Here is a 112,500-nt window from a genome sequence, read left to right as displayed (position 1 = left end):
CAATATCAGCGTTTTATTAGTGTATTTTTTTATTTTTTATTTTTTTATTTTATTTTCATTTTTTTTAAACTTTTTTATTATATTTTATTTTTACTTTTTTTTTTCAGATTGTGTCCCCCATAAGGTGATAAGAGACCTTTGGGGACATCTGATCACTTTTTTTTTTTGTACTGGAGGCTGATTTCTCCTATAACTGGGGCTGATACATTTAGCCTCAGTTGCAGGAGATATACAGCCTCCTGCACGCTGTATACACAGTATACAGAGCTGATCTGGGTCCGGTAGGACTCAGCAGGTCTTGTGAGACACTGCTCCCGGCGGATCACGTGACCGCCGGGGTCAGAGGGCGGCCGCATCATGGCGGCACCCATAACCGTGTATACAGTGCTCATTGAGTGCTGTATACACAGCGATCAAGATGGCAGGGAAGGGAATAAACCTTCCCTGCCATCTCTCTGGGAGCTCCGGCTAAAGTTACAGATCTCCGTGCAGCTACTGTGTTTTGACTGGACGTATCGGTACGTCCTGTCAGAACTAGGCAACCACTATCCGGACGTATATAGTCTATGGGCGGTCCGGAAGTGGTTAAAGGGGCTCTGTCAGCTAAATGGTGCTGTATGAGCCCCACATATGCCTGAATAGCCTATAAAGGGATTCTACCATTAAAACTTTTTTTTTTTTTGTGGATAAGACGTCGGAATAGCCTTTAGAAAGGATCTCTTACCTGTAGACGTGGTCTCCGCCACACCGTTCCTTAGAAATACCGGTTTTTACCGGTATGCAAATGAGTTCTCTCGCAGCGATGAGGGCGTCCCCACCGCTGCCAGAGAAGCGTCTCCAAGTGCCGCCTCCTTCTTCGTCCGCCACGTCATGTCCAATGTCTTCCGGCGCAGGCTCGTAACTTCTAGCAGAGCAGACTGCGCAGGTGCACAGGTCACGGGAAAATGGGCTATTGCACAGTATTGTTAGCAGCCATTTTCCCGTGGCCTGTGCGCCTGCGCAGTCTGCTCTGCTCTGCTCTGTTACGAGCCTGCGCTGGAAGAAGACATTGAACATGAGGCGGCGGACGAAGAAGGAGGCGGTGCTTGGAGACACTTCTCTGGGAGTAGTGGGCCCGCCCCCATCGCTGCCAGAGAACTCATTTGCATGCCGGTAAAAAACGGTATTTCTAAGGAACAGCACGGCAGAGACCACGTCTAAAGGTAAGAGACGAATATCCTTTCTAAAGTCTACTCCGACGTCTTGTCCATAAAAAAACAAAACAAAAAAAAAAAACGTTTTAATGGTAGAATCCCTTTAAATAGGCCATTCGGGCATGGCTAATGTTATATTTAACTACCCCCCCCCCCCCATTTTAAAATAATACCCTAGAAAAGGATATGATAATCGTACCGTATCGTGCATGCTGGGCGGGCATGCACAGTCCGACGTCATGCCACGCCGGTGCGGGATTGAAGACGAGGAAGATGGGACCTGAGGAGTAGCAGGGGAGCAGTAGCAGGGAACTGAGCATGCTCAGTATGCTCAGTTCCCCTGCTACTGCGCCGGTGCAGGATTACAAGCAATGACGCCAGAAGAAGAAGACGGGACCCAAGGACATCGCTGCAAGAAGAAAGAAGATGTAGGCGTGGCTAAACATGACATCAGACCGTGCATGCCCGCCCAGCGTGCACGATATGGTATGATTATCATATTCTTTTTTAGGGTATTATTTTAAAACGGTAGTTTAATATAACATGAGCAATGCCTGAATGGCCTTGAATTTTTTTTTTTCTTCCAGCTGGGTCAAAGTGAAACGCATGCGCAAGTCGTCTCTGCCTGCGGGGCGCGAGCACAGTCGACTTCACATACGGGCGGCCATGTTTTATGTGGCCGGCCGCATATGTGAGCATGTGCAGTACACTCTGTACTCCATAGGACCGTATTAGACATGCTGACATATGCGGCTGGCTACCAAAAACATGGCCGCCTGCATGTGAAGTCGACTCTGCTCAAGCCCCGCAGGCAGAGCCGACCTACGCACGCGTTTCACCTTGACCCAGCCGGAAGAAGACGACGTAGCTGATAAAGAGGCAGCGCTGGAACGAGTTCTCTTGCAGCATTGGGGACGCCCCCAGTGCTGCAAAAGAACTCATTTGCATACCGAGAAGAACCGGGATTGTAGGTGAACGGTGGCACTTAGAAGAAAAGAAAGGGTAGGAGACGAATAGCCTTTCTTAAGGCTATCCGACGTGGTACTTAGAAAATATATCGTCTGAATGATAGGATCCCTTTAAGGTAATTTTTATATAAGTGACACATAGTGTTGTGTCGGTGGCTGCAGAGTTAGAACCTGTGATGGGGGTGTGGTACTGCTGTTTCTTTCTTGACACTGTTTTTTTTAAAAAAAATTTATTTATTTTACATTATCTCCCCCACCCACCCATCCACCCATAAGGTCATAATAGACCTTTGCGGGTTCTTTTTGCTGATTTTACCTGCAACTGGGGCTTATTCATGCACCTGACCTCCAGAGCTGATCTTGGTCCTCTAAGACCCAACAGCTCACAATTAAGTTTTTATTTATTTTTTCATTAATCCACAATTTTTTTCATAAATCTATAGTGCGGGTGAAGGGAACAAACTTTACAATACACTTCAGTAAAATAAAGTGCCTGTGTCTTTAAGTAGTTCTCGTGTCCTTATCTGAGTCATGGGTCTGTACATAAATGCTTTCAGATTACATTGGGCAGGGAGAAAAAAAACAAAGAAGATATGAGGCATTTATAACATTAACCCATTATGGCCCAGCTATTTTATTTTTTTGCATTTTTGTTTTTCCCTATTCCAAGAGCCATAACTTTTCCATTTTTCAGTTCACAGAGTCACATGATGGCTTATTGTTTACGAAACAAATTGTACTTTCTAATGGTGCCATTCATTATGCTGTGCAATGTACTGGGAAGCTGGAAAAAATATCAGAATGAGGCGCAACTGGAGAAAAAATGCATTTGTGCCAATTTCATATGGGTTTAATTTTTACAGCGTTCACTATGTGGTAAATATGACACGTTATCTGTATTCCGTGTGTCAATACGTTGATACCAAATTTATTTAGTATTTGTAATGTTTTGATACCTTTTAAAAAATGAAAAACTTTGCAAAATAGAAAAAAAAATGGTGGTGCCGTATTGTGACACCTGTAACTTATTCATATTTACATGTATGGAGCTGGTCTTTGTATGCGGGACAAGATGACGTTTTTACTGATACCATTTGGGAAAGATCTGATGGTTTGATCACTTTTTTTTTTTTTTTTTTTTTTTTTTTTATAGAAGGCAAAGTGTTGGAAAAATCACTATTTGGCTATTTTTATTTTTTCGCCATTCACCGTATGGGAGAAGTATTTTAACAGTTTGGGCAATTTTGAGCGCTGGAGACCTAAAGTGTTTATGTCTATTATTGTTTATTTACTTTTATATCTGATCTAAGAAAAAGGCGATTGGAACTTTTATATATTTTTTAAATTTTTTTATACTCCCTGAGCCGGTACAGACTGAGCGCCCACAACCTAGAGATAGAGACGAGGCGATACAGGCAGACGTACAAGCCACGGGAGAACAGACTGTGCCAGCACTGTGACCAGGGGGCCCTAGAAGACGAGACCCACTTCCTGCTACACTGCACCAAATACTCAGCTGTGAGGGCCGTCTACTACCAAAGACTCTCTGCCCACATCCCAGACTTCATATCTGCAGACGAGAAGAGGAAACTCTACATCCTACTGGGAGAAGAAGAGGCCACTGTGGAGATCGCTGCCCAATACGTGTCCAGCTGTCACCAAACAAGAGGAAGATGAGACTCCACGGACTGTTATATTTATCCCAATACAGCCACCCCACCCCCACCTCCCCATATATCGGTCACCAACGAAGAGGAAGATGAGACTCCACGGACTGTTATACCCCAAACCACCCCCCCACCCCCCCATACCCACCCACCCGAATTCAACTCCCCCCCCTACTTTACCAGCTTTGGCAATGCCAAATATCTATTCAGACGTGCCAATAAAGCTTTTTTGATTTGATTTGATACTCTTAAAAACTTTTTTTCTTTTATGGCAAGACCTCCAAGGTACCCTGAAACTTAGGCGAACCTAGCCTCTCTGTTGCCTGAGGCAGATGATAGATACTTGCACCCCCCCCCCCCCAAATCACTGCTGTTAGTGGTGGGTCATGGTGGTATTATGGCTAGTTCCCACGATGTAGCGCGGCACTCATTCAAAACAGAATCCCATTGACTTCAATGGGTTCCGTTCAATGCCTGTAACACATTGAAATCAATGGGTTAAAAAGCCTGCCTTTGATTTAATTGTGTAGCGCGCGTAAGACGGAACCCATTGAAGTCAATGGGATTCTGTTTTGAAGCGCCGACTCCGTGTGCATGGGCCCTTACATAGCAGGCATCCACCCTGTATGGAGAAATCTCAGCTCCTGTGCGTTTTCCATATGTCCCCAAGTGACCAATGACGTCCAAATACGTCATTGGTCGTTAAGGGGTTTGACCCAAATATCCCAAACACGAAACCAAACAATTGGGGATTTGCATGAGATGAACTAAAATGTCCCCCGTGACATACATTGCAGTAAATAATTATACTGTAGAGCTGTGGTGGCACTCGGAGCCCTCTCTGCTGGCACGTGCACCGTTGCAACCATCCAGGTTCCCTGCAAGATTGCGTTTGCGAGCGCTTCTTTCAGCTGTATGTACAAATGAATATATTGCTGGAAACTATCAGTGTAGGCCGGAGGGTCCGAGACAGGATCCTGAAATAGTTTGAGGACTTAATTTGGTGTTTGAATACATTTGGAAGTTCCAGTCTAGGTCAGTAAAGAATCTCCGTTGAAGCATCTGGGTTTTACTAGTTGTAAGATGGCGTCACTGATCGTTAAGCAGATCCGATTATAGGTCGAATTCTGACTGTTACTATTAACTGTCAAGGTCAATAAAGAAATAAACAGCAAGTCGGTGGCGTGGCAGCAGTGGGAGGTCGGGAGACAAACATGCCCAGGGTAGATCACCCCCTGCACAGGAGCCTACCTGCCCGGAAAGCAGTGGTGTCGGGGTACATGGTAGTGGTAGCAGTCAGTTAGTGCAGAGTGTTGGGGGGTAAAATCACCTACTCAGCGATGTGGCAGGATACGTTAAGCCGTGGGGGGAGTTGAACATGCCCATATGTGGAATCTGTGGGCAGAAGGTGAAGTATGGCCAGGGTGCCAATGTTAGCACCACAGCCCTTTGCCAACTATGGAGCGTCACCATAAAGTGGCCTGGGAGAACCATGGCTCCAATATGGTGATCCAGTCTGCCACAGGAAGCGTTGCATCACCCAGTGACACGCACTCCATTTCAGGCTGTCAAGGCTCCACCAGTTCAGCCGAAGGAAACTGTGCGTCCCTCCCATTATCTGCTGGTCCTGATGCTCCTCCTCCTCTTAGTTGGCCATTGCGTCAGCAATCGATCACTGAAGTGATTTCAAAGAGACAACAGTATGCGTGCACTCCAATGGTGCAAAAGCTGAACGTGCTCCTGTCCAAGTTGCTGGTGTTGCAGTCCTTCCCTTTCCAAGTGGTCGACTCTGCACCTTTCACAGAACTGATGGCTTGTGCTGAGTTGAGGTGGAGAATCCCAAACCATAATTTCTTTGACAAAAAGGCAGTACCAGCCCTGCACATATGTGTAGAACAGAAAGTGGGCCAGTCCTTGAGCCTGTCGATGTCTGCCAAAGTGCATGGCAGCGCCGACGTGTGGAGCTGTAACTACGATCAAGGACAATATATGTCTTTTATGGCCCACTGGGTAAATGTGGTTCCTGCCAAGACACATCAGCAACTTGGTCACGTGCCGCTGCTTCTGCCTCCACGTGTGGGGTTATTGTTCTGATGGATCAGAAGGAGGGCAAAATATTCAGTGACGTAAACACAAACTTACCACTGACCCCCTCTGCACCTTGTCAGGGGGCTCTACTTGTATACAGGTTCTGTAGACAGCTACGTGGAATCAGCAGACGACGGTGTAAAAGGAGGGCGCTCTTTAACGCTACGGTAGGATCCTGGGCCTCTGCACGATTCTTTATGCCTGGCACTAACAGTCTCTTCTCCTAACATTTAGACATAGCTCCCAAATTTCCATGCCCCTAACCCTGTTCATGTCTGTCCCCTCCAGTTTCTTTGTACCCAAGCAACACACAGTGACGATGCCTCTTTCGTTCCCCACTCAGCAGTAGTATGTGCCCCCACATACTATAATGCTCCCTTTTTGTCCCCACACAGTATAATGCCTTCTCACTGGCCCATATGTCGGTATAATGCTCCTTCAGAGCCCTGAAATAGTATGATTCCCCCGTAGGGCTGCATACAAGTATAATACCCCACACACATCTGTTTAGTTTCCCCACAATGTATAATGCTCCCTTTAGTGTCCAACCACACAGTACAACCCCCCTTAGTGGTCCCACAAAGAATGATGCCCCCTCACAAGCAGGATGCTCCTTTAATGGTCCCCACATATTATAATAGTGCTCCCATACAGTACAAGGTCGCTTAGTGTCCCGTGCACATTATAATGCCCCCTTTGTGTCCCTCACATAGTATAAGGCCTGAAAACCAAAATAGAGGAGGCAGGCAGACCTCCATATGCACAATGCAAGAGTCAAGATCAGTCAGCTGTGCCAAATTAACAGGGTGCAAGTGCACGCTGACATAATACAAGTGCACTAAGACCATTGCTATGCCTGCTAGAAATTTATTTGTAAAAATTAGGTTTTTGGTACACATTTTGATCCAAATGTAAGAGCTTCTAAACACTTCCCATTCACTTCAATGGGAGCGCTCGTAAAGCCGGCACTGTTTGCCCTATGGTTAAAGCAGCCATGGATACTCCACAGGATCTCAGAAGGCAGAAACTTAACAAGGCTGACTGGCAGGACTGAACTCCACTATCACAAACCAGGCCGGTTAGTCCCTGCAGCTTCAGTCACGTAGCCTTCTCACATGCAACTGATATTTACTGTTCTCCAAACAATGAAGTAGATGGAAAATACACACAAAATACACAAAGCATACCCACACTGTATGATATTTTATATGATATTTTAGACCGCGCTCTCAATAGAGCTCATACTACACTTCACCATAAAGCAGTGTAAATCATGCGGCCATCTATACAAGTATACAGATAACTTAGGTTACAATGAACTTTTACAGTGTCAAGGAAAAGTAATCGCAGCACAAGACAGTGAAAAGCAAAGCAAACCATAACATGTTATCACCAGTCCCAGCTGTCTTACTGGAACAATTGTACTCTAGTATACTGTAGTTATGTACAGTTCCGACACAGATAAGGTAAGTAGATGCAGTTCATGGTTGCGGGCAGTTTATCCCATCCACTCCAATTCTGATTTAGCACGCAGTGGCTCGCGCTGGAGTCCTGTATTTGAATCCTGCCAAGGACATTTGCAAGGAACTTGTATGTTCTTCCCGTGTTTGGATGGGCTTCCTCCCACACTTCCGCGACCTACTCATAGGGAATGTAGATTGTGAGCCCTATATGGGACAGTGGCATATTTTTCAAAATTTCCACCAAATTTCCTATTTTTTCATAACTAAACACAAAACATATCAACCAAAATTTACCACTAACATGAAGTACAATGTTTTACGAAAAAACAATCTCAAAATCACTTTGGTAAGTTAAAGCGTTCCAAAGTTATTGCCACATAAAGTGACACATGTCAGTTTTGAAAAATCGAGCTTGGTCAGGAAGTCAAAAAGTGCAGGAAGGGGTTAATGATAGAGGAAGTAAGGGAGGTGAGAGCCAGTGTCATAAAAATAAGTCCAAACAAGAGGAAATATAAAGGAGAAAAGATCTGATAATAAAGAAGGGCTTATTATTAAAGATGGGTGAACCCATCTGGATTTGATTAGTTTCAGCACACCTAGGAACCTATCTATAAAACATAGTGTATGACACTGTCAGGGCTCCTAGGAACCTATCTATAAAACATAGTGTATAACACTGTCAGGACTCCTAGGAACCTATCTATAAAACATAGTGTATGACGCTGTCAGGGCTCCTAGGAACCTATCTATAAAACATAGTGTATGACACTGTCAGGGCTCCTAGGAACCTATCTATAAAACATAGTGTATGACACTCTTAGGGCTCCTAGGAACCTACCTATAAAACATAGTGTAGAATACTCTTAGGGCTCCTAGGAACCTATCTATAAAACATAGTGTAGAATACTCTTAGGACTCCTAGGAACCTATCTATAAAACATAGTGTAGAACACTCTTAGGGCTCCTAGGAACGTATCTATAAAACATAGTTTATAATACTCTTAGGACTCCTAGGAACCTATCTATAAAACATAGTGTAGAACACTCTTAGGACTCCTAGGAACGTATCTATAAAACATAGTTTATAATACTCTTAGGGCTCCTAGGGACCTATCTATAAAACATAGTGTAGAATACTCTTAGGACTCCTAGGGACCTATCTATAATACATAGTGTAGAATACTCTTAGGACTCCTAGGAACCTATCTATAAAACATAGTGTAGAACACTGGCAGGACTCCTAGGAACCTATCTATAAAACATAGTGTAGAACACTCTTAGGACTCCTAGGAACGTATCTATAAAACATAGTTTATAATACTCTTAGGGCTCCTAGGGACCTATCTATAAAACATAGTGTAGAATACTCTTAGGACTCCTAGGGACCTATCTATAAAACATAGTGTAGAATACTCTTAGGACTCCTAGGAACCTATCTATAAAACATAGTGTAGAATACTCTTAGGACTCCTAGGGACCTATCTATAATACATAGTGTAGAATACTCTTAGGACTCCTAGGAACCTATCTATAAAACATAGTGTAGAATACTCTTAGGACTCCTAGGAACCTATCTATAAAACATAGTGTAGAACACTGGCAGGACTCCTAGGAACCTATCTATAAAACATAGTGTAGAACACTCTTAGGACTTGTAGGAACCTATCTATAAAACATAGCGTATAACACTCTTAGGGCTCCTAGAAACCTATCTATAAAACATAGTGTAGAATACTCTTAGGACTCCTAGGAACCTATCTATAAAACATGGTGTAGAATACTCTTAGGGCTCCTAGGAACCTATCTATAATACATAGTGCAAAATATTCTCAGTGCTCCAAAAAACCTACAGTGGCTTGAAAAAGTATTCACACCCTTTGTACTTTCTCACATTTTGTCACCTTACAACCACAAACTTAGATGTATTTTATTGAGATTTTAAGAGAGCAACGTAGAGATCAAATGACTCAAAAGTCCTTCACCGCTCAGGACCCAGACTGAGGCATTATTAGTAAAGTTTAAAAAAAACACATACACAAAAAAAATTTCTGAAATAAAATACCCCACACAATCCTCGTTGACCATTTTATTGAAAATAAAATAATAAGCTTATATACGGCATAGTCCACCGAATCCACAAAATCAATCTGCCCCCCAAAAAACAAAACACATTAGTTGCATATCAAAAAAATAACACAGTTATTATACTCACCTCTCTCCAGGGTCCAGTGATGCTGCGTCACACTCAGGCAGTAAATCAGCCAATGACAGCTCACTGGCTGGTTTGCTGTATGTCAGCTGCCTGGGATTGCTAAATATAAAGACTGAATCTGCATTAGTTGATACCATTTTAATGGATGACAGAGTGCAAGTTTTCGAGACTACTAGGTGTCTTCATCAGGCATGGTATGCCACAATTTCTGAAGAGAAGCAATTCAGGCATTCCTCCAGAGCTGAAGGTATGCCTGCACAATAAAGGGTTAATCACAGTTAGAACTTGAGTGCAATTAACCCCTTCCCTGTACTCCAGGGGTCATGACTTGACCATGCATACCTCCCAACCATCCCAATTTCCGCAGGACATTCACGATTTTGGTGACGTGTCCCGCGGTCCCGGTTGGGGGGAGATATGTCCCGATTTCAACTCAGATCTGTGTCTGGAGGATGCAAATCTGAGTTGAATACATACGCGACTAAAGCATGTATCTGTCACAGCTCAGCTCCTTACTTTGCCACTGCACTCCGGCTAGTAGCTGTGTAGACGCGATGTGATGAAGTCATATCGCACCTACAACTGTGTTAGCGAGACTGCGGAGAGAGCAGCGGGGGGAGCGAGGAAAAGGGTGAGTGTAAGTGGTTTTTGTGCGTAGACATTGAGGTGGAACATGAAACTGGGGCAGATGAAGGAGAGGACGGCATGACACTGGGGGGACGTGATTCTGGGGGCAGAGATGGAGGGAGACATGAATCTGGGGACAGAGATGGAGGGACATGAATCTGGGGCAGAGATGGAGGGACATGAATCTGGGGCAGAGATGGAGGGACATGAATCTGGGGGCAGAGATGGGGGGCATGACACTGGGGGCAGAGATGGAGAGACATGAATCTGGAGGCAGAGATGGGGGACATGAATCTGGGGACAGAGATGGAGGGGGGACATGAATCTGGGGATAGAGATGGAGGGGGGACATGAATCTGGGGGCAGAGATGGGGGACATGAATCTGGGGACAGGAGATGGAGGGGGGACATGAATCTGGGGATAGAGATGGAGGGGGGACATGAATCTGGGGCAGAGATGGGGGGGACATGAATCTGGGGGGCAGAGATGAGGGGACATGAATCTGGGGGAAGAGATGGGGGGGACATGAATCTGGGGACAGAGATGGGGGGACATGAATCTGGGGGCAGAGATGGGGGGACATGAATCTGGGGGCAGAGATGGGGGACATGAAACTGGGGGCAGAGATGGGGGGACATGAATCTGGGGACAGAGATGGGGGACATGAATCTGGGGGCAGAGATGGGGACATGAATATGGGGGCAGAGATGGGGACATGAATATGGGGGAAGAGATGGGGACATGAATATGGGGGCAGAGATGGGGACATGAATATGGGGGCAGAGATGGGGACATGAATATGGGGGCAGAGATGGGGGACATGAATATGGGGGCAGAGATGGGGACATGAATATGGGGGCAGAGATGGGGGACATGAATATGGGGGCAGAGATGGGGACATGAATATGGGGGGCAGAGATGGGGACATGAATATGGGGGCAGAGATGGGGGACATGAATCTGGGGACAGAGATGGAGGGGGGACATGAATCTGGAGATAGAGATGGAGGGGGGACATGAATCTGGGGGCAGAGATGATGGGACATGAATCTGGGGGCAGAGATGGGGGACATGAATCTGGGGGGCAGAGATGGGGGACATGAATCTGGGGAAGAGATGGGGAACATGAATCTGGGGGCAGAGATGGGGGACATGAATCTGGGGACAGAGATGGGGGGACATGAATCTGGGGCAGAGATGGGGGACATGAAACTGGGGGCAGAGATGGGGGACATGAATATGGGACAGAGATGGGGGACATGAATATGGGGAAGAGATGGGGACATGAATATGGGGGCAGAGATGGGGGACATGAATATGGGGGCAGAGATGGGGACATGAATATGGGGGCAGAGATGGAGGACATGAATATGGGGGCAGAGAGATGGGGACATGAATATGGGGGCAGAGATGGGGGACATGAATATGGGGGCAGAGATGGGGGACATGAATCTGGGGCAGAGATGGGGACATGAATCTGGAGACAGAGATGGGGGGACATGAATATGGGGGCAGAGATGGGAGGGACATGAATCTGGGGGCAGAGATGGAGGGGACATGAATCTGGGGGCAGAGATGGGGGACATGAATCTGGGGGCAGAGATGTGGGGACATGAATCTGGGGGCAGAGATGGGGACATGAATCTGGGGGCAGAGATGGGGGGACATGAATCTGGGGGAAGAGATGGGGGACATGAATCTGGGGCAGAGATGGGGGACATGAATCTGGGGGCAGAGATGGGGGACATGAATCTGGGGGCAGAGATGGGGGGACATGAATCTGGGGGAAGAGATGGGGGACATGAATATGGGGCAGAGATGGGGGACATGAATCTGGGGGCAGAGATGGGGGGCATGACACTGGGGGCAGAGATGGGGACATGAATATGGGGGCAGAGATGGGGGACATGAATCTGGGGCAGAGATGGGGAAATGAATCTGGAGACAGAGATGGGGGGACATGAATATGGGGGCAGAGATGGGAGGGACATGAATCTGGGGGCAGAGATGGAGGGGACATGAATCTGGGGGCAGAGATGGGGGACATGAATCTGGGGGCAGAGATGGAGGGACATGAATCTGGGGGCGGAGATGTGGGGACATGAATCTGGGGGCGGAGATGTGGGGACATGAATCTGGGGGCAGAGATGGAGGGGGGACATGAATCTGGGGGCAGAGATGGAGGGACATGAATCTGGGGGCAGAGATGTGGGGACATGAATCTGGGGGCAGAGATGGGGGGACATGAATCTGGGGGCAGAGATGGGGGGACATGAATCTGGGGGAAGAGATGGGGGACATGAATCTGGGGCAGAGATGGGGGACATGAATCTGGGGGCAGAGATGGAGGGGGAACATGAATCTGGGGACAATCAATCAATGGGAGCCGGAAAGCGAGCTGCCCTTTCTTCAGGTGGATTCTGCGGCTGCGACACCTCCCTCCCGACTAGGTCCATTCATTTGGGCCTAATCTAGAGCGGAAAGCTGCGACGAAATATGCACATGCAGAACCACATGTGAACTAGCCCTAAATCCATTGGTCAGGTCCCCATGTGCCCCATATTTTGTAACAAAAACAACCCCTGTCTGTTATACCTGCCATTCATTTACATTGGTGACATTTTGGAGTACATGAGACTTATTGCAAAACTTTTATTCACTTTTGGAGCAGAGGCTGAAGGAAAATTTCATTTATTTTGTTTTTTTTTTTCTTCTTCTTATCTTCTCTTTCTTGTACTAGTCAGTTTGCAGTGATACCATATAAGTGTATTTTTAGGTTTTTTACACACTTTTATATTGTCTATATACATCCAGGCATTTCACTCTTAACCTTGCAAGGACATACCCATACTTTGTAACTACAGCTGGAGCTCTTATAGAGCATTGGTCCCCAATGATTGGGTTGCGGACCAGTACCAGGCCGTGGATCACTTGGTGCCGGGCCTGTCCAGTCATCGGGGACCTCTGTAGGCTACTAAGTGTTGGCTGATGCAAACTTCCGGAGTGATAAACCAAGATCCCTCACATCAAGGCTTCTGATTAGACATTGGCAAACCACTTTGGCATGAGCCGGGTCCAATTTGTGAATTTGTGTGGTTTTTACTGAAACCAAACAATTGTGGATTCGTCTCGGAGGAACTAAAACGGCCATTGTGACATGCATTGGGGTAATTTATTATACTATAATGTATTCCCTCACCTTTTTTAGGCCTTTGTGGTATCTAGTGCTGTCAAGTAGCCTGGGGTCACTACTGGGGCCTGTCATTGAGAAACAGTATTGACATGGGCACCTGTTATGATGTCTTGACACTCAGCATGCGCATGTCCAATGACAGGACTCACCAGTGACCGTGGGTGCGCTATATCAACAAAAAGGCCAAGAGAGGATGCCAGAGGCCACACTAGAGTATAATACTTTTAATTCCAGTTCTATCTGAATGTGAAAACAAAAAATGGAGAGAGACACCGAGCGCCAATATCGCGTAGTGTATTGTTGAAACCGTGAATAATTATTCACTAAGATTGGCCTCTTACCTCCTGTTGTTGTGAAATAGTCACAACACCCCAGTAGTCTTAGATAGACGGTATATGGCGGCAGATTAATCCCCGTTCTCTAATGATAGCGCTGAACAGCCAAAAAGGGATCTCCTCAGGATATAACCGAGCAGAAATGGAGGAATATGGGGTAGGCGCGCGCAACCGAACACTTCTTTTACAGTTTATTACGCACAACGCGTTTCGGGCAGAGCCCTTTCTCAATTGCAATACAAACGGCTCCTCTGCTGTGCTCCACGCTGTCACTCGGGAAAGTATTCCCGTTCTCCACTACATCACTCCTTGAGAAAGAGCTCTGCCTGAAACGCGTTGTGCGTAATAAACTTTTGGAGAATTGTCCAGAAGTGTTCGGTTGTGCGCGCCTACCCCATATCCCTCAATTCCCTGAGATCCCTGTTTGGCTATCGGAAAGTGAATCGGGGACCCGAGCCACCTGAAACAAAATGAATCTTTGGCGGTTTGTCCATCTCTAATTCTGTCCCTCTGAATTTGTAACAAGTGGCAATAACCGGCATGTCAGTGAGCAGGAGACGTCGCACATCTTGATCCAGTTTGTGAGGTTTCATGTGGCTGAAAAGCTTTGCTCCAATCTGGATAGGTCCCTGGATTCCCAGATTTTGCATACTCAGCACATTTTATCTATAGGATATCAATACTCTGTTACCAACACAACATTTTTATAATAAAAGAGAAAAAAAAAATCACACAATTTACAAATTTTCCAATTCCAAAAGAAATAAAAAAAAAATCATATCTGTTCATATTATTGCAAAAGTGATTGGCACAATGTCGTGGATCATTACGGAGGACGGTCGTAGAAATGTCTATTGTCTTCTAGAAAAAAATGTTGGAAATAATTTTTGCCAGGGGTGTAACTATAGGAGTTGCAGTCAAATCCAGACCCTGGTACCTAAGTAGGCCCAAAAGTCCCTCTGCCACACAAGAAGATGCCAGTATTGTGAATGGCGTCTGGTAGGTGGGAACTGTTCTAGATTTTGCATTGGGGCCTAGGATCTTGAAGTGACGCCTCTGAAACACAGGTTTGGCCCATGAGGTCGTGTTTGTGTCCATGGAGGTAGAGGGTCCCGTGTCATGGGCAGTGTAAACTTGCACAGGACTCCAACTCAGGTGTGACAATGTTGGCAAAAAGATGACCCTACAATGAAGGTTGCGCCACCTAAACAGAGATGGCAAGTCCAGGCCAGGATGGGCTCATGAGCTGAACTGACCCAGGACAATATCGGGCCTCTTATCCTCTATGGCCTTATATACATATATATACAAATCGAGATATTACAGTGTTACACAGTTTTAGATATCCGGATCCCATATGATGAGAGGAATGTTCATGTGTAGGACAATAGTTCACCAGAAGGACTCAGACGATGAAACCTTCCCGAGACTGTGCCGGCACCATCACCGGTATCCCTCCTACCCTCTGGATATTGTATGGGTTATATTTAGCATTTTGCCCTGGAACAACATAGACTGGCTCCGGTGTGGATGCGGGACTTTCCAGTTTGGGTTTGTAGACATCACTGCTGATCAAGGATGGAGGTGAAGGTTCTTCTCTTGGTGCTTCATTGTAGACCCTTCGAAGAGAGTAGCTGATGTTGTGTGGTCGGTAGCCAGCGGCGGTCCGGATACTGCTGGCGCGGCTATTGGGGTTACTTGGAGGAGGAGCCGCCACATCCTCTCTGTGAACAAAAATGAGGATAATGAGGTCAGAATATTAGTTAATGAACTAAAGATGAGAAAACTCCTCAGTACAGATAATACATTATATTCCCAATCCACCCATTATGTAACTTCTTAACATATTAGCTGGACTATACCATTATATTTGTTGGTATATCACATATATAAACATCCGCTGTCAGTGAAGTCATATGAGCCTAGGCTTAGCACGCTACCGTGTGAGTCAATATATTTAGCAGTATCAAGGCACCATCTTGTGGTCAATAGTCAGAATATCACCTGATGTCATTTTCTATCTCTTTCTCGTAGCGTCTCTTGTTGCGGCAGCAAATCAGGCACCATATAAGGAGGAGGAGGAGAAGCAGGAGTAACAACGCACCAAAAATGGCTCCAATAATTATTCCGGTACGGTTAGCTGATCAAGGTAAGATGAGACATGGTTACATATAACTTACAGAGGTATCCACAATCTTTAATAAGCAATTTTCTAAATAAAAAACAATACTTTACTATAAAATACCAATGTTATAGACACAAATATACAAGAATAGAACTACTATAATACTGCCCCTATGTATAAGAATATAACTACTATAATACTACTCCTATGTACAAGAATATAACTACTATAATACTACTCCTATGTACAAGAATATAACTACTATAATACTACTCCTATGTACAAGAATATAACTACTATAATACTACCTCCTATGTACAAGAATATAACTACTATAATACTGCCTCCTATGTACAAGAATATAACTACTATAATACTGCTCCTATGTACAAGAATATAACTACTATAATACTACTCCTATGTACAAGAATATAACTACTATAATACTCCCTCCTATGTACAAGAATATAACTACTATAATACTGCTCCTATATACAAGAATATAACTACTATAATACTACCCCTTATGTACAAGAATATAACTACTATAATACTGCTCCTATGTACAAGAATATAACTACTATAATACTACTCCTATGTACAAGAATATAACTACTATAATACTACTCCTATGTACAAGAATATAACTATTATACTACTCCTATATACAAGAATATAACTACTATAATACTGCTCCTATGTACAAGAATATAACTACTATAATACTACTCCTATGTACAAGAATATAACTACTATAATACTGCTCCCTATGTACAAGAATATAACTACTATAATACTACTCCTATGTACAAGAATATAACTACTATTATAATACTCCTATATACAAGAATATAACTACTATAATACTGCTCCTATGTACAAGAATATAACTACTATAATACTGCTCCTATGTACAAGAATATAACTACTATAATACTGCTCCTATGCACAAGAATATAACTACTATAATACTACCTCCTATGTACAAGAATATAACTACTATAATACTACTCCTATGTACAAGAATATAACTACTATAATACTACTCCTATGTACAAGAATATAACTACTATAATACTGCTCCCTATGTACAAGAATATAACTACTATAATACTGCTCCTATGTACAGGAATATAACTACTATAATACTATTCCTATGTACAAGAATATAACTACTATAATACTGCTCCTATGTACAAGAATATAACTACTATAATACTACCCCCTATGTACAAGAATATAACTACTATAATACTGCTCCCTATGTACAAGAATATAACTACTATAATACTGCTCCTATGTACAAGAATATAGCTACTATAATACTGCCCCCTATGTACAAGAATATAACTACTATAATACTGCTCCTATGTACAAGAAGATACCTACTATAATACTGCTCCTATGTACAAGAATATAACTACTATAATACTACCTCCTATGTACAAGAATATAACTACTATAATACTACCTGCTATGTACAAGAATATAACTACTATAATACTGCTCCTATGTACAAGAATATAACTACTATAATACTGCTCCTATGTACAAGAATATAACTACTATAATACTGCTCCTATGTACAAGAATATAACTACTATAATACTACTCCTATGTACAAGAATATAACTACTATAATACTGCTCCCTATGTACAAGAATATAACTACTATAATACTACTCCTATGTACAAGAATATAACTACTATTATAATACTCCTATATACAAGAATATAACTACTATAATACTGCTCCTATGTACAAGAATATAACTACTATAATACTGCTCCTATGTACAAGAATATAACTACTATAATACTGCTCCTATGTACAAGAATATAACTACTATAATACTACCTCCTATGTACAAGAATATAACTACTATAATACTGCTCCTATATACAAGAATATAACTACTATAATACTACTCCTATGTACAAGAATATAACTACTATAATACTGCTCCCTATGTACAAGAATATAACTACTATAATACTGCTCCTATGTACAGGAATATAACTACTATAATACTATTCCTATGTACAAGAATATAACTACTATAATACTGCTCCTATGTACAAGAATATAACTACTATAATACTGCTCCTATGTACAAGAATATAACTACTATAATACTACCCCCTATGTACAAGAATATAACTACTATAATACTGCTCCTATGTACAAGAATATAGCTACTATAATACTGCCCCCTATGTACAAGAATATAACTACTATAATACTGCTCCTATGTACAAGAAGATGCCTACTATAATACTGCTCCTATGTACAAGAATATAACTACTATAATACTACCTCCTATGTACAAGAATATAACTACTATAATACTACCTGCTATGTACAAGAATATAACTACTATAATACTGCTCCTATGTACAAGAATATAACTACTATAATACTGCTCCTATGTACAAGAATATAACTACTATAACACTACTCCTATGTACAAGAATATAACTACTATAATACTGCTCCTATGTACAAGAATATAACTACTATAATACTACTCCTATGTACAAGAATATAACTATTATAATACTGCTCATATGTACAAGAATATAACTACTATAATACTACCCCCTATGTACAAGAATATAACTACTATAATACTACCCCCTATGTACAAGAATATAACTACTATAATACTGCTCCTATGTACAAGAATATAACTACTATAATACTGCTCCCTATGTACAAGAATATAACTACTATAATACTGCTCCCTATGTACAAGAATATAACTACTATAATACTACTCCTATGTACAAGAATATAACTACTATTATACTACTCCTATGTACAAGAATATAACTACTATAATACTGCTCCTATGTACAAGAATATAACTACTATAATACTACTCCTATGTACAAGAATATAACTACTATAATACTGCTCCCTATGTACAAGAATATAACTACTATAATACTACTCCTATGTACAAGAATATAACTACTATTATACTACTCCTATATACAAGAATATAACTACTATAATACTGCTCCTATGTACAAGAATATAACTACTATAATACTGCTCCTATGTACAAGAATATAACTATTATAATACTACCCCCTATGTACAAGAATATAACTACTATAATACTGCTCCCTATGTACAAGAATATAACTACTATAATACTACTCCTATGTACAAGAATATAACTACTATAATACTGCTCCTATGTACAGGAATATAACTACTATAATACTATTCCTATGTACAAGAATATAACTACTATAATACTGCTCCTATGTACAAGAAGATATCTACTATAATACTGCTCCTATGTACAAGAATATAACTACTATAATACTACCTCCTATGTACAAGAATATAACTACTATAATACTGCTCCTATGTACAAGAATATAACTACTATAATACTACCTCCTATGTACAAGAATATAACTACTATAATACTACTCCTATGTACAAGAATATAACTACTATAATACTGCTCATATGTACAAGAATATAACTATTATAATACTACCCCTATGTACAAGAATATAACTACTATAATACTACCTCCTATGTACAAGAATATAACTACTATAATACTACCCCCTATGTACAAGAATATAACTACTATAATACTACCTCCTATGTACAAGAATATAACTACTATAATACTACTCCTATGTACAAGAATATAACTACTATAATACTACTCCTATGTACAAGAATATAACTACTATAATACTACTCCTATGTACAAGAATATAACTACTATAATACTGCTCCTATGTACAAGAATATAACTACTATAATACTACTCCTATGTACAAGAATATAACTACTATAATACTACTCCTATGTACAAGAATATAACTACTATAATACTACTCCTATGTACAAGAATATAACTACTATAATACTACCCCTATGTACAAGAATATAACTACTATAATACTGCTCCTATGTACAAGAATATAACTACTATAATACTACTCCTATGTACAAGAATATAACTACTATAATACTGCTCCCTATGTACAAGAATATAACTACTATAATACTACTCCTATGTACAAGAATATAACTACTATAATACTGCTCCTATGTACAAGAATATAACTACTATAATACTGCTCCTATGTACAAGAATATAACTACTATAATACTACCCCCTATGTACAAGAATATAACTACTATAATACTACCTCCTATGTACAAGAATATAACTACTATAATACTACCTCCTATGTACAAGAATATAACTACTATAATACTACCTCCTATGTACAAGAATATAACTACTATAATACTACTCCTATGTACAAGAATATAACTACTATAACACTACTCCTATGTACAAGAATATAACTACTATAATACTACTCCTATGTACAAGAATATAACTACTATAATACTGCTCCTATGTACAAGAATATAACTACTATAATACTACTCCTATGTACAAGAATATAACTACTATAATACTACTCCTATGTACAAGAATATAACTACTATAATACTACTCCTATGTACAAGAATATAACTACTATAACACTACTCCTATGTACAAGAAGATACCTACTGTAATACTGCTCCTATGTACAAGAATATAACTACTATAATACTACCTCCTATGTACAAGAATATAACTACTATAATACTACCTCCTATGTACAAGAATATAACTACTATAATACTACTCCTATGTACAAGAATATAACTACTATAATACTACTCCTATGTACAAGAATATAACTACTATAATACTGCTCCTATGTACAAGAATATAACTACTATAATACTACTCCTATGTACAAGAATATAACTACTATAATACTACTCCTATGTACAAGAATATAACTACTATAATACTGCTCCCTATGTACAAGAATATAACTACTATAATACTACTCCTATGTACAAGAATATAACTACTATAATACTGCTCCTATGTACAGGAATATAACTACTATAATACTACCTCCTATGTACAAGAATATAACTACTATAATACTGCTCCTATGTACAAGAATATAACTACTATAATACTGCTCCTATGTACAAGAATATAACTACTATAATACTACCCCCTATGTACAAGAATATAACTACTATAATACTGCTCCCTATGTACAAGAATATAACTACTATAATACTACTCCTATGTACAAGAATATAACTACTATAATACTGCTCCTATGTACAGGAATATAACTACTATAATACTATTCCTATGTACAAGAATATAACTACTATAATACTACTCCTATGTACAAGAAGATACCTACTATAATACTGCTCCTATGTACAAGAATATAACTACTATAATACTGCTCCTATGTACAAGAATATAACTACTATAATACTACTCCTATGTACAAGAATATAACTACTATAATACTACCTCCTATGTACAAGAATATAACTACTATAATACTACCTCCTATGTACAAGAATATAACTACTATAATACTGCTCCTATGTACAAGAATATAACTACTATAATACTACCTCCTATGTACAAGAATATAACTACTATAATACTACTCCTATGTACAAGAATATAACTACTATAATACTGCTCATATGTACAAGAATATAACTACTATAATACTACCCCCTATGTACAAGAATATAACTACTATAATACTACCTCCTATGTACAAGAATATAACTACTATAATACTACCCCCTATGTACAAGAATATAACTACTATAATAGTACCTCCTATGTACAAGAATATAACTACTATAATACTACCTCCTGTGTACAAGAATATAACTACTATAATACTACTCCTATGTACAAGAATATAACTACTATAATACTACTCCTATGTACAAGAATATAACTACTATAATACTACTCCTATGTACAAGAATATAACTACTATAATACTGCTCCTATGTACAAGAATATAACTACTATAATACTACTCCTATGTACAAGAATATAACTACTATAATACTACTCCTATGTACAAGAATATAACTACTATAATACTGCTCCTATGTACAAGAATATAACTACTATAATACTACTCCTATGTACAAGAATATAACTACTATAATACTACTCCTATGTAGAAGAGTATAACTACTATAATACTACCCCCTATGTACAAGAATATAACTACTATAATAATGCCACCCAAAATACAAGGCTACAGCCATTATTAAACTACTATGTATTTATTAGTTTTTCTCACCTGAGGATACAGATAGATCCACCACACAAGTTCCAGTTCCCACCTTGTTCCCCACAGTACATTGGTACGCTCCAGCATATGCATCAGAGATGTTCTTGATCAGTAAATCTCCAGTCACAGGAGCTGTACGGAGACATAATTCACCTCACATTAGAAAATCCTGAATGAGTGATAATTTGGAATAATCCAACAAATATACACTACTGGCAGTTTGTGTAGTGACGCCATAACAATTGCCCAGATTTGCACTGGTGTATTTTGTATGTCGTTTGTGTGTGTTTCCGTTTGTGTCATATGGTCATGTGTATCTCAGTTTGGATATCATTGAAAACCCTGCTATCGGTTGTTATGGATACCTGGAGTAAAGCTGTGTGAATGTGAACTTGTGTTACAGTGTCATCCGCAGTGCCCTGCCCCCTTAAAGCTGACCTACAGCAGTGAAGAAAATTGGCTGGGTTGCTATGAAAACCTGGAGTGTGTGCTGAGCTGTGTATCTAATCCTCCGGTGTATGATACTGTGTGCTGATCTGTGTATCTAATCCTCTGATGCATGTATCTCAATTTGGATATCAGTGTTGTATTGTGCATGTAGAGTGACCTTGTGTTTGGCAGTTGGAATATGAGTGAAAGACTCGCAGGTTTGTATTGGCTAATGCAGGTCATTAATTTGGGGGAATACTGTATCTCTGGAATGGTACATCCAAGAGAGAGTTGAGTCTCAGTCTAAAACCTTCCCAGACACCTGATGTATCTGTGCACCAAATTTGGTGAAGATCAGTCCAGTCGTTTGGTCGCGCATAGAGAACAAACACACAGAAACTCATTTTATATATAAATAAATAAATAAAGATATATATATATATATATATATATATATATATATATATATATATATATATATATATATATATATATATATACATTGCATAGAGCTTGTCTGTCAGAGCTGTCTTTATCACTAGAGGGTATCAGGGAGTAAATTGCAATCTATACCAAATCCCTAAACAGTCTGCACTGATACAATGTAACAAATTGTTAGGACAGAAGAGATGAAGAGGAGGAAAGTTGCCGAATTGGCTTTTAGACAATATTTAAAGCGATTCTACCATTAAAAGATGTTTTTTTCTACTGACCATGTCGGAATAGCCTTAAGAAAGGCTATTCGTCTCCTACCTTTTGATATGGTCTCCGCCGTGCCGGTCATCCGAAATACCTTTTTTTCCCGGTGTGCTAATGAGTGTCCGGCAGCAATGAGGGCGGGCCCCAGCGCTAACACGCCGATGGAGGCGTCCCCATTGCTGCCGGAACTGCCAAATCCTGCGCCGCCTTCTTCGTGATCTGCGTCCTCCCCTTCTGTGTCCTCTTCTTTGGTCGTCATGGATGACGCATGCGCAGTCGGCTCTGGTTGCGAGACCCTGTTACTGCGCATGAGTCATCCATGATGTAATCCAATGATCACAGGTTCAAGCCCCTTATTACCTAGAATGCATCGAAAAATTAATAACTGAAATAAAATTATTTACCCCATACGGTAAACATCGTAGTGGGAAAAAGAAAGTCTGAATTGGTCTTTTTTATTCACCGATTTGGCTTTTAAAAAATTTGAAAATGCAAAAACATCTGTGGTAACAGGTCTTCAAATGGCATCAACGTGCCAAACGTCAGGATGGAGCGTTACCATACGGTACCATCCTGTCTGGTACTTTGCTTAAGTCCTACCACGTGCCGTCCATCAGAGCGGTAACCCATTGAGCCAGTCATATATTCTGTGCAGGTTTACCCCTCCCCCACTACCCACGATTGAGAGTTTCACCACTGTGGTGAGTAGTTGGTGGTAGGACAAGGAAGCTACATCAAATAGATTGACTCCTTCTCACGTCAGCTCACTGAACTTGTATATTTTTATTTTTTAACAAAAACAAGAAAATTGAGGTTAAAAAAAATTCAGAATTTTTGTTTTGGGGCAAAATCGCCCAGCCCTAATACATATAAATACATATATTACATTCAAACCAACCAGTGGTATAACTTACCCATGTTTAGAACCGGAGTGGCTGGATTTTGGGGCCCAGCGATCTTCTCCCATTTGTAAGTCAGAGGCGGGGTTCCTTTCGGCGATTTGCACTTCAGAATGACGTCACTTCCTTTGCTCTGGTCTCCTTCGATAAAACATTGAGGATGTGCGGGGATCTCTACATCCAGGGGGAGAGAAGTCCACATGTTATATACTGTAGGACACATTAACCCTGTCTTAACCAGGGATGCCTCTTTCCTGGCCACTTTGAGGTTAATTTAACCTAAATTTCGGCCCCCTCTATGGTCGGCCATGTTCCCTTCCTGCCCATTTCCCAGGACTTTTGCCAACTATGAAGTCATGAATCGGAGATGTACCCAGGATTTACCATATGGATGTTCGACCACCGCCCAACAGAAACTTAACCAAGATCACCCCCCTGACCACGACCACGACCACCACTCTACTGAGTAACGAAGTCCAGATACAGGAGAACGGCAGCGCTTATATGGAGAATATTAATCCTATATAGTTTTTGTGGAAGGGCCATGTCATGATCATCAGAACGTCATAAGCAGCGTACATGACCCGCTGAAAAGTGAAGGTGATGTGGAGGAGGCAGCTGTGGGCAGTAGCGGGAATCGGTAAAGAAGAGCCATTACCGGCTGAGGTTATCCTGTAGGTCATGACCTTGTCACTGTAAGGTTGGGCAATTACTGTATGGGGGGCTCGTAAAAGGGGCCTATACTGTAATGGGGCCTGTATAGCCTGTATAGTATACTGGTAGGGAGTTCAGTATAGGTGGAATAACTGTATGAGGACCTAGAAATGTGAAAATAACCCATATCAGGGTGGCAGGAAAGCTGTGTTATACCATTTGGGGACCTGGATATGGAATGTTATACCATGTGGAAGCCATGGAAATGGGAGTTATATCATGTGGAGCCAGTAAAGAAGGCATTATACTATGTGGGCCAGATAAGGGGGCTGTATACTATGTGGGCCAGATAAGGGGGCTGTATACCATGTGGGGCCCAGGAATATGGACTTTCTACCATGTGGGGGGCGAGGAAAGTGGACTTGATACTGTGTGGGGACAGGGATGGGGGGCGTTATAATGTGTGGGGACAGCAGGCACTTGATACCATGTGGGAGCCAATAAAGGGTTGATCAACAGGTCAAACTTCACTTCGGTTTTCTGCCCGGGTGGAGTGGAGAGCCGAAAAAGGAAGAGCAACCTCAAGCAGATGTCCGCCTCAATTACACTTAATTTTCCACCATCTGAACAAGCCCCTACTCATCTCATATTCCCAGATCCCCAACAATTTCTGCCATTTAGGATGGGTGACATCTTATCTTGTACACAGGACTGTGTTTTACCTTGCACCATTAATGTGACTTTTTTGGTGGCCACCCCTGGGTTCTTCTTTACTTTGCACTGGTAGATCTTCGAATCTGTAACCTCCAGGTAGCTAATTGTGATGCTGGCGTCGCCCTGGCTGGGATCGACAGCTGAGAAGGACAGGCGGTTTTTGAGGTCTGGCGGAGCTTTGGACACCACAACATTGTCCATGTAGGTGAGAATCTGTTGGGGAAATGGACACGTGTCAACAGAATGGAGACTCCGATACTTTCAAGTGACTTTCATCTACAAGTCTGGTTACTCACCACTGTATCCAGTCCTGTGCTGTCCGGGTTCATCTCAAACCACTCAATGTCTAAGGCGCCAATTTCCGTGGGGGCCAGGACATAAGTACAGCCCAGCGTCACCGTATTTCCCGTAGCAAGCACAATGGACTCGGTAGTTGGTCCTTGGATATCAACAGCGCCCAGCAGTGCTAGTCAGATAAGAAAATCAAAAACATCAGTCAAAAAACAGAGCAGGACGGTGATAAAATAATACAAAGTCCTAATAATGGTGGGAGTCAGGGTGATGCCCTATCCCCAATGTGTCACCTAATACAGAGCATTAATGCAGCAACTCTGGAGGCATCTAATATAGGAATACTTTATAGCAGTGAGTTATACCGTATAATATACACCTCAGACAATGTTTTCTATCAGCTGCCACAGTACTCCCACAACTAAGCCAGTCACAGTACTTCCACTATCAACGTCACAATGCCCCCTGCAAGGGTGACAGCCACAATGCCCTAAAAACAGTGACAACTGTACCATTGTAAGAGTGACTGCTACAGTACCCTCATAAAAGTGACAGCCACAGTGCCCCATAATAGTAATAGCCACAGTGCGACATAACTGTGACCGCCACAGTGCGACATAATAGTGACAACCACAGAGTCCCATAATACTGACAGCCAGAGTGCCCCATGATAGTAATAGCCACAGTGCCACCATAATAATGACAGCCACAGTGCCCCATAACAGTGACAGCCACAGTGCCCCATAACAGTGACAGCCACAGTGCTCCATAACAGTGACAGCCACAGTGCCCCATAATAGTGACAGCCACAGCCCCCCATAACAGTGACAGCCACAGTGCCCCATAATAGTGACAGCCACAGTGCCCCATAATAGTGACAGCCACAGTGCTCCATAACAGTGACAGCCACAGTGCTCCATAACAGTGACAGCCACAGTGCTCCATAACAGTGACAGCCACAGTGCTCCATAACAGTGAAAGCCACACTGCTCCATAACAGTGACAGCCACAGTGCCCCATAACAGTGACAGCCACAGTGCCCCATAATAGTGACAGCCACAGTGCCCCATAACAGTGACAGCCACAGTGCTCCATAACAGTGACAGCCACAGTGCCCCATAACAGTGACAGTCACAGTGCCCCATAACAGTGACAGCCACAGTGCTCCATAACAGTGACAGCCACAGTGCTCCATAACAGTGACACTCACAGTGCTCCATAACAGTGACAGTCACAGTGCCCCCATAACAGTGACAGCCACAGTGCTCCCATAATAGTGACAGCCACAGTGCTCCATAACAGTGACAGCCACAGTGCTCCATAACAGTGACAGCCACAGTGCTCCATAACAGTGACAGTCACAGTGCCCCATAACAGTGACAGTCACAGTGCCCCATAATAGTGACAGCCACAGTGCCCCATAACAGTGACAGCCACAGTGCTCCATAATAGTGACAGCCACAGTGCCCCATAATAGTGACAGCCACAGTGCCCCATAACAGTGACAGCCACAGTGCCCCATAACAGTGACAGTCACAGTGCTCCATAACAGTGACAGCCACAGTGCTCCATAACAGTGACAGCCACAGTGCCCCATAACAGTGACAGTCACAGTGCCCCATAACAGTGACAGCCACAGTGCTCCATAACAGTGACAGCCACAGTGCCCCATAACAGTGACAGCCACAGTGCCCCATAACAGTGACAGCCACAGTGCCCCATAACAGTGACAGTCACAGTGCCCCATAACAGTGACAGCCACAGTGCCCCATAACAGTGACAGCCACAGTGCCCCATAACAGTGACAGTCACAGTGCTCCATAACAGTGACAGTCACAGTGCCCCATAACAGTGACAGCCACAGTGCCCCATAACAGTGACAGCCACAGTGCTCCATAACAGTGACAGCCGCAGTGCCCCATAATAGTGACAGCCACAGTGCCCCATAACAGTGACAGCCACAGTGCCCCATAACAGTGACAGCCACAGTGCCCCATAATAGTGACAGCCACAGTGCCCCATAACAGTGACAGCCACAGTGCCCCATAATAGTGACAGCCACAGTGCCCCATAACAGTGACAGCCACAGTGCCCCATAACAGTGACAGCCACAGTGCTCCATAACAGTGACAGCCGCAGTGCCCCATAACAGTGACAGCCACAGTGCCCCATAACAGTGACAGCCACAGTGCCCCATAACAGTGACAGCCACAGTGCTCCATAACAGTGACAGCCACAGTGCCCCATAACAGTGACAGCCACAGTGCCCCATAACAGTGACATCCACAGTGCCCCCATAATAGTGACAGCCACAGTGCCCCATAACAGTGACATCCACAGTGCCCCCATAATAGTGACAGCCACAGTGCCCCATAACAGTGACATCCACAGTGCCCCCATATTAGTGACAGCCACAGTGCTCCATAATAGTGACAGTCACAGTGCCCCCATAATACTGACAGCTACAATGTCCCATTACAGTGAAATTCACAGTGCCTCATAATAGAGACAGTGCCCCATAACAGTGATACCTACAGTGCCTCTAGTGAAACATGTGGTGTCTTAGTATAATGACTGCACCAAGTTGCACTACGATAATTAGTGGTGTAACTAGCAATGGCAAGGCGAACATCTGACATGGCCCCCCCAACTGACCGATTTTCACACCCCTCTTTGGGGTCTTTTCAGACACTGTCACTTACCTCTCCTGGTCTCCGGTGCACGCCCCGCTGATGTTGGTCCATCTTCAATGATGGAAGAGACATCATTTGAGCTGAGTTTGCATTGCGACGCATAAGGACGCAAGCCCAGCCCACGTGGCGTCTGGGACGTCACCAAGTAGGCCCGAAGCCTTCAAGACCCCAGGACAGGTAAGTAACAGTGATTTTTTTTTTTTTTTGTTCCATCATCTCTCCTAGCCCTCCGATCATTATACTCGGGGGTCTGAAAATACCCCCCCCCCCAAGTATAATGATAGCAGTGATTGTGGGGTTCACAGTCCCGTCTCGAGGGGAAGCGCTGGCGGCCGTTAGCAAGAGTTAGCACTCAGTTGTTCAGTTTGGGTGCGGAGTTACCCTGGGAAAACAAGAAAATTCTTGTATCTGTTTCAAACAGCGCAAATAATTTTAGGTATATTTATGTGACATGTTCACGCGTGTGACTGATGATGACATCACAGGACAGGACAGCCCGGCCATCGTCGTCACTGCCTTGTCGGAGCTCCTAGGAGCGGTGTCCTCTGGTGTGATGAATGTGAGCCCAGGAATGTATTGTACCAAACGTGCCTTACATAGCCGGTATCTCATGTCACGCCCGTCCTGCAGGGAGGAGGACAGCACCAGGACAACACCCTCCTCTCAATACCAGTTTCTGTAAGGCGTGCTCACTGGATAAAAATAAAGTATTAGTCCCCTGAGATAATGTTACACCCCAACCCAGGAAAACGTGGTGGGTAATAACAAGTGGTGTAACTAAAGTCTTGTGGGCTCTGGTGCCAACTTTTGTCCAGGGCCCCTTACCTCCCCCCTTCCACAGCAAATTCTTGATAGGGACAGTTATGGTACTCCACAGAGTAAAATATGCTCCACAGTGCTCACCCCACACACAAACAGTATAATATGCTCCCCACAGTGGCTCCCACACAGTATAATATACGTCACACAGTGGCCCCACCCAGCATTATATGCTCCCCACAGTGGACCCCACCAGTATTATATGCTCCACAGTGGCTCCCACCCAGCATTATATGCTCCCCAGTGGACCCCACCAGTATTATATGCTCCACAGTGGCTCCCACCCAGCATTATATGCTCCCCCAGTGGACCCCACCAGTATTATATGCTCCACAGTGGCTCCCACCCAGCATTATATGCTCCCCCAGTGGACCCCACCAGTATTATATGCTCCATAGTGGCTCCCACCCAGCATTATATGCTCCCCACAGTGGACCCCACCAGTATTATATGATCTTCAGTGGCTCCCACCAGTTATATATGCTCCACAGTGGCTCCCACCCAGCATTATATGCTCCCCCAGTGGACCCCACCAGTATTATATGCTCCATAGTGGCTCCCACCCAGCATTATATGCTCCCCACAGTAGGCCCCACCCAGTATTATATGCTCCCCACAGTGGACCCCACCAGTATTATATACTCCACAGTGACCCCACCAGTATTATATGCTCCACAATGTCCCCACACAGTATTATATGCTCCCCACAGTGGACCCCACCAGTATTATATGCTCCACAGTGTCCCCACACAGTATTATATGCTCCTCAGTGGCTCCCACCCAGTATTATATGCTCCCCACAGTAGGCCCCACCCAGTATTATATGCTCCCCACAGTAGGCCCCACCCAGTATTATATGCTCCCAACAGCCCCCCCTCCACTTCGGTGCTAATATTATACCCTGGGGTCACCTCAGACATCAGAGTATAATAATGGGAAGCCAAGGGAAGGTGACTATAAATAACAAACATACTCACCTTGTCTCACCTTTCCTGGGCATCCTCGCTCTGTCTTGCTGTCTTCGGCATCTTCAGCCCTCTTCAGACGTCACTGCTGAGGCCTGTGATTGGGCCTCAGTGGTCACGTGGGGCGCACTAACGTCATTACGTCGCTGTGCCTCTAATCACAGGCCTCAGTCACATGCCGGAGAGGAAGCTGAGCCCAGAAAAGGTGAGTATATGTGCTTTTTATTTTCAGTCACCTCCCCTGGGCTGCCATCTATTGGGAAGGGGTCTGGCGATATGTCAGGGCCTTCCAATAACAGTAAGTATAATGGTTGGGGTAACCAGGCTTTTCCCGACTGCTATAGTCTCCAGCTGGCTGCAGGCCCCACACCTCGCCACGTCCGGTCGCACCCCCTGCAACCACAGTGTCCACTGCTTTCCAAGGCTCCTGAAAGGCACATTTCCCCAGTGAGGAAATGATGCAGAAATAGGAGGAGGAGAGGTGAGTATCACTACTAGGCCCTGGACCCCGAACAGCCAAAAGGTCACATAAAATATACCACTATTCTAAATGGCACATAAGCTTCAGTTACACCTCTGGATACAACACTAGCCAATGTATCGCTATAATGACAACCAAGATGGAAACCATAGCTATCACCCAACTTTCCTAGACTCCAGGATCGGATAAGCCTAGGTATGTAGTGATGCATGGCCACGGCCCGTGTACCCGGCATCAGTGCCAGGCCAGGTAATTACACTGTTCTGTCTCAGGAGATTCCCGCGGTGTCAGCAGGTCACGTTGACAGGATTGTTTACATCTCATACACACGTGTGCTGCTTTGGTAATAACTACAGTACACAGCTCCCGATGGTGACAGCTCGCTGCCTGCTATGTAAACACCGCTAATACTCGGCTTCCATCGGGCGGGCGGCTACAGAACAAAGGACGATTTGTCTTGTTTGGCAGAGAATGTCAGATAACATTGTTAAATATCATATCATATATTATAATACACTCCAATCACATCCAAAGCTGCGGTAACATCCAGAGCTAGGATGTTAGACCTGGTGATTGGTTAAATAGAACGATTACATTGTAGTCTGTTTCTAATAGCAACAGAATTGTATCTGCAGCTTTGAATGTGAATGGAGTATAATAGATGATACAATATAGGAACCAAACAAAAGAGACAAAGTATGTAAAGAGTTAATGAATATTTCCTATAGAGATAATATTGCTTAATTATAATTATAGGTCACCGCCCATCAGAACACAGCGCTGAGCGAGAATAAGCAGAGAGCAGCCGACCGCCCCTGTACAGCGTCTGGAGTTATGTTATTCCACATTAGTGATGGTAAAATGGATTGTAGTTTTCTGAAGCGATTCATGAAGATGTCACCAGGTATGGCGTGAGTTGTCTCAGTCTGCACTGTGCCCGAGGAGACAGAAAGGAGAAGTGGTACTGTGCAGTGTCAGTATATACAGGACAGGAGAAGTGGTACTGTGCAGTGTCCATATATACAGGAGAAGTGGTACTGTGCAGTATCCATATATACAGGAGAAGAGAAGTGGTACTGTGCAGTATCCATATATACAGGACAGGAGAAGTGGTACTGTGCAGTGTCCATATATACAGGACAGGAGAAGTGGTACTGTGCAGTGTCCATATATACAGGACAAGAGAAGTGGTACTGTGCAGTGTCCATATATACAGGACAGGAGAAGTGGTACTGTGCAGTGTCCATATATACAGGACAGGAGAAGTGGTACTGTGCAGTGTATATATATACAGGACAGGAGAAGTGGTACTGTGCAGTGTCCTATATACACGACAAGAGAAGTGGTACTGTGCAGTGTCCTATATACAGGACAAGAGAAGTGGTACTGTGCAGTGTCCATATATACAGGACAGGAGAAGTGGTACTGTGCAGTGTCCATATATACAGGACAGGAGAAGTGGTACTGTGCAGTGTCCATATATACAGGATAAGAGAAGTGGTACTGTGCAGTGTCCATATATACAGGACAGGAGAAGTGGTACTGTGCAGTGTCCTATATACAGGACCGGAGAAGTGGTACTGTGCAGTGTCCATATATACAGAACAGGAGAAGTGGTACTGTGCAGTGTCCATATATACAGGACAGGAGAAGTGGTACTGTGCAGTGTCCATATATACAGGACAAGAGAAGTGGTACTATGCAGTGTCCATATATACAGGACAGGATAAGTGGTACTGTGCAGTGTCCATATATACAGGACAGGAGAAGTGGTACTGTGCAGTGTCCATATATACAGGACAGGAGAAGTGGTACTGTGCAGTGTCCATATATACAGGACAAGAGAAGTGGTACTATGCAGTGTCCATATATACAGGACAGGATAAGTGGTACTGTGCAGTGTCCATATATACAGGACAGGAGAAGTGGTACTGTGCAGTGTCCATATATACAGGACAGGAGAAGTGGTACTGTGCAGTGTCCATATATACAGGAGAAGAGAAGTGGTACTGTGCAGAGTCCATATATACAGGACAGGAGAAGTGGTACTGTGCAGTGTCCATATATACAGGACAGGAGAAGTGGTACTGTGCAGTGTCCATATATACAGGACAAGAGAAGTGGTACTGTGCAGAGTCCATATATACAGGACAGGAGAAGTGGTACTGTGCAGTGTCCATATATACAGGACAGGAGAAGTGGTACTGTGCAGTGTCCATATATACAGGACAAGAGAAGTGGTACTGTGCAGTGTCCATATATACAGGACAGGAGAAGTGGTACTGTGCAGTGTCCATATATACAGGACAGGAGAAGTGGTACTGTGCAGTGTCCATATATACAGGACAGGAGAAGTGGTACTGTGCAGTGTCCATATATACAGGACAGGAGAAGTGGTACTGTGCAGTGTCCATATATACAGGACAAGAGAAGTGGTACTGTGCAGTGTCCATATATACAGGACAGGAGAAGTGGTACTGTGCAGTGTCCATATATACAGGACAGGAGAAGTGGTACTGTGCAGTGTCCATATATACAGGACAGGAGAAGTGGTACTGTGCAGTGTCCATATATACAGGACAGGAGAAGTGGTACTGTGCAGTGTCCATATATACAGGACAAGAGAAGTGGTACTGTGCAGTGTCCATATATACAGGACAGGAGAAGTGGTACTGTGCAGTGTCCATATATACAGGACAAGAGAAGTGGTACTGTGCAGTGTCCATATATACAGGACAGGAGAAGTGGTACTGTGCAGTGTATATATATACAGGACAGGAGAAGTGGTACTGTGCAGTGTCCTATATACACGACAAGAGAAGTGGTACTGTGCAGTGTCCTATATACAGGACAAGAGAAGTGGTACTGTGCAGTGTCCATATATACAGGACAGGAGAAGTGGTACTGTGCAGTGTCCATATATACAGGATAAGAGAAGTGGTACTGTGCAGTGTCCATATATACAGGACAAGAGAAGTGGTACTGTTCAGTGTCCATATATACAGGACAGGAGAAGTGGTACTGTGCAGTGTCCATATATACAGGACAAGAGAAGTGGTACTATGCAGTGTCCATATATACAGGACAGGAGAAGTGGTACTGTGCAGTGTCCATATATACAGGACAGGAGAAGTGGTACTGTGCAGTGTCCATATATACAGGACAGGAGAAGTGGTACTGTGCAGTGTCCATATATACAGGAGAAGAGAAGTGGTACTGTGCAGAGTCCATATATACAGGACAGGAGAAGTGGTACTGTGCAGTGTCCATATATACAGGACAGGAGAAGTGGTACTGTGCAGTGTCCATATATACAGGACAAGAGAAGTGGTACTGTGCAGAGTCCATATATACAGGACAGGAGAAGTGGTACTGTGCAGTGTCCATATATACAGGACAGGAGAAGTGGTACTGTGCAGTGTCCATATATACAGGACAAGAGAAGTGGTACTGTGCAGTGTCCATATATACAGGACAGGAGAAGTGGTACTGTGCAGTGTCCATATATACAGGACAGGAGAAGTGGTACTGTGCAGTGTCCATATATACAGGACAGGAGAAGTGGTACTGTGCAGTGTCCATATATACAGGACAGGAGAAGTGGTACTGTGCAGTGTCCATATATACAGGACAGGAGAAGTGGTACTGTGCAGTGTCCATATATACAGGAGAAGAGAAGTGGTACTGTGCAGTGTCCATATATACAGGACAGGAGAAGTGGTACTGTGCAGTGTCCGTATATACAAGACAGGAGAAGTGGTACTGTGCAGTATCCATATATACAGGACAGGAGAAGTGGTACTGTGCAGTGTCCATATATACAGGAGAAGAGAAGTGGTACTGTGCAGTGTCCATATATACAGGAGAAGAGAAGTGGTACTGTGCAGTGTCCATATATACAGGACAGGAGAAGTGGTACTGTGCAGTGTCCATATATACAGGACAGGAGAAGTGGTACTGTGCAGTGTCCATATATACAGGAGAAGTGGTACTGTACAGTGTCCATATATACAGGACAGGAGAAGTGGTACTGTGCAGTGTCCATATATACAGGACAGGAGAAGTGGTACTGTGCAGTGTCCATATATACAGGACAAGAGAAGTGGTACTGTGCAGTGTCCATATATACAGGACAGGAGAAGTGGTACTGTGCAGTGTCCATATATACAGGATAGGAGAAGTGGTACTGTGCAGTGTCCATATATACAGGACAAGAGAAGTGGTACTGTGCAGTGTCCATATATACAGGACAGGAGAAGTGGTACTGTGCAGTGTCCATATATACAGGACAAGAGAAGTGGTACTATGCAGTGTCCATATATACAGGACAGGAGAAGTGGTACTGTGCAGTGTCCTATATACAGGACAAGAGAAGTGGTACTGTGCAATGTCCATATATACAGGACAGGAGAAGTGGTACTGTGCAGTGTCCATATATACAGGATAGGAGAAGTGGTACTGTGCAGTGTCCATATATACAGGACAAGAGAAGTGGTACTGTGCAGTGTCCATATATACAGGACAAGAGAAGTGGTACTGAGCAGTGTCCTATATACAGGACAGGAGAAGTGGTACTGTGCAGTGTCCATATATACAGGACAGGAGAAGTGGTACTGTGCAGTGTCCATATATACAGGAGAAGAGAAGTGGTACTGTGCAGAGTCCATATATACAGGACAGGAGAAGTGGTACTGTGCAGTGTCCATATATACAGGACAGGAGAAGTGGTACTGTGCAGTGTCCATATATACAGGACAAGAGAAGTGGTACTGTGCAGTGTCCATATATACAGGACAGGAGAAGTGGTACTGTGCAGTGTCCATATATACAGGACAGGAGAAGTGGTACTGTGCAGTGTCCATATATACAGGACAGGAGAAGTGGTACTGTGCAGTGTCCATATATACAGGACAGGAGAAGTGGTACTGTGCAGTGTCCATATATACAGGACAAGAGAAGTGGTACTGTGCAGTGTCCATATATACAGGACAGGAGAAGTGGTACTGTGCAGTGTCCATATATACAGGACAAGAGAAGTGGTACTGTGCAGTGTCCATATATACAGGACAGGAGAAGTGATACTGTGCAGTGTCCATATATACAGGACAGGAGAAGTGGTACTGTGCAGTGTCCATATATACAGGACAGGAGAAGTAGTACTGTGCAGTGTCCATATATACAGGACAGGAGAAGTGGTACTGTGCAGTGTCCATATATACAGGAGAAGAGAAGTGGTACTGTGCAGTGTCCGTATATACAAGACAGGAGAAGTGGTACTGTGCAGTATCCATATATACAGGACTGGAGAAGTGGTACTGTGCAGTGTCCATATATACAGGAGAAGAGAAGTGGTACTGTGCAGTGTCCTTATATACAGGACAGGAGAAGTGGTACTGTGCAGTGTCCATATATACAGGACAGGAGAAGTGGTACTGTGCAGTGTCCATATATACAGGACAGGAGAAGTGGTACTGTGCAGTGTCCATATATACAGGACAGGAGAAGTGGTACTGTGCAGTGTCCATATATACAGGACAGGAGAAGTGATACTGTGCAGTGTCCATATATACAGGACAGGAGAAGTGGTACTGTGCAGTGTCCATATATACAGGACAGGAGAAGTGGTACTGTGCATTGTCTATATATACAGGAGAAGAGAAGTGGTACTGTACATTGTCCATATATACAGGACAGGAGAAGTGGTACTGTGCGGTGTCCATATATACAGGACAGGAGAAGTGGTACTGTGCAGTGTCCATATATACAGGACAGGAGAAGTGGTACTGTGCAGTGTCCATATATACAGGACAGGAGAAGTGGTACTCTGCAGTGTCCATATATACAGGACAGGAGAAGTGGTACTGTGCAGTGTCCATATATACAGGACAGGAGAAGTGGTACTTTGCAGTGTCCATATATACAGGACAGGAGAAGTGGTACTGTGCATTGTCCATATATACACGACAGGAGAAGTGGTACTGTGCAGTGTCCATATATACAGGACAGGAGAAGTGGTACTGTGCAGTGTCCATATATACAGGACAGGAGAAGTGGTACTGTGCAGTTTCCATATATACAGGATAAGAGAAGTAGTACTGTGCAGTGTCCATATATACAGGACAGGAGAAGTGGTACTGTGCAGTGTTCATATATACAGGACAAGAAGTGGTACTGTGCAGTGTCCATATATACAGGACAGGAGAAGTGGTACTGTGCAGTGTCCATATATACAGGACAGGAGAAGTGGTACTGTGCAGTGTCCATATATACAGGACAAGAGAAGTGGTACTGTGCAGTGTCCATATATACAGGACAGGAGAAGTGGTACTGTGCAGTGTCCATATATACAGGACAGGAGAAGTGGTACTGTGCAGTGTCCATATATACAGGACAAGAGAAGTGGTACTGTGCAGTGTCCATATATACAGGATAAGAGAAGTGGTACTGTGCAGTGTCCATATATACAGGACAAGAGAAGTGGTACTGTGCAGTGTCCGTATATACAGGACAAGAGAAGTGGTACTGTGCAGTGTCCGTATATACAGGACAGGAGAAGTGGTACTGTGCAGTGTCCATATATACAGGACAGGAGAAGTGGTACTGTGCAGTGTCCATATATACAGGACAGGAGAAGTGGTACTGTGCAGTGTCCATATATACAGAACAGGAGAAGTGGTACTGTGCAGTGTCCATATATACAGGACAGGAGAAGTGGTACTGTGCGGTGTCCATATATACAGGACAGGAGAAGTGGCACTTTGCAGTGTCCATATATACAGGACAGGAGAAGTGGTACTGTGCGGTGTCCATATATACAGGACAGGAGAAGTGGTACTGTGCAGTGTCCAGATATACAGGACAGGAGAAGTGGTACTGTGCAGTGTCCATATATACAGGACAAGAGAAGTGGTACTGTGCAGTGTCCATATATACAGGACAAGAGAAGTGGTACTGTGCAGTGTCCATATACAGGACAGGAGAAGTGGTACTGTGCGGTGTCCATATATACAGGACAGGAGAAGTGGTACTGTGCGGTGTCCATATATACAGGACAGGAGAAGTGGTACTGTGCAGTGTCCATATATACAGGACAGGAGAAGTGGTACTGTGCAGTGTCCATATATACAGGACAGGAGAAGTGGTACTGTGCAGTGTCCATACATATAATCATATGTATAGCGTCCAGTCATGATCTGTATTCTGGAGATTATTCGGGTGTCCTCTATGTTGTCCTCTGTACAGTTATTGGGGTACAGCGGTGGTCTGTTGTCATGGTAAACGCCCAGCTCGGAGATCTCTCTCGGGATAAGTGGCGCCCGCACAGACTTTCACCTTTACTCCTTCCAGCAGATAAACAGAAACTCAAAACTGGTCAAACGAGTCAGAGATATGTAAAGAATCTCATGTCCTTACGCTATGGTTGTGCTCGGTCACCACTTCTTCTGGAAATCTCATACTTCCTATTTTTTATCATATAGTAATGTATAGGGGGAGGTGCACGGTGGACACGGTTATCAGACCTTGTGCAGCAAATTTGCACAAACCATGCTGCCTCCATGACTGCTTTACCTGGACTTTGGTTCCATCCTTATGGATTCTTGCAGAATTGCTGGTGACATTTTTAGCAAGGATTCTAGTATGTGAACACATCCTTCCCATTAGGTCTCTGGTTCTCCGAAACACAAACGTGTGTCAGACTCCACCAACCCGTCTTCATGTAATGTATAGAGAATAGAGAACCTGCGGTGACTGGAGAATTCCTTTAACTGACTGGACGACATGTGTGACCTTCTGTCAATGTCTAGGTAAGGTCTCTTATAAGCCCTCAGGCTTGGACAGTATGGTAACTCACACAAGAACCATCAGTCTTCTCCAAAAATACTCATGTATCCGGCCTCATCACCTTCCGTCTACCCGTCTTATGTGCGAGAGAAATTCATATACAGGAGGGAAGACTGAAGATGAAATATATGAACATTTATGTTCCAATACATCTATAATGGTGTACCAATCATCTTGATATGGTGTATACAGCTCCTCTGCAGACCAATGGATTTCCATGGCTACAGCCTACATACAAACCCCCTGTAGACTGATCCTGTAGTGAAATGTTACACCATCCCCCTGATAACAATACAAGAGGTAGCCGACTGCAAGGTCTAGCTGAGGTCAACCATCAATATGTGGTGTGACCTTTGCCCCTTGGAGGAGAAGTCCTGAAAGTGCTGATATGGCCCTCACACATGTAGCCCCGATCTCAACATCATCCAGTCTGTCTGGCATTACATGAAGACACAGAAGGATTGGAGCAAGCCTCCATCCACAGAAGATCTGGGCTTAGTTCTCCAGGACGGCGGGAACAACCTAAAGTAGTTCTGCCAAAAATTGTCTACTGGTGTACCTAGAAGAATTGATGTAAGGTAAAAGGGCAAAGGTGACACCAAATATTGTAGGCTTGCCCCAATACTTTTGTCTCTTCTTGTAATCCATAGTCCAGATCCATGATGGCGAACCTAGGGCACGGGTGCCAGAGGTGGAACTCAGAGCCCTCTCTTTGGGCACCCATCCATGGAACAGACTATTCTGTGTGGGGGCCAACGTGGAGCACATTGTACTGTGTGGGGACCACTGTGGAGCCGATTATACTGTGTGGGGGGTCACTGTGGAGCATATTATACTGTGTGGGGAACAGTGTACAGCAGATTGTACTGTGTGGGGGTCACTGTGGAGCAGAAAGCTCTATAAAGCCCCATTCGTATGACCATATTTTGCAGGTCTGTAATTGTGTGCATTTGTGGATCCACACATTATTGAGGTTAAATTGCCGTGTTGGCACTGTGATAAATTAGTGGGTTTTGTTTTGCAGTTTGGGCACTCGGTCTCTAAAAGATTCGCCATCGCTGGTCTAGATGATGTTAACCCTTCCCTGACATTGGCCATACATATAGCGGTCGCTCAGAATTGCCTGAACTGATTGCGGGCATTAAGTTCCACAATGGCTCAGGCAAACCTGAGTTAGGTGTCATTTTTGTAGTGGCGCATGGGTACCACCATTTTGCCGCGGGTCACCAGCCCCTGGAATGAGATCCAGGGCTTGCGATCCTAGTGATGCTGGGAGCTTATGGAAGCCCCCATGGCTTGTTTGGCATTCATTTGTATTACAGGCTGCTCTATGCATCCTATAGTACAAATATCATCATCATCATCATTCATTTGTATTACAGGCTGCTCCATGCATCCTATAATACAAGTACCATCATTTTGCAATGTAATGCATTGCATTAGTGATCAGACCCCTGGGAAGGGGGGGTGAAAATTACAGTAAAAAAAAATATAGAGGTAGATAAATAAAAATAAAGTAAAACACATACACATAAGATATCCCTGTGTCTACACCCGCTCATACAGAACTGCACATACATAACAGACCTGAGCCTTTAATTGCTCAACACTGACGTCAATACTTCTGGGAGCCCAAAGGCTGGACCCACCAGAGGATCCCCTACTATCTGTACGGGCCAGTCCAAACCTGGTAAGGTATATAAACATGAAAAAAACTAAAATCGTTCCTCAAAATTGGGCAAACTCCACCCACTCCTGTGATGTCACAAACTTCAAAAAATGACAAGAAGACCATAAGACGGAAAGCAAGCAGATAGCACACAGTGCCCAGGAAGGGCAAGAATTGTGGGGTTCATGTACCATTGGTGTCCATTGGTGTCAACGGGATTGGGTAGGGCAAATGAGGAAATGATCTCTTACATTGGAAATAGCTGCTGATATCGGAGGCTCCGGCATCTGATAAGAATTTGTGCCCATAGGGTACTCCTAAAACTTGATACTAAATATGCAAACTATGGAGCTGTTGTAGCCCCAGCCAGAGGTTGGCATGACACATAACAAAGGATACAGGAAATGCAGATAATCTAAAAGTATATAACAGGAAACATATCACATTGACATACGCTTACCTGGCATGAATCCTACAAGGATCCACACGGTAGCCCACAGGTCACCCATTATAGTCCCAGAGGGGTCAGATCCTCCGCACAGTGTGTTACTTCCAAGCAGCTGTGATATCAGTGAAGATCTGTGTGTGTGTGCACTGCGACCTGTACACAGAGCTGAAGCTGCAGAACTTGTGCTGCAAGTCCTGGGCGCAGAGAGAACTAGACACACCTGTATCCGAAGGGCCGAGAGGAAAGTGTCCTCTGCCAGGTGACACCCAGAGAGGATGGCTCATGGCTCTGTCTAGTATTGTTTGGCTTTTTGATGTTACTATGCACAATACACTAGACAGCCGCTGACGTATCACTCCCTTAATATAAAGACATCATTGAACACCCGCAAACTAATCTACGTCTGATCCAGCAGCAGCCACGCCAAACAGATCCACTGCATAGTATATGGCTGACCTGGGAGGTGCCATTGTATTGTTGTACAAAGGTCTGTTGGCAGCGAAGTACACGCAATAAAACTTATAAAAAACGTGTTAAAGGGATCATTTCCCCGATTGTTATTAGCATAGATTATGGAATACAATGTAACAGTTTTGTCCCTTTAAGGCCATGTAGTGCCCATCTATTAGCCTATACAATGGCAGTCTCACAAGTAACTATTGTCGATTTAAAGGGGTTGTCCAAACTCAGCAACATAAATATCCCCAGCGTTCTATTGTCTACACCTGTTATCGTCTTCTAGGCTCACATGACCTTTGAGAACAATAAGTGGCCTCATCGGTCAATGGTGAGGAATTGGTCACATGTGGGAGTGACGTCATTGATCCCACTCCAGTGAGCGCTGAGGCCAATGATGGGAGACATACATCTACCCGGGATCCCTTGAGTTTACTCCAAATCCTGGCCAACCCATTGAGGTATATTGGGCACCGTGCCTCCATCAGTAGGAACGTCTACAATAACCGCCAACCTGGCAGGCGGACTGTGTTTATACTGTGCCGAACAAAGACGTCTCTAAACCTCTACAAGACAAAAGTGATACTGTGCAGTATAATGTAAATGAGATGGTTAACAGGTGGAGAATCAGTGGTCGGAAGAGATTAGGTAAATAAGAGGTTAATGGATTGTGTATAGAAGGCTCAATCACTACATAACGCGCTCGCACACTTCCAAATAGACTTTCTATGTTCAATGTCTCACCATGATTAAGAGTTCTCCTTCATGTCAGTGAATGAAGCCAATCTGTTTGATATTCAGAGATTAATCCTGTCCACTAAACTCAATCCGGTAGTGTAATGCTAGACTTTGGGGATTGTGCAGACCCAATTGCGGTTCCCTTTATTTTATATCAAGGGAAATCTGTGATAATGAGACTCAATAACAGGAAAAACTGCAGCCTTAAAAATAATTCTAACTTGACTCCTGGTGGTGCAACCCATGATATATAGAATATTTTAGGTAACAGGTGTGGCCAGGACTTGTTATGCAACACTAGTGTGCTCAGGGCAAAGTGTAAGAGGATTTTACTGGTAAATTCAGAAGTAAACCTTTCACCACCCGAATGCTGACAGCTCAGAAAGGAAGGAGAGAGTCGATGTCTGTGAGGTCTACTCAGTGCTAGAGAAACTAATTTAGGGGTTTGGTCTCATTGATCCATATTGATTATGATAAGGGAGGTATCCTGTCACCATTGGTACAAAAGAGCCCATTAGTTGTCTTGTTATTGTAGTAGTTGAATTCATAAGCAGAGGATGATTCTTATATCTGGGAACAGTATTATAGGAGATATATTCTTGTACATAGGAGCAGTATTATAGTAGTTATATTCTTGTACATAGGAGTAGTATTATAGTAGTTATATTCTTGTACATAGGAGCAGTATTATAGTAGTTATATTCTTGTACATAGGAGTAGTATTATAGTAGTTATATTCTTGTACATAGGAGCAGTATTATAGTAGTTATATTCTTGTACATAGGAGTAGTATTATAGTAGTTATATTCTTGTACATAGGAGCAGTATTATAGTAGTTATATTCTTGTACATAGGAGCAGTATTATAGTAGTTATATTCTTGTACACAGGAGCAGTATTATAGTAGTTATATTCTTGTACATAGGAGTAGTATTATAGTAGTTATATTCTTGTACATAGGAGCAGTATTATAGTAGTTATATTCTTGTACATAGGAGATAGTATTATAGTAGTTATATTCTTGTACATAGGAGGTAGTATTATAGTAGTTATATTCTTGTACATAGGAGCAGTATTATAGTAGTTATATTCTTGTACATAGGAGATAGTATTATAGTAGTTATATTCTTGTACATAGGAGTAGTATTATAGTAGTTATATTCTTGTACATAGGAGGTAGTATTATAGTAGTTATATTCTTGTACATAGACGTAGTATTATAGTAGTTATATTCTTGTACATAGGAGCAGTATTATAGTAGTTATATTCTTGTACATAGGAGTAGTATTATAGTAGTTATATTCTTGTACATAGGAGTAGTATTATAGTAGTTATATTCTTGTAGATAGTAGTAGTATTATAGTAGTTATATTCTTGTACATAGGAGTAGTATTCAGTGGCGTAACTACCGTGGTAGCAGCAGTAGCAGCTGCCACAGGGCCCGGGCCATTAGGGGGCCCGGTGACAGCCACTACCGCTGCGGTTTTTTTTCAATAGGCAGTTACGGGCCTATTCACTTGCCGATCCTGGCTGGGCCGGGATCGGCAAGTGACACCGCGGGCCCCACAAGGGCTATCATTATACTCGGGGGTCTTTGCAGACCCCCGAGTATAATGATCGGCGGACCGGAGAGGTAAGGGAACATAAAAAACTGTTACTTACCTCTCCGCGATCCTGCCAGGCCTCCGTCCTACTGCTGTCTGACGTCTCTGACGTCACATGAACCCGGCATGCTTCCCGGGTCATGTGACGTCCGACGTCATTAACGAAGGACGCGAGAGGAGGACAGCACAGCACAGGAGGACAGCACAGCACAGGAGCCGGGGAACAGGTAAGAAGCAACAGTGTTTTTTTTTTTTATGTTTTTATTTCCCGGGTCTCCGATTATTATACTCTGGGGTCTGAAAAGACCCCAGAGTATAATAATTGTTTATGGGTGTCCACAGAGGAACGTAATACTGTGTACAGGGGACACTATTGGGGTTAATACTGTGTGTGCAGGGGCCACTATTGGGGTTAATACTGTGTGCAAGGGACACTATTGGGGTTAATACTGTGTGCAAGGGACACTATTGGGGTTAATACTGTGTGTGCAGGGGACACTATTGGGGTTAATACTGTGTGTGCAGGGGACACTATTGGGGTTAATACTGTGTGTGCAGGGGACACTATTGGGGTTAATACTGTGTGTGCAGGGGACACTATTGGGGTTAATACTGTGTGTGCAGGGGACACTATTGGGGTTAATACTGTGTGCAGGGGCAAGTAAGGGACATAATAGAGTGCGGAGGAGGGGGTCGGTCGAGGTCTTCGGCGTCAGTTGGGATGGGGGGGGGGGCCCCATGTCAAAAGTTCGCCACGGGGCCCCGCCATTCCTAGTTACGCCACTGGTAGTATTATAGTAGTTATATTCTTGTACATAGGAGATAGTATTATAGTAGTTATATTCTTGTACATAGGAGCAGTATTATAGTAGTTATATTCTTGTACATAGGAGATAGTATTATAGTAGTTATATTCTTGTACATAGGAGGTAGTATTATAGTAGTTATATTCTTGTACATAGGAGGTAGTATTATAGTAGTTATATTCTTGTACATAGGAGGTAGTATTATAGTAGTTATATTCTTGTACATAGGAGCAGTATTATAGTAGTTATATTCTTGTATATAGGAGCAGTATTATAGTAGTTATATTCTTGTACATAGGAGTAGTATTATAGTAGTTGTATTCTTGTACATAGGAGTAGTATTATAGTAGTTATATTCTTGTACATAGGAGGTAGTATTATAGTAGTTATATTCTTGTACATAGGAGGTAGTATTATAGTAGTTATATTCTTGTACATAGGAGCAGTATTATAGTAGTTATATTCTTGTACATAGGAGTAGTATTATAGTAGTTATATTCTTGTACATAGGAGCAGTATTATAGTAGTTATATTCTTGTACATAGGAGTAGTATTATAGTAGTTGTATTCTTGTACATAGGAGTAGTATTATAGTAGTTATATTCTTGTACATAGGAGGTAGTATTATAGTAGTTATATTCTTGTACATAGGAGCAGTATTATAGTAGTTATATTCTTGTACATAGGAGGTAGTATTATAGTAGTTATATTCTTGTACATAGGAGCAGTATTATAGTAGTTATATTCTTGTACATAGGAGTAGTATTATAGTAGTTGTATTCTTGTACATAGGAGTAGTATTATAGTAGTTATATTCTTGTACATAGGAGGCAGTATTATAGTAGTTATATTCTTGTACATAGGGGTATTATTATAGCAGTTATATTTTTGTACATAGGAGCAGTATTATAGTAGTTATATTCTTGTACATAGGAGTAGTATTATAGTAGTTATATTCTTGTACATAGGAGGTAGTATTATAGTAGTTATATTCTTGTACATAGGAGGTAGTATTATAGTAGTTATATTCTTGTACATAGGAGGTAGTATTATAGTAGTTATATTCTTGTACATAGGAGCAGTATTATAGTAGTTATATTCTTGTACATAGGAGTAGTATTATAGTAGTTGTATTCTTGTACATAGGAGTAGTATTATAGTAGTTATATTCTTGTACATAGGAGGCAGTATTATAGTAGTTATATTCTTGTACATAGGGGTATTATTATAGCAGTTATATTTTTGTACATAGGAGCAGTATTATAGTAGTTATATTCTTGTACATAGGAGCAGTATTATCCATGTACTGTACTACACACCTTCTTACAGTTTACTTTCAGAATGATATCCAAGGTCACATTGGTTGACATGGGAATCTATAGTCTTAACCTGCTCTAGTATTATATATGATGGCATAGATACAGAAGTTCAGGAGGACATATGATACACAATAGGCCTAGATATATTACCTCAGCAGACAGTATCACATGTGATATACTGGATACTATCTCACATTTCTAACCATAAGCTATCTATGTCAATATAATTCCATCTGCCTCACCTCTATGACATCATGTCTTCACCTTTTATAACAGTTCACTATCAGCCATCGCACGTGTTAGCTGCACAGAATAAGGAAGAGGAAGTCTGGTGCAGTAACGTAACTCACAATGGAAGAGAAACTCTTCATCATGTTCCTCAAGGCAGTCTTGAGCAGTATCTGTGTTGTAGCAGGGCATTATACTCACGTATCACATTGGAAGCAATAGGGAAAAAAGCAGCCCATTCATTTCTATAGGGAGCGCTCGTATGCCGACTCCCATAGAAATGAATGGGAAATACTTTATACGCCGCTGATTCTGAACGTGTTTTACTTTCAGAATAAGCTGGCGTATACTCAGTGTGAATGAACCCTTACAGTAACATTCCCATAAATGCCAGTACTTAAGGTTTCTCAGCAGAATATTGCCCAGAGCACTACACTGCCTCTTGATCTTCCTCCAATATTGCACCCTGGTGCCAGCTCTTCCCATGGTAAGTGACGCCCATGTATCCAAAAACACATTCTTGAGGCAGGGTTACCATCCAAGAACAGTTGATAACCAAATCACCAGAGCCACCAGAATACCAAGATCGGAGTTATTACCAAATGGAGGATACCAGAATCTACCGGAAATTTATCTACCATGTATCCAGTCATTCACAATAAGAAAATGTGATTCATCAGATAATTGAACCTTCTCCCATCACTCCGATGCCATTTGCCCCCAGTAGTTGTTTTTGGTAGAGATCAGTGGTTAGCATGTGTATTCTGACCAGAGTTATAATAGAGTTAGTATATGATCCTCAAACTAGGAATTCTCACCTTATTGTCTGTGAGCTCCTGATACTTAAGCAATCTTCTAAAAAAAATAAAATAAAAGAAATGTATGCCGAGCTAAACAACAACAAAATCTGTATGATTGAATGACCAAACAGCAATCTATTTATAGTAATAAGTCTTATAATTTAAAAGTAGGTTTCATTCAATGGGAATGGTACCTATAGGGTGCCGCTTCCAATCAGAATTGCCATAACATATGATACATCTGTACATTAAATGTATAGAGGCATGTATAGAGAACCCTGACCAGATGAAGAGTCTTGGTTCAGATTATTTCACACTGACCAAAGGTGGACACTGTGCAGAAGAGGAGAGGGAAGACGTGTTCAAAGGATATCTGTAATCTATATGATCAACACAAGAAGTACCAAAGGACCAAAGAAGTGAAATTATGTTTATGCTCTTCACACTACCTTATCACTAGCTACATAGCCCTATAAACCACAAGCTGCAATGCCCTGTGTGTTCTCACATTTCTATGATAGCGAATAGTAATTTTCTCAACAATTTGTTTTACTGTAGCTCGTCTGTGATCTTGGGCCACATGGGCTAGCCTGGACTCTTTAGATACCCATTGCCTTGTCACTGCTCTACAGGTTTTCCTTCCATGCACCACTTTTGGTATCCAATAACATCTACATAGTAGGAATATCCCACAAGAATGATTTTCAAGGTGTACTAACCCAATGGTTGCCATTACAATGTTGCCCATGCCAAAGAAATGAGCATTTATTTCTGTTCAATATATCTCTAGCTCCTAAATATTCACAGACACCTCTATTATCACAGACTCTGGACAAAATATTCTTTGGAACGGGTTCTCCTCCTATGTGTGTGGCCTCACGTAAGCTGCGGTGTATGTCATTATACTTTCCTACAATGTCCCCTGCAGGTAACAAAGGAAATGGCAGTCTAAAGATAAACTGCAAAGACAACCAATAGAGCCGTCAGATAAATGTGTATATTGATGGCTATGGGAAGAATATGCAAATCTGTCTTCCATGATGTAATTAGGAAGTCAGAAGCTGCCTCGTTGTTGCAAACCAATAGAGGGGGCTCACTGGAATGTGCAAGCCTGTCTTATGACAGGATTCCAGTGAAATAACCCAATAATGGCTGCTCCCTTTAGCATCATGCCCGACTTTCCAAGAGGCCTTTGTTTTGCAATGACGCTGGGATTATTACCAGGAATGGTCTCTCAATAGAGGACGGCCGTTTCGATCTACTTGGATCTCTTCAGCTCGATGTAGAGAGGACTATAACCTGGTAGAGGTGAGAGGCTTAGACAGGGTTAAGGGGATATTGTCACTCCTTAGGGAGAGACCACCATATAGGTGTGTGGAGATTTATTAAGCCTTTAGCACTCCACTTCGCAAGGACTTCCTAATTACATCATGGAAGACAGGTTTGCATATTCTTCCCATGGTTCCTTGCGAAGTGGAGTGCTAAAGGCTTAAAGAGGACCTTTCACCATATCCGGGCACAGGCAGTGTTATATACTGCCGGAAAGCTGACAGTGCGCTGAATTCAGCGTACTGTGGGCTTTCCCGATCTGTGCCCGGTGTGAAGAGCTTACGGTCCGGTACCGTAGCTCTTCTATGGTCAGAAGGGCGTTTCTGAGAGTCAGCCAATCGCGCTGTGCTGTGAGAGCCGGGAGGAACTCCCCCCTCCCTCCCTGAAAATGCTCGTCTATGGACGAGTACTGCGAGCAGATGGAGGGGGGCGTTCCTCCCGGCTCTCACAGCACAGCGCGATTGGCTGTGCTGTAAAGAAGGACATCTCTGACTGAGTGTCAGAAACGCCCTTCTGACCATAGAAGAGCTACGGTACCGGACCGTAAGCTCTTCACACCGGGCACAGATCGGGAAAGCCGACAGTGTGCTGAATTCAGCGCACTGTCAGCTTTCCGGCAGTATATAGAACTGCCTGTGGGCAAAATGGTGAAAGGTCCTCTTTAATAAATCTCCACACACCTATATGGTGGTCTCTCCCTAAGGAGTGACAATATCCCCTTAATATTGATGGCTAGACAGAGATGTAATGATAAGTGACATGTGACCCAATCAAAAACAATTGGGTGTCTATGTGGCTTAGTGGATGGCGGTGAGATGAGCATCAGCTTTTCGTGCTACTATTGAGCAGTACTTTCACACAATCCTTCCTCCTTCTGATACCAGGTTCTTTCCATGGCTTTTTGGTTTTTCTTGGCCCGCAGAGCATCCTAGAGTAGAAGACGTTATACACGAAGGAGGACAAAGAGATAAAGATCACATTGCTGAAGTCTAAAGGACTGATTTATTAAGGTTATGTTCACACAGAGGAGTTTGGAGCTGATTTAGAGTCAGATTCTGCTTCAAAATCAGTTCCAAATTTCACCTTAGGTCTGTTTTCACATTGAAAAATTGCCTCAACCCAGTGGAAGAGACTGGAGGACGGGAGTAGTAGTGGCATAGGCTGTGCCACCTGCTAGGCCGAGCACACTCTACATGCACCCCAATCCCACTCCAAGCTTGATGATGGGGGTAGTAGTACACTGTCCAAAACCCAGTCTTGGTCATAGGAGGTTGTCCAGTAATCTTTAGGCTCTATAATACAGTTCTCCACTCCTCCTCCTCTCGTGCCACTCCCAATCTCGGATGATGGGGATTGTGGTTCAGGGGGACCTGACAGGGTTCCGGATACCTGGATACTGGGCTTTGTCTTGTCCCTCCTGTCAGGGTCCTCTACTGTTCCTCCTGGCACGGAAAAGATACATTCCAAGATGATAGGCAGCAGCGCTTTCCAGGGCTGTCTCTGGATAAGCTTGGGACATAAGATGATCCTTCATGGGGCTGTAAGGCTGACCGTTGGCCTCAGCTCAGCAGCTGGGGTGCAGGGATGCTCTGCACTCTCTGAACACTATCTCTGAACTGACACTGAAGACCAAGGAATTTCCTCTTCATTTTTGGGTCCCGGGCTCCCCGCAGCAGAATACCAATGAAGAACACTGGAATTGCTCCACAGCTTTCTGATGTATGGGCCTAATCTGCAGAGAATCTCAAGCCACAGAATCCGTAACTCAAGCAGATGTGGAATCCGTGGCAAGATCAAGCAAGACTTCCAAAAAAACACAATGGAAGGCAGAATCGTGGTGGAATCTGCCCCGTAATCAACAGCAAATTCCACCATGTGGACAGGGCTGAAATCTGTCTCAGTGCATTCTAATGAGAGGCGGATGCTAATTAAAAAAAGAAAAGCGTCATGTTCAATCTTCTGGATTCTGCCTGAGAATACCCACCGAATGAATGGGAGGCAGAATAATACCATCTGGCCTATGAAGAATTTGCAAATTCCGGGGTGAATTCTACAGTGGATTCTGACGCCGAATAGGTAAAGTGCAAATATTCTGAATTCCTGAAGCTAAATTTTTCTGTTTCTACATATTCAGTCATATGAACATAGTCTAAGACTGGCGGTTTCCATGTTGTTCTTGGTAACCCATGCCAGAGTTCTTGCCTAATTTACGATCTCATATGTTCGGCGGATCCTCGGGGGTCTGCACACCCAGAGAGAAATGTATGCCAGATCCTTGCTAGAGTAGACCCTGGCCAACGCCCTTTTGAGAAAAATGATGTGAGGGGAGGCAGAAATCTTAAAAAGCCTGTGGATTCTTCCAAGTTTGTTGCATTCTGGCGGCCATGAATGTTTTTTTATGTAGATTGTGAGCCCCATATAGCGATCACAATGTACACGCTTTTTCCTTATCAGTATAACTTTGTAGAATGGGAGAAAATACACGCAAACATGTGGAGAACATACAAACTCCTTGCATATGTTGTTCCTGGTGGGATTCGAACGCAGGACTTCAGCGGGGCCTTGGTTTTCTTTGTAAAATGTTACTACGTCACTTCTGGTATTGTACTTTGTCTTATTTTCATTTTTGGTTGTTATTTGATGTTTTATATTATAAAAAAAATTAATAAATTTGATCAAATCTAAAACTTAAAAAGTCACATTTCTTGCTCAATATTCCTGAGGGCGGGATCACATCTGAGCCCGGTCTCTGGTTTAGCCAACGCAGCCAGTTTCCGTCTTCTGTCCCGTGAAATTGGACAGGAAACGGAAACCCAGTGGTCAGCTGGACACAAAGTTTGTGTCCAGTTTAAAAAAAAAATGGTTTCCCCGTGGACACGCACATGGGCAGTCACCTTTGCAGACCACCAGGTTTCCTTCTCCTGTCCAGTTTCGCGGGGCAGAAGATGGAAACCGGCCAGATAGACTAAACCGGAGACCAGGCACAGATGTGAACCCGCCTTGACCTGTAACAAAAAGTGTGGCATTTTCATGGCTTGTGCGCCATGCTTTCTGGAGTACAAGCCATGATAAATCAGCCCCAATTGGTGGAGACCACCAGTCATTTCCAAATTTTTAGAGAATGCACATCCATATCGAATGCTGAGGGTGGTCAAGAGTAAATGCTACTGGTAATACAAGCCACTGAAGATGTATAGGCACCGTAAGGATTCTGAGAAATGTGTCACATGACGAATCGAGGAGTTTCACGAAGATGAGAGAACACACTATATATGTTCATGATGCAGGTATATATGAGGTGCCATTTGCCTGGCATGTTGTCCAACAGTTCCACTGAAAATAGGATTGTTTGGTTGACAGATCATCCTCAAATCATCAGCTAGGTTTATAGGACAGAAACACGATGGAGTTCCATACATATGGCAGGTATCTGCACAATGGTCCCGAGCTCTTGCCTGAAGCTCAAGTGACTTCCTCTTCTTTCGCCTTCCTAATTCCCCCCTCCCCCCCGATTATCCATTATATGTGGAGTCATCCACCAGTCTTGGCACATGTCCAGCAGTATCTGACCAAGAACAGGACACATCTAGCAAAGTTTTATGGTAGACCAATACCTTTGCCATTTGTGTGTAAAGTCGTGGGTTGCAGCGTTATGGGTCGACGTACTCTTCTGAATGTAACTATGAACAGTCACTGTGTGATTTCTACAAGACCACAATGTATTGTGGGTTCACTTGGATGAGATCAATCACAGGACATTAGGTATTAAATGGAAGCCCAAATAAGACAAAAGAACATCTTATGGTTGGGGACAGTAAGCATGCCATACACATAAATAAGTTACAAGACTTACTGCTTTCACAACGATTGAATATTGGGGCACTAAACCACTCACTTGTGGACCAGTGGTTTAGTGTCTTAGATAGCCCTATTATAATGTATATAAATCTCATTGGACTCATCTATAGTGCGCCTGGTGACTGTCTGCTTCTACGAACAAGAATATAACTACTATAATACTGTTCCTATGTACAAGAATATAACTACAATAATACTGCTCCTATGTACAAGAATATTACTACTATAATACTACCTCCTATGTACAAGAATATAACTACTATAATGCTACTCCTATGTATAAGAATATAACTACTATAATACTGCTCCTATGTACAAGAATATAACTACTATAATACTGCCCCTATGTACAAGAATATAACTACTATAATACTACTCCTATGTACAAGAATATAACTACTATAATACTACTCCTATGTACAAGAATATAACTACTATAATACTACTCCTATGTACAAGAATATAACTACTATAATACTGCTCCTATGTACAAGAATATAACTACTATAATACTACTCCTATGTACAAGAATATAACTACTATAATACTACTCCTATATACAAGAATATAACTACTATAATACTGCCTCCTATGTACAAGAATATAACTACTATAATACTACTCCTATGTACAAGAATACAACTACTATAATACTACTCCTATATACAAGAATATAACTACTATAATACTGCCTCCTATGTACAAGAATATAACTACTATAATACTACTCCTATGTACAAGAATATAACTACTATAATACTACTCCTATATACAAGAATATAACTACTATAATACTGCTCCTATATACAAGAATATAACTACTATAATACTACTCCTATGTACAAGAATATTACTACTATAATACTACCTCCTATGTACAAGAATATAACTACTATAATACTGTTCCTATGTACAAGAATATAACTACAATAATACTGCTCCTATGTACAAGAATATTACTACTATAATACTACCTCCTATGTACAAGAATATAACTAAATACAAAGAAAAAGATATAAAGTAGCTCACCCTTATCGTCCTTTATGGTATCAAGATTGGTGCACGACCCTATTCTCCTTGACTCACTGGAGTGGATTTGTACAAAATAGTTTCTTCAAAACCGCAGCTTTGATGTAAGGGTCCGCAACTCAGAACTTTTTTTAAAACAACTTCTTTATTTCATCTTCTTAAAAAATCAGTTCGCCACCTTAGGCTGAGGCACACATTCATAGACAACACATAGTGAAGACAAGATAGACACTGGACATTGTGAGTTTAAAAATCGCTATGAAACTTGTCTATGAATGTGTGCCTCAGCCTAAGGTGGCGAACTGATTTTTTAAGAAGATGAAATAAAGAAGTTGTTTTAAAAAAAGTTCTGAGTTGCGGACCCTTACATCAAAGCTGCGGTTTTGAAGAAACTATTTTGTAAGAATATAACTACTATAATACTACTCCTATGTATAAGAATATAACTACTATAATACTACTCCTATGTACAAGAATATAACTACTATAATACTACCTCCTATGTACAAGAATATAACTACTATAATACTACTCCTATGTACAAGAATATAACTACTATAATACTGCCTCCTATGTACAAGAATATAACTACTATAATACTACTCCTATGTACAAGAATACAACTACTATAATACTACTCCTATGTACAAGAATATAACTACTATAATACTACCTCCTATGTACAAGAATATAACTACAATAATACTGCCCCTATGTACAAGAATATAACTACTATAATACTACTCCTATGTACAAGAATATAACTACTATAATACTGTTCCTATGTACAAGAATATAACTACAATAATACTGCTCCTATGTACAAGAATATTACTACTATAATACTACCTCCTATGTACAAGAATATAACTACTATAATGCTACTCCTATGTATAAGAATATAACTACTATAATACTGCTCCTATGTACAAGAATATAACTACTATAATACTACTCCTATGTACAAGAATATAACTACTATAATACTACTCCTATATACAAGAATATAACTACTATAATACTGCCTCCTATTTACAAGAATATAACTACTATAATACTACTACTATGTACAAGAATACAACTACTATAATACTACTCCTATATACAAGAATATAACTACTATAATACTGCCTCCTATGTACAAGAATATAACTACTATAATACTGCTCCTATGTACAAGAATATAACTACTATAATACTGCTCCTATATACAAGAATATAACTACTATAATACTGCTCCTATGTACAAGAATATAACTACTATAATACTGCTCCTATGTACAAGAATATAACTACTATAATACTGCTCCTATATACAAGAATATAACTACTATAATACTGCTCCTATATACAAGAATATAACTACTATAATACTACTCCTATGTACAAGAATATAACTACTATAATACTGCCTCCTATGTACAAGAATATAACTACTATAATACTGTTCCTATGTACAAGAATATAACTACAATAATACTGCTCCTATGTACAAGAATATAACTACTATAATACTGCCTCCTATGTACAAGAATATAACTACTATAATACTGCTCCTATGTACAAGAATATAACTGCTATAATACTACTCCTATGTACAAGAATATAACTACTATAATACTGTTCCTATGTACAAGAATATAACTACAATAATACTGCTCCTATGTACAAGAATATAACTACTATAATACTGCTCCTATGTACAAGAATATAACTAAATACAAAGAAAAAGATATAAAGTAGCTCACCCTTATCGTTCTTTATGGTATCAAGATTGGTGCACGACCCTATTCTCCTTGACTCACTGGAGTGGATTTGTACAAAATAGTTTCTTCAAAACCGCAGCTTTGATGTAAGGGTCCGCAACTCAGAACTTTTTTTAAAACAACTTCTTTATTTCATCTTCTTAAAAAATCAGTTCGCCACCTTAGGCTGAGGCACACATTCATAGACAACACATAGTGAAGACAAGATAGACACTGGACATTGTGAGTTAAAAATCGCTATGAAACTTGTCTATGAATGTGTGCCTCAGCCTAAGGTGGCGAACTGATTTTTTAAGAAGATGAAATAAAGAAGTTGTTTTAAAAAAAGTTCTGAGTTGCGGACCCTTACATCAAAGCTGCGGTTTTGAAGAAACTATTTTGTAAGAATATAACTACTATAATACTACTCCTATGTATAAGAATATAACTACTATAATACTACTCCTATGTACAAGAATATAACTACTATAATACTGCTCCTATGTACAAGAATATAACTACTATAATACTACTCCTATGTACAAGAATATAACTACTATAATACTGACTCCTATGTACAAGAATATAACTACTATAATACTACTCCTATGTACAAGAATACAACTACTATAATACTACTCCTATGTACAAGAATATAACTACTATAATACTACCTCCTATGTACAAGAATATAACTACTATAATACTGCTCCTATGTACAAGAATATAACTACAATAATACTGCCCCTATGTACAAGAATATAACTACTATAATACTGCTCCTATGTACAAGAATATAACTACTATAATACTACTCCTATGTACAAGAATATAACTACTTTAATGAAATAGAATACCGTATATGCTCGAGTATAAGCCGACTTTTTCAGCACAGTTTTTATGCTGAAAAATCCCCCTTCAGCATATACCCGAGTCAGGGTTTCTAGCCCCAACTATTAATCCTCATTTTGATAATACAAATGCATTAGTCCAGGGTGCCCAATCGGTTCCTTAACCAATGCAATTGCTTTGGCAAAATGAGGTTCAGAGCACAAGGACCTGTATAAATTAATCAAAGGAGGAGTGTCCTTTAGTGCTACAGTAATGATATAGGACACTCCCCCTTCTCTAGCAAGAGAGATGAAAGCCCGGGAGCCCCTGCTGCTGTGCCTACATCCTGCAGAGGAGAGGAAGCTTTGTGTAACAAAGTGATAGTAAAACACACAGGTAACTGCTGGTGTTACTATTCCTAGTAATATCAGGCATTTGGAGTTATTAATTTAGTTTTAGTAACTCCATGTGCCTCACATTAATACCAGTTAACCCCATCTTGTCACTCATTTTAACCCCTTTGTGCCCCATATAAGGGTTACTAATATGTGAGACATATGGAAGTAATAATGAAGTGCCTTAACCCCTTCCCGCCGATGGCATTTTTTGATTTTCGTTTTTCATTTTTGACTCCCCTCCTTCTAAACCCCATAACTTTTTTATTTCTCCGCTCCCAGAGCCATATGAGGTCTTAATTTTTGCGGGACAAATTTTTCTTCATGATGCCACTATTAATTATTCTATATAATGTACTGGGAAGCAGGAAAAAAATTCAAAATGGGGTGGATTTGAAGAAAAAATGCATTTCTGTGACTTTCTTACGGGCTTTGGTTTTACGGCGTTCACTGTGCAGCCAAAATGACATGTCCCCTGTATTCTGTGTTTCGGTACGGTTCCAGGGATACCAAATTTATATGGTTTTATTTACATTTTGACCCCTTAAAAAAAATCCAAAACTGTGTTAAAAATTTGTTTTTCTAAAAGTCTCCATATTCCAACGGCCGTAACTTTTTTATACATAAGTGTACGGGGATGCATAGGGCGTCTTTTTTTGCGGGGCCAGGTGTACTTTTTAGTTCTACCATTTTCGGGAAATGTTATTGCTTTGATCACTTTTTATTCAAATTTTTATCAGACTCAAAACAGTGAAAAAACGGCGGTTTGGCACTTTTGACTATATTTCCCGCTACGGCGTTTACCGAACAGGAAAAATATTTTTATAGATTTGTAGAGCGGGCGATTTCGGACGCGGGGATACCTAACATGTATATGTTTCACAGTTTTTAACTACTTTTATATGTGTTCTAGGGAAAGGGGGGTGATTTGCACTTTTAATACTTTTTATATTTTTTTATATTTTTTTTTTAATTTTTTTTTTGCATTTATTAGACCCCCTAGGGGTGTTGAACCCCAGGGGGTCTGATCACTAATGCAATGCATTACAATGCTAATGCATTGCAATGCATTGCAATAAATCATCTTCTCTTTTGCAGGCTGCATAGACCAGCCTGCAAAAGAGACAATTTGCAGACAAGCCTGGGAGCCTTGTACAGGCTCCCGGCTGTCATGGCAACATGATGTCGGCCCTGGAGCATGCTCCAGGAGCCTGCGACCCCGGGCAAAATGGCGGCGCCCATGCGCCGCAGGGAAAATGGCACCTCCGGCGCCTTTGACCGCGGCGCTGGAGGGGTTAATGCCTCCGATCGGTCCGGGGACTGATCGGAGGCATTAGAGCCGGTTGTCTACTGCTTAAAGCAGTAGATACCCGGCGGCTATGGCGGACGCCCGGCTCCCGGGCGGTCGCCATAGTTACAGACCCGACATGCGCCGTACTATTACGGCGCATGTCGGGAAGGGGTTAATAGTGTTTAATGTAATAATTATTACCTCCATGTCTCTCACATATTAGTAACCCTTATGTGAGGCACACAGGGTGTTAATGTGAGGGACATGATGGGGTTAACTGTTATTAACCTGAGGCACATGGAGTTATTAAACTGTAATACACATGACCAGACTTTTTATTTCCAATGGTGGATAAAATTATGGACTATTATATTTCAATGGGCCCATACACATAGATGCCGTCGCTTTTGCGGCCGTGTGTCCGGGCCAAATTGAGGAGCTGCAACTTATGACTAGGATTATACTCGAGTCAATACATTTTCCCAGTTTATTGTGGTAAAATTAGGGGCTTTGGCGTATATTCGGGATGGATTATTCTCGAGTATATACCTATATATGTATCGAGCACTCCTTAACGTCCTGTTGGGCTGTCTGTAAAGGGTGTAAGCCACCAACATCATCCAACACAAAATATCATAGCACTCTCTGAAATACCACTGATGCATTTTCGTTTTTATTACAGGTTAATTCAGACAGCTTTTTGGCATTGGCAGAAGCGTAGATTTCACCGTGTTCCATAGTGAGATGGCAATTGGTAATACCAAACATTTCAGTAAAATCCTTGAACTTTATCAATGATGGCCTACAATGTAAAGTTAATATAAGTTAGTAAAAGGCGTCAACACTATAAATTTAACAGACGCCAAAAAATGTATGTACAAGAATATAACTACTATAATACTACTCCTATGTACAAGAATATAACTACTATAATACTGCTCCTATGTACAAGAATATAACTACTATAATACTACTCCTATGTACAAGAATATAACTACTATAATACTACTCCTATGTACAAGAATATAACTACTATAATACTACCTCCTATGTACAAGAATATAACTACTATAATACTACTCCTATGTACCAGAATATAACTACTATAATACTACTCCTATGTACAAGAATATAACTACTATAATACTACTCCTATGTACAAGAATATAACTACTATAATACTACTCCTATGTACAAGAATATAACTACTATAATACTGCCCCTATGTACAAGAATATAACTACTATAATACTGCTCCTATGTACAAGAATATAACTACTATAATACTGCCGCTATGTACAAGAATATAACTACTATAATACTGCTCCTATGTACAAGAATATAACTACTATAATACTGCCCCTATGTACAAGAATATAACTACTATAATACTGCCCCTATGTACAAGAATATAACTACTATAATACTGCTCCTATGTACAAGAATATAACTACTATAATACTGCCTCCTATGTACAAGAATATAACTACTATAATACTACTCCTATGTACAAGAATATAACTACTATAATACTGCTCCTATGTACAAGAATATAACTACTATAATACTACCTCCTATGTACAAGAATATAACTACTATAATACTGCCTCCTATGTACAAGAATATAACTACTATAATACTACTCCTATGTACAAGAATATAACTACTATAATACTACTCCTATGTACAAGAATATAACTACTATAATACTACTCCTATGTACAAGAATATAACTACTATAATACTACTCCTATGTACAAGAATATAACTACTATAATACTGCCGCTATGTACAAGAAAATAACTACTATAATACTGCCGCTATGTACAAGAATATAACTACTATAATACTGCTCCTATGTACAAGAATATAACTACTATAATACTGCCGCTATGTACAAGAATATAACTACTATAATACTGCTCCTATGTACAAGAATATAACTACTATAATACTACTCCTATGTACAAGAATATAACTACTATAATACTACCTCCTATGTACAAGAATATAACTACTATAATACTACTCCTATATACAAGAATATAACTACTATAATACTGCTCCTATGTACAAGAATATAGCTACTATAATACTGCCCCTATGTACAAGAATATAACTACTATAATACTGCCTCCTATGTACAAGAATATAACTACTATAATACTACTCCTATGTACAAGAATATAACTACTATAATACTACTCCTATGTACAAGAATATAACTACTATAATACTGCTCCTATGTACAAGAATATAACTACTATAATACTGCCGCTATGTACAAGACTATAACTACTATAATACTACCTCCTATGTACAAGAATATAACTACTATAATACTACTCTTATATACAAGAATATAACTACTATAATACTGCCGCTATGTACAAGACTATAACTACTATAATACTGCTCCTATGTACAAGACTATAACTACTATAATACTACCTCCTATGTACAAGAATATAACTACTATAATACTGCTCCTATGTACAAGAATATAACTACTATAATACTGCCGCTATGTACAAGAATATAACTACTATAATACTGCTCCTATGTACAAGAATATAACTACTATAATACTGCCGCTATGTACAAGACTATAACTACTATAATACTGCTCCTATGTACAAGAATATAACTACTATAATACTGCTCCTATGTACAAGAATATAACTACTATAATACTACCTCCTATGTACAAGAATATAACTACTATAATACTACTCTTATATACAAGAATATAACTACTATAATACTGCCGCTATGTACAAGACTATAACTACTATAATACTGCTCCTATGTACAAGACTATAACTACTATAATACTACTCCTATGTACAAGAATATAACTACTATAATACTGCTCCTATGTACAAGAATATAACTACTATAATACTACTCCTATGTACAAGAATATAACTACTATAATACTGCCGCTATGTACAAGAATATAACTACTATAATACTGCCGCTATGTACAAGAATATAACTACTATAATACTGCTCCTATGTACAAGAATATAACTACTATAATACTGCTCCCTATGTACAAGAATATAACTACTATAATACTACTCCTATGTACAAGAATATAACTACTATAATACTACTCCTATGTACAAGAATATAACTACTATAATACTGCTCCTATGTACAAGAATATAACTACTATAATACTACTCCTATGTACAAGAATATAACTACTATAATACTACTCCTATGTACAAGAATATAACTACTATAATACTGCTCCTATGTACAAGAATATAACTACTATAATACTGCTCCTATGTACAAGAATATAACTACTATAATACTGCTCCTATGTACAAGAATATAACTACTATAATACTGCTCCTATGTACAAGAATATAACTACTATAATACTACTCCTATGTACAAGAATATAACTACTATTATACTGCTCCTATGTACAAGAATATAACTACTATTATACTGCTCCTATGTACAAGAATATAACTACTATAATACTACCTCCTATGTACAAGAATATAACTACTATAATACTGCTCCTATGTACAAGAATATAACTACTATAATACTACCTCCTATGTACAAGAATATAACTACTATAATACTACTCCTATGTACAAGAATATACTGTATCTACTATAATACTGCTCCTATGTACAAGAATATAACTACTATAATACTACTCCTATGTACAAGAATATACTGTATCTACTATAATACTACTCCTATGTACAATAAGATAACTACTATAATACTATTCTATATACAGAAGAAATACAACTGTACAACCATACATATACTGTATATGTCCTATTTTTTCCTCACCTGTGCATACATGTAGGTGAACCACACAAGTTGCAGTTCCCACCTTGTTCCCCACAGTACATTGGTACGCTCCTTCATATGCCTTAGAGATGTTCCTGATCAGTAAATCTCCAGTCACAGGAGCTGTATGGAGACATAATTCATCTCACATTAGATAACCATGAATGAGTGACAGACCTTGTACAACCTTCCGCACTTTAATAAGGACATTTTTTCCATATGTTATGATACCACTTATATAACCTACTACTGTTTAGATCTGGAGTAGTTGGATTTAGGGGCCCGGATATCTTCTGCCATTTGTATTTCAGAGGCGGGGTTCCCCCTCTCGGTCTGCACTTCAGAATGACGTCTCTTCCTTTGGTATTTTTTCCTTTGATAAAACAACGAGGATGCCTGGGGCGCTCTAGATCCGGGGTAAGAAGAGTCCATATGTTAGAAATTGTCAACAACATCATCTCACCATACTTGTCATGCCACACCAATGGCCAGGTTGTGACCATTCTCAGGCCCCATGGCGAAATTTTCACATGGGCCTCCCACCCCTAGGCCCCCTAATGTCACAGGCCCTATGTCAGCCACTACCGCTGCTACCCTGGTAGTTCTGTCCATACTTAGGCTCACAAGAATGGTTGTCACATTTCTAGGGCCGGAGACTATTGTACATTGGACTGAATTTTACCTTCAACGATTAATGTAATTCTCCTGGAGGCTACTCCAGGGTTATTCTTCACGTTGCACTGGTAGGTCCCAGAATCGGTAACTTTCAGATGGGTAATTAAGATTGAGGCATCGCCTTGGCCGGGATCTGCAGCTGTGAAAGACAGACGGTTCTTGAGGCTTGGTGGAGCATATGACTTCATATAGTTACTCGCGTAGCTGAGAAGCTGGTGGGGAAATGGACAAGTGTCATCAAAACGGAGACGCAATGCTTTCTGTGGTCTTGGAAAAGAATATGCTAATACCTGTATGTTCTCCTCGTCGGAAAAAAGGAAAACTTGCACTAGTGCCACCTTCTTGAAGGTCGCGTCCTATAGCTCAATGCCTGGTGTTCCTAGGTGGAACCTAGTGGCATGATCTGATATTAAAGCCAAACTAGAATGTCCCCTTTAAAAGTAAGAGAGACCCATTCAGTGGTGTAACTAGGAGTGGCGGGGCCCCGTGGCGAACTTTTGACATGGACCCCCCCCGCCCCCCTCCGAAGACCTCGACAGACCCCCTCCTACGCATTCCTGCGCACTCTATTATGCCCTATAGTGGCCCCTACACACAGTATTATCCCCCATAGTGGCCCGTAGACACAGTATTATCCCCCATAGTGGCCCCTACACACAGTATTATCCCCATAGTGGCCCCTGCACACAGTATTATCCCCATAGTGGCCCCTAGACACAGTATTATCCCCCATAGTAGCCCCTACACACTGTATTATCCCCATAGTGGCCCCTGTACACAGTATTATGTCCCATAGTGGCCCCTACACACAGTATTATCCCCCATAGTGGCCCCTGCATACAGATTTATCCCCCATAGTGGCCCCTGCACACAGTATTATGCCCCATAGTGGCCCCTGTACACAGTATTGTGCCCCATAGTGGCTCCTGCACACAGTATTATGTCCCATAGTTGCCCCTGCACACAGTATTATGTCCCATAGTGGCCCCTGCACACAGTATTATATCCCATAGTGGCCCTTGCACACAGTATTATCCCCCATAGTGGCCCCTGTACACAGTATTATGCCCCATTGTGGCCCCTGTACACAGTATTATGTCTCATAGTGGCCCCTGCACACAGTATTATGTCCCATAGTGGCCCCTGCACACAGTATTATCCCCCATAGTGGCCCCTGCACACAGTATTATGTCCCTTAGTGGCCCCAGTACACAGTATTATGTCCCTTAGTGGCCCCAGTACACAGTATTATGTCCCACTGTGGACACCCATAAACCATTATTATACTCTGGAGTCTTTTCAGACCCCAGAGTATAATAATCGGAGACCTAGGGGGAGAAAAACAGCTATCTCCCGTCTCTTATGCTGTCGGCCTCCGAAGTAGTCGCTCTTCAATGATGTCAGACGTCACATGACCCGGGGCGCAGGCCCAGCTCATCTGACGTCGGACGACTAGGCCGAAGCCTGCCCGGATTGTGGAGAGGTAGGTAACAGTGTTTTTTATGTTTCTTACCTTTCTCGGTCCTCCGATCATTATACTCGGGGGTCCGAAAAGACCCCCCCCCTCCCCGAGTATAATGATAGCAGCGGTAGCGGCTGTCACCGGGCCCCTAATGTCCCGGGCCCTGTGGCAGCTGCCTCTGCTGCTATGGCGGTAGTTACGCCACTGGACCCATCCTTTTGGAGGAGACATCTTGGTTTGGTTTAACAGGGATTTCTCCATCTCCTTACAGCTGCCTCTTCTTCTCATTTCCTGTATTCTTTATGAAATAGTCATAGCCGCCTCCCCCCAGTTTACTGAACAGGACACCATGAAGTATCACAATACTTATCATGATTACCAGAAATCTAATGCATGTGCTTCTACAGGACTCAGTGTTATATATAGTGTACATATAGAGATAACAGACAGGGCTTTATCAGCAAACTGCAATAAGCCAGAGAGCAGTGTGGCACCATAGAAACGATGTGTAAACAATGGGAGGAATAAGTTCACATAGCAAGAAAACAAAGCAGCACTGCTAAAGCAATATATTTAGGTAAACTCTTAAATTTTCATAAGCTACCAGTATAGATAGAATCCTTGAGATGAGAATACTCCTTTAACCCCTTCTTGCGCAGTTTTTTTTTTTTTTTAACTTGGCTTTCCAAAAGCTATAACTTTTTTTTTGTCACAGAGCCATATGGTTTTTTTTTGTTTTTTTGAGGGACAAATTTTACTTCCTAATGGTACGATTTAATATTACATATGATATGCTGGGGAAAACTCAGAATGGGGTGGAATTAGAAAAAAAAAAAAAGCATCATTTTCTTACAGGTTCCGTTTCCACAGCGTTCAATGTGTGGTAACAATGACTTGCTTCAGGTCGTCATTATCACAGCAAAACAAAATGAAAATAGTTTTTGTTATGTTTTAATATCTTTAAAAAAAAAAACTCAAAAACTTAAAATTGTTAAAATATGAAATATTAAAAATTATTTTTATCGCCATAACACCAGTCACTTTTATTTTACGTTTCCAGATGTGGAACCGTGTAAGGCGTCGTTTTTGGATGCATGAGATATAGCTTTTATTTATACTATTTCGGTGAATGTCCAAAGTTTTGACCACTTTTTATTGAACTGAAAAAATTGTTTTCTTTTTTTGTGTTTACCATATGGGATAATTTTGTATAGTTTGATCATTTGATTTTTAAAAAATTATAATTTTTTTTTTAATCTTTGTTTTACCCCCATTTTTTAGGAAGCTTGAATTTACGAACATGGGCGTGTACCATAGACTGCTATAATGTGTTATTGCAGTCTTGGGGAATATCACTACATAACTATTGAAGTCCTTAGGCCTCGATGCAAAATCTATCATGGGGCCCCCATTTATCATGTGCCATCCATAATACTGGTGTCTTCTTATGTTGTAGAGAGGCCTTTCTGCCTTCTCAGTCTCCAGGGGCTGGTAGAGATGGCTGAACCCCCTATAGCTACACCCATGCTATTGAGGCCGGCCACAGGCAAGCCTCATTAGTTATTTTGAAAGAGGGATGGAATCCCTCTTTTGAAAGAGGGATGGTCCTGCTGCAAATTTAGCTTCACCCACTTCTATATTGACTTTGCCCATTCACATCCAGTTCTATTTGTGCTCCTACAAAGTATAATGCTACTACAGTCACCCTAACATTATATGCCCCCACATTATAATGTTCTCCTTCAATTGACCACACAGTATAAGGTCCTCCTCCAGCTGCATTCAATGTAATTTCCCTATTCAGCTGCCCCTCCTAGTTTAATGTTCCTCTCCATCTGTCCCCCCAGTTTAAAGTCCCTCTTCATCTGCCCCCTCCCCACTTTGTCTCTTTTCATCTGCCCCCAGATTAATATTCTTCTTCATCTGTCCCCTCTCCCCAGTTTAAATTTTTTCTTCATCTGCCCCCCTCCCGAGTTTAACCCCTTCCCGCCGATGGCACTTTTTGACTTCCTGACCAAGCTCGATTTTTCAAAACTGCCATGTGTCACTTTATGTGGCAATAACTTTGGAACGCTTTAACTTACCAGAGTGATATTGAGATTGTTTTTTCGTAACACATTGTACTTCATGTTAGTGGTAAATTTTGGATGATATGTTTTGTGTTTAATTATGAAAAAAGTGGAAATTTGGTGGAAATTTTGAAAAATATGCATTTTATAAAGTTTGAAATGATGTGCATTGTATACAGATAGTCAGACCGCCAAAATTATATCCTAAATCTCATGTCCCAGATCTCTGCTTTATGTCGGCATCAAACTTTAGTCGCCCTTTTATTTTTTACGGACATTAGAAGATTTACAAGTGAAACAACAATATTCAAAATTTTCAAGAAATTTCCAAAACCCATTTTTTAAGGGACTAATCCAGTTATGAAGGCGTTTTGAAAGACCCCTGTATTAAAGCCCCCCATAAATCACCCCATTTTCAAAACTGCACCCCTTAAATAAGCCAAAACAACATATACCTAGTATTTTAACCCTATAAGTGCTTAACAGGAATTAAGACAAAATTTAAAAGGTGAAATTTACACATTTGATTTTATTTTACTAATATTTTCGTTTAGCCCTAGAATTTGCACATTCACAAGGGGTTAAAGGAGAAAACGCATCCCACAATTTGTTATGCAACTTCTCCGGACTACCATAGTACCCCACTTGTGGGTGTAAACTAATATGTGGACGCACAGCGAGATGCAGGAGGGAAGGCGCGCCAAGGAGCTTTTCGAGGGCAGATCTGGCTGTGATCAGTTTCAGGAACCATGTCGCATTTACAAAGCCCTTGAGGAGTCAAAACAGTGGAAACCTCTAGAAAGTGACCCCATTGTGAAAACCGCACCCCTCAAAGAATTTATCAAGTGATGTAGTGAGCATTAGTAACCCCGAAGTGAATGTGTAAGCTGTGCGGAGTAAATTGGGTACACCATATCCAGAATAAAAGTGCAGAATAAAATTCAATTCAGGGAAAAAAAACAATTATTTTTGCATCGCCATCTTCTGAAAGGCATAACATTTTTATTTTTCGTTAGACAGAGCTGGATGAGGGCTTATTTTTTGTGGGATGACCTCTGCTTTTTATTGGTACCATTTTGGTTTTCATCTGACCATTTGATTACTTTTTATTGAACATTTTGTAAGGGAAAGGTGGTGAATAATCATTATTTTGTACGGTTTTCTACGTTTTTTTTTTTTTTTTTATGACGTTCACTGATCGGGTTAAATAATGTTTTAATTTTATTGTTCAGGTTATTACGGACGCGGTGATACCAGATATGTAATGTTTTTTGCTATTTTTCTTTATTTTACATAGTAAAACATTTTATATGGGAATAAGGGATTTTTGGGGCTTTATTTATTTCTAATTTATTTTAAACTTATTTAAACTTTTTTAAAACTTTTTTTTTTCTGTCCCCATGGGGGATTGAAGCAGTGATCTGCTGATCACTGCGTAACTACATGTACGCTGCAATACACGTGTACTGCAGAGCACAGGAAGCAGACGCACAGGGCTGACAGCTTCCATTCCTGGCAGGATCAACCAGGTACGTGGAAGGGGAAGTGATGGAGCAGACCCGGGGTCACTGATCAGAACCTGGCCTGCCCATTAGCAATACCGGCACCCCCCGAAACCGTTGTGGGGGGTGCCGATCTGGCCGATCGGTCCGCAAACATCCCGAACCCGCGGGTGCTACAGGGCAGTGTTAGCCGTATGTTACGGGGTAGTCCTAGGCCGTGCCATTAGGTTTCAGGAAAACCAAGCATTGATCTATAGGGAGCTACTTTACAAAAAGTGGAGCTAGAGCAAGTTCTCCTTAGGCAATAGTCTTGTACTGGTCTGGTTACCCACCACTGTATCCAGTTCTGTCGTATCTGGGTTTATCTTGTACCACATAATAAAAACATTTCCAATTTCCACGGGGTCCAGGACATAAGTACAGCCCAGCGTTGCAGCATTTCCCTTAGCAAGTACAACGGTCTCAGTACTTGGTTCTAGAATAGTCATGGAGTCCAGCAGTGCTAGTCAGAGGGGAAAAAAACAAAAATGTGTCAAAAACTGAGGAGGACTGTGATAATATAAAAGACAGATGTATAGCAGTAATAACTGAGAAACCCCCGCCGCAAACACCCTTACTGTCTGGTTTCTGGTTCTCTGACACCCATTTCTCCACCCCTGTGTCAGACTCTACCCCCTCCCGTCTACATGTACTTTATAGAGTTCCTTTATGGTAAGATGACTGATTTTTCTGACTTACTGTCAGTGTTTATGTAAGGTCCTTTAAATTGTCCCTGGTCCTCAAGCTTGGAGGAACCAACCATAGACTGTGTGGAAGTTCTCACAAGAACCATCAGTCTTCTCCAGAAATACTCATGTAACCGGCCTTATCACATTCATTGTAGCCAAGACAAGATATTCTCATATTGGAAGGAGATTCCTATACAGGAAGGAAGATGGGAGGACAAGAATATCTCCATCTGTACAAGAATGTTTTATTGTTCCAATGGTTTATAAATCTCGTTGAGTCAATATTTCCTCCCACATTATGTATTCAGCTCATAAACAAGCCGGGGACGGTTGATCCTGCGGTCATACTTTAGTGCACGCCCCCTGATAAACTGCAGAAAGTAGGTGAAGAGGTAGACGACTTCAAGACGGGGCTTATACATATACGGTCATTGGCTAAAAAAATACCGCACCCAGATAGAAATGTTCCTGCAAAGCTTGTCCTGTGGATACGTACGTGACTACGGGTGTGGTCTGATCAGACATTGGCTCTTGCCACAAGAGGGCATAAAAGTGCTTTCCGTGTTGCCCTATAAAGAAAAGACTCTCAGAGGCTACTTTTGGGTAGTGTAACCACTTGGTGAGAGATCGTTAACTACTAGACATGCCTCTATGATGCACTTAAAGGCATTTTACCCAGTTGACCGAATTTGAGAAGGAGCGCATCATTAGTCTGAGAGAAGGATGTTTGTTTTGACAAATTGTCTGCCATGTAGACAATTCTGACCTAGCTGTTAGAGAAGCGCTTACGTAAGCGAACAAATGGATGTAGCCCCCTGATGAAGCAGGGGCTACAGAGTGGAGGTCGTAGTTGGTGAGCACTCCCTCCTCCGACCTAGTCCAGAGGAGGGAGTGTCTTCAGGCCGTTTCGCCTTGCGAAATGAGCGCCTCGCTTCTTTTTCCGGGAGCCGAGAAAAAAACGGCGCCTGGAAAAAAGACCTGAGCAGCTCCCATTGATTTCAATGCGAGCCATCTTTTTGGTCAGGATTTTGAGGCGGAGGACACAGGCGGACACCGGAAGCAGCGCAGGTCGCACAGACGTCAGGAGCAGTGCCCTCCAATAGGTAAAGTGAAGTGCACTCCATGGCCTGGCCCTGAAGGGAGGGGGTGAGAATGGCATGACACTGGAGCAAATGAAGGGGGGAGGGGGGGGACAGCATGACACTGGAGCAAATGAAGAGGGGGGGGGGAGAACGGCATGACACTAGAGCAGATGAAGGGGGGGGAACAGCATGACACTGCGGCAAATGAAGACGGGGGGAGAACGGCATGACACTGGGGCAGAGACGGGGGGACATGAAACTGTGGGCAGATGAAGGGGGGAGAACGGCATGACACTGCGGCAAATGAAGAGGGGGGGAGAACGGCATGACACTGGGGCAGAGATGGGGGGACATGAAACTGTGGGCAGATGAAGGGGGGAGAACGGCATGACACTGGGGCAGAGAAGGGGGGACATGAAACTGTGGGCAGATGAAGGGGGGAGAACGGCATGACACTGGGGCAAATGAAGAGGGGGGGGAGAACGGCATGAAACTGGGCAGAGACGGGGGACATGAAACTGGGGAGATATGAAACTGGGGACAGAGATGGAGGGGGGACATGAAACTAGGGGCAGATAAAGGGTGTATATGAAACTGGGGGAGAGATGGAGGGGGGACAAAATTTAGGGGTGACTGTAAGAGGATTATATTGTGTGGGAGCACATGAAAAATGAATGAGAATGGTCGGGGTCAACATAAAAGTGGGTGGAGCCAGATTTGCCGCAGCGCGCTACACATTTTGTCCCTCTACTTTTCAAAAGTTGGGAGGTATGAAACCTGGATGGCTACAGATTAGATACGTATAGTCTATAGTGACAGATCTGGGTTCTGTTTAGGATCTCTTGATGGTTGGGTTAGGGTATGAAGGCTTTATGTTGAGCCCTTCAATCCTGTCTTTGCTGTGGAGATGATGTGGGAAGCCATCACATAGGACAGTCAGTCACCCCTAGTAGTGATATGAGGACTCTAACAGATCAGTGATATATACAGGACACCCTACCACCACATGTGTTGTCTCTCATGACAGGGCAGACAATTGCTATCAGCAGGATAAGGCTCACCTACACATACAATGTCTCCACCAGATTACAACACTTCCTGGTCCTGCACGGTCATCAGTTTTATCGCCAATCCGTCATTTATGAGACTATCTAGGACGCAGCTAAACACAATGTCTGGGCCCCAAATATGTCTTGTGGCATCGACCAACAACGCCATCATACAACAGGATGAGAAAACGAGCAAATTACAGTGCCCCCTATCTTCATGAATAACTGCTGATTTACTGACTATTAAACCTTATATGAAATAAACTACTGGGCTGTTGTAGCCACAGTCGTAAGTTGGTGTGACACGTAGCAATGGATATCTGAAATGCAGATACTGATAGTTTGACAAAAGGTAAATTTATAATCTATGACCTCAGTACAAATGTATAAAACATGGTATCAAATAGTACACTCATAGGAATTAATATATCCTTACCTGGCATGAAACCTAGAATGATCCAAGAGCTTGTCCACAGGTCACCCATTATGGTCACAGAGGAGACAGATCTTCTGCAGGGTATACTAGTGAAGAGTTGTGTGTGCAGACCTGACGAAGTCCTGGGCACAGAGACAACTAGTCACACCTGTATCAGAAGGGCCGAGAGGAAAGTGTCCTCTGCCAGGTGACACCCAGAGAGGATGGCTCAGAAGAAGCCGTATTATAGTAGTTATATTCTTGTATATAGGAGTAGTATTATAGTAGTTATATTCTTGTACATAGGAGGTAGTATTATAGTAGTTATATTCTTGTACATAGGAGGTAGTATTATAGTAGTTATATTCTTGTACATAGTAGTATTATAGTAGTTATATTCTTGTACATAGGGGGCAGTATTATAGTAGTTATATTCTTGTACATAGGGGGCAGTATTATAGTAGTTATATTCTTGTACATAGGAGGTAGTATTATAGTAGTTATATTCTTGTACATAGGAGCAGTATTATAGTAGTTATATTCTTGTACATAGGGGGCAGTATTATAGTAGTTATATTCTTGTACATAGGAGGTAGTATTATAGTAGTTATATTCTTGTACATAGGGGGCAGTATTATAGTAGTTATATTCTTGTACATAGGAGTAGTATTATAGTAGTTATATTCTTGTACATAGGAGGTAGAATTATAGTAGTTATATTCTTGTACATAGGAGGTAGAATTATAGTAGTTATATTCTTGTACATAGGAGGTAGTATTATAGTAGTTATATTCTTGTACATAGGAGGTAGTATTATAGTAGTTATATTCTTGTACATAGTAGTATTATAGTAGTTATATTCTTGTACATAGGAGGTAGTATTATAGTAGTTATATTCTTGTACATAGGAGTAGTATTATAGTAGTTATATTCTTGTACATAGGAGGTAGAATTATAGTAGTTATATTCTTGTACATAGGAGTAGTATTATAGTAGTTATATTCTTGTACATAGGAGGTAGTATTATAGTAGTTATATTCTTGCACATAGGAGCAGTATTATAGTAGTTATATTCTTGTACATAGGAGTAGTATTATAGTAGTTATATTCATACACATAGGAGACAGTATTATAGTAGTTATATTCTTGCACATAGTAGTATTATAGTAGTTATATTCTTGCACATAGGAGTAGTATTATAGTAGTTATATTCTTGTACATAGGAGTAGTATTATAGTAATTATATTCTTGTACATAGGAGTAGTATTATAGTAGTTATATTCTTGTACATAGGAGCAGTATTATAGTAGTTCTATTCTTGTACATAGGAGGTAGTATTATAGTAGTTATATTCTTGTACATAGGAGGTAGTATTAAAGTAGTTATATTCTTGTACATAGGAGTAGTATTATAGTAGTTATATTCTTGTACATAGGAGGCAGCATTATAGTAGTTATATTCTTGTACATAGGAGGAAGAATTATAGTAGTTATATTCTTGTACATAGGAGCAGTATTATAGTAGTTATATTCTTGTATATAGGAGGTAGTATTATAGTAGTTATATTCTTGCACATAGGAGCAGTATTATAGTAGTTATATTCTTGTACATAGGAGGTAGTATTATAGTAGTTATATTCTTGTACATAGGAGTAGTATTATAGTAGTTATATTCATACACATAGGAGACAGTATTATAGTAGTTATATTCTTGCACATAGGAGTAGTATTATAGTAGTTATATTCTTGCACATAGGAGTAGTATTATAGTAGTTATATTCTTGTACATAGGAGTAGTATTATAGTAATTATATTCTTGTACATAGGAGTAGTATTATAGTAGTTATATTCTTGTACATAGGAGCAGTATTATAGTAGTTCTATTCTTGTACATAGGAGGTAGTATTATAGTAGTTATATTCTTGTACATAGGAGGTAGTATTAAAGTAGTTATATTCTTGTACATAGGAGTAGTATTATAGTAGTTATATTCTTGTACATAGGAGGCAGCATTATAGTAGTTATATTCTTGTACATAGGAGGAAGAATTATAGTAGTTATATTCTTGTACATAGGAGCAGTATTATAGTAGTTATATTCTTGTACATAGGAGCAGTATTATAGTAGTTATATTCTTGTACATAGGAGCAGTATTATAGTAGTTCTATTCTTGTACATAGGAGGTAGTATTATAGTAGTTATATTCTTGTACATAGGAGGTAGTATTAAAGTAGTTATATTCTTGTACATAGGAGGTAGTATTATAGTAGTTATATTCTTGTACATAGGAGGCAGCATTATAGTAGTTATATTCTTGTACATAGGAGGCAGTATTATAGTAGTTATATTCTTGTACATAGGAGCAGTATTATAGTAGTTATATTCTTGTACATAGGAGCAGTATTATAGTAGTTATATTCTTGTACATAGGAGCAGTATTATAGTAGTTATATTCTTGTACATAGGAGTAGTATTATAGTAGTTATATTCTTGTACATAGGAGTAGTATTATAGTAGTTATATTCTTGTACATAGGAGTAGTATTATAGTAGTTATATTCATACACATAGGAGACAGTATTATAGTAGTTATATTCTTGCACATAGGAGTAGTATTATAGTAGTTATATTCTTGCACATAGGAGTAGTATTATAGTAGTTATATTCTTGTACACAGGAGTAGTATTATAGTAGTTATATTCTTGTACACAGGAGCAGTATTATAGTAGTTCTATTCTTGTACATAGGAGGTAGTATTATAGTAGTTATATTCTTGTACATAGGAGGTAGTATTAAAGTAGTTATATTCTTGTACATAGGAGCAGTATTATAGTAGTTATATTCTTGTACATAGGAGCAGTATTATAGTAGTTCTATTCTTGTACATAGGAGGTAGTATTATAGTAGTTATATTCTTGTACATAGGAGGTAGTATTAAAGTAGTTATATTCTTGTACATAGGAGTAGTATTATAGTAGTTATATTCTTGTACATAGGAGGCAGCATTATAGTAGTTATATTCTTGTACATAGGAGTAGTATTATAGTAGTTATAGTCTTGTACATAGGAGCAGTATTATAGTAGTTATAATCTTGTACATAGGAGTAGTATTATAGTAGTTATATTCTTGTACATAGGAGTAGTATTATAGTAGTTATATTCTTGTACATAGGAGGTAGTATTAAAGTAGTTATATTCTTGTACATAGGAGCAGTATTATAGTAGTTATATTCTTGTACATAGGAGCAGTATTATAGTAGTTCTATTCTTGTACATAGGAGGTAGTATTATAGTAGTTATATTCTTGTACATAGGAGGTAGTATTATAGTAGTTATATTCTTGTACATAGGAGGTAGTATTAAAGTAGTTATATTCTTGTACATAGGAGTAGTATTATAGTAGTTATATTCTTGTACATAGGAGGCAGCATTATAGTAGTTATATTCTTGTACATAGGAGTAGTATTATAGTAGTTATAGTCTTGTACATAGGAGCAGTATTATAGTAGTTATAATCTTGTACATAGGAGTAGTATTATAGTAGTTATATTCTTGTACATAGGAGTAGTATTATAGTAGTTATATTCCTGTACATAAGAGCAGTATTATAGTAGTTATATTCTTGTACACAGGAGCAGTATTATAGTAGTTATATTCTTGTACATAGGAGCAGGGTCGGACTGGGGTGTCTAGGGCCCACCAGTGGAATTGTTTCTAGGGGCCCACCACCAGGACCCTGCAGACCAGCGATGCCGAGACAGGGCAGCTAAAGGTAATACCATCTCGGGAGCCATGCTGCTCACCTGCCATACAATGGGCAACAACATACTACCTAAACCTAATGCTAAACTCTGTATGGAAAGTGATCAGCGCGGCTCCTAGAAGTGTTACCATTACCTGTAGCCACGCTGTCCTGGAAGAGCTGATCTGCAGAGGTCCTGGCTGTTGTATCATCACAGATGTAATATTGATGGCTTATCCTAAGGACAGACCATCAATATTATAAAGATGGATCAATCCTTTAAAGATTTGTCCAGGAATTGGAGCGACCCATGTGCTGGGAGGGAGGTGTAAAATAAAAAAATAAAAAGCGCCTTCACCTGTCCCCATTGCTCCATTGTCCGCCGCCAGTGTCCATTTAGTCTCGTGCTGGCGTCTCCTTGCTGAGAGTCCTGCACCTCCTGGGACCACTGAAACCAATTAGATACAGGATTTCCAGAAATAAGGCCATGAGACCGAACAGACACAGGCAGGAGGATAACGGGGGATGGGGACAAAAGATCAATGATAAACACTGCGTCTCACTGTTGTGCCTAATCCTTATAGAGGACCTTTCACCATTTGGGGCACATGCGGTTTAATACACCGCTAGAAAGCCGACAGTGCGCTGAATTCAGTGCAGCTTTCCCGTTCTGTGCCCTGGTGAAGAGCTATCGGTGCCGGTACCGCAGCTCTTCACTGTCAGAAGGGACAGTCAATCAGTAATGCCCTTCCTTGCAGTAGTGTCTATTGCGCTGTACTGTGTGAGGGGGCTTTGCTTACCGCCTAGTGATGACGTTGAGTGGTGAGGAACGCTACCTCCCCCCAGTACACGTCTATGGACGAGCATTATCAGGAGGGGAGGGGGCGTTCCTCCCCAATCTCACAGTACAGCACAATAGACGCTGCTGGGAAGAAGGACGTTCCTGACTGACTGTCAGACACGCCCATCTGACAGTGAAGAGCTACGGTACCGGGACCAATAGCTCTTCACCGGGGGCACAGAACAGCTGCACTGAATTCAGCGCACTGTTGGCTTTCTAGCGGTATATAAAACCGCATGTGCCCCAGGTGGTAAGAGCTCCTCCTTAACATCTCAATATACTATACATTATACTATAAGGATAGGACCTAACACAGCGGCCCACAGCCAAAAAGCTCTGCAGGAAAACCCCCGGCGGCAACATGTCAGTTTTCCTGCAGCGCTTTTTGCAGAAACTCCACAGAGGTTTGCTCTGAGGACTTTCTGCTTCCATTATACCTATAGGGACACTGTAGGTGTTTCCGTAGGTATAAGTGCTGCGATTTCCAAAAACTGCAACAGTTACCTACACACTCATACATATACATTCATATATACTCACACACACACACACATATATAGATAGATGGATAGATAGATATAGATATATATCTAGCATATACACATTTATATACATTCATATACCATATATACTCACATATATACATACACTCACACATTATTATAGCATGCTGTATATACACACACATACCTGTATACAAACATACAGTCCTCACACAGTATACAAGACACATGCTTTAACCCTTGAAGGGGTATTCCCATGTACATAATCATATCTATATTTGTAGATAATTAAAAGTTAAACATTTTTGCAAATATAAGTAATTAAAAATTCTGCAGAGTTTTAAAGATTTTCTCTAACCATCTTAGTGGTGACAGTCTGTTATCTTGATCAGTTACCAATGGATACGACCACTAATGCAGAAACTTTCTATAGTCTGGGACTTGTCAGGAACCCAGCCATGATTTCCTTATTGTTCCTGGGGTATCAGGCAGGGACACTACATGTATGAGAAGATATCCCGGCCACAATAAAGAAATCATGGCTGATTTTCTGACCTTAGAAAGTTTCTGCATTGGTGGTCGTATCCATTGGCAAGCGATCAAGATAACAGACTGTCACCACTAAGAAGGTTACAGAAAACCTTTAAAACTCTGCAGAATTTTTAATTACTTATATTTGTAAAAATGTTTAAATTTTAATCATCTACAAATTAAAAAATAATTATTTAGATGGGAATACCCCTTTAAGTACTATCATGGTGTCTATCATAGTGATATGTGTATGGTAGCGGTGTATGATAGACACCATGATAGTACTTAAGGGTTAAACAAATGTACACAAATACATATTAAATATTACATTTTACCAAAAAAAAGAAAAAAATATACTCACATTTGTGAAGCAGCAGCAGACTCCCCACACGGGCCGATGTAAACGATGACTCACTCTGAAGAGGAGGGGGAGGGGGGAAGTCCCGGCTTGCAGAGAGATCGCTTCCTAAGATTGCACTGGCAGGAGGCCCCTCTGTGTAAGTGTCGGGGCCCTGGGAAACTGCCGGTAGCTGTGCTTCTTTATTCATTACAGCGCTGCCTGCAGCCTGGGGCCCCGAACTTACTGATCCAGCCCCTGCCACTAGCAGCGCTCAGTTTATCAATGCAAATGCACTGGACAGGGGCCCGAACCAGCCCCTGACATCCCGATCGGGCCCCTGACCAGTGCTTCTATATAGTCGGGGCCTGGGGCCCACCAGGGGATTCCCCGGTGCTCCGGCGGGCCAGTCCGACCCTGCATAGGAGCAGTATTATAGTAGTTATATTCTTGTATATAAGAGTAGTATTATAGTAGTTATATTCTTGTACATAGGAGCAGTATTATAGTAGTTATATTCTTGTACATAGGAGTAGTATTATAGTAGTTATATTCTTGTACATAGGAGGTAGTATTATAGTAGTTATATTCTTGTACATAGGAGTAGTATTATAGTAGTTATATTCTTGTACATAGGAGGTAGTATTATAGTAGTTATATTCTTGCACATAGGAGCAGTATTATAGTAGTTATATTCTTGTACATAGGAGCAGTATTATAGTAGTTATATTCATACACATAGGAGACAGTATTATAGTAGTTATATTCTTGCACATAGGAGTAGTATTATAGTAGTTATATTCTTGTACACAGGAGTAGTATTATAGTAGTTATATTCTTGTACACAGGAGCAGTATTATAGTAGTTCTATTCTTGTACATAGGAGGTAGTATTATAGTAGTTATATTCTTGTACATAGGAGGTAGTATTAAAGTAGTTATATTCTTGTACATAGGAGTAGTATTATAGTAGTTATATTCTTGTACATAGGAGGCAGTATTATAGTAGTTATATTCTTGTACATAGGAGTAGTATTATAGTAGTTATATTCTTGTACATAGGAGGCAGCATTATAGTAGTTATATTCTTGTACATAGGAGTAGTATTATAGTAGTTATAGTCTTGTACATAGGAGCAGTATTATAGTAGTTATAATCTTGTACATAGGAGCAGTATTATAGTAGTTATATTCTTGTACATAGGAGGTAGTATTAAAGTAGTTATATTCTTGTACATAGGAGTAGTATTATAGTAGTTATATTCTTGTACATAGGAGGCAGCATTATAGTAGTTATATTCTTGTACATAGGAGGAAGAATTATAGTAGTTATATTCTTGTACATAGGAGCAGTATTATAGTAGTTATATTCTTGTACATAGGAGGTAGTATTATAGTAGTTATATTCTTGCACATAGGAGCAGTATTATAGTAGTTATATTCTTGTACATAGGAGGTAGTATTATAGTAGTTATATTCTTGTACATAGGAGTAGTATTATAGTAGTTATATTCATACACATAGGAGACAGTATTATAGTAGTTATATTCTTGCACATAGGAGTAGTATTATAGTAGTTATATTCTTGCACATAGGAGTAGTATTATAGTAGTTATATTCTTGTACATAGGAGTAGTATTATAGTAGTTATATTCTTGTACATAGGAGGTAATATTATAGTAGTTATATTCTTGTACATAGGAGTAGTATTATAGTAGTTATATTCTTGTACATAGGAGCAGTATTATAGTAGTTATATTCATACACATAGGAGACAGTATTATAGTAGTTATATTCTTGCACATAGGAGTAGTATTATAGTAGTTATATTCTTGTACATAGGAGCAGTATTATAGTAGTTCTATTCTTGTACATAGGAGGTAGTATTATAGTAGTTATATTCTTGTACATAGGAGGTAGTATTAAAGTAGTTATATTCTTGTACATAGGAGTAGTATTATAGTAGTTATATTCTTGTATATAGGAGGCAGTATTATAGTAGTTATATTCTTGTACATAGGAGTAGTATTATAGTAGTTATATTCTTGTACATAGGAGTAGTATTATAGTAGTTATATTCTTGTACATAGGAGGTAGTATTATAGTAGTTATATTCTTGTACATAGGAGTAGTATTATAGTAGTTATATTCTTGTACATAGGAGGTAGTATTATAGTAGTTATATTCTTGCACATAGGAGCAGTATTATAGTAGTTATATTCTTGTACATAGGAGCAGTATTATAGTAGTTATATTCATACACATAGGAGACAGTATTATAGTAGTTATATTCTTGCACATAGGAGTAGTATTATAGTAGTTATATTCTTGCACATAGGAGTAGTATTATAGTAGTTATATTCTTGTACATAGGAGTAGTATTATAGTAATTATATTCTTGTACATAGGAGTAGTATTATAGTAGTTATATTCTTGTACATAGGAGCAGTATTATAGTAGTTCTATTCTTGTACATAGGAGGTAGTATTATAGTAGTTATATTCTTGTACATAGGAGGTAGTATTATAGTAGTTATATTCTTGCACATAGGAGCAGTATTATAGTAGTTATATTCTTGTACATAGGAGCAGTATTATAGTAGTTATATTCATACACATAGGAGACAGTATTATAGTAGTTATATTCTTGCACATAGGAGTAGTATTATAGTAGTTATATTCTTGTACATAGGAGCAGTATTATAGTAGTTCTATTCTTGTACATAGGAGGTAGTATTATAGTAGTTATATTCTTGTACATAGGAGGTAGTATTAAAGTAGTTATATTCTTGTACATAGGAGTAGTATTATAGTAGTTATATTCTTGTACATAGGAGGCAGCATTATAGTAGTTATATTCTTGTACATAGGAGGAAGAATTATAGTAGTTATATTCTTGTACATAGGAGCAGTATTATAGTAGTTATATTCTTGTACATAGGAGGTAGTATTATAGTAGTTATATTCTTGCACATAGGAGCAGTATTATAGTAGTTATATTCTTGTACATAGGAGGTAGTATTATAGTAGTTATATTCTTGTACATAGGAGTAGTATTATAGTAGTTATATTCATACACATAGGAGACAGTATTATAGTAGTTATATTCTTGCACATAGGAGTAGTATTATAGTAGTTATATTCTTGCACATAGGAGTAGTATTATAGTAGTTATATTCTTGTACATAGGAGTAGTATTATAGTAATTATATTCTTGTACATAGGAGTAGTATTATAGTAGTTATATTCTTGTACATAGGAGCAGTATTATAGTAGTTCTATTCTTGTACATAGGAGGTAGTATTATAGTAGTTATATTCTTGTACATAGGAGGTAGTATTAAAGTAGTTATATTCTTGTACATAGGAGTAGTATTATAGTAGTTATATTCTTGTACATAGGAGGCAGCATTATAGTAGTTCTATTCTTGTACATAGGAGGTAGTATTATAGTAGTTATATTCTTGTACATAGGAGGTAGTATTATAGTAGTTATATTCTTGTACATAGGAGGTAGTATTAAAGTAGTTATATTCTTGTACATAGGAGTAGTATTATAGTAGTTATATTCTTGTACATAGGAGGCAGCATTATAGTAGTTATATTCTTGTACATAGGAGTAGTATTATAGTAGTTATAGTCTTGTACATAGGAGCAGTATTATAGTAGTTATAATCTTGTACATAGGAGTAGTATTATAGTAGTTATATTCTTGTACATAGGAGTAGTATTATAGTAGTTATATTCTTGTACATAGGAGGTAGTATTAAAGTAGTTATATTCTTGTACATAGGAGCAGTATTATAGTAGTTATATTCTTGTACATAGGAGCAGTATTATAGTAGTTCTATTCTTGTACATAGGAGGTAGTATTATAGTAGTTATATTCTTGTACATAGGAGGTAGTATTATAGTAGTTATATTCTTGTACATAGGAGGTAGTATTAAAGTAGTTATATTCTTGTACATAGGAGTAGTATTATAGTAGTTATAGTCTTGTACATAGGAGCAGTATTATAGTAGTTATAATCTTGTACATAGGAGTAGTATTATAGTAGTTATATTCCTGTACATAAGAGCAGTATTATAGTAGTTATATTCTTGTACACAGGAGCAGTATTATAGTAGTTATATTCTTGTACATAGGAGCAGGGTCGGACTGGGGTGTCTAGGGCCCACCAGTGGAATTGTTTCTAGGGGCCCACCACCAGGACCCTGCAGACCAGCGATGCCGAGACAGGGCAGCTAAAGGTAATACCATCTCGGGAGCCATGCTGCTCACCTGCCATACAATGGGCAACAACATACTACCTAAACCTAATGCTAAACTCTGTATGGAAAGTGATCAGCGCGGCTCCTAGAAGTGTTACCATTACCTGTAGCCACGCTGTCCTGGAAGAGCTGATCTGCAGAGGTCCTGGCTGTTGTATCATCACAGATGTAATATTGATGGCTTATCCTAAGGACAGACCATCAATATTATAAAGATGGATCAATCCTTTAAAGATTTGTCCAGGAATTGGAGCGACCCATGTGCTGGGAGGGAGGTGTAAAATAAAAAAATAAAAAGCGCCTTCACCTGTCCCCATTGCTCCATTGTCCGCCGCCAGTGTCCATTTAGTCTCGTGCTGGCGTCTCCTTGCTGAGAGTCCTGCACCTCCTGGGACCACTGAAACCAATTAGATACAGGATTTCCAGAAATAAGGCCATGAGACCGAACAGACACAGGCAGGAGGATAACGGGGGATGGGGACAAAAGATCAATGATAAACACTGCGTCTCACTGTTGTGCCTAATCCTTATAGAGGACCTTTCACCATTTGGGGCACATGCGGTTTAATACACCGCTAGAAAGCCGACAGTGCGCTGAATTCAGTGCAGCTTTCCCGTTCTGTGCCCTGGTGAAGAGCTATCGGTGCCGGTACCGCAGCTCTTCACTGTCAGAAGGGACAGTCAATCAGTAATGCCCTTCCTTGCAGTAGTGTCTATTGCGCTGTACTGTGTGAGGGGGCTTTGCTTACCGCCTAGTGATGACGTTGAGTGGTGAGGAACGCTACCTCCCCCCAGTACACGTCTATGGACGAGCATTATCAGGAGGGGAGGGGGCGTTCCTCCCCAATCTCACAGTACAGCACAATAGACGCTGCTGGGAAGAAGGACGTTCCTGACTGACTGTCAGACACGCCCATCTGACAGTGAAGAGCTACGGTACCGGGACCAATAGCTCTTCACCGGGGGCACAGAACAGCTGCACTGAATTCAGCGCACTGTTGGCTTTCTAGCGGTATATAAAACCGCATGTGCCCCAGGTGGTAAGAGCTCCTCCTTAACATCTCAATATACTATACATTATACTATAAGGATAGGACCTAACACAGCGGCCCACAGCCAAAAAGCTCTGCAGGAAAACCCCCGGCGGCAACATGTCAGTTTTCCTGCAGCGCTTTTTGCAGAAACTCCACAGAGGTTTGCTCTGAGGACTTTCTGCTTCCATTATACCTATAGGGACACTGTAGGTGTTTCCGTAGGTATAAGTGCTGCGATTTCCAAAAACTGCAACAGTTACCTACACACTCATACATATACATTCATATATACTCACACACACACACACATATATAGATAGATGGATAGATAGATATAGATATATATCTAGCATATACACATTTATATACATTCATATACCATATATACTCACATATATACATACACTCACACATTATTATAGCATGCTGTATATACACACACATACCTGTATACAAACATACAGTCCTCACACAGTATACAAGACACATGCTTTAACCCTTGAAGGGGTATTCCCATGTACATAATCATATCTATATTTGTAGATAATTAAAAGTTAAACATTTTTGCAAATATAAGTAATTAAAAATTCTGCAGAGTTTTAAAGATTTTCTCTAACCATCTTAGTGGTGACAGTCTGTTATCTTGATCAGTTACCAATGGATACGACCACTAATGCAGAAACTTTCTATAGTCTGGGACTTGTCAGGAACCCAGCCATGATTTCCTTATTGTTCCTGGGGTATCAGGCAGGGACACTACATGTATGAGAAGATATCCCGGCCACAATAAAGAAATCATGGCTGATTTTCTGACCTTAGAAAGTTTCTGCATTGGTGGTCGTATCCATTGGCAAGCGATCAAGATAACAGACTGTCACCACTAAGAAAGTTACAGAAAACCTTTAAAACTCTGCAGAATTTTTAATTACTTATATTTGTAAAAATGTTTAAATTTTAATCATCTACAAATTAAAAAATAATTATTTAGATGGGAATACCCCTTTAAGTACTATCATGGTGTCTATCATAGTGATATGTGTATGGTAGCGGTGTATGATAGACACCATGATAGTACTTAAGGGTTAAACAAATGTACACAAATACATATTAAATATTACATTTTACCAAAAAAAAGAAAAAAATATACTCACATTTGTGAAGCAGCAGCAGACTCCCCACACGGGCCGATGTAAACGATGACTCACTCTGAAGAGGAGGGGGAGGGGGGAAGTCCCGGCTTGCAGAGAGATCGCTTCCTAAGATTGCACTGGCAGGAGGCCCCTCTGTGTAAGTGTCGGGGCCCTGGGAAACTGCCGGTAGCTGTGCTTCTTTATTCATTACAGCGCTGCCTGCAGCCTGGGGCCCCGAACTTACTGATCCAGCCCCTGCCACTAGCAGCGCTCAGTTTATCAATGCAAATGCACTGGACAGGGGCCCGAACCAGCCCCTGACATCCCGATCGGGCCCCTGACCAGTGCTTCTATATAGTCGGGGCCTGGGGCCCACCAGGGGATTCCCCGGTGCTCCGGCGGGCCAGTCCGACCCTGCATAGGAGCAGTATTATAGTAGTTATATTCTTGTATATAAGAGTAGTATTATAGTAGTTATATTCTTGTACATAGGAGCAGTATTATAGTAGTTATATTCTTGTATATAGGAGGCAGTATTATAGTAGTTATATTCTTGTACATAGGAGTAGTATTATAGTAGTTATATTCTTGTACATAGGAGTAGTATTATAGTAGTTATATTCTTGTACATAGGAGGTAGTATTATAGTAGTTATATTCTTGTACATAGGAGTAGTATTATAGTAGTTATATTCTTGTACATAGGAGGTAGTATTATAGTAGTTATATTCTTGCACATAGGAGCAGTATTATAGTAGTTATATTCTTGTACATAGGAGCAGTATTATAGTAGTTATATTCATACACATAGGAGACAGTATTATAGTAGTTATATTCTTGCACATAGGAGTAGTATTATAGTAGTTATATTCTTGCACATAGGAGTAGTATTATAGTAGTTATATTCTTGTACATAGGAGTAGTATTATAGTAATTATATTCTTGTACATAGGAGTAGTATTATAGTAGTTATATTCTTGTACATAGGAGCAGTATTATAGTAGTTCTATTCTTGTACATAGGAGGTAGTATTATAGTAGTTATATTCTTGTACATAGGAGGTAGTATTAAAGTAGTTATATTCTTGTACATAGGAGTAGTATTATAGTAGTTATATTCTTGTACATAGGAGGCAGCATTATAGTAGTTATATTCTTGTACATAGGAGGAAGAATTATAGTAGTTATATTCTTGTACATAGGAGCAGTATTATAGTAGTTATATTCTTGTACATAGGAGGTAGTATTATAGTAGTTATATTCTTGCACATAGGAGCAGTATTATAGTAGTTATATTCTTGTACATAGGAGGTAGTATTATAGTAGTTATATTCTTGTACATAGGAGTAGTATTATAGTAGTTATATTCATACACATAGGAGACAGTATTATAGTAGTTATATTCTTGCACATAGGAGTAGTATTATAGTAGTTATATTCTTGCACATAGGAGTAGTATTATAGTAGTTATATTCTTGTACATAGGAGTAGTATTATAGTAATTATATTCTTGTACATAGGAGTAGTATTATAGTAGTTATATTCTTGTACATAGGAGCAGTATTATAGTAGTTCTATTCTTGTACATAGGAGGTAGTATTATAGTAGTTATATTCTTGTACATAGGAGGTAGTATTAAAGTAGTTATATTCTTGTACATAGGAGTAGTATTATAGTAGTTATATTCTTGTACATAGGAGGCAGCATTATAGTAGTTATATTCTTGTACATAGGAGGAAGAATTATAGTAGTTATATTCTTGTACATAGGAGCAGTATTATAGTAGTTATATTCTTGTACATAGGAGCAGTATTATAGTAGTTCTATTCTTGTACATAGGAGGTAGTATTATAGTAGTTATATTCTTGTACATAGGAGGTAGTATTAAAGTAGTTATATTCTTGTACATAGGAGGTAGTATTATAGTAGTTATATTCTTGTACATAGGAGGCAGCATTATAGTAGTTATATTCTTGTACATAGGAGGCAGTATTATAGTAGTTATATTCTTGTACATAGGAGCAGTATTATAGTAGTTATATTCTTGTACATAGGAGCAGTATTATAGTAGTTATATTCTTGTACATAGGAGCAGTATTATAGTAGTTATATTCTTGTACATAGGAGTAGTATTATAGTAGTTATATTCTTGTACATAGGAGTAGTATTATAGTAGTTATATTCTTGTACATAGGAGTAGTATTATAGTAGTTATATTCATACACATAGGAGACAGTATTATAGTAGTTATATTCTTGCACATAGGAGTAGTATTATAGTAGTTATATTCTTGCACATAGGAGTAGTATTATAGTAGTTATATTCTTGTACACAGGAGTAGTATTATAGTAGTTATATTCTTGTACACAGGAGCAGTATTATAGTAGTTCTATTCTTGTACATAGGAGGTAGTATTATAGTAGTTATATTCTTGTACATAGGAGGTAGTATTAAAGTAGTTATATTCTTGTACATAGGAGCAGTATTATAGTAGTTATATTCTTGTACATAGGAGCAGTATTATAGTAGTTCTATTCTTGTACATAGGAGGTAGTATTATAGTAGTTATATTCTTGTACATAGGAGGTAGTATTAAAGTAGTTATATTCTTGTACATAGGAGTAGTATTATAGTAGTTATATTCTTGTACATAGGAGGCAGCATTATAGTAGTTATATTCTTGTACATAGGAGTAGTATTATAGTAGTTATAGTCTTGTACATAGGAGCAGTATTATAGTAGTTATAATCTTGTACATAGGAGTAGTATTATAGTAGTTATATTCTTGTACATAGGAGTAGTATTATAGTAGTTATATTCTTGTACATAGGAGGTAGTATTAAAGTAGTTATATTCTTGTACATAGGAGCAGTATTATAGTAGTTATATTCTTGTACATAGGAGCAGTATTATAGTAGTTCTATTCTTGTACATAGGAGGTAGTATTATAGTAGTTATATTCTTGTACATAGGAGGTAGTATTATAGTAGTTATATTCTTGTACATAGGAGGTAGTATTAAAGTAGTTATATTCTTGTACATAGGAGTAGTATTATAGTAGTTATATTCTTGTACATAGGAGGCAGCATTATAGTAGTTATATTCTTGTACATAGGAGTAGTATTATAGTAGTTATAGTCTTGTACATAGGAGCAGTATTATAGTAGTTATAATCTTGTACATAGGAGTAGTATTATAGTAGTTATATTCTTGTACATAGGAGTAGTATTATAGTAGTTATATTCTTGTACATAGGAGGTAGTATTAAAGTAGTTATATTCTTGTACATAGGAGCAGTATTATAGTAGTTATATTCTTGTACATAGGAGCAGTATTATAGTAGTTCTATTCTTGTACATAGGAGGTAGTATTATAGTAGTTATATTCTTGTACATAGGAGGTAGTATTATAGTAGTTATATTCTTGTACATAGGAGGTAGTATTAAAGTAGTTATATTCTTGTACATAGGAGTAGTATTATAGTAGTTATATTCTTGTACATAGGAGGCAGCATTATAGTAGTTATATTCTTGTACATAGGAGTAGTATTATAGTAGTTATAGTCTTGTACATAGGAGCAGTATTATAGTAGTTATAATCTTGTACATAGGAGTAGTATTATAGTAGTTATATTCTTGTACATAGGAGTAGTATTATAGTAGTTATATTCCTGTACATAAGAGCAGTATTATAGTAGTTATATTCTTGTACACAGGAGCAGTATTATAGTAGTTATATTCTTGTACATAGGAGCAGGGTCGGACTGGGGTGTCTAGGGCCCACCAGTGGAATTGTTTCTAGGGGCCCACCACCAGGACCCTGCAGACCAGCGATGCCGAGACAGGGCAGCTAAAGGTAATACCATCTCGGGAGCCATGCTGCTCACCTGCCATACAATGGGCAACAACATACTACCTAAACCTAATGCTAAACTCTGTATGGAAAGTGATCAGCGCGGCTCCTAGAAGTGTTACCATTACCTGTAGCCACGCTGTCCTGGAAGAGCTGATCTGCAGAGGTCCTGGCTGTTGTATCATCACAGATGTAATATTGATGGCTTATCCTAAGGACAGACCATCAATATTATAAAGATGGATCAATCCTTTAAAGATTTGTCCAGGAATTGGAGCGACCCATGTGCTGGGAGGGAGGTGTAAAATAAAAAAATAAAAAGCGCCTTCACCTGTCCCCATTGCTCCATTGTCCGCCGCCAGTGTCCATTTAGTCTCGTGCTGGCGTCTCCTTGCTGAGAGTCCTGCACCTCCTGGGACCACTGAAACCAATTAGATACAGGATTTCCAGAAATAAGGCCATGAGACCGAACAGACACAGGCAGGAGGATAACGGGGGATGGGGACAAAAGATCAATGATAAACACTGCGTCTCACTGTTGTGCCTAATCCTTATAGAGGACCTTTCACCATTTGGGGCACATGCGGTTTAATACACCGCTAGAAAGCCGACAGTGCGCTGAATTCAGTGCAGCTTTCCCGTTCTGTGCCCTGGTGAAGAGCTATCGGTGCCGGTACCGCAGCTCTTCACTGTCAGAAGGGACAGTCAATCAGTAATGCCCTTCCTTGCAGTAGTGTCTATTGCGCTGTACTGTGTGAGGGGGCTTTGCTTACCGCCTAGTGATGACGTTGAGTGGTGAGGAACGCTACCTCCCCCCAGTACACGTCTATGGACGAGCATTATCAGGAGGGGAGGGGGCGTTCCTCCCCAATCTCACAGTACAGCACAATAGACGCTGCTGGGAAGAAGGACGTTCCTGACTGACTGTCAGACACGCCCATCTGACAGTGAAGAGCTACGGTACCGGGACCAATAGCTCTTCACCGGGGGCACAGAACAGCTGCACTGAATTCAGCGCACTGTTGGCTTTCTAGCGGTATATAAAACCGCATGTGCCCCAGGTGGTAAGAGCTCCTCCTTAACATCTCAATATACTATACATTATACTATAAGGATAGGACCTAACACAGCGGCCCACAGCCAAAAAGCTCTGCAGGAAAACCCCCGGCGGCAACATGTCAGTTTTCCTGCAGCGCTTTTTGCAGAAACTCCACAGAGGTTTGCTCTGAGGACTTTCTGCTTCCATTATACCTATAGGGACACTGTAGGTGTTTCCGTAGGTATAAGTGCTGCGATTTCCAAAAACTGCAACAGTTACCTACACACTCATACATATACATTCATATATACTCACACACACACACACATATATAGATAGATGGATAGATAGATATAGATATATATCTAGCATATACACATTTATATACATTCATATACCATATATACTCACATATATACATACACTCACACATTATTATAGCATGCTGTATATACACACACATACCTGTATACAAACATACAGTCCTCACACAGTATACAAGACACATGCTTTAACCCTTGAAGGGGTATTCCCATGTACATAATCATATCTATATTTGTAGATAATTAAAAGTTAAACATTTTTGCAAATATAAGTAATTAAAAATTCTGCAGAGTTTTAAAGATTTTCTCTAACCATCTTAGTGGTGACAGTCTGTTATCTTGATCAGTTACCAATGGATACGACCACTAATGCAGAAACTTTCTATAGTCTGGGACTTGTCAGGAACCCAGCCATGATTTCCTTATTGTTCCTGGGGTATCAGGCAGGGACACTACATGTATGAGAAGATATCCCGGCCACAATAAAGAAATCATGGCTGATTTTCTGACCTTAGAAAGTTTCTGCATTGGTGGTCGTATCCATTGGCAAGCGATCAAGATAACAGACTGTCACCACTAAGAAAGTTACAGAAAACCTTTAAAACTCTGCAGAATTTTTAATTACTTATATTTGTAAAAATGTTTAAATTTTAATCATCTACAAATTAAAAAATAATTATTTAGATGGGAATACCCCTTTAAGTACTATCATGGTGTCTATCATAGTGATATGTGTATGGTAGCGGTGTATGATAGACACCATGATAGTACTTAAGGGTTAAACAAATGTACACAAATACATATTAAATATTACATTTTACCAAAAAAAAGAAAAAAATATACTCACATTTGTGAAGCAGCAGCAGACTCCCCACACGGGCCGATGTAAACGATGACTCACTCTGAAGAGGAGGGGGAGGGGGGAAGTCCCGGCTTGCAGAGAGATCGCTTCCTAAGATTGCACTGGCAGGAGGCCCCTCTGTGTAAGTGTCGGGGCCCTGGGAAACTGCCGGTAGCTGTGCTTCTTTATTCATTACAGCGCTGCCTGCAGCCTGGGGCCCCGAACTTACTGATCCAGCCCCTGCCACTAGCAGCGCTCAGTTTATCAATGCAAATGCACTGGACAGGGGCCCGAACCAGCCCCTGACATCCCGATCGGGCCCCTGACCAGTGCTTCTATATAGTCGGGGCCTGGGGCCCACCAGGGGATTCCCCGGTGCTCCGGCGGGCCAGTCCGACCCTGCATAGGAGCAGTATTATAGTAGTTATATTCTTGTATATAAGAGTAGTATTATAGTAGTTATATTCTTGTACATAGGAGCAGTATTATAGTAGTTATATTCTTGTATATAGGAGGCAGTATTATAGTAGTTATATTCTTGTACATAGGAGTAGTATTATAGTAGTTATATTCTTGTACATAGGAGTAGTATTATAGTAGTTATATTCTTGTACATAGGAGGTAGTATTATAGTAGTTATATTCTTGTACATAGGAGTAGTATTATAGTAGTTATATTCTTGTACATAGGAGGTAGTATTATAGTAGTTATATTCTTGCACATAGGAGCAGTATTATAGTAGTTATATTCTTGTACATAGGAGCAGTATTATAGTAGTTATATTCATACACATAGGAGACAGTATTATAGTAGTTATATTCTTGCACATAGGAGTAGTATTATAGTAGTTATATTCTTGCACATAGGAGTAGTATTATAGTAGTTATATTCTTGCACATAGGAGTAGTATTATAGTAGTTATATTCTTGTACATAGGAGTAGTATTATAGTAATTATATTCTTGTACATAGGAGTAGTATTATAGTAGTTATATTCTTGTACATAGGAGCAGTATTATAGTAGTTCTATTCTTGTACATAGGAGGTAGTATTATAGTAGTTATATTCTTGTACATAGGAGGTAGTATTATAGTAGTTATATTCTTGCACATAGGAGCAGTATTATAGTAGTTATATTCTTGTACATAGGAGCAGTATTATAGTAGTTATATTCATACACATAGGAGACAGTATTATAGTAGTTATATTCTTGCACATAGGAGTAGTATTATAGTAGTTATATTCTTGTACATAGGAGCAGTATTATAGTAGTTCTATTCTTGTACATAGGAGGTAGTATTATAGTAGTTATATTCTTGTACATAGGAGGTAGTATTAAAGTAGTTATATTCTTGTACATAGGAGTAGTATTATAGTAGTTATATTCTTGTACATAGGAGGCAGCATTATAGTAGTTATATTCTTGTACATAGGAGGAAGAATTATAGTAGTTATATTCTTGTACATAGGAGCAGTATTATAGTAGTTATATTCTTGTACATAGGAGGTAGTATTATAGTAGTTATATTCTTGCACATAGGAGCAGTATTATAGTAGTTATATTCTTGTACATAGGAGGTAGTATTATAGTAGTTATATTCTTGTACATAGGAGTAGTATTATAGTAGTTATATTCATACACATAGGAGACAGTATTATAGTAGTTATATTCTTGCACATAGGAGTAGTATTATAGTAGTTATATTCTTGTACATAGGAGTAGTATTATAGTAGTTATATTCTTGTACATAGGAGGTAGTATTATAGTAGTTATATTCTTGTACATAGGAGTAGTATTATAGTAGTTATATTCTTGTACATAGGAGCAGTATTATAGTAGTTATATTCATACACATAGGAGACAGTATTATAGTAGTTATATTCTTGCACATAGGAGTAGTATTATAGTAGTTATATTCTTGTACATAGGAGCAGTATTATAGTAGTTCTATTCTTGTACATAGGAGGTAGTATTATAGTAGTTATATTCTTGTACATAGGAGGTAGTATTAAAGTAGTTATATTCTTGTACATAGGAGTAGTATTATAGTAGTTATATTCTTGTATATAGGAGGCAGTATTATAGTAGTTATATTCTTGTACATAGGAGTAGTATTATAGTAGTTATATTCTTGTACATAGGAGTAGTATTATAGTAGTTATATTCTTGTACATAGGAGGTAGTATTATAGTAGTTATATTCTTGTACATAGGAGTAGTATTATAGTAGTTATATTCTTGTACATAGGAGGTAGTATTATAGTAGTTATATTCTTGCACATAGGAGCAGTATTATAGTAGTTATATTCTTGTACATAGGAGCAGTATTATAGTAGTTATATTCATACACATAGGAGACAGTATTATAGTAGTTATATTCTTGCACATAGGAGTAGTATTATAGTAGTTATATTCTTGTACATAGGAGCAGTATTATAGTAGTTCTATTCTTGTACATAGGAGGTAGTATTATAGTAGTTATATTCTTGTACATAGGAGGTAGTATTAAAGTAGTTATATTCTTGTACATAGGAGTAGTATTATAGTAGTTATATTCTTGTACATAGGAGGCAGCATTATAGTAGTTATATTCTTGTACATAGGAGGAAGAATTATAGTAGTTATATTCTTGTACATAGGAGCAGTATTATAGTAGTTATATTCTTGTACATAGGAGGTAGTATTATAGTAGTTATATTCTTGCACATAGGAGCAGTATTATAGTAGTTATATTCTTGTACATAGGAGGTAGTATTATAGTAGTTATATTCTTGTACATAGGAGTAGTATTATAGTAGTTATATTCATACACATAGGAGACAGTATTATAGTAGTTATATTCTTGCACATAGGAGTAGTATTATAGTAGTTATATTCTTGCACATAGGAGTAGTATTATAGTAGTTATATTCTTGTACATAGGAGTAGTATTATAGTAATTATATTCTTGTACATAGGAGTAGTATTATAGTAGTTATATTCTTGTACATAGGAGCAGTATTATAGTAGTTCTATTCTTGTACATAGGAGGTAGTATTATAGTAGTTATATTCTTGTACATAGGAGGTAGTATTAAAGTAGTTATATTCTTGTACATAGGAGTAGTATTATAGTAGTTATATTCTTGTACATAGGAGGCAGCATTATAGTAGTTCTATTCTTGTACATAGGAGGTAGTATTATAGTAGTTATATTCTTGTACATAGGAGGTAGTATTATAGTAGTTATATTCTTGTACATAGGAGGTAGTATTAAAGTAGTTATATTCTTGTACATAGGAGTAGTATTATAGTAGTTATATTCTTGTACATAGGAGGCAGCATTATAGTAGTTATATTCTTGTACATAGGAGTAGTATTATAGTAGTTATAGTCTTGTACATAGGAGCAGTATTATAGTAGTTATAATCTTGTACATAGGAGTAGTATTATAGTAGTTATATTCTTGTACATAGGAGTAGTATTATAGTAGTTATATTCTTGTACATAGGAGGTAGTATTAAAGTAGTTATATTCTTGTACATAGGAGCAGTATTATAGTAGTTATATTCTTGTACATAGGAGCAGTATTATAGTAGTTCTATTCTTGTACATAGGAGGTAATTTTTATTAGTAAAAACAAAACAAAAATACATTACATTCCAGCAGAATTAATAACTAATAATAATAATAATAATAATAATAATAATATAACATAAATCAGACATGTCTGTCAGATAACAAAAATGAGAATCACTTTAACTTAAGAGTCCATTGCTGGCAGGATAAAGAGGGGGAAAAAAAAAATAAATCCATAAATAAATGAACAGACTTATTTGCAGTGTTATCAGAATATTCAGCAATCGATATATACATTTCTCCACAATTTTACATTATCAGACTTTTTTCTGACCTCCAGAGACTTTATCCACCTCAGTTCAGATATGATATATGTGACAGCGGTCATATGACGGAAGGGCTCTCTGTGTAGGGACACCTGGGTCCTCGTATGCCAGTGATAATATTTGATGACAGTAATAATAATATACAGGGTCTCCCGGTTAATGTCACCTATATTAGTTGGGATGCCATATACAATCTCCGGGTATTTGAGAGACTGTAATCGGTGAATTTTGAGCCTCCGGGATATTTCCTGCCAGATCTTTCGCCCTCCCCAGCACTCTGATATAAAATGTGCCATGGTCTCCTCCTGCTGACAACCTAATGGACATGCCCGATCTGTCACACTGAGATGTTTTAGGTTGCCTCTTACAAAAAGTTTCCCATGCAGAGATAGCCAGGCAATGTCAAAGAACTTTGCAGGGAGCCTCAGACCAGTGAGGAGCCTCAGACTATCCTGCAGGGTTATAGATGTACAGTCCCTCAATGCTGGCTGGAGACAATAGAAGGTCTTACATACCCTGGTGTATAGATCTCTCCTGGTCTTACTCACCAGATAGGTCTTTTCAATACCCCATTTTTTCAGGCACCTTATGCCATAGTCCAGATACTGGGGGAGGTAGTCACGAGTCGATCGACCCCTCTTAAGGCTGCCGCCTCGCACCCAGGATTCTGCAAAAGGCAATATCCAGTCCCTGATACTATTTACCCACAGGGAGCTGTTATCTGAGTCCAGGCAACCAAAATTTACTTTTAGAAACATGGAGTCAAAAAACACCCTTGGATTTAACATATCCAGCCCACCCTCTCTCCTCTGTAGGTAGGTTATCCCTCTTTTTACTGGGTTCAACCTGTTCCCCCACAAAAGTTGGAAGAACAGGCTAAAGAGCCTAGTGGAGAAAGATTCTGGCAAAGGAAAGACAACAGAGACGTACAAGAAGACAGGGACCAGGTAAGTCTTCAACATTTTAACCCTTTCTCTATAGGTCAGCCTCCAGTTCTTCCATCGCTGAACCTTTGCATTTCCGGATTCCAACTTTTCTTCCCAATTTAGTCTGCAATTATCATCCCTCCCGAATTTCACCCCAAGGATCTTAATATAGGAGGAGGCCTGGGCAAACTGCGGCAGATCAAATGTAGGACCAGTATGACCCGTCCAGAGAGCTTGACTCTTCTCAAGGTTGACAAGAGACCCGGAGGCCTCTGAGTAACTTCTGATGGCCGCAGACAACATCTCCACCTCACGAGGCTCAGATATCACCACAGTCACATCATCCGCGTAGGCAACAACTCTCAGGGGCAAGCAGTGGGGGACCGGCGCCCCCTGAAAATCACACTCCTGCAGTGACCTAAGAAACGGGTCTATGGCAAACACATACAGTAATGGACTCAGTGGGCAACCTTGTCTCACCCCTGCCTCAACCCTGAAAGCATCACCCTGCCAACCATTAATCAGAGGAAAGCTCTCCGCCTCACGGTACAAAGTTCTCAGCCAATCCACAAATTGTCCCGGAATACCGTACTTTGTCAAAGTCGCCCATAGATACTCATGGTCTACTCTGTCAAAGGCCTTAGCCTGGTCAAGACTCACAACATATCTCCCACACCTCAGAGCTTTACATCTCTCAAACATCTCCCTTATCGAGATAACTGCTCCAGAGATGTTCCGCCCTTTAACTGTGCCAAACTGTGAGCCTGCCAACAGTGCCGGGGACAAACAAACTAATCTAGAGAACAGAATTTTTGCAAGAATCTTCCTATCGACATTCAAGAGGGCAATCGGCCTCCAGTTCTTGATGTCACTAGGCTCTTTACCTTTAGACAGCAGGATCAGGGAGGACACTCTCATGGATGGAGGCATCAGGTGGTTTTCTAGACTAGTTTTGTATACATCCACGAGAATTGGTGCCAAGAGGTCTCGGAATTTCTTATAGAACTCAGCTGTAATCCCATCTGGACCTGGTGCCTTCTTCAGATGTAACTTATCTATGGCCTCTTTCACCTCCTCCACTGTTAACTCTGCTGTCAAAGGAGAAAAGTCCAAATCATTAGTATCAGGACCTGGAGTTGCCTCCAAGAATTGAGCCACCTTCTCTCTATCCAAAACCTTCTTCTGAAACAAGTCAGCATAGTAAGTTCTCACCACCCCCAGGATACCCTCCCGAGACTCCTGTAAAACACCCTGGGAGTCAGTGAGACCTGTGACCGATTTATTTGCCACCCGCTCCCTGCAATTCTCAAAAGGATCCGGAGCCCCTAAGGACCCATAATCCCGTTCAAGAACCAGGGATGTATACCTGCGGTACTGATACTGACTGATCTCAGATTTCAGCCGGTCAATCTTCTGTTGGTCATCCCCGCCCGCCGAATAGAGTGACTCTAATTCTTTCCGCAGCCTGAGATACTGGCTATACTTACTCTTCCCCTTCTTAACTGACAGTCTCCTTAAGAGGGATCTGATCTCCTCCTTGACATCCTCCCACCAGTCTGCCATGTTGTCATAAAACACCACTCTCTCAAGCTGGTTCTGAAATAGAGAGTGGACACAACTCCGGACACAGTCATCGTCCAAGAGGCTGGAATTGAGCTTCCATAGGCCTCTCCCAATATCAGGGCGTTTTGTGGAGCCCAAGCAAAAATACAAAGCCAGATGGTCAGAATAAGGGACTGTCTTTTCACTTTTCTCACTAACATGCTCAGCGGGACTGACCAGAGCTAAGTCTATCCGACTGCATCTACCAGCGCAGGAGTAAGTGAATTTTGGTTTCCTACCACCCTCAGTAAACACATCAGACAGACCAGCCTGTGAAATAATTCTGCTTAAGACCTTGCAGTCCCTGGTGAGAGGCCGACCAGTAGGTCTGTCACTGGATGACATGGTGGCATTAAAGTCCCCTGCCATGACTACCGGAACAGATGTAAACAAGTACTGCTTGACTTCATCAAACAGACGTGCCCTTTCAATCACCGACTGCGGTGGACCATAGATATTAATGAGTCGGAGCCTTCTGCCTCGGATGGTAACTTCTAAAACCAGGCACCTCCCCATCAGAACCTCAGTGAATCTGTGTATGGTGACATCAGGGGTGTTAAACAGTATAGAAACCCCGGCATAAGGTTCCACAGCCAGAGACCAGAAGGACGGGCCAGATTTCCATTCTCTCTCTGCTTCTCGTATTAGTCCTAAAGTATTTAAACGGGTTTCTTGTAAGAAATAGACATCGGCATCAAGATATCTCAGATGTTCATACACTGCGTGTCTTGTCCTCCTTGCTCGGATGCTATTCACATTACTAGAGATAACTTTAAGATAGAAACCTGCCATCAGAACAACTAGGAATATGAGAAACAGAGAGATGGGCCCCATTGTCATAGATCAGAGTCAGAGGTGTCCTGGTGACCAGCTGTTTCCATGTCTGATTCGGACTGCCCCTCATCTCGGTGGGGTCTCCTCTTATTGGGAGGATCGCCCTCTGGTTCATCCTCATACTCCGCCATCATTCGTGAGAGTTCTCTGTCTAGTTCTGCTTCTCCGTCTGACTCTGATAGGACACTAAATCTATTCCCCGTTGCAGTGACCTCGCCTGCACTACTTACTCTCATCTTTGTGGGCTTTTCTACCGTGGTCCACTCACCCTCAGGCTTACGGCTGGCTTTATCCTTCTTCCTCCTTTTATTATTGTTGGATGATCGGGCAGGAGAAGAGACGACCACTGAGGGTTGTACAACCTGCTCGACAACCTCCATGGTCGTCTCAATGGGACCTGACTCGGCCTGGTCTTGGGTGGTATCACCTGTATGTGGTTGAGGCTCCGCCTCCGTGACTACTGACCCTGACAATAGCGCCTCCTCCTCCTCCTGTATGTCATCAGCCGCTGCCAGCAAGTCCTCATCAGGGCTATCCTTACAGATGTTATGCCAGGCATCAGGACAATCTCTGTGGGGGTGACCGATCCGACCGCACAGGTTACACCTAATGCTTTGGCATGTGGCACTCACGTGGCCCATTTCATTACATAGGCTACACTTTACCATGGAGCATACACTGGCCACATGGCCGGCCTTCCCACACTTGAAGCACCGGCGAGGCTGACCCGCATAGAAGCAGATCCCTTTTTCTCGGCCTATAAAGAACGAATTGGGCAGATGTTGGGTTATGTTGTTCTGCTGACGCAACTTCACCAGGACCCTCCACCCACCGGTCCAGACCCCGTCTTCATCCCTGTTCTTACTAAGATCGGACATGAGGTCACAATGCCTCCTGAGCCAGATGACAATATCCTGAGGGGGAACGGCTTCATTCCAAAATACAATTGTGACAGAGGCTGTATCTGGCCTAGAGATGGGGATGAAACTGAACTTATCCCAACCTTCCGTATCTCTCAACCTGGTGAGATTGGCCCAGAACCGGTCCAGATCAGACATCAGCTTAAAACTAACATCATACCCCTGGCGGTCAGGAAGGTTTATGACAGCCAGGATATCAGTCGGCACAAAGCCCATCTGGGTACATAGGAGCTCTCGGACCACAAACCTCCTATCCGGCAGATCCTCCTTGGCACCTCCGTGCCTAAACCTGACTACATTCCTCCTCCTGAAAGCCTGGCCTGTATAACTGGAGTTTGATGCAAAAGATGGAGCACCGCGGCTCCAGGCATTCCCTGAGGAGGTACGGCCGGATCCGCCATCTTGGCGTGTTTGTGGGCGCTGTGTGCGCTGCTGAGCACCTGTACCATGTGGTTCTGCTACTGTGCGAGTATCTAGAGGGGGAAAGTCCTGCACACTGGACTGTCCTGTGTCCGCCCCACCATCAACCTCTATGTCTGCAATATCACCAGACTCCAGAGACTGGACTGCAGAGGGGTCTGACGCCATAGATAGTGAAGGATCCCCCCCAGAAACACCTTCCCCTGCTGGGCCGTTATCACATACAGGAATAATCATAATATCAGGCACATTAGTCAGACAATCAGCGGCAGCAGAGTCCTGCACAGCAGAGTCCATATTAGTATTATAGTCAGCGGCAGCAGAGTCCTGCATAGCAGAGTCCATATTACCACTACAGTCAGCGGCAGCAGAGTCCTGCACAACAGAGTCCACAACCTGTAACCCCAAATATGTTACTCCCCCAGTACCTTCAGGTAAGAGTCCATAGTCCTGCTGCAATGACTTGTCTCCTGGGACTTGTGGTGTCTGCACAGCTGCTACTTCATTACCATTAGGCAGGGGTCCATGACCTGGTTGCAAAGTGCTGGTTGCTGGGACTTGTGGTGCCTTGCTGAGAACTGCTGCAGGTTTTTGCTGTTGCTGAACACTGGTCGCTTTCCCGTACAAATTCCCTTCCTTAAAAGGGAAACTTGCTGGCTGCAGAACTGGTTTTACATGGGACTGCTGGCTGCCACCTTGAGAGGGTTCAGACCCAGCTTTAGCACAAGGTGATGGTGACTTCTGGTATTCCTGGAACCGCTGCTGGTTTCTGTATGATTCTCCCACCGGTCCCATTTGCTCCAGTACAGTCTCGGTCTCCCGTACGTTCTCGGCGAGCTCTTTCGCCAGTGCGCTCAGCTTCCTGTCCAGTAACACCAGTTTCTCAGGGCATGCAGACTTTTTTAGATTATAGGCACATTCAATCTGTCTCTGCAGATATATTTTACTGGCCTTCAATGTCTCCAGTCGCTTGACCAGTGCTGGTATCTCATCTGCCAGGCGCAGTTCTGGTGCTCGCTCAGTAGCTGTGACAGTCTGTGCATTGTTGGAAAGCTTTGCAGGTTGGTTACCCCCAGTATGGCTTCTGGTTGGTGTAGCCTGTGATTTCTGACATGCTACGGCTGTTGTCACTGCCATGGGCCCACAATGTCCAGACTGGGGACTATGTCCCAGTTTATTTCCAGTGACTGTACTGCTGGTACCTTGAAGCTTCCCCCGCTGGTCTCCCTTTGATCTCCTCCACTGCCTTCACTACATTTTTGTAGTTACCGCTTCCAGATCTTGTCCGCTCAGACCGTACCAATACAGACTGCTGCATGTTCTCCTGCATGGTCTGCTTCTCCAGGGATGTTCTCCTCTGTCTGCAGGAGGGTGGGGTGGACTGGACACCTGCAACCTGCAATGGAGTCTGCACAGGCTGCAAAGTTTGCTCCTTACATTCAACCATTTTGCTTGGTTGTTGCACCGTACTACTGCTTGCTTCCGTTACTTCTTCCTTTACAACTTTCTTCCCATCTTGGCTTGCTGCACTAGGACTGCTGACACACTGGACACGATTCCCATTACTGGGGACTTTAGGATTTCCATCCATTTTTTTAGTTGTCTGGGAATTGCTTCCCAGAGAAGGCCTTGGAGCCTGGGCCTTGGCAGGGGAACTTCCCCACCCAGGGCGGCCCCGCCCTGGGCTATCTCCAGACATCAGGAGCCTCAGGAGAGCTACAAAAACACGTCCTCACAGCTAGGAGGTAGTATTATAGTAGTTATATTCTTGTACATAGGAGGTAGTATTAAAGTAGTTATATTCTTGTACATAGGAGTAGTATTATAGTAGTTATATTCTTGTACATAGGAGGCAGCATTATAGTAGTTATATTCTTGTACATAGGAGTAGTATTATAGTAGTTATAGTCTTGTACATAGGAGCAGTATTATAGTAGTTATAATCTTGTACATAGGAGTAGTATTATAGTAGTTATATTCTTGTACATAGGAGTAGTATTATAGTAGTTATATTCTTGTACATAGGAGGTAGTATTAAAGTAGTTATATTCTTGTACATAGGAGCAGTATTATAGTAGTTATATTCTTGTACATAGGAGCAGTATTATAGTAGTTCTATTCTTGTACATAGGAGGTAGTATTATAGTAGTTATATTCTTGTACATAGGAGCAGTATTATAGTAGTTATATTCTTGTACATAGGAGCAGTATTATAGTAGTTATATTCTTGTACATAGGAGTAGTATTATAGTAGTTATATTCTTGTACATAGGAGCAGTATTATAGTAGTTATATTCTTGTACATAGGAGCAGTATTATAGTAGTTATATTCTTGTACATAGGAGGTAGTATTATAGTAGTTATACTCTTGTACATAGGAGTAGTATTATAGTAGTTATATTCTTGTACATAGGAGTAGTATTATAGTAGTTATATTCTTGTACATAGGAGCAGTATTATAGTAGTTATATTCTTGTACATAGGAGGTAGTATTATAGTAGTTATATTCTTGTACATAGGAGTAGTATTATAGTAGTTATATTCTTGTACATAGGAGCAGTATTATAGTAGTTATATTCTTGTACACAGGAGCAGGATTATAGTAGTTATATTCTGAAAGATTTTGGTACTTTCCTAGCAGAATGGGTACACGTTACAACCATGGTGCTGTCCATATCATCCAGTTACAGTTTCAGACCTTTACTTTCATAATGATATCCGTGGTTTCAATGCTTGGCCGTGTTCTAACTAGCTCCAGTATAAGATATGATGATGAAGATATAGCAGCTTGGGAGATTCTATGCTATAGGATAGGATTAGATTCATTGACTCATATAACAGTATCACATAGGATATGATGGATACTATCCTGTAGTACTACCCATAAGGGCCACCAGGTCACAATGTCAGGAGCGGTACCAGGTTCATGGCGGCTAAATCAGACAGCTGTAGTCTCAGGCCTTACTATAACTCCTAGGCAGCAGGCCCGCTGCCTCGGGGTCATGTTTGACGCAGACCTTTCCTTCACCCCTCATATTGAATCACTCGCACGTTCATGTCACCTCCACCTCAAAAACATCTCCAGAATACATCCTTTCCTCACCAGAGATACACTAAAGACACTTATTGTCTCTCTGATTCATTCTCGCCTTGACTACTGTAACTCCTTACTAATCGGTCTTCCCCTCACTAAACTCTCCCCTCTACAATCTATTCTGAATGCAGCGGCCAGGCTTATCTATCAGGCTAGACGCTACAGCAAGGCCTCCGGTCTGTGCCAGTCATTACATTGGCTGCCTATTCATTATAGAATAAAATATAAAGTTATCCCCCTCCCCCACAAGGCTCTCCATAATGCTGCACCTCCCTACATTTCCTCCCTCATCTCTGTCTACCGCCCAACCCGCGCTCTCTTGGTGGAGGTTCCATCATGCTTTGGGGCTGTGTGGCCAATGCCGGCATTGGGAATCTTGTTAAAGTTGAGGGTCGCATGGATTCCACTCATTATCAGCAGATTCTTGAGAATAATGTTCAAGAATCAGTGACGAAGTTGAAGTTACGTCGGGGATGGATATTTCAGCAAGACAATGATCCAAAACACCGCTCCAAATCGACTCAGGCATTCATGCAGAGGAACAATGACAATGTTCTGGAATGGCCATCCCAGTCCCCAGACCTGAATATCATTGAACATCTGTGGGATGATTGGAAGCGGGCTGTCCATGCTCGGCGACCATCAAACTTAAGTGAACTTGATTTTGGACCATTCCTCTTTACAAAACAATTCCCTTCATCCAGGATCCAGGAACTGATTAAATGCTACAGGAAGCGACTAGAGGCAAAAGGAGGATCTACTAAATATTAATGTCACTTTTCTGTTGAGGTGCCCATACTTTTGCATTGGTCAAATTTTGGTTTAATACATATTGCACATTTTCTGTTAGTACAATAAACCTCATTTCAATCCTGAAATATTACTGTGTCCATCAGTTATTAGAGATATCAAACTGAAATGGCTGCTGCAAACACCAAAATATTTAGAACTAAAAATGATTAAGATTAATAGGGGGGCACAAACTTTTTCATAGGACTGTAATTAGAATCCCCAAAATTTAACCCTCCTCTGTCCCCGCTCCCACATTACCTCTCAGGCTAACTTTATAAGTCCAAGCTCCATCCACATGTTAAAGGACACGACTGTTGACGGCTCATAAAGTCTTATGTTTGCGTAATGACAGTCACCTCTATTACAGAATTGTCTGACCTCTGTATAAGCAATGCCGTCCCTGCTACCTCTTGTGTCACGCCCTCTACCTCATAGATTGTAAGCTCTGACGAGCAGGGCCCTCAGTCCCATTGTGTGAAATGACTTTCTTTGTAATATATCTTTCTGTCTGTATTTGAACCCTACAAATTGTATAGCGCCAATATGTTGGCGCTATAGAAATAAAATTTATTATCATTATTATTTATTATTAAGACGTTGTCAGTGGACAAGACAGGTGGACAGGCAAACAATATGCAGGCAGAGGTCAGGGCAGGCGGAACTGTTAACTATGGTGAACAGGCAGAGGTCAGGGAATGTGCAACCAGTTCAGATACAGGTATACAAGTAGAGATCAAAAGCATGAACAAATGCCTTTGCAGAGGTACTAGGAACCATTTTGTTCAGGCATCTTTCAGAAGGAGGGGATTGGCCAGGGACAGATACATGTCAGCCATTGAGCCTGTGTGTGCTCAACAGGACAGTGCAAAGGCTGTAGATAGGATGCAACTGCACTGAAGAGAAGCAGACGAGGGATTTGCTGATGGGCCAGGGCCAGAAGGGCTATCCTTTGCTCTTTGGATATATTGCTTTACCACCAATATACAGGTATTACCACCTTGGACCACTTTCTGTAGACTTCTTGTTCTCGAGATATTTTGATCCAGTCGACAACATTAGAGTTTGGTCCATGTCACAGAACTGATTATTTATTGTTGCCTACTATATCCCACCCCTTATTAGCGCCAGTCAAAAGATAATCCTTCACCAGTCAGTGGTTTTAATGTTATGGCTAAGCAACGTATACATATACAAGGAATACTCTAGAGCAGTACCCTGACAATAACTTGCCCAATCCTCAGACGCCTCTATTATCACAGACACCAGACGAGATCTTTTGCATTGGATTTGATAGTCCTCCTCCTATGTGTGTAGCCTCATGTGATTATACTTTCCTGCAATGCCCCCTGCAGGTAAACAGAGGCATGTCCGTCTTACAATAAACTACATAGACAACAAATCGAGTCATCAGATAAATGTATATATAGATGGTGAGATACAGATGTAACGTAAAAGCCTCTATAATGTGATATGAAACCCAATCCCTAAACAATTCGGGGCCCATCTGCCTTAGTGGACGGCGGTAATATGAGCATCCGCTTTTCGTGCTACCATTGAGCAGTACTTGTCTGGAAGTCCGACCATTCTGAAAGAGAACAAGGGCAAAATGAATAGTCAGTGACTGACAATATGGCTGCCATCACAGCTCCCACATGGGAGGTCAATCTGCTTTCCCAGACTTCAGAAATGCAAAAAGGCTCGATTTGCATTTTTAGAGTCTAGAAACTGCAAGTGTGCTAATATTTTTCATAGTTTGCTTTGTGGTTGCATCTTGTCTTTCATACTCACCGCAGCTCTTCCAGCTTCTTCTGCTTTAGTTCATCCAGGCGTGCCCTGCGCTGACGCGCCTCCTCGTCCAGTTTCTTCCCCTCCTCGAAGTGGGAGATCCGTTCTACGACTTGCTTCTGCTCATTCTCCCGCACCTGACGCCTCAGCTCTCCCGCGTGCTTCATCAGCTCCCGAGCCTTCTCCTCCACCTCTTTGCGCTCTTTCTCCATCAGCTCTCGTTGGACCCTGAAAGGTGGGAGGTTCAAGAGAGAACTGTGAAGGAGCCGCGCCAAAAGCTCAATAACCGGTATCGGACGCAGTTATCGCTCTCTATACCGTAAGACCCTTTCGAATTCTGCCCGATCCCGCTGAGCCTGCACGGCCAAGAAGTGCTCCTTCTGGGCCACCTGCTCCAAGCGAGTCTTCTTCATCATGGAGTTCATTTCTGACTGCTTCAATGCTTCCTCCTTCTCCTTCTGACGCCAGGTCCTCTCCATGGCTTCTTGGTTTCTCTTGGCTCGAAGGGCATCCTGAAACAGAAGACGTATTATATCGTAACATAAGACATGAGGTTGGATGAAGACACAGGTCCATCAACTCCAACCTATAACCCTGCAGTGCTGATCCAGAGGAAGAAGACCCATGAGGCTAATGCCAATTGCCCCAAATTCGGAAATTGTTTTTTTCATCCTTCTAAGAAGAAAATCCACCCAAAGTCTGCTCTAAAGTGGCCGTAAATTTCATTTTAGTGTTTGCAAGTGGAGCAAAGCACAAGGCTAAGGTTGCAGGTCTGTGATGAGATTGGATTCTTGCCGTCTCTCCCTTTGTGGTGCAGAGGAGTGAAACGCAGCGACAGATTTATGAAGAGGCGACAGCTTCCTAATAGATTCCAGCCATCTTACTCAAGGGCATTGTGACGTCCATTTGCCACCACCCTCCCGATTGCCATGTTGTCCAAGGGTTCAGCTGAAAATATGACTGGTTGGTTGACCGACAACCTTTAAACCATAAACCAGTGACATGATGGAGTCCTGCAGTAGGTACCTGCTCTGCACGGTGGTCCCGGTCTCTTTCCTGTAGCGCTCGGAGACGAGCGACTTCCTTTTCTTTCTCCTTCTTAATTTTCTCCTGCTCGGCCTCGTATTCTGCTTCTCGAGCCTGTGTAAGGAAGTAAAGACAGCCCGATAGAAGGATCTGCAGAATGAAACTCCTTTACATTGTGACAACAAGAGCATCTTAAGTCCCTGAAACTTGTTTACATGCCCATATTGTATCGTGGGTTCACTTGCCAGACACCAGTCATGGAAGCCCCGATAAGCGAGAAGGGTATCTGAAGGTTGAGGGGGTTAAGCAGGACATACACAGTAAATGTGGTCAACCCTGCAGGATCGGCCAACTATCTCTAACTCTCCATGAACTGCAGGTGTCGGGGGAGGTAAGTATTTAGTATGTTGGATTTCGATTGCCAATCCTTTTTTCACGGGAAAATAGGCCAACAGGAGTCTGGCCGCGACACCTTGACAGGTTCCCTTTAAGATTGTCTTAAAGGATCTGACCACTTTATATCACCCTATCCCCGCTTTAGCTCATCTCCCCCTTACCAGTTTCTGCTTGGTGTACTCCAGCACTCGCAGCTCCGCCAGCCGCTCCTGTTCCTTCCTCTCTTTCTTCTTCTTCTCGTTCTCAGCGTTGATACGTTTGATCTCTTCCTGGATTTCCAGTTGTTCTTGCTTTTTTCTTTCCATGTCCTAATGGTGAAAACCAAAAAAAATCCTCTGAAACAGAAATCAGAGACCGCTCCCCATCGGCCTACAGATAAGTTATGATTTTCTCCTTGATGGGCCATCCCACAGCCCACCTGTAGGGTTGAGCCGATCTTGAGATTTCAGGATCGATTTCAAAATCCGATTTCCTATCGTTTTCCAGCCGATCGGGATCTGATCTTTCCCAATTCCTCAACCCTAATTGTATATTATATATACAGTGAGGTTGAGCCAATCTTGAGATTTCAAAATCCGATTTTCGATCATTTTCCAGCGATCCCGAATGCATAACTTGCTCGATTGCCGATCGGGATCCGATCTTTTCCGATCGCTCAACCCTACCCCCTGCCCTCGCTGCTCACCTTGTAGTCCTCCATCTGAAGCTCCTCCAGGTATTTTAGCAGCTGCTGAGCTTCTTGATCTCTCTGTTCTTCCTCCAGGATCCTGGAGTGCTCATTTTCTTCCATCTGTTTTATGATGTGGAGTTTTCCCCTGGAAAGAAATTGCAAAAAAGTTCCTCTAAAGTGAAGTTTGAGTAACGCTTGGCTTTACAGGTCTCGTACTAATCCTGAGTGACATCAGGTCTTCTAATACAATAGACTCCACGTCTCCTACAATGCAGCACAGCATACAATGGCGCACAAAAGGGATGTAGTGGGAGGTGTAGCCCCGAAACCAGCAGAATTTTGAATGCAGCTCTGAAGCACAGGATAAGTAGACAGCCCCAATACCTGATCTTTTCCAGTTTCCGCTTCTCTTCAGCCTCCTCCTGCATCTTGATGGCTTTCTGCCGCTCCACCTCCATCATCTGGTCCAGCCTCTTCTGCTCTTCGGACAGCTCCTTGGAAATGACACCTTTCTCTAGAATTTGGGCATCACGGATGGCGTGGCACTTGGCATTCAAAATCATCTGTTGGGGGCCACAGAGGGTGACAAATAAATACAGAAATGGTAGACCATGCAGATGTAGAGAATATCAAATGGGGAGGGGGGTACCAAAAAGCTCAGTGATAACACCTAAAGGGCTAATTCACATGGAGTTTTTTGGCAGTGGATTTTGATGCTGCGACGGGATGGCAGTGCGCTGCGTCGGCATTCCTTCACGGCTAACTGCGCAGTATGTTCACATTCGGAATCCATTTTCCGCCGTGTGAACTTACCGAAACATTGCCTGGCAAGGCTGGGAAACAACAACACACCGAGGGGATACAAAGTCTGCCACCTGGTGGTCAAAAGCAATGTCGCTGCCCTGCTTCTCTTCTTTAAGGCCGGGGCCGGACACGCCGCGATTTGCCCGAAGCGGAGACGCTGCGGGAAAAATCGTGGCATATTACAGTGCAAGCAAAGGGGATGGGATTTATGCGAATCCCATGCCCACTTTGCGGAAGAAATCGCAGCGCGGACACGTTGTGATTTGCAAAGCCGTTGCGGCTTTGCAAATCGCAGCATGTCAATTATATCTACGGAAACGCGGCGGCTTTCCTGTAGATATAGTGTTAAGAGAAAGTCCGTGGAGGAAAACTCTGTGAACTTTCTCTTCAAAGCGCTGCGGAAAGAACCACAATGCGATCACGCAGCGCTTTATCACTGCGTTTACAGCCCGTGGGGCCTTAGCCTAAAGGGGTTTTTCCAGGGAGTCTTTTTAGCACTACTTCCTCTGGGGGTTTAGATACTGTACCTAGTTCCGACCTTGAGTCATGTGATCAGAACAAGCACCCAGCCCCAGGTCGCAACACCTCATCCCTCCTCTCCTGTATTCACTGGCAGATTGGACCTATTAACATGCGAGAGGAGGTAGAGCGACGCAAGGGGCTGGGTGTTTGTTCCGATCATGTGACCCAGGGTCTGAACCACACCGGAACCTTTAGATAGAGTAATAAAGACTCCCTGGACAAACCCTTTAATTTGGAAAGGCGAGAGATCGACCACAACTCTCTCCATCTGGACTCACCTCATTCAGTTTCTTTATTTCATCCTCCTGCTCCATGCGCATAGTGTTGGCCCTCTGGAGAAGGTATTGCGCTCTCCGCTGGGCCTCTTCTTCCAGGTCGCTCAGCTTCTCGTTCTTCTTGCGCAGCATCTCCTTCTGTTTCATGTAGTTCTTCCGCTCATTAGATGCTTCCTGCCAATGGTTAACCCCCGTTACTGCCATATCTTCCCCACAAGCCCACGTCTACCGTATTCCTTACACTCCCCCATAGGGGTTGTGTCTTACAATGGTCGCCTCTTTCTCATCTTTCATAGCTTGAACCGCTTTTTCCCGTTCCTCCTTAGTCAGGATTCGTGCTCTTTCCTTGATGCGACGGAAATCCTGGTGGGTCATAATAAGGGACAGGCCGGAGGGGTCTTCGGAGGGCACACTGCCAAAAAGCAATGTAACATACAATGTCATGCATGGAACATAGAACAACACGGACCTGGACCACGGCAATAGACTAAAGACCTTGTATTGTAGTATGGTGACTATGAGCTATCAATCTCTGTTATCAGCCACTTAGGATACAAACCATTCTCTGCTCCCTGTTGATAGTTCATGTTATTTCTAAGATGCCAGATAGATGAAAATCCAACATGTCCGATCTTCCCCCTTGACAACAGGCGGCCATTTGGGTCAGCTCTTACCAGTACACATTACCAAAAGTGAATCTAGAAGAAGCTTTACCAGCTGGTCCTGCACTTACATAAGGTCTCGGATCAGGTCACTGGTGATGATCCGGATGGTCTCAGGCTTGTGACCCCGTGTCGGTGCTGACATGGCATTACGTCGTCTGGTTTCGGCTTTCTGCACAATGGGAGCGTCATTTTTTGGTTGCCGCTTTGTAAGAAAACAAATAAAGCCCCTTAAAAATCATTTCATTGGTATCAGATCAATATGATCAGTGCAAGCAAATATCGGGTTTTCCAGATGATAAGATGCAGCCCAGGTTTGGGGCACGAATACAGCATTATACTGTGTGGAAGACAAAAGGGGAGAGACACCGAGCGCTCTAAGCGTAGTATTGATGTTAATTTCGTAAAATTGCAATAGAAATAAATATTACCAGTGAACCTCTCACCTGAAGAGTGTATGTCTTTAGTATCACATATAGCGTGAAAAAAACAGGTGGGAGTGGAGGCAAGACCAACAGGGGCACCGGAAACCGGAGAGAAAAATGGAATGCTGAAAGGGCAGAGGTCTGCGCTCACTGGTAGATCTTGTAAAACAGCCAAAAATCAAAGTAGTAAAAGATGGATTTATTGGGTGTATACGTACAGAGCACAAAGCTCCATTCATTGAATGAGGACGGCCGGAGACCCCTGCCTACACAATAGTAATGTATTAGGGACCCTCTACCTCGGCCTATTACATCATTGGGCTGGGCCCCTGATGTGGAGGGGTGTATACGGCAGGAGAACACTCCCTGATGTCTTCCATTACTGACCTTCACTCCAAACAGACTCTCATCCACCTCGGAGCTCAGGGCCTTGGTGCGGTATTTCCAGGCTTTGGACCGATGGGAGCCATTAGAGCCGGAGCTGAGCGACCCCACAACACTTTCTGGCTGCAAAAAGAAGTTAGACGATGTAAGCAGGGAAAGATGTGAGAGAAATGTGAGGGGCAGGAGAAGTGGGGGCCCCAAGACCATAGGACTGACAGGAGACTCGTGGGGGCCCCAAGACCATAGGACTGACAGGAGACTCGTGGGGGCCCCAAAACCATAGGACTGACAGGAGACTCATGGGGGCCCCAAGACCATAGGACTGACGGGAGACTCGTGGGGGCCCCAAGACCATAGGACTGACAGGAGACTCATGGGGGCCCCAAGACCATAGGACTGACGGGAGACTCGTGGGGGCCCCAAGACCATAGGACTGACAGGAGACTCGTGGGGGCCCCAAGACCATAGGACTGATAGGAGACTCGTGGGGGCCCCAAGACCATAGGACTGACAGGAGTATACAGTATACAGTATACAGCCAGTATACAGTATATATAACACTACACTACACTATACAGTATATACAGCCAGTATACAGTATATATAACACTACACTACACTATACAGTATATACAGCCAGTATACAGTATATATAACACTACACTACACTATACAGTATATACAGCCAGTATACAGTATATATAACACTACACTATACAGTATATACAGCCAGTATATAGTATATATAACACTACACTACACTATACAGTATATACAGCCAGTATACAGTATATATAACACTACACTACACTATACAGTATATACAGCCAGTATACAGTATATATAACACTACACTACACTATACAGTATATACAGCCAGTATACAGTATATATAACACTATACTACACTATACAGTATATACAGCCAGTATACAGTATATATAACACTACACTACACTATACAGTATATACAGCCAGTATACAGTATATATAACACTATACTACACTATATAGTATATACAGCCAGTATACAGTATATATAACACTACACTACACTATACAGTATATACAGCCAGTATACAGTATATATAACACTACACTACACTATACAGTATATACAGCCAGTATACAGTATATATAACACTATACTACACTATACAGTATATACAGCCAGTATACAGTATATATAACACTATACTACACTATACAGTATATACAGCCAGTATACAGTATATATAACACTATACTACACTATACAGTATATACAGCCAGTATACAGTATATATAACACTACACTACACTATACAGTATATACAGCCAGTATACAGTATATATAACACTACACTATACAGTATATACAGCCAGTATACAGTATATATAACACTATACTACACTATACAGTATATACAGCCAGTATACAGTATATATAACACTACACTACACTATACAGTATATACAGCCAGTATACAGTATATATAACACTACACTACACTATACAGTATATACAGCCAGTATACAGTATATATAACACTACACTACACTATACAGTATATACAGCCAGTATACAGTATATATAACACTACACTACACTATACAGTATATACAGCCAGTATACAGTATATATAACACTACACTACACTATACAGTATATACAGCCAGTATACAGTATATATAACACTACACTACACTATATAGTATATACAGCCAGTATACAGTATATATAACACTATACTACACTATACAGTATATACAGCCAGTATACAGTATATATAACACTACACTATACAGTATATACAGCCAGTATACAGTATATATAACACTACACTACGCTATACAGTATATACAGCCAGTATACAGTATATATAACACTACACTACACTATACAGTATATACAGCCAGTATACAGTATATATGTCACGGAGCAAAGGTATACGTCCTTCCTCCGGATGGTCTTTTGAATCAACACGGACGCAAGAGGTCGGGAGACAACAGCAATTTATTGTAATCCACAAAGTTAGTAGCCGGCGGCGGTCACATCAACCGTAACAACAATAAGTCCACAGAAGTCACAATCCAATGATAACTTTGGTTCCTTGGTCCTGTAACTAAATTCTGGCTCTCTGCAGAGCTGTGCACAGGCCGGCTAACTCATACTAACTGCTAGCTACATCTATATACTAAACTGTTACATCCTATATCTGGGGGTGGGAAGGGCTGAGTCACAGATCCTTCCCCCCTCACCTATGCCAAGGAGAGCAGACTCCCTGTCTCTTTTGAACAATGCACAGTCCAACATCTTCTTGGAGACACGGATCAGATTATCTCCACCCATTGTCCTCACTGGTCCTCACTAGTTAGAGGTATTTGCATACAATGTGCTAACACACTAGACCCTAATCAGCCAACTACACACTGATGTATATAACAGGTTAGAGAATACATTCCACATGAAATATATATTACACATTGCCTATTGCCGGAATCTAACCATCCCGTGACAACCCCTCCCCCTCTCAAAACATGTGCATGACACAATTGGCCTACACAGGTAAATTGGGGAATGCACATCAGTCTCTATAGCTCATATTTCCTCCTGCCGGGATAACCCATCTGTGTTCTGGTGTTGGTTCCCTCGGCGGTGCTGAATGGTAAAGTTGTAGGGTTGAAGGGCTGGCATCTGTCAGAAAATCCGGTGGATCCATGTTGGCTTCTCCCTGAGCTTGGCTTCGGGTCACTGCTCCCACAAAGTGGCACTGTAGATTTCCAACATCGTTGCCTAACAGAACATCGGCCGGCAGCCCGCTCATCACACCAATTGTGCATCGTTTTGGTCCATAACCATAGTCGAGTTCCACGGTAGCTTTAGGAATACGTCTTTGAGTACCTCCTGCCAACTTGATAGAAATGCCAGGGCCCTCCTCTAGGGCCTCGGGTCGCACAACTCGGGGGTCCGCTACCGTTAGGAAAGCTCCCGAGTCCCGGAATCCAACAACTGTTCGGCCATCCAGTAGGACCTCCTGCAAGTGCTTCCGCTGAAGGTTTGCGGGATGTGTGGCGGAAGGCTGAATCCCATAGACCCCTGGAGGTGGAACAGATGGGTCATTCATGGAGTCATCTGGAAATGGGGCCAAACTTTCTGTCCTAGGGGTGGTTCCCAGGTAGTGAATAGGCCGGGATGCCACGGTGGCCCGTGCCCCCATGTTAGCAGGGCAACTAGCTTGCAAATGTCCAGGCCGCCCGCACCCAAAACATCTGCGCTCTAGCATTCTTCCAGTGGGTCGTTGTCTAGGGACAGGGTTGTTCATAGCTGGAGGCCGATGGGCTGGGGCAGGGGTAGAGGGGGAATTGTAATCCTGAGGCCGGACACGAAAGGTGGGTGACTGGCTGAAGGGTGTCTGGCGGACTGTGGTAGTTTTCCGCTCCTCTGCAAACAACCTCTTCCACTGCGGCTTGATGGTCAGGCCCTCATCTGCAAGAGAAGCAGCTTGCTCAACTGTGGCTGGGTTCCGTTCCAGCACCCACTCACGGATCTCAGTGGGGCACTGGGAAAAGAACTGTTCCTTAAGTATGACTTGGAGGATCTTATCGACTGTGACAGCCTCCTCTCCTTCTAGCCATCGCTTGCATGCTTGCTTCAACTTGTGGGCGAACATGTGGAAGGAGCTTCCCCCATTGTAAGACAAAGAGCGGAACTGAACTCGGTAGGTCTCTGGAGTGACTGCATAATACTTCTGCACCGCTCTTTTAATGGCCTCATAGTCCCGCTGATCACTAGGGTCCATGGCTCTGAGAGCTTCCGCAGCCCCATCTCGTAGGTGCCCCACCAGATACCGGACCCAATCCTTCTCTGGGACTTCCATCAGGCGGCACTGGTGTTCGAAGTCCTGAAAATATCCATCAACATCCCCAGCCGCTTCATCAAAGGTCTTGAAGTGTTTATGGGAGACATATGCTGGTTCTCTCACTGTTGGGCTGGGGGTCGACGTTTGATTATAATTCCGCGCAGTTATCTCAGCCATTCGCATTTCATGCGCCATTCTTTCCTTTTCATGCGCCATTCTCTGTTCCTCCTTCTCCGTTTCCTGAGCCCTCTGTAACGCTCTACTCCTTTGCTCTGCAGTTGCTCCTAGCCCCAGCACTGCCAATTCCTCCTCATACAAAACAACCCATCTGCTCTTTTGGGTCTGTACCTGCCACTCCCGTATCTCTACTGTCTCCTGGGGGCAGCCCTCCTCATGGTCGCTTTGCAGGGTCATCTCCTCCAGTGCCTCGATCAGTTGATCTTTCGTTCTTCCCTGGTAACTCAGGTTTAGTTCCCGGGCCCTTACTTGTAGACTTGCCATAGTCCAGTTCCTGTATTCTGAGGTTGTGGCTCCATTAATCGCTGAGCTGCTGTAGTCCATCTCGCTGTCCGCTGTTGATCCCACCGCTGCCACCAGTTGTCACGGAGCAAAGGTATACGTCCTTCCTCCGGATGGTCTTTTGAATCAACACGGACGCAAGAGGTCGGGAGACAACAGCAATTTATTGTAATCCACAAAGTTAGTAGCCGGCGGCGGTCACATCAACCGTAACAACAATAAGTCCACAGAAGTCACAATCCAATGATAACTTTGGTTCCTTGGTCCTGTAACTAAATTCTGGCTCTCTGCAGAGCTGTGCACAGGCCGGCTAACTCATACTAACTGCTAGCTACATCTATATACTAAACTGTTACTTCCTATATCTGGGGGTGGGAAGGGCTGAGTC

General features: G+C 41.3%; 3 protein-coding genes across 3 annotated transcripts; all 3 read right to left on the bottom strand.

Annotated features, from left to right (window-relative positions):
- Positions 1-14,536: 14,536 nt before the first annotated feature.
- Positions 14,537-40,939, bottom strand: LOC142213075 (coxsackievirus and adenovirus receptor-like). The gene is made up of 7 exons (XM_075281231.1): positions 40,670-40,939; positions 25,746-25,915; positions 25,458-25,662; positions 24,097-24,255; positions 22,064-22,186; positions 15,751-15,886; positions 14,537-15,470 (listed from the first exon to the last, which is right to left on the bottom strand). Exons 1-7 carry the CDS (start codon positions 40,716-40,718, stop codon positions 15,152-15,154), a joined length of 1,161 nt encoding a protein of 386 aa, XP_075137332.1. The 5' UTR covers positions 40,719-40,939; the 3' UTR covers positions 14,537-15,151.
- A 16,779-nt stretch (positions 40,940-57,718) lies between these two features.
- Positions 57,719-69,965, bottom strand: LOC142213474 (V-set and immunoglobulin domain-containing protein 8-like). Its single transcript, XM_075281822.1, has 6 exons — positions 69,917-69,965; positions 66,954-67,123; positions 61,596-61,800; positions 61,161-61,319; positions 60,889-61,036; positions 57,719-57,887 (listed from the first exon to the last, which is right to left on the bottom strand). Exons 1-6 carry the CDS (start codon positions 69,963-69,965, stop codon positions 57,719-57,721), a joined length of 900 nt encoding a protein of 299 aa, XP_075137923.1.
- A 32,332-nt stretch (positions 69,966-102,297) lies between these two features.
- Positions 102,298-107,869, bottom strand: CFAP45 (cilia and flagella associated protein 45). Its single transcript, XM_075281230.1, has 11 exons — positions 107,755-107,869; positions 107,014-107,147; positions 106,548-106,692; positions 106,284-106,454; positions 105,064-105,242; positions 104,695-104,824; positions 104,171-104,317; positions 103,614-103,727; positions 102,906-103,099; positions 102,591-102,815; positions 102,298-102,387 (listed from the first exon to the last, which is right to left on the bottom strand). Exons 2-11 carry the CDS (start codon positions 107,085-107,087, stop codon positions 102,312-102,314), a joined length of 1,455 nt encoding a protein of 484 aa, XP_075137331.1. The 5' UTR covers positions 107,088-107,147; positions 107,755-107,869; the 3' UTR covers positions 102,298-102,311.
- Positions 107,870-112,500: the final 4,631 nt, after the last annotated feature.

The sequence above is a fragment of the Leptodactylus fuscus genome, chromosome 7 (assembly GCF_031893055.1).
Source record: "Leptodactylus fuscus isolate aLepFus1 chromosome 7, aLepFus1.hap2, whole genome shotgun sequence".
Lineage (NCBI taxonomy): Eukaryota > Metazoa > Chordata > Amphibia > Anura > Leptodactylidae > Leptodactylus > Leptodactylus fuscus.
The sequence above is the reverse complement of the archived record's forward strand: the minus strand, read 5'-3'. Positions and strand labels throughout refer to the sequence as shown.

Bases quoted from the DNA above. Each gene is read 5' to 3' on its own strand.
- CFAP45 (XM_075281230.1), bottom strand. From the start codon at position 107,087: ATGTCAGCACCGACACGGGGTCACAAGCCTGAGACCATCCGGATCATC. The intron at 106,455-106,547 runs GTAAGACACAAC...AACCATTGGCAG, and splicing joins ATGAGAAAGAGGCGACCATT to GAAGCATCTAATGAGCGGAA. The intron at 102,388-102,590 runs GTGAGTATGAAA...GTTCTCTTTCAG, and splicing joins AAGAAGCTGGAAGAGCTGCG to AATGGTCGGACTTCCAGACA.
- LOC142213474 (XM_075281822.1), bottom strand. From the start codon at position 69,965: ATGGGTGACCTGTGGACAAGCTCTTGGATCATTCTAGGTTTCATGCCA. The intron at 61,801-66,953 runs GTGGGTAACCAG...TTTCCCCACCAG, and splicing joins CGACAGAACTGGATACAGTG to CTTCTCAGCTACGCGAGTAA. The intron at 61,320-61,595 runs GTAAAATTCAGT...CCCCGGATCTAG, and splicing joins AATTACATTAATCGTTGAAG to AGCGCCCCAGGCATCCTCGT.
- LOC142213075 (XM_075281231.1), bottom strand. From the start codon at position 40,718: ATGGGTGACCTGTGGGCTACCGTGTGGATCCTTGTAGGATTCATGCCA. The intron at 25,916-40,669 runs GTAAGCGTATGT...TTATCTGACTAG, and splicing joins CCTTGTAGGATTCATGCCAG to CACTGCTGGGCGCTGTTGAT. The intron at 24,256-25,457 runs GTAAAACACAGT...CCCTGGATGTAG, and splicing joins AGTCACATTAATGGTGCAAG to AGATCCCCGCACATCCTCAA.